This window comes from Balaenoptera acutorostrata, chromosome 3, assembly GCF_949987535.1.
Source record: "Balaenoptera acutorostrata chromosome 3, mBalAcu1.1, whole genome shotgun sequence".
Taxonomy (NCBI): Eukaryota; Metazoa; Chordata; class Mammalia; order Artiodactyla; family Balaenopteridae; genus Balaenoptera; species Balaenoptera acutorostrata.
In genome coordinates, this window is record NC_080066.1 from 181,550,652 (window position 1) to 181,693,562 (window position 142,911).

The 142,911-nt window shown below is 44.5% G+C and overlaps 3 protein-coding genes across 16 annotated transcripts in view; 2 read left to right on the forward strand and 1 right to left on the reverse strand.

Annotated features, from left to right (window-relative positions):
* Positions 1-1,204: 1,204 nt before the first annotated feature.
* On the forward strand, positions 1,205-110,565 carry MARK3 (microtubule affinity regulating kinase 3). Of its 13 annotated transcripts, none has more exons than XM_057542137.1 (19): positions 1,205-1,346; positions 20,832-21,023; positions 40,125-40,178; positions 68,434-68,482; positions 70,422-70,487; positions 74,966-75,036; positions 79,935-79,991; positions 82,338-82,574; positions 82,734-82,853; positions 83,094-83,193; positions 83,883-83,995; positions 84,496-84,649; positions 90,540-90,757; positions 94,165-94,268; positions 100,532-100,693; positions 101,393-101,650; positions 105,531-105,557; positions 106,840-106,884; positions 110,021-110,565. In XM_057542137.1, exons 1-19 carry the CDS (start codon positions 1,296-1,298, stop codon positions 110,364-110,366), a joined length of 2,424 nt encoding a protein of 807 aa, XP_057398120.1. In that variant the 5' UTR covers positions 1,205-1,295; the 3' UTR covers positions 110,367-110,565. The 13 variants fall into 13 exon arrangements, with proteins under 13 accessions (XP_057398120.1, XP_057398123.1, XP_057398122.1 ...); XM_057542140.1 differs by having other exon boundaries at positions 84,544-84,649; XM_057542139.1 differs by lacking the exon at positions 106,840-106,884.
* Positions 110,566-129,752: 19,187 nt separating this feature from the next.
* Positions 129,753-133,203, reverse strand: CKB (creatine kinase B). Its single transcript, XM_057544769.1, has 8 exons — positions 133,103-133,203; positions 132,593-132,797; positions 132,229-132,383; positions 132,023-132,155; positions 131,507-131,678; positions 130,641-130,764; positions 130,226-130,415; positions 129,753-130,138 (listed from the first exon to the last, which is right to left on the reverse strand). Exons 2-8 carry the CDS (start codon positions 132,783-132,785, stop codon positions 129,960-129,962), a joined length of 1,146 nt encoding a protein of 381 aa, XP_057400752.1. The 5' UTR covers positions 132,786-132,797; positions 133,103-133,203; the 3' UTR covers positions 129,753-129,959.
* Positions 133,204-138,198: 4,995 nt separating this feature from the next.
* Positions 138,199-142,911, forward strand: part of TRMT61A (tRNA methyltransferase 61A) — a 6,979-nt gene continuing 2,266 nt past the window's right edge. Inside the window, exons 1-3 of one of the 2 annotated variants that reach the window (XM_007176211.2) lie at positions 138,199-138,317; positions 139,006-139,365; positions 141,811-142,077. In XM_007176211.2, the coding sequence (XP_007176273.1) occupies positions 139,035-139,365; positions 141,811-142,077 (598 nt within the window). In that variant the 5' untranslated portion in view covers positions 138,199-138,317; positions 139,006-139,034. Of the gene's footprint in view, positions 138,318-138,951; positions 139,366-141,810; positions 142,078-142,911 lie in introns of both variants that reach the window. The other variant, XM_007176210.2, reaches the window with a different exon arrangement.

Genomic DNA, 142,911 nt, shown 5'->3' on the forward strand with positions numbered 1-142,911 from the left:
CACTGAGCGTCCGACCCGGGGATGAGGAGTCTGGTTATAAATCCCCTACAAGCATTTAGGCGGTGGTCCCAGGAGGCTTCTAGGGCTCCCCGCCCCCTTCTAGCACTCTTCCTTCCCAAAGGCTTTTAGCTGGGTCCGGGTCCCTCTCCCTCCTGACCGCGATCTTCTTGAGGGCAGGACGCGTCTGCCGCCTTCGGGATGCTGAGCCCAGCCCTGCCCGGAGGCAGGAAGGGTGATTTGAGTCCTCGGCTCCCGGGTCACCGTTTACGATGCAGGAACTCGGCTCCTCCCCACAGCTCCGGCCCTATAGTTACTGTCATATCTCGATTTGGGGCAGCGCGGTCCCAGCTTTTGAGGGACGCTACCTCAGCTTTCGCATACAGCAGGCGCTCGATCAACACTATAAGTATCAATCCAGCAGTTAAGCTCAGGCCGCCGCCCAGGGCCTTTTGCCGGCTCTTTCGCGGGTGCCGCGTGCTCTGGACGCTAGGAACCCGCTGCCCCCGCTGCCCGCCGGGACCCGCCAGCCCTGCCCAGCCTTGGGTGCCGCCCCCTCGGCCCCAGACCAGGCCGAGTCGCCCCTAGCAACAGCAGCCGGGCCAGCTTCCTCGGGCCGCGCTGATTGGCCGGACTCCGGGAGGTGGCGGTGCCGTCACTTCCGGCATCCGGAGGCAGCAAAGGAAGCCGAGGGGCGGCCATCTTGGGTCCGTGAGGCTCGGAGGTGCCGGGGGCGGCGGTGTCGGCGGCCACCGGGCGGAGGCTGAGGCGGAAAGCGAGCCGGAGGGAGAAGAACAGCCGGGTGCAGGCGCCGCCTCCGCAGCCCCCTCCATGGTCGGCGCCCGCAGCCCGCGGGGACCTGTCTTGCACTTCACCTCCTCCACATCCTCCTCTTCTTCAGGGGCCGCCGGCGGCGCTGTGTGGAGGCTCCGGCGCTGAAATCCGCGGCGCGACGGGCGGGGGCGGAGGAGGAGGCGAGGGGGTCCGGGCTCGCGGGGCGCCCGGAGGCCCGGGGACGCCAGTGGGCCGACCCGCAGCCCGCCGCCGCCGGCCCGGCCCCGCCACCGCCGCCCGCGGGGCTCCTCGGCGCGGCCGCCGGGGCCGGGGGAGCATGAGCCCCGCGACCCGCCGGGGGACGGCCCGGGCCCGGCCCGGGATCTAGACGGCCGTGGGGGAGGGGAGCCGCCCTGCCGCGGCGCCGCTCCGGAACCGCCGGGCCCTCGACGCCGCTTCTCCGGCCCCCGGGGCCGCGCTGTTTTGTTTCACCCTCGCGTTGTGCAGAAGTGAAGTGAAGTAAAATGTCCACTAGGACCCCGCTGCCGACGGTGAATGAACGGGACACTGAGAACGTGAGTAACCTAGGCGACTGCCCCGGACCGGGTCTGCGCGCGCCGTCCCCGGGAGCGCGGCCGCAGCCCTCGCCTCGCCTCGCCGCCGGCGGGTCCCCAGGCCGCGGCGCTCTGGGCCCGGTGGACGGCCCTGGGCCCCGGGAGGCGGCCTCGGCGGCCCGTTTCCCGAGCGCGCGGGCCGGGGAAGTGCATCCGCGATTACGCCGGGGGCTCGCTTCGTAGCGAAGCCTGAGGGCTGCAGCGTGGCCGGCCGGTGTCCTGAGAGGCCGGTGGCCGCGCGGTGGGCTCTCCGAGCGTGTGTCGGGTCCCCGCAGCGTACAGGGCTTATTTCCACTGAACTCGCCTTTTAAATTAGGTAGGCAGCTTCGAGAGGCTGTCGGGTTAAAAACGCGTTCGTGGTGTTGATTAAACGCAATTGATTGGATCGAGTGGACTGTCCGTTATGCCTCGTTCTTTAAGTTGTCTCGAACTAAATTTAGTGACAGTCACTAAAACTAGGTGTGCACTGAGGACCCTTCTCGGCCCCCTTCGACGCAACTCCGAAGCTATTCAGAAGTTCTTGGAGAGAGCTAAGACTTTGTCGAGGAGTAGCCTCGTTTCCATACGAATCTGTTGTGTAGGAGCTGGTTAAGCACATTTCAGAGGAGGAGGTGTAGTCAAGCAGCCCTGCCACGCACTGCCTAGCGGAGGGCCACCCACTCTGGGCTTAGCTTTCCTCCTTCCCCAAAAGAAGTTGGCTTAGATGAGCTCTTAGGTCCATTCTGGCACTCACAGTCTATGATTCTGTAAAAGGAACCTTTGATTTTGTTCACGTAAACCTTTTCAGAAGGCCAGGAACAGCAAGCAGTTTTAGGGCCTGACAACTTGTAGTAGAAATTCCATTGGAGAAATGTTGACTCTGTCCAAGTGCATTCTGAACTCTTCTCTAGCACTGGCTTCAGGGCTGTTCCAAGCTACCTGGGAGTTATCTTCTGTTAACAGCAAAAATATCTAAAAAATAACTCGTAAAGAAACTTCACTGGCCTTTTATTATAAGTGTTATGAGGTAATTCCTGGCAAGAAAATGCTATCACTTAGGAAAAGCTTCCTGGCTCTGCCTGTTTTCATGCTTTCAGTAACGTCCTGAGACCTTGTGGCCTAGTGGTATCAAATGCCTTCATTTTAATCTTCAAAATGCCACTTGTTTGCTGGATAGCTGTCAGGTGATTTAATCTGTTTGTGTAAACCTTGGTCTAAAGTATCCCTTCAGTATATTAAGGTGTGGTATTTAATGCTCTTTAACCTGGTAAATAAGTAGTACAGTGGTGTATGTTCCTTCACCTGAGATGGATTAGAAAGTTGCATAAAAAGTAGTAGAAAATCTACACTAGGTGAGTCAGTGAACTCATTTTCTCATAGACCCTTTGAAGAACCTAATTCTTCATCATTTTGTTGTTCTTCGACTACCCTGTAGGGCGGAGCAAGCAAAAAAGTGAGTTGATTAGCTTTGATCACTGACTTCCATTGCAAAATCTTACATTGAACCAGAGCAGGAGCCCATACTTACTGAATAAACTGAAGCCAGAAACAATCATAGCAGGTTTGTGATAATGAAGGATTTACACCAAATGGGTCTTTACCTTGTTCTCTGTTGAATTTGTTGAATTATGGTGTAGTCTTTCTGTGTCGTTAGGAATTACTAACTTTAAAAACAATGTAGGGCATGGAGTATGCCTTTATTCTCATGGAATGTATTTAAAATGGAATTTTTGACAGCGCTAAAATAGAGGTTTGTAGCACATCATTGCATTAATTCACCATGCCCTGTTTTTAACTCCGGTATTGACATGTTTTGGAAGTAGTTGTGTATCTTTTACAGTGTGGTGCCCTTGTGCCAGTGTTACACGTCTGGCATATACCATATTATTTACCTACCACTACTGAACTGCTAAGTGTTAGACCTCCTGCCAATCGAGTGATGAGGGTTCAAGAATGAATGGGAGTTCTCAGTCTGTTGGGCAGCTCTTTTGTTAAAGTTGGGTGTATTGAGATAGAACATTCACTCTTTTTAAGTGTACAGTTTGGTGAGTTTTGACAAATGTGTAATCACGGAATCACTATCACGGTCAAGTTAGAGGACGTTTCCATTGCCTAAGAAGGTCCCTTGTGTCTCTTTACAGTCAATTCCCTCTCCCTTCCCCCAGCCCCTGGCAACTACTGATCTGTTATCTGTCTCTGTAGTTTTACCTTTTCTAGAACGTTATTTAAATGGAGTCAAAGAGCATATAATCTTGTGTGTAGCATCTTTCACTTGGCATAATGCTTTTGAGATTTATTCATGTTTGTGTGTGTATCAATAGTTCATTCCTTTTTATTGCTGAGTAGTAAGTAGTTCATTGTTTGGATGTACCAGTTTTTTTAATCCATTCACCAGTTGATGGACATTTTGGCTGATATGACAAATAGCTTTGTCTTTATATTTTGTAAAAAGACTCTCCATTTTGCTTACCCTAGGAATCTTATTTAAATTTTAAGTAAATATAATTGTGGTAAGAATTTTGCTTATAGATCAGGAATAATAAAAGGCAGATAATTTGCAAGAAGAATATTATCTTCATGCTAGTACACTGCTCTCTTTTCATTTGTTTGATTTCCAGATGTGAGTATTCACCTTTAGCTGATAGGTATATAAAAAGATAAACTGTTATCAAATCATTTTAAAACTCAAAAGGACTAGTCAAACAGTCAGACCTAATGAGGATGTTGAGGCTCAGAGAGGTGACAGGAGCTGCTTGTGACTATTCACTGTTTAGCAGCAGAGCCTGTACTGGACCTCAGGTCTCCATCTCAATTCTCTCTGCTCTTTTGTGTAGCAGGCTGTTTCTCAAAAGCTATGTACTAATTATTCAACCAGGGAGATGTAGTTGTACCAATACACAGAGTATAATTAAAATTAGACTTTTAAAAATTTTTTGCTATGGAAAATTTCAAACAAGTAAAGAGAATTTAATAAGTATTTATCAATGGTTCTCAACTGGGGACAATTTTGCTGCCACCCCCCCACCCAAGTGGACATTTGACAATGTCTGGAGACCCTGTTGGTTGTCACAACTGAAGAGCGTTGCTACTGACCAGAAATGCAACTAAACATTTTACAGTACATAGGACAGTGCCCCCTGGCCCCTCAACAAAGAAATATTTGGCCCAAAATGTCAAGAGTGCCAGGGTTGGGAAACCCTGGTATATAGTTAGCCCCCCCATGTACTCAACAGCTCAATGACCAGACTTCTTTTATTTGTTCTCTCCCCAAGAAGCAAGCTCAATACATCATATCATTTCATCTCCAAAGGTTTTAGAAGAGATAAAGCTTCTTTAAAAAATGTAACCTGGGGCTTCCCTGGTGGCGCAGTGGTTGGGAGTCTGCCTGCCAATGCGGGGGACACGGGTTCGGGCCCTGGTCTGGGAGGATCCCGCGTGCCGTAGAGTGGCTGGGCCCGTGAGCCACAGTTGCTGAGCCTGCGCGTCTGGAGCTTGTGCTCCGCGACGGGAGGGGCCGCGATGGTGGGGGGCCCGCGCACTGTGATGAAGAGTGGCCCCCGCTTCCCGCAACTGGAGAGGGCCCACGCGCAGAGGCGGAGGCCCAACGCAGCCATGGATAAATAAATAAATAAATAAAAATTGTATAACTTAAAAAAAAAAAAAATGTAACCTTAGTCCCTTTATCATAATTTTTTAATATCAAATATCCAGTCAGTGCTTGTTTCCTGTTGTCTTTTTTTAAAAAACACTTTGTTCAAATTAGAATAAATGTTGTTTCCATGTATTATAGATGGCTAATATGTGAAATAAGATGCTTTTTTAAATTTATTTTTTAAATCCTTCACAGATGAGTCTTTTTTTAAAAAAAAATTTATTTATTTAGTTGCACTGGGTCTTAGTTGTGGCTTGCGGGGTCCTTAGTTGTGGCATGCGAACTCTTAGTTGCAGCATGCATGTGGGATCTAGTTCCCTGACCAGGGATTGAACCCGGGCATTGGGAGTGCGGAGCCTTAGCCAGTGGACCACCAGAGAAGTCCCCAAGATGCTTTTTTTTTTTTTTTTTTTTTTTTTGGCTGAGTTGGGTCTTAGCTGTGGCATGCGAGATCTTTCCTTGAGGTGCGCGGGCTCTTCGTTGTGGTGGGCGGGCTTCTTTGTAGTTGTGGCGTGCGGGTTTTCTCTTCTCTAGTTTTGGTGCTTGGGCTCCAGAGCGCGTGGGCTCTGTAGTTTGCGGCACGCGGGCTCTCTCGTTGAGGCGTGCGAACTCAGTAGTTGTGGTGCGGAGCCCAGCTGCCCCGCCGCATGTGGGATCCTAGTTTCCCAACCAGGGATCAGACCGGCATCCCCTGCATTGCAAGGCGGATTATCTACCACTGGACCATCAGGGAAGTCCCCCAAGATGCTTTTTTTTAAAGGCAACAAAAAAGTTTGCATTTTAGTTTATGTTCTACAGTTGACTTGTATAGAGGTCATGGACAAATCCTGTTTGTGTACTGGTAAAATTAGAAATGTATTTTTCACTTACATTTCAAAGCATATGACACTTTGTAAGTAAGCCTGGGTTATTTGCCAAAAGTACCAGAGGTCCTGGAGGGCTTTGCCAATTTAACAGCTCCTGGTGTGTGTGCACACCATGTACTTACTTATTATTAGTTAATGCAGACAGTCATCAGAATTCCTTATCTCTGTGAAATAAATAAACTGATGGTGTTATTGTCTAGCCAGCTGTTGGTTGTATGAGACTGTTAACCTGTTAAGATCTGAGTGCCTGCTATGTGTATGACACTGTGCTAGGCGCCGTAGAGGATACCTAGGAACCCTATCACTCCCCTGCCTTAGGACTTCCCAGTCCCTGCAGAACAAAGCACCCTGAGCTCTGTGAAACTAGTCTGTAAACTCTCAAACTGGAACAAACAACACAATCACCTGGAGGGCTTATGAAAGCACTGATTGCTGGGCCTCACCCCCAGACCTTGATTCTACCTTCGGGGCCCTAGAGTTTACATTTCTAGCAAGTTACCAGGTGATGTTGATGCTGCAGGTCCAGGAACCACACTTTAAAGAATTGCTACCTTAGTATTCAGTGAAGACTTGCTGACTAAACAGTGTTCCTTTAGATTGTATTGTGACTAAAGAAAAGAGATTTCAGTGGTTTCAATAACATTTTCAGTTTCCTTGAGTTTTTTTTTTTTTTTTTTTTGTGACTGCGCTGGGTCTTCCTTGCTGCGCGCAGGCTTTCTCTAGTTGCGGCAAGCAGGGGCTACTCTTCGTTGTGGTGCGCGGGCTTCTCATTGCAGTGGCTTCTCTTGTTGCGGAGCATGGGCTCTAGATGCACGGGCTTCAGTAGCTGGGGCTTGTGGGCTCAGTAGTTGTGGCTCGTGGGCTCTAGAGCACAGGCTCAGTAGTTGTGGCACACAGGCTTAGTTGCTCTGCGGCATGTGGGATCTTCCTCTACCAGGGCTTCAACCCGTGTCCCCTGCGTTGGCAGGCGGATTCTTAACCACTGAGCCACCAGGGAAGTCCCAATAGTCCCTGTTATTTTTAATTTCAGAGAGGATTGTTTTGGATTCTAAAACGTAGCCAATTTTTTTTTTCGTCTGTGCCGGGTCTTAGTTGCGGCACGCGGGATCTTTTAGTTGCGACATGTGGGATCTAGTTCCCTGACCAGGGATTGAACCCGAGCCCCCTGCGTTGGGAGCACGGAGTCTTAGCCACTGGACCACCAGGGAAGTCCCCATAGTCAAATTTTATCCCTGGAATTTGTTTCCAAGCTGGAAGTAAGAGTCAGGGAGTACAGCCCCTTCTGATCACCATTGGGAGGACTAAAGCAGAAATTCACTTGTCTCACATCCATTTTGAACTTTCAGAATGAACAAGGAGAAAACAAATCTCTTCCTTGGGAATCTCCCAGCTTTAATGTTGTTTTATGTAGGAATTTAAAGAATGTGCTTGGAGTTGGTCTGCAAGTAGTAATAAGGGGTTTGTGCTGACCCACATGGCACCTGCCTGAACAGTAATTGAGAGGGCAGAAGTCGGCACTGGAAGAAAATGACTTTTTGGGGGGAGTCCAACTTTCAAGCTAGAGTTTTTAGCACTGCACTTTAGTCACCTGAGCTGCTTGGCCATGGTTAGTCTTATACAGTCTTATGCAGACTAGATAAGGCATTGTTTCTGTGGGTTACCTGGGATCTTGGTGTTCAGAGTTGAAGCTTGAATAAAGCTTGAGATGTTTTGTTTGTATTTCTTGCTAATAGTTAGGTGTTGCTTGGGGGTGGAGTTGAAATATTGTGGGGTTTGTATTATGGACATTTTACATGGAAATCTGTATTGGAAGAATTTAACATGAAGTTCAAGTAAGCTGAACCAAAGGTTTTATTCCAGAATTTTATATAACCCCATTCTTTCTGTAGTCAGTACCTTTATGACGTCACTGAGTACAGTAGCAGTCTAGAATGAGGGTCTTGGAGAGGAGCAGACCTAGAACCATTTCCTAGCACAGCCTTTTGCCCTTAGCCTTGCCAGAAGAATTCTGGCATTATTCTTTGTCCAGAAGAATAATTTAAGCTGGGCAAGCAGCTTTTGTTGTTCAAGGCACTTGAGCTATTTTTGATGGCATTCTATTCACATACTGTCTCCACCTCTTTCCTTGTCTTCCTTCCCTTGTGTAGCCCTTGCCTACCTTAGGCCTGCCTTGGTATTTTTTTTTTTTTTTTTTTTTTTTGCCTTGGTATTTATAGGCACATGTTAGCTTTACTAGTGGAATGGATTAAAGGAACTTACATTTTCTTTTCTTAAAAGAAGGTTGCCTTCTAGACATTAAGGATATTCAATGATGAAGAACCTTCTACATACCATGGTAAGGTATTCTAGTTGCTTTTTCCATTTCTGTTAATTTAGGTCAGGTGCTTAACATTTATATCCTGCTTATTGTATAGTTGTCCTACTTATTACTGCTGTGGAACTAGCCAGTCCACAACTTAGTAGTGTAAAACAACAAGTGTTTCATTATACTCACAGATTTTGTGTGAGGAATTCAGACGGGAATGGTTTATGGCTGGGACTTCAGTTTGGGGGAATAACGAAAGGCTGGGGGATTTGAATAGCTGGGCTGGAAGATCCACATCCTAAGACCGCTTCTTCACTCACATATCTGGCACCTTGGCAGGTATTGTTAAAAGGCTGGGCTCGGCTGGGACTTGGCAGAGTGGCTACATGGGCCTCTCCAGCGTGGAGACTCCAGTGTGATCAGACACGTGAGGTGGCCCGGTGTTCCAGCAGACAGGACAGAAGCTGCTTGCCTTTTATGACCTAGCCTCAGAAGTCACATAGTATCACTTCTGCCATTTATTCTTAAAATGTTAGAGCAGTCATGGGCACCCAGATTCAAGTGGAAGGGACATAGACCTTTCCTTGTAATGGGAGGTATGTCAAAGACTTTGGGCTCATGTTTTCCAACCAGTATAATAGTAACTCTTTGGGTTTATAATCTGACCTAGCATTTTTTGTGTGACCTTGGACAAGTTATTTAACTTCTTCATGCCCCAGTTACCTCATCTATAAAGTGGGATTGGTAGTAGTAATGACCTCATAGGGCTGTTATAAGAATAAGGCCTTACATGCTGTGGCCTCCCTTACCTCTTTGTCCTCATCTCCTACCTCTCCGCACCCACTACATTCATAGACCCAGGTGTCTTCTTGCTGTTCTTTGAACACACCAGGGACACTCCAACCTCAGTGCCTTGACATTGGCTCTTCTCTTTGAACACTTTTCTTCCAGATATCCACATGGCTGTCTCACCTTCTACTCTTTTCAAATATCAGCTCAGTGAGTCTTACTCTGACCATCTGTGGCCCTCCCAGCCTCCCTAATCCTGATCTAGTTTTATTTTTACATTGCATTGTTACCTTTAACATATTATATAATTTACGTATTTCTTATGTTTATTGTATTTTGTCAGTTTCCTCTGGTATACTGAAAGCTTCCTGAGAGCAGGAATATTTGTTTTGTTTATTGATACTATTTCAAATACCTAGAACATGCTGGTCATTTATTACAGGTGAAGAGTAAATAAATATTGGTCGAATTAGTGATTAAATGAGACAATATGTGTAAAGCATTTAGAATGGTGCCTGACTCATAATAAGTAATAGATAAATGTTAGCCATCATTAGTGGTTTGTTTACTGGTCTTTTCATCTCTCATCTCTATGTTGTCATTTCTGTCATCTCTCGTGTCCTGTATCTTCAGCCTCTTCCCTCTGTAGTTCCAATGAATTCATCTTCTTTCTCCTTTCTTAAAACCTCAGATAGCTTTCTTAAAGGGAGGCTTGATGGAAAGAGTCTGGGCTTGGAAGTGAGAGATAAAGTGGGAGCCTAGGACTGTGGTTGAGGGAGAGATTCTGAAGACACTTCTGAGGAATAGTTGACCAGATGAGGAGCCAAAAAGTAAGATTGACAAAACATAAGACAAATTGGGATTTGGAGTTACAGGCTTGCATTTGAAACCGGTCTTCAAATACAAGTCACTTAACTATGGGCAAGTTAATTACTTGTCTATGCTTCATTTAAAAAATTTTAATAAATAAAAACTTTAATTGATATAATCGACATATAACATTGTATTAGTTTCAGGTGTGCAACATAATGATTTGATATTTGTATATTTTGTGAAATGATCACCGCAATAAGTCTAGTTAACAGTTAACATCCATTACCACATATAATTACAGGCTTTTTTTTTTCTGTTCATGAGAATTTAAAAATCTACTCTCTTAGCAACTTTCAAATTTATAATACAGTATTAACTATGGTCCCCATGCTGTATATTACATCTTTTTTATTTAACAAAAGAGAATAACACCATCTATTCAGGGTTGTTGTGATTGAAGAAACTAACACGTATAAAGTGCTTGGCCCAGTCTACTCCATATAATGGGGGTTCTTCAAATGTTAATTCCCTCTTGAGATAGCTTTTGTAGTGTTATTCTAGAAAACTGAATAATCTAAAGTCTTTGATTTAGTATTCAAAGTTCTTGACCCACTTCTCTAGCTTTTTTTTTTTTTTTTTAACTGTTCACCTATATAAACTTAACATTACAGCCAAACAATTCTCCTTGGCTGTCTATTCATCTAGCAGTTTCACAGTTGCTGGTTGCCAGGTCCTGTGTACTAAGAATACAGAGATGAGATAATTCTTACCCTCAAGGAGCTCATTGTCAAGTACTTTAGTGTAGGAATTAACTAGGCTAAGCAAGGGGATGCAAGACAGAGAAGTACCAGCCTAGTCAAGAACATAAAGATAAGAAATTGCCAGCAATCATGATGTCAAGGAACTAAAGCCATTTTTTTTTTTTTTTCAGTGTTAGAGTTGTGAGAGATGAAACTGGCTAGACTTGCAGGTTAAGGGAGGTTCCCACCCCCCCCAATCCCCCAAGCTTTTTAAGCTTTCCTTGTGCTGGTGCCTGGCTTGAAATGGCCTTCATCTTTCATTAGAACTCTACTACTTGTCCCATCGAAGACTCCATCCCTTTTTTTCCTTCATCTCACCCAAATGTGATCATACCCTCTGAGTGCTTAGAGCTGCATTGTCCAGCACATGTGGCTACTGAGCACTTGAAATGTGGCTAGTCTGAATTAAGATGTCCTGTGAGTATAAAATATATACTAGATTTCAAAGACAGTATGAAAAAAAGAATGTAAATCTTACTCTTTTTATATTATGTGTTGAAACATTTGGGAATATATTGGGTTAAATAAACTTATTAAAATTAACCTATTTTCATGTTTTTTTAAAGGTTTATGTTATTTTTAATTTTATTTTTGGCTGTGTTGGGTCTTCGTTGCTGCGCGCGGGCTTTTCTCTAGCTGTGGCGAGCAGGGGCTACTCTTCGTTGCGGTGCACTGGCTTCTTACTGCAGTGGCTTCTCTTGTTGCAGAGCATGGGCTCTAGGCGCGCCGGCTTCAGTAGTTGTGGCACATGGGCTCAGTAGTTGTGGCTCGCAGGCTCTAGAGCGCAGGCTCAGTAGTTGTGGCACACAAGCTTAGTTGCTCCGCGGCATGTGGGATCTTCCCGGACCAGGGCTCGAACCCGTGTCCCCTGCATTGGCAGGCGGATTCTTAACCACTGCACCACCAGGGAAGCCCTTTTTATGTTTTTTTTAATGTTGCTACTAGAAAATTGAAAATTTCATGCATAGCTCACAAATCTATTGGATGGAGCTTGGAGTATTCACTCTCTGATTTTCTCATGGGGAGGAGATTGCCCCTTGTTTCAGTTACTGTTCCCCGTGATAGATCCCCAGCTAGATTATGAGTGTTAAAAGTTTGACACCATACTTTTCTATTTCTTTTATCCCCTTATAGTGCCTGCTACTTAGTAAGTGCTTAGCATATAATTAACTGGTCAAAAGCTACCAAGTCAAAGTTTTCTTTAGCCACAATTTATTTGTGCCTTATTCTTCTGAGGATTGGTCAAGTAAATTATTTTTCAGTTTATTTCATTATTATGATAGCTCACTTGCTATGCCAATAATAAGTGTTTTATTACAAGTGAAACCAATTTGAATTTATGCATATGAACAATAATAGTTCCCCTTCCCTATTATTCATATTTTTGGAAACATTTTCATAGACTCAGCTGCAAAAGTCGTATCTTTGATCTGAACAGTGTGAGGCTGTTCTCTTGCTTATTTATTCCTGTTAATTCCTATATGTCATTTTCCTTATCCTTCCAACAGGTTACTGTTCTAACATTTTAATATATTGTCATGCGTGTACATGTATGTGTTCTTAGAACTGTATGTTTCATACTTTGTGTAAATATTGCATAGTCTCATCTATGCATCGAATCTGTTGCTTCTAACTGCTGCATAGCACTCTGTGGTATGAGTCTACCACATTTTACCTACTTGCTGAGGTAGACTACTTGCCGCCTAACCCCCCCCCCCATGCAGTGCAGCAATGAATATCTTCATACATGTCCCCTTGTGGAGCTGTGTAAGAATTTCTTGGGGATGTGTAGCTAGGAGTGGACCTCCTGGGTCACAGGAAATGTCAGATAGTGCCAGGTTGCTCTTCTGGATGGCTCTGTCAGCCCACACTCCCGCCAGTAGTGCACAGGGGTTTTTGTCTCCTTGGTTCCTCCAACATTTAGAATTCTCCAGCTTTCTAATTTTTTTTGCCAGCCTACTAAAGTAGTTTAATGTGCTACTTCATTATTAACTTACGTTTCTCTATGGTTTTTAGTATGTCTATATATTCCTTGGCTCTGGGGGCCTTCTGTAAATTGCTGCTTTTCCTTTGTCCCCTTTTCTATTTGGTGGTTGTTTTTTTCTTGTAGATTCTTAGGTGTTCCTTGATTTTCTAGATATTAATCTGATGTAGGTTTTAGACATTGCATGTATCTTCTGTCATCTTTCTATAAGACCCTTATTGGACAGAAATTCTTAATTTTGGTGTAACCAGCGTTTGCCTTATGTTTGTGATTTTGAAGTTTTGCTTAAATGCCTGGCTCACAAGGATATATTCTCTCACATTTCACATTAACCTTTTATCATTTTACCTTTCACATGTAGGTTTTTTAATCCCTCTAGATTAAAAGGGAGCCTGCCTTTTGTGTATGGACTTAGGTAGGGATCTAGTTTTATTTTCCTCTATAGACTGATACAGTGAACCAGTTTTCCTACTGCTATCCACTCAATGGTCCATCCTTTCCCCATTGGTTTATAGGACTACTTTCATTGTATCTTATGTTCCCATACATTCATGTCTTTTAGCTTTGTATTTTGCTGCATTGGTCTGTTTTTCTGTTGTGCCGATACCCTACAGGTTTTCTTTTCTTTAAAAATTTCCGTGGCTTTGTAATATATGTAATCTACGTACCTTTATATGTATCTGTCTATTGAACTTTTTGTTTTAAAATAGTTTTAGACTTAAAATCGCAGGATTAGTACAGAGTTCATGTATACTTTTCACTCAGGTTCTCCTGATGTTAACACTTAGATAACCATGGTGCAGTTATGAAAACCAGAAAGTTAACATTGGTCTGATACCGTTAATGATGACTGCAGAACTAATTTGAATTGTCACCAGTTTTTCTCCAGGGTTCTTTTTCTGTTCTAAGTTCCAATCAAAGATCCCACAATTTAAGTTTGTCTGATGTTTTCTCAAAATTCGATTAAGGTTATATATTTTTGGCAAGAATGCCACAGAAAAGATGTTGTGTCCCTCTCAGTGCATGCTTTTAGAGGGTGCAATGAAAGAGATACGTCTTGTTACTGGTTTTAACCTTGATCACTTTTCATTTCTGAACTTTTTTTTTTTTTAAACTTCTTTTTCAAGGCTGACCTGGCAGCCGTGAAATATTCGTCCATGTACACTTTAGAGTAAGTTTAAGATTACTCGTAAATTACTGGCTGGAAATTTTAATTGATATTGCATTGAACTTATTGATTAATTTGGGTAGATTGTATAATATTGTCTAAGAGTGTAGAATTCCCATTTATTCAGAGTATCTTTTATGTCTTTTATTAACAATTTAAAGCTTTCTCCAGAGAGCTCTTATATATTCTTAATTAAGTTACTTTCTACCTACTTTCTAGTTTTTATTGCTATTATAAATACTTATTTTTAGTTAAATTTTGTGGTACGTTACTACTGGTGTAGAGAACTGTGGTTATAGGTTGATCTTGCACCTTGCCAAGCTCTCTCTTGAGTTCTAGTGGTATTTCCAATTCTTTTGGTTTGCAGTTAGATCATATCATCTACAGATAACGACACTTTTTCCTCTCCGAGTTTTTTGGTTTTTTTTTAAAATTTATCTGTCTTATTTATTTATTTTTGGCTGCATTGGGTCTTCATTGCTGTGCGCGGGCTTTCTCTAGTTGCGGCGAGTGAGGGCTACTCTTTGTTGCGGTGCACGGGCTTCTCACTGCAGTGGCTTCTCTTGTTGCGGAGCACAGGTTCTAGGCGCGTAGCCTTCAATAGTTGCGGTGTGTGGGCTCAGTAGTTGTGGCTCGTGAGCTCTAGAGCACAGGGTCAGTAGTTGTGGCGCATGGACTTCACTGCTCCGTGGCATGTGGGATCTTCCTGGACCAGGGGTAGAACCCGTGTCCCTTGCATTGGCAGGCGGATTCTTGACCACTGCGCCACCAGGGAAGTCCTATGTGGTATATATATATACCACATCTTCTTTATCCATTCCTCTGTCAATGGACATTTAGGTTGCTTCCACGTCCTGGCTATTGTAAACAGCTCTGCAGTGAACATTGGGGTACAGGAATCTTTCCCAATTGTGGTTTTCTCTGGATATATGCACAGGATTAGGATTGCTGGATCATATAGTAGCTCTGTTTTTAGTTTTCTAGGGAACCTCCATACTGTTCTCCATAGTGGCTGTACCAATTTACATTCCCACCAACAGTGCAAGAGGGTTCCCTTTTCTCCACACCCTCTCCAGCATTTATTGTTTGTAGATTTTTTGATGATACCCGTTCTGACCGGTGTGAGGTGATACCTTTTTGTAGTTCTATTGCTCTTATATAGACACATTTTTTTTTAACATCTTTTTTGGAGTATAATTGCTTTACAGTGGTGTGTTAGTTTCTGTTTTATTTATATATATATATATATATATATATATATACACACACATTTATATATATATACACACACACACACAAATATATAGACACATTTTTAAAGAAGAACTAATATATATAACATAAAATGGAGTGCATTCCCCATTCACTTTTCTTACTGCCTCTTACATTAGTATTGATATGGCCCCTGTAACAGTTTAGTAGTGCTTTGGTTGAAAGTAACTAAACCTTATATGATGGCTTAACCAAATAAAGGTTTATTTTTCTCACAAAAGAAGTCTGGACAGCTTCTAGCTTTGGTTCAGCAGTTCAGTAATATTGGAGCTGGTGGTTTTTAAAAATATTTTTGTCTTTTCTCTCACATTTGAGACCTTAACGGCTGCAGGGTAACTTACATAGCTCTAGTTGTTACGGTTGCATTCAATGGAGGAGAAGGGAGGAAGGGGCTGTGCTAGTGTACCTGTCTCCCTTTATGAGAAACAAAAAGTTTTCCGAGGACCCCCCAGTAGACTTTCCCTAATGAGAACTGACCAGAACTAAGCCATATGCTACCTCCAGCTACAGGGAAGTTTGGGAAGACAGGAATTTCACTGGCCATATTGCCTCCCCAAATACACATCTGGCTTCTCTTAGAAATGAAGAAGGGAGGAATGGATATTGAGTAGATACCTACAGTATTTGCTCCATTCCTTAATATTACCTGGCAACTTAAATGTATTGCATTAAACGGAAGTTTTAGTTTGAAAATGAACACTTTATGGATTTGTTAACAGTGTTCTCTCTTTGACTTGATTCTGCCTAATTTTTAGTAGCACTGCCCATATTCTAGTTTTCATGGTGGATAAAGTGGTTCAGCTCAATTCCTTGAGGAGAAGGAGAAGGATCAAGACTCATTTAATCTTTTTTTCTTTTTTTTTTTGGCTGCGTTGGGTCTTTGTTGTTGTGCGCAGGCTTTCTCTAGTTGCGGCAAGCAGGGGCTACTCTTTGTTGCAGTGCACAGCCTTCTCATTGCGGTGGCTTCTCTTGTTACGGAGCATGGGCTCTAGGCGCGCCGGCTTCAGTAGTTGTGGCACACGGGCTTAGTTGCTCCGCGGCATGTGGGATATTCCTGGACCAGGGCTCAAACCTGTGTCCCCTGCATTGTCAGGTGGATTTTTAACCACTGCGCCACCAGGGAAGTCCCTGGACTCCTTTAATCTTTGAGATTAAATTAAACAGCTCTGAGTGCCTGTTGTGTGTTTAGTGCTGCCACAAAAAGTGGCTACTATTATGTAACTTTTTATTTTTTTGGTCCTCAGGTTGTTTATTGTCACCTTAGGGAAAAAAAAAATTCATGCATGAAGTAATCGGCTAATAGTACAAGAATTCAAAATTATTTTTTAGAATACTAGGAAATTTTTTCTTCTTTAGGGCCACTGATGGATGCATGGGAAAAATAAAATGAAGGCCAAGAAAACGCAATTTAATTTGCTTCTGTTTGAGAGAATTTTTTAGTTAAACACATTAGATTTTAAAATTTCAGGACTTTATGTATCAAACTAAATATACTAAATTCAATAACTGTTGGAATTTAACAAACATCAGATATTTCAATCTGTTATATGAGTTTACACTCTTACGAGGAAGTACGGGTTTCTTTTGGGTTTGTATTATGATTATTTGCATAAGCGTGTATTAGGTTAAGCTAGGTTATGCTGTGGTAACATACGTGACCAAAATCTTAGTGTCTTAACACAGTTTAAAAAAACTGTCAACTTCATTGACTCCATGAAGAGTGATCTCCATTTCCAGGCCATTTGGTCCTGTGACCCTCCATCTTTGGACAGTGCTCTGGGTTCAGGAGAGACCACAGGGCTGGAGTCAAGCACTGGCAATAAATGCTTCAGCATGGAAATTACATGTCACTTTCACTCATATCTCATTGGCCAATCTTAGGCACTTGGCTATTGGGAACCTCAAGTGAGGGGAGTGAGTTTCTCTGCGAAGTCAGTGTATTGTGGTGGATAATTGTCTACAACAAAGTAGCCAAATAGAGATAGATACAAGCAGAGTACATCCAGAGCCCAAAGGAAAAGAAATTCTGATGGGGTGCAGGGAGAGTCATGGAAGGCTTCATAAAGATGGTGACAAATGACTCAAACATAAGGGAATGAGTAGGATTTTCTTAGGTTTGAAGGGAAGAAAGGGCGCTCAAACTGAGGGAGGATCATGCTAAAGAATAGTGGATGATGTAGCGGGAGAGGAGGAATGGATTATATCACAGAGGGCCTTGAATTCATTTAACATTCATTCAGCAACAATGTATTGCACAGCTACTATGTGCCAGGCACTGTTCCAATTTCTGGGAATATCTGATAAGGAACAAAACAGACAAAGATCTCTGTGTTCTCCTGCAGGTTACATGCCAGTGGATGTAGTGCTAAGGAGTTAGTTTTTATTATAAGTAGATCGGAGAGTATGCAAAGGTATAAACTAGATGCCTATGAATTTTAAGTTTCTGATATTTCTATTTTACATGCAGAAGACAGTTGATTTGCATAAAAGTTAATATTTTGTCTGTTTAACTGTATCTCACTCTATAAAACTTAATACATGAAGGGCTGAATTTATAAAACATATAAATTAGAAAGTGTATGTTTGCATTTAAAAAGCTTTTTTGACCAAAATTTTGGATAGCAGTATAATTTTAAAAACTATATTTTCATTGCGTAAATAATAAAACCACTTGACATATACCTCGTGGGAACAGGGACTTTGTTTTATGCACTGCTGTTTCTAACACTCAAAACAGTGCCCGGCTCATATTTATATAACATCTATTATACAGGGCTTCCCTGGTGGCGCAGTGGTTAAGAATCTGCCTGCCAGTGCAGGGGACACGGGTTTGAGCCCTGGTCCGGGAAGATGCCACACGCTGCAGAGCGACTAAGCCTGTGCACCACAACTACTGAGCCCGTGTGCCACAACTACTGAAGCCCACGTGCCTAAAGCCTGTGCTCCGCAACAAGAGAAGCCACCGCAATGAGAAGCCTGCACAGCACAATGAAGAGTAGCCGCCACTTGCTGCAACCAGAGAAAAGCCCGCGTGCGGCAACAAAGACCCAATGCAGCCAATAATAAAATAAAATAAAATAAATTTTTTTTAAATTTATTTATTTTTGTTTATTTATGGCTGTGTTGGGTCTTCGTTTCTGTGCGAGGGCTTTCCCCAGCTGCGGCAAGCGGGGGCCACTCCTCATCGCGGTGCGCGGACCTCTCATTATCGCGGCCTCTCTCGTTGCGGAGCACAGGCTCCAGACGCGCAGGCTCAGTAATTGTGGCTCACGGGCCCAGTTGCTCCGCGGCATGTGGGATCTTCCCAGACCAAGGCTCGAACCCGTGTCCCCTGCATTGGCAGGCAGATTCTCAACCACTGCGCCACCAGGGAAGCCCCTAAAATAAAATAAATTTATTTTTAAAAATGTGTTATACATTATCATTTGATAAATATTTGAATGAATGAATAGAAGAAAGAAATTTGGGAGATAAAAATTTCCCATAATTTAACCATGTGAATGTTACAGTGATCAGTATTTTGATATCATTTATTTAGTCATTCCAATATTTATTAAGTACCTGTTCTATGCCAACTGCTAAGATCTAAGGAACAATAAATTACTGTCCCTGTTTTTATGAAACTTACATCTAGTTTGGAAATAAACATAATGATTATCAAAATTTTTTAAAAACTGTACTCCAGCTGATCTACAAAAATTTGCATTACAATATACCTATTTTGTGTAAAGCCTTAGTGTAATAACTTAGTTATTTTAGTTTCTTCTTTAATCAAGTCCTCGTTTATAATAGGCTATTTTTTAAATAATCTTTTAAAAATTTATTTATTTTATTTATTTTTGACTGCATTGGGTGTTTGTTGCTGTGCGCAGGCTTTCTCTAGTTGCAGCGAGTGGGGGCTGTTCTTTGTTGTGGCGTGTGGGCTTCTCATTGCGGTGGCTTCTCTTGTTGCGGAGCACAGGCTCTAGGCACATGGCCTTCAGTAGTTGTGGCATGCAGGCTCAGTAGTTGTGGCACATGGGCTTAGTTGCTCCGTGGCATGTGGGATCTTCCCGGACCAGGGCTCGAACCCGTGTCCCCCGCATTGGCAGGTGGATTCTTAACCACTGAATCACCAGGGGAGACCCTATAATAGGCTATTTTATAATTTGGAAATTAGAATCTTTTTGTTATAGGAACAAAGTTGCTTAGATTTGTAACCAGTTTGTAGAAGTCTATTTAACCTAAAATATACATTTACAGTAAAAAACATAGAAATTGTTGTTTGCAATGCAGTATTATGTGATAATTGAATAAAACAGAAGAGAACCTATCCCAAAACCTGGTACATGAGAGACAGAGATTTACTTAGTGGAATATGAAAAAGTAGATAGAAATTAACGTGGACATTCTGAAAAGGACATCTTTTGAGGACTTCAGTTGGTGGCACAAATTCTTAAGCTTTTACTGTAAAATACTTGTTTTTCCTTTTTCCTTGATATGAGTGTGTTACAAAGTATAGTTTCTTATGTTTATCACCTAGAATCAGGCTTGTTGTGGTCTATACGTAGAGAGAGAGACAGCATGAGAAACAAGGGACATTTTCCTGGACAAAAAGTTGGAAAAGAGAAAAGAGTGAAAGAGGTTGAAAGTGTCTTTGTAGAGTGTCGTGAGAGTGAGAGGCCTTCCTTGAGCAGGAAGGAGTTAGCAGCCATGAAAAGTAGGCAGTGGGGCATGGCATCCTTTGGGCACTAGGGGAAAGAGGAAGCACTAGGCAGCTGGCTGCTTGTACGTACAGAATTGTACACATCAGGCATTTGTATCTCTCGTACCTTTATATTTAAGATGGTTAGAGGCATATATGATTTGTTTTACCTTTATGGAGTATATTGAGTACTGTATTCATCTCTTCAACAAATATTTGTCAGGGACTACAGAGTCTGGCTGTTTCTTTAAACACATTGTTTTAAATTATCGTTAGCAGCATAGTTTAGAAAGAAGTTGGGAATCTAGGTTCTCTTTGAATTTCTCACTAGTGATGTGGCAGTGAATAAATCTCAAGGTATGTTCATCGGGTGAATGGTGATATTAGCTGTTCTGCCTGCATCACAGGGTGTGTTAAGGATAATATGTGCTGGTACATTTAATAGCATATGAAAAAGTCAAGTTCCTTTTTTTTTTAAATTTTTATTGGAGTATAGTTGTTTTACAATGGAAAAGTTAAACTCTTTACGACTGTAAGGCAGTCCTGTTTCTCTTATTTTATGTTACAGCCACATATAGAAAATATCTCCTTTCTTTCTGAACAGCCAGTTGAATTTCAACACTTGGTATTTCTCTTCTCAGCATTTTCTTGTTTTCCTCATAAATTTATATCAGGTGGGCAAATCCCTTTGAAGTGCCACATGTATTGGGATTAAAATTAAAGCAGTGATGTGTTTTTTTTAAATTAATTAATTAATTAATTTATTTATTTTTGGCTGTGTTGGGTCTTCGTTTCTGTGCGAGGGCTTTCTTTAGTTGCGGCAAGCGGGGGCCACTCTTCATCGCGGTGCATGGGCCTCTTCACTATTGCGGCCTCTCTTGTTGCGGAGCACAGGCTCCAGACGCGCAGTCTCAGTAGTTGTGGCGCATGGGCCTAGTTGCTCCACGGCATGTGGGATCTTCCCAGACCAGGGCTCGAACCCGTGTCCCCTGCATTGGCGGGCAGATTCTCAACCACTGCGCCACCAGGGAAGCCCCAGCAGTGATGTTTTGTTTCTTCAACTAGAGGCTCTTAAAACTTGTCAAGTACTGTGGGTCTCTCATTTCCTAATGTTTGTTGTATGTTTTATTGTAGCACACGTCACATGGAGACGGGCGGCAAGAAGTTACCTCTCGCACTGGGCGCTCTGGAGCACGGTGTAGAAACTCTGTAGCTTCCTGTGCAGATGAACAACCTCACATCGGAAACTACAGACTGTTGAAAACAATCGGCAAGGGGAATTTTGCAAAAGTGAAATTGGCAAGACACATCCTTACAGGCAGAGAGGTAAATACAAATTATGCTTGATTTCTGTTAGTACACTTGCTCTGTTTAGTTCCATGTGAGAGAAAGAGGAAAAGAATGTATATATTTGGGCTAATTAAACATTTTTTTAAGAACAAGAAGCTTATGTATTAATTATGTGGGAGTTCTTTTGCTTTCTCATTTCTTTAAATGTTATAAAGATTATATTGAGTGTTTGAATAATCTTTTGCATTTAAAAAGAGGTAGTGTTCTTTTCAGTGGTAAATGTATACCACCACAGTAAAAATTTTTAACTTCATTATAAGCTCATGGTGCTTGAAAAAATCAATAGTGTTGTCTGTTTTTATAGATTTATCCTCAAGAAGTTTCTTCATCTCCCCAAATATTTTTCTCACAGCTTATGTTTGACAGGTTATTGTGCAGGAAGGCACCTGCTTTCCTAGTTTTTGTGACATTGGCTTTCTACTCAACCACATGCCATATTTATTAAAAACACTTCCATTAAAACTGCTACTAGGGGGACTTTCTTGGTGGTCCAGTGGTTGAGAATATGCCTGCCAATGCAGGGGACACGGGTTCGATTCCTGGTTCAGGAAGATACCACATGCCGTGGAGCAACTAAGCCCTTGGGCCACAACTACTGAGCCTGTGCTGTGGAGCCCACGGACCACAACTGCTGAAGCCCGTGTGCCTAGAGCCCATGCTCAGCAGCAAGAGAAGCCACCGCAATTAGAGGCCTGTGCACCACAATGAAGAGTAGCCCCCGCTCACTGCAACTAGATAAAGCCCGCGCACAGCAATGAAGACCCAACGCAGCCAAAAATTAAAAAAAAAAAAATCATAATAAAAATAAGTTAATTAAAAAAAAACAACTGCTACTAGGGACTTCCCTGGTGGTCCAGTGGGTAAGGCTCCGCTCTCCCAGTGCAGGGGGCCTGGCTTCAGTCCCCGGTCGGGGAACTAGATCCTGCATGCATGCCGCGACTAAGAGTCCGCATGATGCAACTAAAGGATCCCGCATGCTGCAGTGAAGATCCTGCCTGCCGCAGCTAAGACCTGGCACAGCCAAAATAAATAGATAATAAAATAATTAATAGGGACTTCCCTGGTGGTGCAGTGGTTAAGCATCCGCCTGCCAATGCAGGGGACACGGGTTTGATCCAGGTCCTGGAAGACCCCACATGCCATGGAGCAACTAAGCCCGCGCTCCACAGCTACTGAGCCTGCGTTCTAGAGCCCGCGAGCCACAACTACTGAGCCCACGTGCCACAACTATTGAAGCCCGCACACCTAGAGCCCATGCTCTGCAACAAGAGAAGCCACCACAATGAGAAGCCCGCGCACCACAACGAAGAGTAGCCTCTGCTCGCCACAACTATAGAAAGGTCTTAGTGCAGCAACTAAGACCCAATGCAGCCAAAAATAATAATAATAATAATAATTGGGCTTCCCTGGTGGCACAGTGGTTGAAACGAATCTGCCTGCCAATGCAGGGGACACGGGTTCGAGCCCTGGTCTGGGAAGATCCCACATGCCGTGGAGCAACTGGGCCCGTGAGCCACAACTACTGAGCCTGCGCGTCTGGAGCCTGTGCTCTGCAACAGGAAAGGCCGCGATAGTGAGAGGCCCACGCACCGCGATGAAGAGTGGCCCCCACTTGCTGCAACTAGAGAAAGCCCTCGCACAGAAACGAAGACCCAACACAGCCAAAAATAAATAAAATAAATTTAAAAATAATAATAATAACAATAATAATTAATAAATAATTTTTTTAACGAAATTGCTACTAAACTAACTCCCTCCTCACATTCTACTTATGCAATACAGAACTGTTCTGCCTTTTTTTTTTTTTTTTGACATAGTTTATTGCATTTGGATCTTTGTACCTGCAATTCCTTTGCCTAAAATACACTTCACCCTTTTGTATAGGAGTCACTTCTTCTGGAAAGTAGTCATTGACAGACTCCCTTTCCCCAGGCATGGGATTCATGTTAAAAATCCTGATACTTTCCTTAGATAGCATGTTTTACTATTACAATTACATAAACAATTACGTTTCACTGTTACAATTACAATTATATTGGAATTGCTTGTTTACCTGTCTTCCCCCTCTAGTCTATAGGGTAGACGTCAGTACTTAATCATGTTTGGCACATAGTAGGTACTTAATAAATATTTATTGAATGAATTTAATGTTACTTTTGAAGGAAGCTTTATAAAGAAATGCCTCCCATGTACCAAAGCCTCCTGATACGTGTGCCAGGGCGGCGTTACGGCTGTGCCACGGCACTGGTGCCTGCGGCCCGCCGTGCTGAGGGCTGCTGGAGCAGGGCCCGCCCTGCGCTTGCTACAATTTGCCCTACAGATAACTCCGAGTTTCTGTGTGTGCTGGCACCTGAAGAAGGTTGGGGAGCATTGGTCTGTGCTAACTGGAGTCTTAAGACTGTAACTAAAAATTTGCCTCTTCACATTTCATCTCAATTTTAGTGACAGTTCCCTGGTTAAGGCTTCTGGTTGTAGAGATGCCTGGACTGCTTTTGGAACCAGTAAATAGCATGAGTGGGTGCAGGTTTCTTTGCTGCCCTTGATCAAAAATTTTTGAAAAAAGGAACAAAACCTCTGAGTTTATTTCCCTCACCAATCTCGAGTGGTTACTCGGCCAGTTTCCTTACATAGGATGGTGGGTTAAAAGAGGAGTGGGACAGACAGACCCTCTCCCCTTTTACATAACATGTGTGCTGGAGTGTGGCTTACCATGTTTATATCTAGTAGGTTCTCTCTCCAGAAATGGCTTGAATCTGACTAGATAGTGGGTAAATTAAAACACTTTTTTTTTTTAATTTGAAAAAAACAATTTTATTCTTTTTTTCCCCCTATTGTAGGTCTTATCCAGAATCATATAAAATGTAAACATTATAGAAATTCATTATGTAGAAAATAAAATTCCTTGAACTTTCTCTCCTCAGAGAGGATCATTTTCAGCAGTTTGGTGTAGATTACCACAGTTTTTTATATACACAGTAACTTTTTATTTTAACAAAAAGGGACTCATGGGACTTAATGTTAATTTTTCTTATCAACATACTTGATCACGTCTGGATCTTAGTGCTCACAGATCTGACATTATGTTTAATGGAACGTCATCTTCCAGTGTGTGCTGGCACCGTAGTTCACCCCTGTTGGTGGGCATTGGGTGGTTTCTGATTTTTTTGCTATTACAAACATCTGCAGTGAACGTTCTTTAACATAACTTTCTGTGCTCTTGTTAAGAGTGTTTCTGAAGGATAAATTCCTAGAAGTGTGGAGGTCCTGGGTCAGAGGGGATGAATATTTGATACTGTAATAGGTACTGCTAAATTGGTTTTGAGAGAACATTGTACTGTTTTATTAGCCCTACCGGAATGCATGAGAGTGCCCATTTTTCTACACCCTTGCTAACATTGTAGATAATTTTTGTCTATCGGATGAGCAATAAACGGTATTTTTAAAAAAAGATTGCTTTTTCCTGATAACTACTTAGATTGATGATATTTTCATATATTTGTGTCATTTTTATTTTCTTTTTAAAATAAGTTTCCTGTTGTATATCCTTTATCCATTTTTCTTTTCTCTTTTAAATCTCAGTGATTTAAACCTTTTATGTGTTTCAGACATCAGTCTGATCTGTCTGGGTTTCATGTCTTGGTGAGAAAGGTTTACTTCCAAGATTTTTTAAATTGATTCTGTTTTTTCTTCAAATACTCCTGTGGCTGGCATCTGAATGTTTAATTCATTTGGTATGTATTTTGGGGGATTAGTATGAGGTGTAGGGCTCTAATTTTTTTTCCCCTATGTGCATTACTGCTTGTCCCAGATCATCTGTTCTTTCCCCCCTGTTTATTAAATTCCCTTTTGTTTCTTTGATTTAATTTATTTAGTTTTGTACCCATATCATGGTGTTTTTATTACTGCACCTTTTGATTGTACATTTTGATTTTTCTGGAGTAGGTTAAGTCCCCTGCTGATTATTCTTATTTTTTTTAAATTTCATTGCTCTTTTTTGCAATTCACTCTGTCAGCTGAATTTCATTTCATTTCATTCCATTCCATTATTTTGGTGGCTCCATGGAGCTTGCGGGATCTTACTTCGCCGACCAGGGATTGAACCCAGGCCAGGGCAGTGACAGTGCTGAGTGGTAACCACTGGGCCGCCAGGGAGCACCCAGGCAGATGAACTTTAGAAATAAGTTGCCATGTTCTAAAAACAGCCTTACTGGAATTTTGATTGGATTAATTTTGATGACATTAATTGAATTTATAAACTGATTTGGAAGGCAATTTGCTGTTTTAATGATACCCAGTGTTTCTATCCAGGCATATGAAGTGTGTCTCGATTTTGTTTTTAAGGTTCATAATTTTCTTCATCTGGGTTTTGCATAGTTCTTGTTATGTTCATTACAAAGTGTTTTATAATTTTTGTTGCTGTTGTGAATGGGGTTTGTGAATATATGGGAAGGCTACCAAATTTGCATAATATCTTGTATCTGAGCACCTTTTGAACTTACTCTCATTTTGGATATCAAAATTAAGCAAGTTTATGTTATTTTTTAAATTATACATCATTTTTTCTTTTGATGTACAGTTCTATGAATTTTAACACATTTATAGATTGATGTTACCAGTACCGTAATCAAGATACAGAACAGTCCCATTACCTCAGAAAATTCCCTTATGGTCCCTTTATGGTTGCTCCCTCCCCCATCATAACCTCCTGTAACCACCTGTCTATTCTTCATCCTCATAATTTTGTTTCTTTCAAGTCTGTCGAGTAAACGAGATCATACAGTATATCTTCTCTAATGCCTGTGAGATTGATCCAGGTTGTTGCATATAGTATTCTTAGTTTGTTCTTTTTTATTGCTGAGTAGTATCCCATTGTATGACTGGACCACAGTTTGTATCCACTCCCCCACTAAAGAACATTTGAGTTGTTTCCATGTTTGGCAATTATGAATAGAACTGCTATAAACATTCCTGTACAGGTTTCTATGTGAACATAAATTTTTATTTCTCTAGGATAATTAACCCAGGAGTGGGATTGCTGTCATATGGTAAAACACTGAAGTTTTTCTAGAAAGTTGGTTTTATTACAGGTTTATTATAGTATAATATTCCTAATAGAAAGAAACTTAAAACTCTAGTCTAGTTATTATTTTTATCACTTGGTACTGTTCTCAGCCCACTAGAAACTAAAGTTTTTCCATCAGCATTCTCTTGCCCTTTTATGGGAATGTGATGTATCTTTCCTATTGAGGTAGTAAGACTGCTAAAGAAAACCCAGAGTGCTCCAGAAAGTGGTATTGATGATTCAGAGACTTAATTCATTCTGAGTCAGTAGGAGATAAAGAGTTACTATATGTTATGTTAAGAGACAGTTTTAATTGCTGTCGTTGGGGTAAGACTAGCAATGTAGTAGAATTATATAGTGGAAAGAATTCCCTGAAAGAAGAGAGTGGGGATAATCTATATCATGCACTTAGGTCACAAGGGCATTGTGAACATAAAAGATACTCAAGAAAATTTATGTGATGGAAGAATGGCATTTTTACTGAACAGACAAATTAGTTTTTGTGAGTTTTTTTTTTTGTTTTGTCTGTTTTGTGGGGGCTGAGGTGCGCACCGCACGACTTTTTGGGCTCTTAGTTCCCCGGCCAGGGATTGAATCCAGGCCCTTTGCAGTGAGAGCGCTGCATCCTAACCACTGGACTGCCAGGGAACTCCTGTGAACAGACAAATTAGATTAATGAATTATAACCAAGAGAACGTCTTACATCTAGTGAACAGTTTCTAATCAAGTCTTTAAATAGAATGATTGTGGTAGAAGTCCACTGTAGATGAGACCTATCTCTCTAGGATGATTCTTAATTTTAGACCAGAAAAACACCAAAATCCTTATTTTATATATATTTAAAAATACAGGCACCAGTCATAAAATTCATCTGATTTAACTCTTTGATGAAAATGCTACCTATTGTCATAGAAGCAGCTATCCCATATTTGGGATTTGGGGATGTTAGTTCCATCTGCTGTCTTGGTTTTGGCTAGCTTTTCACAGCTGAAGATTATTTTGGGTTTTGAAATATTGTTTGTTTTAATATTACAGTTTTCTTTCAAGTCAAGTTTTTCTTTCAAGTTCATTTTTCCCCATAGTTATTTTCATAGGCCCCCAGGGATCTCTCCCCTAACATGAACTATAGGAGAACTCACTTGTATCTGTCATTTGGTACTTAATTGAGGCTGTTTTTTTACTGCCTTAAAAAATTATTTTCCAAAGTAATACATGCCTATAGCTTAAAAAGTCAAATAATACTAAAAAGCTTCTAACTAAAATTGGACTTTCTTTGCCTCCTCTTTATCATTCAGTACCATTAATCAAAGGCTCCTACTTTCAATTTTCTAGGCTCTTTTTTCTGATACTCTTTTGGTTATCTCCTGATTTATAATTGTAGACATCACTGACTTTCTCCTTATGGAAGATGGATATAGCTTTCTTATGATTCACTTCCACATCTACTTTCCTTTCCTCAGCCTTTCTATTGCAATGATATATTTAGTTAAAGTTAGATTTTTTTTTTTTTTTATTTATTTTTGGCTGTGTTGGGTCTTCGTTTCTGTGCAAGGGCTTTCTCTAGTCGCGGCAAGCGGGGGCCACTCTTCATCGCGGTGCGCGGGCCTCTCACTATCGCGGCCTCTCTTGTTGCGGAGCACAAGCTCCAGATGCGCAGGCTCAGTAGTTGTGGCTCACGGGCCCAGTTGCTCCTTGGCATGTGGGATCTTCCCAGACCAGGGCTCGAACCCGTGTCCCCTGCATTAGCAGGCAGATTCTCAACCACTGCGCCACCAGGGAAGCCCAAAGTTAGATTTTTTTTAACTTAATCAAGCTATGTAAATGTTCAGTGTTGGACCACAATAATTTATTTTCTTATATAATTTTTTATTTTGTCTAGAATTAATAGTTACCTCAAGTTTTGTGGGTTTTTTTTTAACTTTCTTATGGTTCTATGTATTTTCTGCAAATTGTTCCAACATATCTTTCAAATACCTTGCAGTACCGATGCATATGATGTAACGTATTAGTTCAAGAGAGAATAGGTGGGTAGAGGTTAGAAACAGCAAGATAGCGCTTTCAAGGCACAGATGAATGGGGTAGTGGCTACAGGGAGATGTCAGGCCAAGATATTTTTTAAAAGATGGGCAAAATACCAACATGTTTGTCTGCTAGTGGGAATAATTTAAGAGAAAGGGTACAAATGGTGCTTTGAGGAGAGGTGCTGGAATGGGTGAGAGGGGATGGTAGAGGTATTGGCTTTGGATAACGTGGACAGTCCTTACTTAGAAGTAGGAGGAAAGTAGAGGGTACTATGCCAGTATTCTGCAGGTGAGTGGTTCTAGATGAGGGTGGGAGCTTGAGAAGTTTTCTTCTCATTGCAGCTCTTTTTTCAGTAAAATAGAAAGCAAGATTACCAACTAAGAATGTGACTATCAAGGAGATAGGAGATATTAGAGATCTGAGAAAGTTACAGTAATTAACAGGTTAGTAGGAGAGTGAATGGACTGAGAAATATAGTAGAATTACCAGGCAGCCTTAACGCTTCCCTGAGGTTACTGATCATGGATTTAAAGCGGGAATAGACAGCCTGGCTGTAATTTACTGTCCAGCAACATTCAGTTAACCAGACACAGGCATAGCATTTGTAGATGGTTGGGATTTTGCTATAGTAAGTGTAGTGAAATGGAAACAGAGCAAGGGCATTGATTTGGAATACCCAAGGGAGTGATTTCAATTAAAGACAATAGATTTAAGTAGGAAGTAAGTACTTGAGGGGGAAGGCAGACCATAAGAAGGTGATGGTTAAAGCAGAAACTAACACACCATTGTAAAGCAATTATACTTCAATAAAGATGTTAAAAAAAAAAAAAAAAGGTGATGGGATCAATGGCTATGGATCCCGGTGAGTTCAGATAGTTATTGGGATTCTAGAGTGGGTGGGTGGGAAAGGTAGGAGGAGGTGGTTAGAGAGTGGGAAACTCAAGATTAAGATCATAGTGGGTTTTCCGATATTGGTAGTTCCAAAGTCTAGAGTATAACAGTGTAAATGGCTTCAGTATGTGGCTTTTACCCCCCTCCTTTCTAGCAGCTTTTTAGACTCTTCTCATTTATCCATGCTGTTGAGAAATTTCACAGTGAAGTGCCAAGGAGTTGGTCTTCATTCTTTGTTCCTGGTACTCATTGAACCCTTTCAATATGAACATTCTTATCTTTCAGTTCTGGAGAATTGTCTCATTTTATTATTTAAAAATCGTCATTCTAGAATTCCTTTTTTTTTTGGCTGTGCCGTGTGGTTTACAGGATCCTGGTTCCCTGACTAGGGATTGAACCTGGGCCCTGGCAGTGAAAGTGCCCAGTCCTAACCACTGGACTGCCAGGGAATTCCCAAGAGCCTTGATTATTTATTTTATTTACTTATTTATTTATCTATCTATCTGTCTTGGTTTTCTGTCTCTGTTTCTGTTTTACCTTCTGAGTGATGTCTTTAACTTTATCTTCCAATCTTTCTGATAAATTTGTTGGAGTTCCTGCATGTGTCCTCCTCCTAGTTCTTTCCTGTTCTGATTATTTGTCTTTGTAGTATCCAGTTCTGGCATCAATACTGTTTCTTCTGTTAACTCTCTGAGGATAGTAAAACACTTTATTCTTTTTTTTTTTTTTTTTTTAAGTAGATTTTTTGCTCCCTACATTGTTTCTCTTTTCTCTGGGATTCTTTCTTGGTGTCTGTCTTTCATACAGAGACTTTCTTTGGAATCTGGTAACCCCTGGTTGTCTGTGTATTTAAGGTGGAACCCTAAGAAGCTGATCAGAAGCTGGTTTGCATGTATAGGATATGTTTGACCACAGAACTTTCCTTTGGGAGTCATCCAGTGCTTTTATTGGAGGACCCAGATATCTTTGTCTTTAGATCTCTTCTCTGGGACCATTCTGTTCTCTAGGTTAAGAATCCTCTGTTCTGCCCGGGAGGAGCCATGGTCCCACCCCTCAGTGGCAGTCTGACACTTAATCTCCGGCCCCCTTTTCATCTCCATGCCTCACTCCTGCCCTCTCCTGGGCCGGTTGACCTTGAGTCCAGAGCCTCATTGTCTTCTCCACAGAATAAGTTTACAGTCCCTTAAGAACCGGTGGTCATTGGTTTGGTTGGGGAGCAGCAGCATTCTTTATACAGACTTTTGACTTTGGAATTAGCCCAGCAGCTCCCCTGTCGCCTTTGGTCCCCTGGGACCTCCAAGTCTGGAGCCGTTTCCAAGTCATGCTGGGAAGTCACACTGTTCCTGGTTATAGTGTCCTTTCCTCTGTTGTCTCTTCTCTCTCTTTCAGAAAGTTGTTGAAATAGTTTTCCCACTGTTGTCTTCTCAGCTTGTTATTGTGCTCTTGTGGCTGTATGCGTTTATTGTCAGTCTGTGTCCTCTCTCCTACACTAGAGGAGAAACCAGAGAGAGGCCAGAGGGAAAAAGATTCAGTCTTGAACCTCATTTGTCCTTGGCCTCTAAATACTCAATAACTATTTGTTGTTGGTTGTAAGAATGATAAAATCGTACTTCTTTTTCCTTGAACGTGCTAAACTTCTTGAGATTTTAGTCACAACTTTTTGTGTATATGAAGACTATGTTAGCAGCTTTACAGGAAGTTTGGAGACCAGAGAGGAAAAAAAATTCCCACAATCAAAATATTCTGAATACCATTTTTATTTTTTGTATATTCTCCATATTTTATATGTATTTTCAACATACTTTTGGCCATAATTTTGTATCCTGGTGTTTTTCCCTCAGAATATTTTTTTTTTTAATTTTATTTATTTATTTATTTATTTATTTATGGCTGTGTTGGGTCTTCGTTTCTGTGCGAGGGCTTTCTCTAGTTGTGGCAAGCGGGGGCCACTCTTCATCGCGGTGCGAGGTCCTCTCACTGTCGCGGGCCTCTCTTGTTGCGGAGCACAGGCTCCAGACGCGCAGGCTCAGTAGTTGTGGCTCATGGGCCCAGCTGCTCTGCGGCATGTGGGATCTTCCCAGACCAGGGCTCGAACCCGTGTCCCCTGCATTGGCAGGCAGATTCTTAACCACTGCGCCACCAGGGAAGCCCTCCCTCAGAATATTAATTATCCTAAACAGGTTTCCCTGTTGCTGCATAATCATAATTGTAGGTTTCAATGCTTATGTGCAATTCCATTGATTAGAACAATAGTTCTTAAACTTTTTTTTTTGGTCTCAAAATTCCATTAAACTTTTAAAATTGAGTACTCACAACAAGCTTTTGTTTATACGGGTTATATCTGTTGCTGTTTACGGTATTAGAAGTTAGCACTAAGAAACCTAAAATATATATTAATTCATTTAAAATAATGGCAGACCTTTTACCTGTTAATATAATGTATTTTTATGAAAAACAACTATTTTCCAAAACAAATTACAGAGAAGAGTGACACTGTTTTAATTCTTTGCAAATCTCTTTAACGTCTTGTTTAGTAAAAGTTAGCTGGATTTTCATATCTGCTCTGCGTTCACGCTGTTTTGGTAGTTGCTCTGGTTGGAGTGTATGAAGAAAATGTGGCCCCACACAGATAGGTAGCGAGAAAAGAAAGGAGGACCTCAGCATCTTTTTCAGGTGGTTCTGGGTATTGCTCTTTGATACTCTACTAAAACTCAATAAATAGTCATTTCTTGGAAGGGGGGCAGTGATTAATAGAATGTTTATTCAAACACTGTTGATGGACAAAAAGAGTTAATACTCTGAACAATTTGCTTCAATTGGAAGTTAATAGTAGCAGATTTGGAAGTGAGCAAGCAGAACGGTAAAGATAGCCTTAGTAGTCTGATAACAGATACAGCTGAAAATCATAAAGATGATCATCATGGTTTATTGTGGAGTATTTACAGTTAATGTGCAGAAAAAGAAAAAACTTCCCATAAACCCAGTTCCCACAAATTAAAAATCACTTAATTACATAGCTGTGACACTTTTTTTTTATCATGGTAAAATATACATAACATTTACCATTGTAGCCATTTTTAAGTGTGCAGCTCAATGGCGTTAAGTACATTTGCAGTGTTTGCAACCATCACTGTCCATCTTCGGAACAGATATAGTCAGTCTCATTATTCACAAATTCCATATTTGCAAATTCACATACTACAAAATTTATTTGTAATCCCAAAAATGAGTACTAGCTGTGCTTTTGCAGTGTTTTTCGGACATGCACAGAGCAGTAAAAAGTTTGAATTGCTTAATGTGCGTTTCCCCAGCTGAGGCCCAACAAGGTGACACTCTGCCTTCCTTCAGCCTTCATACTATAAACAGATGCCCTTTTTGTGGTTATTTAGTACACATTTTCCACATTTTTGTGCATTTTGTTGGTGATTTTGTTGTTTAAAATGGCCCCCAACTGTAGGGCTGAGTATTAGCCAGTGTTCCTACGTGCAAGGCTTTGCTGTGCCTTACAGAGAAAATACATCTGTTAGGTTAGCCTCATTCAGGCATGGGTGAGATGGTGCTGTTCAGTGTTAATGCATCCATAATGTATAGTAGGTGAGGTGTCCGTAAACAGAAACACACAGAAAACAAGGTTATGTGTTGATCAGTTGATGAAAATGTTATGACCAGGGGCTCACAGGAGTCTTAACTCTTTCCCCCTAGGAACAGTGGTTCAGTATTCACTAGTTCAGTGTTCAGAGTGACTTCATAGAATGTAATTACTGTGAATAACGTGAATCAACTGTCCTTTTTTTTCTGAAGGAGGAGGGTTAATTGTTACTGGTGTTTTCCCCTAACAACAGATATATGGGAAGGGGTATTAGAAAAGGGTATAGGCTTTCCTCAGATGTCTGATTCTTGAAAACGTTTTTAAGAGCGGAGAAATAGGAAGCACAATGAGAGCTCTCTACATGAGGTGTGTGGAAGGTGCTGCTCAGGTGCCTGGCTTGGCTTCACAGTGGCTGGGAGGAAAGTTGGCCTTTCGCCGGGATCTTCCGTATTCAAGGCACTGAGTTATTTTCTCTGGTCAGTACTAAGTTTTTCCTGGATTGCACCCTTCTTAGAGCATACTCTAGGCTTGTATGTGCCCTGCTCTGGGTGCCTCTGATTTTTGTCCCCCAGAAATTATTTAAAGTCACTTGTCTGCTGATGCCACCTCTCCCATTCTCTTTGCCATTCTTTGTCATTTTGTCTTTATTGTTTAATTGGACTATCAGGTGGAAGAAGAGAGTGCATGTGATTAGTATGCCATCTTTAACTGAATGTCCTCATTATGGATATGAAGGAGCTTTTCATTGTTATTTTTATTCAAGTTAATTATATATTATACAGTTTAAAGAGTCAAGACTTTTTTTTTTCTTTTTTTTATGTGTTCCCTGCCCGCCCCCACCAATTCCCTAATCTCCTAAGATGGCCACTTTCAGTCTTTTAAACTGATTCTTTAGGTTTTACTTTCATATCTTTTAATAGCATGTTTTATTCTTAATTATTTTTTCAGTTTTAGGCATCATTATCTATTAACTTCACTATGATTTTTTAAAGTCATCACTGACTTTTAAAAATTAACTCCTTATTGATATATAGCACACATCCAGAAAAAGTGTAAACATTTGCTTAAGCATGACCCAGGGCAAAAATATACCATGACTTGAACCCCAGAAGTCCTCCTTTCTACCTCCTTCTAATCATTTCACTGTCCTTCCTCCTCAAGATAGCCACTATCCTCACTTCTAAAACACCATATTCTGTTTTTTTCTCTTAAAGTTTTACTAATGGAATCATACAGTATTGATGATTTTGTGTCTGCCTCTTTTACTCCGCCCTGTGCTTGTGCCATTCACCCGTTTTGTTTGTATTGTTAGGTGTTAATTTGAAGTTTTATTTTGTAGGGAGCTGTTATAGTTGATAGGCTTGTTCTCCGTTGCTGTAGACTGAATTGTGTCCCCCAGAATTTAGATGTTAAAGCCTGTTTGGAGGTAGGGCCTTTGTGGAAATAATTAGGTTAAATTAGGTCATAAGGGTAGGCCCCTGATCTGATAGGATTAGTGTCCTTATAAAAAGAGACACCAGAGAGCTTGCTTGCTTTCTTCCACTTGTAAGGACACAATGAGAAGGTGGGCATCTGCAAGCCAAGAGGAACTGCCCATGCTGACACCCCGATCTCTGACTTCCAGCTTCCCAAACTGTGAGAAAATAAATTTCTGCTCTTTAAGCTGCCCAGTCTGTGGTATTTTTTGTTTTGACAGCCTGAGCTGACTAATATACCATTCTTCTGGATTACTGTGTCCTCTTAAAGGACTTGGGATCGTTTTTCTGCCTGCTCTTGTAGATGCTGGCGATTGTAGATGCTTTAACACCAGTCAGGAGCAGGATGTAAGGATCTTTTGACCAGTAGTTAATTGACAGGAAGTGGAAGATAAGGATTTTTCCTCCAGTGAGTATTTGCTGCAGGTTTGTTGGACTCTTGATTTGAGGAATGTGGGGGGAAGCCCTTCTCATGTGTGAGCTCTCTTTATCCCTATTTTGTAATTTTCCACTTTGCTTTAGGCGTCAGTGAATAAATGGAATTTCCCAGAATTTTACACAAGTGCCAGGGACACTCCTCTTTCCTTGCCTAGTGAATTCCCTTGGCTTTTGCTGTGTGCGCGTGCACACACGCACGCGTGCGCGCACACACACACACACACACACACACACACACCCTCCACAACCTTGGGAATGAGTCAGTGGTCTTCTCTCCGGTCTGCATCTTTCTGAGGCACCTAGTGATGCCCCACAGTTGCCTCCTCTTTTGGTGACCTCGAGGTCTGAGCTCTTCTCCAGGCTCCAGCTCTGGGCCAAGGTTATTTTGGTAGTTGAGTCATCCCAGCAAGGGAACTGGAAGGAAGAGGGGATTAGGAGCTTCCCCCTCAGTTTTCATTGCCACACATAGACACATCATGTTAAATGATAATGTTTCACTCTGAGGACACTTGCTTTTGATAAAATGACTCTCTTCTACAGTTTGATTTAGCTGAATGCAACACATTTTTTTTTTTTGTTTTTGCTTTAGATACTTTTTGAACAGCAGTACTTGAAAATGAAAATGTATAATAACAAAATCAGAATAGAATCTTTAGAAGGTAGATATTGAGCAGAACCAGAAGCAACTAGTGATCAAAGGGCCTGTCATGAGAATAGAAACAAAGTCTCAGAAGATCAGAGGAAAGAGGAAGTGGAAAGGCAGCATTTTTGATGGATTTGGCCATGAGAATGAGGAAGAAAACAGAATCGTGGCCAGAACAGTGTTATTGAAGGGGTTTCTTCGGAAATCCCTTGGATCTTTGGGAGATCCAAGTATACCACATAAAATTACTTATGAAAGTAAAGTTTGAAGAAAATTCATTCATTCAACTTTAAATTATTATTTTCTTTTTTGGCCACGCCACACAGCTTGCAAGATCTTAGTTCCCCGACCAGGAATCGAACCTGTGCACCGTTCAGTGGAAATGCAGAGTCCTAACCACTGGACTGCCAGGGAGTTCCCTCAACTTTAAAATAACAGAATTTTAAAACCACATTGGTATTTGTTAAAACACCAGAAACCATGTTTCTTCACTGTTCTATCTCCATCTCTGATGTGTGTGTGGTTACTGATGCGAGTGTTCGAGGCCTCAGATCACCCCAGTAAGTGTTCATTGAATGCTTCTTGTGTACAGGTAGTGCTCTAGGGCTATAACAGGATGTCTTCTCCCCGATTGAATTATGCACAAGGTGGTCCTTGTTTGCATATTCCAGCAGCCAGTATTTCCTTTAGACTTATTTACTGTAGTTTCCGTCAAGACATATTTTCCAAATATAGAATCAGAATTTTGACTTTGCTTTTTGCAAGCACACACACTCATTAACTCTCCCCTCCTCCACCAATTCTGATTTTTTTTTCCTCCCCCAGTCAGGGGTGAAGGGGTGGTGGGTTCCTTGCACTTCAGGGTCAGACTCACTGGATGCCTTGCTGCAGTGTTTCCCTTTCTTTAGCTCCTTAGGAGGTTAATAGGTTCATAGGAAGTAATCAAATGGCATGGGCAGATGGAGGCTTTAAACCAAGTTAATCAGTTAAAAAAAAAAAAAAAGCATTAATATGAATAGTGCAGCAGTTCTTGAAGTAGGGATGTGGACCCCTGGAGGTTTTCTGAGACCATTTTAGGGGGTCTGCAAAATCAAAACTGTTTTGGTAATACTATTTAAGACATTATTTGCTTCTTCCATTCTTTCTCACGAGTGTACGGTAGAATTTTCCAGAAGTATGTGACGTGTGATATCATAACAGATTGACTATGGGAGGACATATGAGAATTTCATTAAAATGTTATTTATATTAACACTAACAGACTTTTTTCTCCAATTTTTTTATTGTGATAAAATACATATAACATAAAATGTTTTAACTGTTTTTTTTTTTTAATTTTATTTATTTATTTATCTATTTTTGACTGTGTTGGGTCTTCGTTTCCGTGCTAGGGCTTTCTCTGGTTGCGGCAAGTGGGGGCCACTCTTCATCGCGGTGCGCGGGCCTCTCACTATCGCGGCCTCTCTTGTTGCGGAGCACAGGCTCCAGACGCGCAGGCTCAGTAGTTGTGGCTCACGGGCCTAGTTGCTCCGCGGCATGTGGGATCTTCCCAGACCAGGGCTCGAACCCGTGTCCCCTGCATTGGCAGGCAGATTCTCAACCACTGCGCCACCAGGGAAGCCCCGTTTTAACTGTTTTAAAGTGTATATTTCAGTGGTATTAAATACATCCATAATGCTGTGCAGCCATCACCACCATTCATCTCTAGAACTCTACATCTTATAAAACTGAAACTCTACACCCATTAAATTCCCCATCCCCCCTCCCCCCAGCCCCTGGCAACCACCATTCTACTTTCTGTCGCTATGCTTTTGAATACTCTAGGGACCTCATAAGAGTGGAAGCATGCAGTATTTGTCTTTTTGTGACTGGCTTATTTCACTTAGCATAGGGTCCTCAGGGTTCATCCGTGTTGTAGCAGGTGCCAGAATTTCCTTCCTTTAAGGACCGAGTAATAGTCCACCTTATGGATGTGCCACGTTAAGCTTTTCCATTAATCCCGTGATGAGCTTTTTCCTTTGGCCACGCTACGTGGCTTGTGGGGTCTTAGTTCCCTGACCAGAGATTGAACCTGTGCCCCCTGCAGTGGAAGCGTGGAGTCCTAACCACTGGACCTCCAGGGAGGTCCCCCTTGATGATCTCGAGTTGCTTCCACATCTTAGCTACTATGAATAATGCTGCTATGAACATGGATGCACAAATAGCTTTTTAAATCCTTGCTTTCGGGCTTACCTGGTGGCGCAGTGGTTAAGAATCCGCCTGCCGGTGCAGGGGGGGACACAGGTTTGAGCCCTGGTTGGGGAAGATCCCACATGCCGCGGAGCAACTAAGCCCATGGGCCACAACTAAGCCTGAGCTCTAGAGCCCGCGAGCCACAACTACTGAGCCTGTGTGCCACAACTACTGAAGCCTACGCGCCTAGAGCCTGTGCTCCACAACAAGAGAAGCCACCGCAGTGAGAAGCCCATGCACCACAACGAAGAGTAGCCCCCAGTCACCACAACTAGAGAAAGCCTGCGGTGCAGCAACGAAGACCCAACACAGCCAAAAATCAATCAGTCAATCAATCCATCCGTCCATCCATCCTTGCTTTCAGTTCTGGGTACATACCCAGAAGTGGAGCTGCTGGATCATCTGGTAATTCTATTTTTAATTTTTTGAGGAACTCTGTACTATTTTTTTTTTTTTTTTTTTTACAGTGGCTGTACCATTTTATACAATCCTACCAACAGTGCACAAGGGTTACAGTTTCTCCACATCCTCACAAAGGCTTATTATTTTTTGGGGGGTTTTGGCAATAAGCCATCCTGATGGGTGTGAAGTGGTATTTCTTAGTTTTGATTTGCATTTTTCTAATGATAAGGGATGTTGAGCGTCTTTTTTATGTGCTTATTGACCATTTGTATATCTTCTTTGGAGAAACATCTCAAGTCCTTTGCCCGTTTTTAAATCAGGTTTTTGTTGAGTTTTCAGAGTTCTCTGTATATTCTTGATATTAATCCTTTATCACATATGTAATTTGCAAATATTATTTCCCATCCTGTGGGTTGCCTTTTTACTCTGTTGATAACGTCTTTCGATGCATAAAATTTAAAATGTCATGAAGCTTTGCCCTATGTTTTCTTCTAAGAATTTGATAGTTTCATAGGTCGTATATTTAGGTCTTTGATCCACGCTGAGCTAATTTTTGTATTTGATGTTAGGTCAAGAGTCTGATAACTTCATTCTTTTGCATGTGGATATCATTTCCCCAGCACCATTTTTAATTTTTAAATTTTATTTGTTTATTATGTTTGGCTGTGTTGGGTCTTTGTTGCTGCGTGCGGGCTTCCTCTAGTTGTGGCAAGTGGGGGCTACTGTTTGTTGCAGTGCACAGGCTTCTCACTGCAGTGGCTTCTCTTGTTGCAGAGCACGGGCTCTAGGCGCATGGGCTTCAGTAGTTGTGGCTCACAGGCTCTAGAGCTCAGGCTCAGTAGTTGTGGCGCACCGACTTAGTTGCTCCGTGGCATGTGGGATCTTCCTGGACCAGGGTCGAACCCATATCCCCTGCATTGGCAGGCGGATTCTTAACCACTGTGCCACCAGGGAAGTCCAGCATAATCTTTAAGAATATAAAGGGGACCAAAAAGTGCGAGAACCGTTGACAAAGAATCTTTGAACACTTTCCCCAGACTTTGACTATAGTCCCTTTCTTCATTGGTGCTTCTTATTGGATCTGTGTTCTGAGGGACACATAGTAGGAACACAGCCTCATTGACATGGGGTGAGATCCTTTGTTGTGCTGGACCTCAGGTGCAAAGCTGGGTTAATTATGTTCCCTAATTCATGGCAAAGCCTCTCTCTTCACTTATGTTTCCTTCTGTCCCCTATCACCCCATCCCCCCTTCTCGATATCCATAATTCCTAGTTCTGGTTATCCGTAGTTCACTTTTTTCTTTTAATTAATTTTTATTGGAGTATGGTTGCTTTACAGTGTTGTGTTAGCCTCCACTGCACAACAAAATGAATGAGCCGTACACATACAGATATCCCCTCCTTTTGGACTTCCCTCCCGTTTAGGTTACCACAGTGCACGTAGTTCATTTTTAAGCAAGAAAAGACAGACTGACTAGGTGAGGATGTCAGTGCAGGGTTAGTACAATTTAATTTTTTTCTTTTTTTTTTAAGATAAGAAGTGCATATAATTAGAAGCTGTAGCTCTTTCTTCCTATATCTTAGTGGCTTATTTTTAGACTGCCTCACCCCTTTTTGAACAAAGGCTACCAGGTGACCCATTTGTTGCCTCTGTACATACTCATTTGGTTAGCCTGTAGATTGATCTGAAGCTAGGGTCTTTTCCTTCTTTAAGGAAGAGTGCCTTTTCCTTCTCAAAGAGCTAGTGCCTCTTCCTCTTCTCTAAAGAGCTTTTCTATTTTATTGAAATAAGATGTTTTTAAAGTTTTCAGATTCAACACCAACTTATTTGTTTGTATATTTACTCAATTAACCAGCTCCCACTTTGTGCCGGACACTCTGGAAAGCATTTTGGGCTGTATAAACCTATAAAAGCTATAGTTCCTGCCCTTGTATCCCAGAGTCAGATAAAATTAAACTGTCAGAAAATAATGAATAGATTTGCTACTACACTGCCATGTTTTTAGAAGTATTTTCATTGTATAATCTCTCTCCCCTTTTGGGAGGGGTTAAGAGGTGGTTTCTGGGAGACTTTTTTTCCCTGTGTCTATAGGTAACTTAAAATGTTATAAAATACCCTTATTTGCATGAAGCCCCTCTTGTCAATTATAAAATATTTATAAGGTGTAAAATATAATTGTAACTGGTTGAGTTTTGGGTTTTTGAGGTTTGTTTACTTGCTTGCTATTTAACAGTGCTACATGTCTGGGCATTTACAAAACTATTACTAATTAGTCTGTAATGACCAAATTCTTAAAATCCATAAATATTAATTTTTTTCTAGGTCGCAATAAAAATAATTGACAAAACTCAGTTGAATCCAACAAGTCTACAAAAGGTAAGATTGGTCCAGTATCCAGTATTTTTTTTTAATGATTTTCAGTGCTAATTGTCATCTAATTTGTCCATTAATTACCTCTACTATTATTTTTATTTATTGGGTTTAGTACACAGTAAAGCTTCCTCTTCCTCAAATGAATGCAACTTAAATTTAATATGGTTTAAATGTTGTATTGTTGGATTTTTTTCCTTCGGTTGAAGATAATGATTTTTAAATGTTCTTAATAGCACAAACTGAAGGCTGTACTTTTAAATTGAATATTCTAAATATTGACTAGAATAGAGTTATAAAAAAGACAGAACAACATAGTTTCATGTAATTAGTCTTAAGCAGAGTTACACATCTTTCTTACAGCTAATACTGAAATCTCTAAAGTCAGCACTTTGGCTTTATTAAACTACCACAATATGTCTAATCAAGGAGTGATGATTAATTGATATAAAAGGAAAATATAAAAGTAAAACTAAACTGATAGTTGAAAACATGTTTGTTAATGCACTATTGCCATTTGTATTATCTAATGTAGATCAGAAGTTCTCAACCCGGTGCATGTTAAAATCACCTGGGCCTCTTCAAAATCCTGATGACTGGCCCATGGGGAGATTTAATTGCTCAGGTAGGGCCTGGTCATAGGTATTTCACTGGTGCATCAGTGAATGATTAATGATCTTCATAATAAGATCCTTCTAGTTCCTTTTGGTTTTGCAGGGCCTTTTTACATACTTCATTTGATTTCTAGACTTGGCCTATGGTAGCTGGGGGATACAGAGACCTAGAAATAAGAACAGGAAGTCTTCTGCCACTTAGCTGAATGTGTAACTTGACCTTGAGCAAGTCACTTAACTTTCTGGATGTTGGGTTTCTTATCTTTAAAAATGAAGATAATTTCACTAAGTGAAATAAGTCAGAAAGACAGGTACCATATGATCTCATTTATATGTGGAATCTAAAAAATAAAACAAATAGACAAACAAAACAGAAACAGACTTACAGAGAGCGAAACTGTTGGTTGCCCAGGGGAGTTGAGTGAAATAGGTAAAGGGGATTAACAGATACAAACTTTTAGTTATAAAGTAAACAAGTCATGGGGATATAATATACAGCATCAGGAATGTAGTCAGTAATGCTGTAATAATTTTGTAGGGTGACAGATGGTTATTGGACTTATCATGGTGATCATTTCATAATGTATTTGATTGTCACATCACTATGTTGTACACCTGAAACTAACGTAATATTGTATGTCAACTATACTTCAGTTGAAAATAATAATAAAAATAACTAATTAAATGGAGACTTAATCTTCTCATGATGGATTATATTAATGAAATAATACATATAAAAGAGTTTTGTAAACTACAAAGCAGTGCGTAAGATATTTTAAGGGTAATGCCCTATGTACATTTCTAATGTGGTTCTAGTTCTAATGGTTATTTTCTATTTATATCATCATAATTTTGAAACTCTGTGTGTGTGGGGGGGTGGGATTAAGGTGGAGAGGGAGACAGATTTTATCTTGCACTGAAAATGTTATTTAAACAAGTGGTTCTGCAGGGCATAGTGGGCCTTAAGGGTTCTCAGGGTGGCCCTGGAAGGATCCAAAAATTCCAGTCCTTTGTTCTGAAGATGAAATTGTATCCATTTCCTTAAACTCATTTCTTCATATATCTAAGGACTTGGTACTAATTAATAAGTTAGGGGTTACTAAAATTTGGTATTCAGAACTAAAATTAGCATGTAGAGAAGTTTGCTAAGGATTCTAATTCAGTATTCTAATGTTACAGATCTTCCACTATTCATGTGTACTTGCAGATAACTGGAATTCTAGCAGTTTTCTAGGAAGAATTTTATTATAGTATTGTCTTGAGTTGGTTGTGATTTTTCTTTCTTGCTTGCTTGCTTTTTTTCATTATTTTTGGTCATAGTTTTTAATTGCCACTGTTCTTTTTTGTTATTATTCCAAATTACTGTTTGTCACATCATTATCAATTTAGTACCTGGTAGGTTGTCTGTTTAGCTTGATGGTGTGATGCAGATTTGCATCAGCATTAATTTTGGCATATAAATAATAAGACTTTTAAGATTTGTTTGGTATAGTTCAAGTATGAACCATCCACAAAAGATTTATACTACAGGCAGATCCGTCCAAGTTAAATAATTTGATAAGTGTAATGTTTTCAGTTTGTAGGGTGTTGTTTTAAATCATAAATCATGTGTTTGTATTCTTATAAATTAGAAGCATTCTATAAATATTTCCTTCACATTCTTTTTCGCTGAGTTCCTTTTCCATGGAAAAGTGGCAGCAGAGTGGTGTATACCTGGCATCTTTTGCCCTTGGAATAGTGGTGCTTGCAGCTTGTTTTCTTCCTCAGCACCACTCACAGTTGTATCACACCTGCATCAGGAACAGTTCTCTTTATATTGTAATTTTAAACTCTGGAGCTTGGTGTATGGCCTTAGGAGCTAACATTTACATTAAGCAACATTCTGCCATCAACAATATGCGATCTTTTTGTACTGCCACTACCAAAAAAAATGTGGACTGGCTCATTCAGGCAGTGTTTGAACACAGGTGTTAAAGTAGTATTATTTCAAAATGTTCACAATATTCTGGCTTACACATTGAATCATGTACATCTGATAAATGCATTTAAGCAAACCTGAGTTGACTGCATATTAGTAAACTGATGTTATTTTCACTGACAAGTTCTTCACTTTTCCTTTTAATTTTTCCAGCCACTGAGTGAATAAATGTTAGATTCTAGTAAGATATATTTTTCTCCATTGTTTTTGTACATCTCAATTTCTGAGTACTATCCCTGAGACATTTTCTGTTCATAAATGTCTTTTAGGTCAGCCTTTAAAGAACTCTGTAATGTTGTGTACCTTTAATGGTTTTGAAAACAACAGGAGAGAAAAAAATGTTAGTCTTCCTCCTGGTTTTACAAAGTCATTTTTAGCTTTGATTTGGTTACAGATAATCTTGTTTTATTAAATTCAAGTCTGTCATTAAGAAGCAAGTTATGACTTTATTAAGACATGCAGGTAGGGCTTCCCTGGTGGCCCAGTGGTTAAGAACCCGCCTGCCAGTGCAGGGGACACGGGTTCGATCCCTGGTCCGGGAAGATCCCACATGCTGCGAAGCAACTAAGCCCGTGTGGCACAACTACTGAGCCTGCGCTCTAGAGCCCGAGAGCCACAACTACTGAAGCCAGCGAGCCACAACTACTGAAGCCCGCAAGCCACAACTACTGAAGCCCGCGTGCCTAGAGCCTGTGCTCTGCAACAAGAGAAGCCGCCGCAGTGAGAAGCCCGTGCACAGCAACGAAGACCCAACACAGCCAAAAATAAATAAATAAATAAATTTATAAAAGAAAAAAGAAAAGACATGCAAGTACACTAAGTGTAACTCATCTAAAGTTATTTTCTTTTCTCATCTTGGAGTAGTGTGTTAACGTAAAGAGGGAGTATAGAGTAATGGTTAGGAACACAGTTAAGCCAGCCTACATGGATTCAAATCTCGGCTTCAACCCAACCTAGCTGTGTGACAAGTCACCTTCCTGGATCTTAGTTTCCCTGTTTGTAAAATGGAAATAATAACAGTACCTCTAGGGCTGTGGTGAGAATTAAATAAGTTAACATTTAAAAGCCCTTAGCACAGGGAGATCAGCTTGGTGCTTTGTGACCACCTAGAAGGGTGGGATAGGGAGGGTGGGAGGGAGATGCAAGAGGGAGGAGATATGGGGATATATGTATATGTATAGCTGATTCACTTTGTTATAAAGCAGAAACTAACACACCATTGTAAAGCAATTATACTCCAATAAAGATGTTAAAAAAATAATAATAAAATAAAAGCCCGTAGAAGAGCTGAGTGTAGTTCCTAGCACATTGTAAGGACCGAATGTTTGCTGTTATTGTGTGTCGTGCTGAATATTGGTTTTGAGGGAGAGTGGGAGATTTTTTTTTTTAATTTTTATTTATTTATTTTTGGCTGTGTTGGGTCTTTGTTTCTGTGCGAGGGCTTTTCTCTAGTTGCGGCAAGTGGGGCCACTCTTCATTGCGGTGCACGGGCCTCTCACTATCGCAGCCTCTCTTGTTGCGGAGCACAGGCTCCAGGCGCGCAGGCTCAGTAGTTGTGGGTCACGGGCCTAGTTGCTCTGTGGCATGTGGGATCTTCCCAGACCAGGGCTCGAACCCATGTCCCCTGCATTGGCAGGCAGATTCTCAACCACTGCGCCACCAGGGAAGCCCCTTTTTTTAAACTTTTATTGGCGTATAGTTGATTTACAATGTTGTGTTAGTTTCAGCTGTACAGCAGAGTGAATCAGTTATACATATACATATATCCACTCCTTTTTTTTTTAAGATTCTTTTCCCAGGAGATATTTTTTGTTTGTTTTTTAAATTTTACCCTCACAGGAAATAAGTAAAGCTTAAGAATTGAATGGTAGGTTGTGGCTTAGGTCTCATAGGACTTATTTGCAGTAGACTACTTCTGATCACGGCTAATATTTGCTCATGTAGTATATATTGAGTGCTGTATTAGTTTGCTTGAGCTGCTATAACAAAATTCTGTAGACTGGGTGTCTTAAACAACAGACATTTATTTTACACAGTTGTAGAGGCTGGGAAGTCCAAAATCAGGGTTGCCAGCATGGTTGGGTTCTGGTGCGAGCTCTCTTTTTGGCTTACAGAGGGCTGCCATCTCACTGTGTCTTCATGGCAAAGTAGGGGGAAGGTACATGAGCATGCTGTTTGATGTCTCTACTTATAAGGGTACTAATCCCATCATAAGGACCCACCCTCATGACCTTATCTAAACCAACTTAATTCCCAAATGCCCCATCTCCAAATATCACAGTGTGGGACAACTTCATGAGGTAAGTTCTGTTATTCAGGAAAGAGAGGCCAGGGAGATAAAGTAATCTGCCCAAAGTCCCCTAACCAATAAGTGATAGATGCTCGGGCAGTCATTTTATGATAGGTGTAGTCATCATTGAGTCGAGCATTAATGAACTCTAAATGAAAACATGTTTACCACAGTTTGGACAATAGAGCATTTGCGGTAAGCAATGTCCCAGGTTTATTAGTTGGATAGGAATTCATTGTCATTAGATACTAGAGCATGTGCTTCCCATGTTCTTACACATATAGGCTTTCTCACAGTAGCTAGTCTGATATCTTTTCACCTTCATACTCTGTTAGGTGAGTATTACTACCATCTTGATTTTCCATTGAGGAGACAGACTCTGAGAAGTTGATATAGTCAGACTCTTCAGTTCGTAAGTGATGGAGCAAAGATGTAAATCTTAGTCTGACTCCAAAGCGTGGACTATTTCCACTTCATTATGCCCCCCTCCTGTAATTAAATTTCCCTAACTGAGATGGGAACTAACCTGAGGCTTTCTTTGTAGTAGCTATGAAGAAGTTAGTAAATAGTTTCAAGGTTGAGGAAATATTGGGTTGGCCAAAAAGTGCCTTCAGTTTTTTTGTTTTTGTTTTTTTTTTAATTTATTTATTTTAATTTATTTATTTTTGGCCGTGCTGGGTCTTCGAAGCTGCACGGTCTTTCTCTAGCTGCAGCAAAAGGGGACTACTCTTAGTTGCAGTGCGCAGTCTTCTCATTGCGGTGGCTTCTCTTGTTGCAGAGCGTGTGCTCTAGGCACGCAGGCTTCAGTAGTTTTGGCACATAGGCTCAGTAGATGTGGCTCACAGGCTCTAGAGCGCAGGCTCAGTAGTTGTGGTGCACGGGCTTAGTTGCTCCGCAGCATGTGGGATCTTCCCGGACCAGGGCTCAAACCCGTGTCCCCTGCATTGGCAGGCAGATTCTTAACCACCGTGCCACCAGGGAAGCCCGTGCCTTCAGTTTTAAAGTAAAAATAAAAGACACATTTTTCATTTTCACGAAGAACTTTATTGAATAATGTATTCACCCTTTTGTTCCACTACCTTCTGCCATTTTTCAGGCAACTTCGTAATTCCATCTTCCCAAAACTTTTTATCTTTTTGAGCAAAGAACTGTTCCAGGTGCCTTTTACAGTCTCCCAGGGAATTGACATTTTTTCCATTAAGAGAATTTTGTAAAGACCGAAATAAATGGAAATCTGAAGTTGCAATGTCTGGTGAATACGGCGGATGAATCAGAACTTCCCAGCCAAGCTGTAACAGTTTTTGCCTGGTCATCAAAAAAACATGCGGTCTTGCAGTATCCTGATGGAAGATTATGCGTTCTCTGTTGACTAATTCTGAACGCTTTTTGTCAAGTGCTGCTTTCAGCTGGTCTAATTGGGAGCAGTACTTGTTGGAATTAATCATTTGGTTTTCCGGAAGGAGCTCTTAATAGAGGACTCCCTTCCAATCCCACCATATACAGAACATCACCTTCTTTGGATGAAGACCGGCCTTTGGTGTGGTTGGTGGTGGTTCATTTCGCTTGCCCCACGATCTCTTCTGTTCCGCATTATTGTACAGTATCCACTTTTCATCGCCCGTCACAATTTGTTTTAAAAACGGAACGTTTTCATTATGTTTCAGTAGAGAATCGCATGAGGAAATACGGTCAAGAATGTCTTTTTCGCTTAACTTACGTGGAACCCAAACATCAAAGCGATGAACATAACCAAGCTGGTGCAAATGATTTTCAGTGCTTGATTTGGATATTTTGAGTATGGCGGCTATCTCCCGCATGGTATAACGTTGATTGTTCTCAGTTAATGTCTCGATTTGATCACTATCAACTTCAACTGGTCTACCCAACCGTGGAGCATTGTCCAGCGAGAAATCTCCAGCACAAAACTTCACAAACCGCTTTTGACATGTTCAGTCACAGCACCTTCTCCATACACTGAGCAAATCTGTTTTTGCATTTCAGTTGAGTTTTTACCTTTCTTGAAATAATAAAGCATAATATGCCGAAAATGTTGCTTTTTTTCTTCCATCTTCAATATTAAAATGGCTACACAAAAATTCACCAATTTTGTTAAGCCTTTTTTTAAGTGCACTCTGATATGACAGCTGTCACACACAATCTAACAAAATTGTTTCAAATGAAGTTAAAGACAACTAAGTGCTACTAGAGCCATCTTACAGAAAAAACCAAGCGAACCTTTTGGCGAACCCAATATTTCAAGTATGAAAGAGAAGTAGGCCTTGTACCCCACCTCCCCTTCCAAACTTTGCGTAAGCCATATTTTTATGCAAATTTGTTTATTCACTCCTTCACTTAACAAACACTTGTTAGTAAATACCTGCTGTGTGCCAGGCACTGTTCTAAGCACTGAGGGTACAACATTGAACCAAATGAAGTTCCTACCTTCATGGAATTGATATCATAGTGGGAGAGCAGCAATAAACAGATATATGATATAATGTCATGTCAGTGCCATGAAGAAAAATAAAGCAAGATGTATGAACTGTATTTTCTTATTTTTTGTATTCTTGTTGCTCTGGCATCTGGGGCCTTGCTGACCTGAGATAGACTACTCCCCAGGGCTAGCTAGTTCCTGGAAATAGTAAGCTACTCCCCTGTGAGTACACTGTTCAGATGCAGACTAACCAGTGCAGAGCCCATACTCTGAACCACCTCCCCTGTCTGGCTCTTAAACTCCAAGAGGGAATATTTCTCTGCCCTAATCATTGCAGAGCCGGTATCAGACACCTAGAGACTGTACTTATACCCAAGAACCTGCTGAAATTATTCCAATGAACCAGTCCTCAGCCTGCTTACCCTGCCTGGACTTACCCTTCCTGTGGAAACCAGAATAAAAACTCTTCCTTGTGCTTTCCCCTTGCTCCATCGGCCTTCTAACCCATCCTGGTGCTTCCTCACATGGCCCTGCATGGCGCTGTGTGCCCCCTTCTTTTGGGAACTATAAGTAACAAACCACCATACCTGAATAATAATAGAGCCTACATTTTAAAACACAGGGTGGGGACTTCCCTGGTGGCACAGTGGTTAAGAATCCGCCTGCCAATGCAGGGGACATGGGTTCAAGCCCTGGTCTGGGAAGATCCCACATGCCGCGGAGCAACTAAGCCCGTGCACCACAACTACTGAGCCTGCGCTCTAGAGCCCGCGAGCCACAACTTCTGAGCCCGCATGCCACAACTACTGAAACCTGCATGCCTAGAGCCCATGCTCTGCAACAAGAGAAGACACTGCAGTGAGAAGCCCCCGCACCGCAATGAAGAGTAGTCCCTGCTCACCACAACTAGAGAAAGCCCGCCTGCGCAACAACGAAGACCCAATGCAGCCAAAAATAAATAAATTTTTTAAAAAACCAAAAACACAGGTGAGGAGATAGTATGCGAGGAATGTGTAGATTTCAAGTGAAAAGTAGGGGTGCCCTCTTAATAATTCGTTTAAGAAACATTCTTGTTCTCCTGAACCAAGCATTGTGATAAGAAGAGTCAGATAAGTACAACAGACTCTGGGTGAACCCATGTGGTTTGCAGTAAAAGTTTACTTAGGCCTTTAGGATCTAAATGTTTTTTACCAAGTAATAAAGAATGGAAAGACCTTTGCAGTCCTCCTTGCAGCGTTGACGTGGAGGTCCTCACTAAGTGTTCCTGGGAGGATTGCACACACAGCTCGAGGAGCAGCACCTGCAGCAGCAGTGGGCTGCCGAGGCCTGCGAGTGTGCAGGGCAGTGCAAGGCCCTGAGCTGGCGGTTACATCAGGCCAAACTGGGAGCCTTGAATGCCCCGGCTCTTTAAGGAACAGTCATCTCTGTGTAATAAACTTTTCAGTAATCCCCTAACTTTCCCCTGGCTTCTTCTGACTAAGATTTTGTTATCTTAGAAATACTCAGTCTTCTCGGTGGCAGAAACTTTCATTGTCACCATACTGTGACATAATCAGTTTAAACAGTAATCTCTTTTTCTTAAACTGGAACCATTAGTTAAAAACAAATGTGTGAATGTAATGAAATAATTGATTTTTAAAAATATGTGTTTATGATCGCTGGTTAGCCAGCTTTAAACATGTATAAGGACGGAGGCACACTCCTTCCTATGCCATCTTGTTCCCGTGTTGGACGACTCTAGTTATTAAACAGGGTTTTTTTTCCTTAATTAATTTATTTATTTATGGCTGTGTTGGGTCTTCATTGCTGCACATGGGCTTTCTCTAGTTGTGGCGAGCAGGGGCTATTCTTAGTTGTGGTGCACGGGCTTCTCACTGCGATGGCTTCTCTTGTTGCAGAGCACGGGCTCTAGGCGTGCGGGCTTCAGTAGTTGTGGCTGGTGGTCTCTAGAGCGCAGGCTCAGTAGTTGTGGCGCACGGGCTTAGTTGCTCCACAGCATGTGGGATCCTCCCGGACCAGGAATCGAACCTGTGTCCCCTGCATTGGCAGGTGGGTTCTTAACAACTGCGCCACCAGGGAAGTCCCTAAACAGGTTTTTTTCTTTCATAGTTTACACTAGCATCTGTCTTCTAGAAACATGTACAATACTGTTCTCTATTCTTTCACTTGGAGCTTTGGAGGTTAAATCTACCAATCCACAAAAAAAAACTCTACCAATCCAACATAACCATCTATCTTGGGTCTTCTTGGTCCCTTCTCCAGAGTAAATACTCAGCCTCTTGGGCCAGCTACAGGACTTGCCCTCAACACAGGGCTAGTTTATTCCATATCTGTAATTGATTTTTTTCTTAATTGAATTTATTTCATTCTTGCTGAAGACCATTTAAATGGTTTCCTACCATAATTCCAGTCTGTTTAGGGTATTTTTGAAAAATGAGTCTTTTGTATTAGCTATCGCTTCTAGTTTGGTGCTGTATACATTGGACAAGGATGTTTTCATCCAATTAAAATATCCGACAAGGTAGGGACAAGGCACCTCATTGGAGAAACCACCCTTTAGTTGGTCCTGCTGACTCATCAAGCAATTTTTGAGTAATAGTCAAGCACCATTCTTAAATCCAGACTTTTAGTAAGTGAGAAACGGAAATCCCTGTGTTCAAAAAAAATTAATCAAAATTACTGAGAAAAAAAAAAAGAATGATTTTAAATTCAAATATGTGCATAAATTCAAGTATGTGCAAAATACGGGAATTCCCTGGAGGCCCAGTGGTTAGGACTCCACGCTTCCACTGCAGGGGGCACGGGTTTGATCCCTGGTCGGGGAACTAAGATCCGACATAGCCATGCACTGTGGCCAAAAGAAAAAGAAAAAAAGTATATACAGCAGATTGCTGAATGATTATCGGAGTATTATTGACTATAGATTCCTTTTATCAGGGTCTTTGTGGGAAATTTTACTTACACCCACTCAGGTCTGGTTACTTTTTAAAGTTGGTGTTTATTTTGGAGCCACTGTTAATGGTTAGAGCTCTGTAATGGCAGTGACCTTTTTTTGGCATCCCAGGGAATCTTAGTCGTGGGACAAGCCAGGGAACTGTATATTTGGAAGCAGAGAGAGCCCGTTCATGCTTTTCTACGGTCTACAATGTAATTTACTCTTACTGTTACCACCACTGAGTTATTTGGGGTACTTTTGCTTCAGCCTCCTTAAGGCAGTCTTTTTTAACCCTTGTTGTGCAGTAGAATCATCTGTGTAGTTTTAAAAAAATTCTTAATTTCTCTTCTTTTTCTAAAGGTAACCTGTTTTAAAGGTGACCCCCTCCTCCAGTGTTTTAAGTCTTACAGACTGCTGCCACTACAGCTGCCGAATATCTCCCCCCTCTCTCGAACTCTTCCTGACCCAATTTCTGGACTTCTTTCCTTCTCCTTGCCCATTTGGTGAAGCACAAATCATTGTTGGGATCTTTTTCATTGATGAGCGCTGTTCATCTTTTCCTCTTTTAATACCGTCCTCTTTCCATATTGACTTGTAGGAGACTAAACAGCTCAGGCCATTAACAAAAGTAGTTGTTAGAATCCTTTTTTTAAAATTTTAAAAAATTGAAGTATAGTTGTATAATGTTATATAAGTTACAGGTGTACAATATAGTGGTGATTCACAGTTTTTAAAGGTTATACTCCATTTATAGTTATTATGAAATATTGGTTATATTCCCTGTGTTGTACAGTATATCCTTGCAGCTTATTACCTAATAGTTTGTTTCTCTTACTCCCCTACCCCTATATTGCCCCTCCCCACTTCCCTCTCCCCACTGGTAACCACTAGTTTGTTCTCTGTATCTGGGAGTCTGCTTCTTTCATATATGTTGGATACTAATTCCTTATCAATCATATCATTTGAAAATATTTTCTCCCATTCAGTAGGTTGCCTTTTCATTTTGTCAGTGGTTGCCTTTGCTGTGCAAAAGCTTTTAAGTTTAATTAGGTCCCATTTGTTTATTTTTGCTTTTATTTCCTTTACTTTAGGAGATGGATCCAAAAAAAATATTGCTGCAATTTATGTCAAAGAGTGTTCTGCCTATATTTTTCTCCAGGAGTTTTATAGTATCCAGTCTTACATTTAGGTCTTTAATCCATTTTGAGTTTATTTTTGTATATAGTGTTAGAGAATGTTCTAATTTCATTCTTTTACATGTAGCTGTCCAGTTTTCCCAACACCACTTATTGAAGAGACTGTCTTTTCTTCATTGTATATTCTTGCCCCCCTTGTCATACATTAATTGGCCATAAGTGTGTGGGTTTGTTTCTGGGCTCTGTATCTTGTTGCATTTATCTATGTGTCTGTTTTTGTGCCAGTACCATACTGTGTTGACTACTGTAGCTTTGTAGTATAGTCTGAAGTCAGGGAGTGTGATTCCTCCATCTCTGTTCTTCTTTCTCAAGATTGTTTTGGTTATTTGGGGTCTTTTGTGTTTCCATACAAATTTTCTTTTCTTTTTTTTTTTTTTTTTTAAACATGTTCTTGTTTTTTTTTAATTTTTTTTTTTTTTAATTATTTATGGCTGTGTTGGGTCTTTGTTTCTGTGGGAGGGCTTTCTCTAGTTGCGGCAAGTGTGGGCCACTCTTCATCGCGGTGCGCGGGCCTCTCACTATCGCGGCCTCTCTTGTTGTGGAGCACAGGCTCCAGACACGCAGGCTCAGTAGTTGTGGCTCACGGGCCTAGTTGCTCCGCGGCATGTGGGATCTTCCCAGACCAGGGCTCGAACCCGTGTCCCCTGCATTGGCAGGCAGACTCTCAACCACTGCGCCACCAGGGAAGCCCCTCCATACAAATTTTAAAATTATTTGTTCTAGTTCTGTGAAAAATGCCATTGGTATTTTAATAGAGATTGCATTGAATCTGTAGATTGCCTTCATTAGTATGGACATTTTAACGATATTGATTCTTTAGAGCATTCCATCTGAAAGCAGCAGAATACACATTTTCTTCAAGTATACATGGAACGTTCTCCAGGATAGATCACATGCTAGGCCACAAAACAAGCCTTGGCAAATTTAAGAAGCTGTAAATCATATCAAGTGTCTTTTCTGACTACAACACTGTGAGACTAGAAATCAACCACAAGAAAAAGAGCTGCGAAAAACACAAACACGTGGAGGCTAAACAATATGGATCACTAGACCAGTGGATCACTGAAGGAATCAAAGAGGAGATTAAAAAATACCTAGAGTCCTGACTATTAATTACAATCCAGCATCTGCATTCAGATCAGTGTAATGAATTAGGTAAACTTTTACAAATAGGATATGGTAAATGAAATCTAAGTCAAACCCTCTTCATTTTACATGTTTAAAATATTGAGAATAAAAATATATGTATATTGTTACATTTCAAAAATGGTAATAGGAGTGTAAGAAAATATAGCTTCAGTGTTGCTGCTGCTTTATGGGGAAATTTTTAATTTATTGCCAGACTTATTTTCACTTTGGCAGCAAATTTAGAATATAGATTGTGAATTGAGAATATTAGAATTTATTTTTAATTGTACCAGTTGTTCATTGTGCTATTTTAGAAAAGCCACTGAAGAACCAACTATTTTATTTTATTTTATTTTATTTTATTTTGCTGTATCGGGTCTCAGTTGCGGCACACAGATCTTCCTCATGGCATGCAGGATCTTCCGTTGTGGCATGCAGGCTCTTTGTTGCAGCATGTGGGCCTCTCTCTAGTTGTGGTGTGAGGGCTCCAGAGCGCACAAGCTCAGTAGTTGTGGCACATGGGCTTAGTTGTCCCGTGGCATGTGGGATCTTAGTTCCCCGACCAAGGATCAAACCTGCGTCCCCTGCATTGGGAGGCGGATTCTTAACCCCTGGACCACCAGGGAAGTCCCAAGAACCAGGTATTTTAAATGGGTTAAACTTAGAGCCTAGCATGGACCCATTTGTAGAAAATTGAAAGTTGGGCAAAAACTAGACCTTTGGGAAAGAATCCTAGCAACAACAACCAGAATCACAGCCTCATGTTGCTTATTGTGTGCTACGCACTGTTCCAAGATCTCAACATGTCAGGTTCCTTTATCCCTGGGGGTACCAGAGGCCCAGAGAGGTCAAGCCACCTAGATTCAGTCAGTGAGTGGTAGATCCCCAGGTGGGGCCAGATAGTGGGCTCCAGAGTTCAAATTCTTAATGACTGTGCACTAACCGACACACTGACCAAACTAACATTAGAACTTAAAGCCCTAACTTCAAATAGCCTTTTCCCAACATGTCCCCTTGGAAGGAATCAGGCCCAGCACCTTCCATATGGGAAGGATACAAAGGAGCTTACTGCAGCTCCTTCACCTTGTGTGTGGTAGATACCCAATAATATCTGTTCATTATTTTATAAGTACCAAATTTATTTTAATACTAAATTAATATTTTTCTCATATTTCCCTAATTCCAGGAATCTTGACCACCAGAACCTTAGGTTTTGAGGCGGTAGGAAAATTTCTTTGTCTTTGAAATACTTGATCATAAAAATGCACATTGGGCTTCCCTGGTGGCGCAGTGGTTAAGAATCCGCCTGCCAATGCAGGGGACATGGTGGGTTCAAGCCCTGGTCCGGGAAGATCCCACATGCCATGGAGCAACTAAACCCGTGCGCCACAACTACTGAGCCTGTGCTCTAGAGCCCGTGAGCCACAACTACTGAGCCCACGTGCCACAACTACTAAAGCCTGTGCACCTAGAGCCCGTGCTCCGCGACAAGAGAAGCCACTGCAATGAGAAGCCCACACACCACAACGAAGAGTAGCCCCCGCTCACTGCAACTAGAGAAAGCCTGCACTCAGCAATGAAGACCCAATGCAGCCAAAAATGAATGAATGAATGAATAAATAAATTAATTAAATGCTTTACATACAGAAGAATGTTACATATTTGCCATGTAAATATGTTTAGGGTATTTGATTCAAGAAATGGATCAGTCACGTTGTAACCTTCCCCAACCTGACCTCTTTCTTTGTTTCCCACCTTATAAGGTAATCACTAACAAAAATTTTGTGTTACTATTTTCTTTCTTTTTAAAATTAATTTATTTTTATATATTAATTTTTTCTTTATTTTGGCTGCATTGGGTCTTTGTTGCTGTGCGCGGGCTTTCTCTAGTTGCAGCAAGTGGGGGCTACTGTTCGTTGCAGTGCGTGGGATTCTCATTGCAGTGGCTTCTCTTGCTGCAGAGCACGGGCTTTAGGCATGTGGGCTTCAGTAGTTGCAGCACGTGGGCTCAGTAGTATAATTTTACCACATAAGGATCCCTCATCAGTATAGTGTGAAGATTTTAAATATTATATAAATGGAATCATGTTATTTGTGTCCTTCTCCTATTTGCTTTCTTTTGCCCAAATTGTGTTCCATGTTGATGTATTTAGATGTAATTTACTTTCACTGCTATGTTTATTTTCATGGTTATATAGTATCCTATTATATGAATATTTCATGATTTATTTATCCATTTTCTGTCTGATTCAGAGACATTTGGATTGCTTATAGCTATTTGTATCACAGACACTGCTACGGATTGTCCCGTATGTGTCTTGGTGAAGTTGTTTATGTTTCTTAAGGATACGTGTCCAGTAGTAGAATTATTGGTTCACAGGGTATGTACATCCTCATTGATTAGAGGAGGCCAACTTGTTTCCAAAGCAGTTGTGTTAATTTATATTCCCACCATTAGCATATAAGACAGCTCAAGTAATGTCACATCCTTGTCAAAATTTGATTTTGTCTGATTTTTCAATTCTTGCCTATCTGATGGATATAAAACTATGTCATTGTGGTTATCATTTATATTCCATGATTGCTGATGAGTATTACATCATTCATATTTTTATTGGCTTTTGTTTCTTCTTCTGTGAATTGCCTGTTCAAGCCTTTTCAGTTTCTAGTGGATTTTTTCTTAATCATTTTAGAGATTATGTATTCTGGATACTGACATGTGGCACATATCTTCTTCTGTTTGGTGGTATATCTTTCATTCTCTGGATGTTGTCTTTTGATGAATAGCAGAACTTCTTAATTTTTTTTTTTTTTTTTGAACTTCTTAATTTTAACACACCTGAATTTGTCAGTCTTTTCTTATATGGTTTGTACCTTTTCTGTGTTCTTTAAGAAATTCTTCCCTGCCTGGGGCCATAAAGATATTTTTCTCTGTTGTCTCAAAGGTTTATAATCTTTAATCTACCTTGAAGTTGTGCATATTGTGAAGTAGCAATCCTATTATGTTTTTTCATACATGTTACAACTTATTGCCTCATCTCTCCTTTCCCCACTCCTCTGCAATACAGAGTTTCCGTATCTACCTCTGCACACACATACTGTGTTCTTCCAAAGTGGTTATTCTGGTTCACTTCACAATTGCTATTTTAAAGGCAGTTTTTTTACATTTATTTTCATATTTCAAATTTTTATTTTCAGTAGTAGAATGGCAGGGCTTCCCTCGTGGCACATTGGTTAAGAATCTGCCTGCCAACACAGGAGACACCAGTTCGAGCCCTGGTCCAGGAAGATCCCACATGCCGCGGAGCAACTAAGCCTGTGAACCACAGCTACTGAGCCTGCGCTCTAGAGCCCGTGAGCCACAACTACTGAAGCCTGTGCGCCTAGAGCCCGTGCTCCGCAACAGGAGAAGCCACCACAATGAGAAACCTGCGCACTGCAATGAAGAGTAGACCCCGCTCGCCGCAACTAGAGAAAGCCCGCACGTGGCAACAAAAACCCAACACAGCCAAAAATAAATAAATTTATTTTAAAAATAGTAGAATGGCAAATGATAAACAGAACCCCAAAATATATGACAGGAAAAATCTGAGCTAAATTTACAGAAGCACAAGAGTGACAAAGGAAACTTATCCTCTCTCAGGCTATGTATGACACATTAAGTAGAGGAAAAAAAGATACAGAGCTTAATATAGAGCCCCTCTACTAGCCCATATTACAAATTGTGCATTTTTAATTTAATTAATTTATTTTTTATTTTATTTTTTATTTTTGGCCACACCGTGTGGCATGCTGGATCTTAGTTCCCTGACCAGGGACTGAACCCGTGCCCCCTGCAGTGGAAGCACGGAGTCTTAACCACTGGTCTGCCAGGGAAGTCCCACACATTTGTGCATTTTTTTTTAAAAAGTGCCCCTTTCTTAGGAGACTTTACAGCTCTGTGCCAGGAAATTATTGTGATAACTATTCAAATCTATGATGACTGCAGCGTAAATGATTTCCTCACCGTTGGGCAATGCATAACTTGCGCAGCTATAAACAGTTAATATGATTAATAAGCCTGACTAAGAGATCTTTCCAGGCTACATTTTCTGAACAAGCAATAAAAATAGAAACCAATAAAAATAGAAACAAACAAAAAGTACAAACATGTGGAACTTGAAAACAGTCTTTGAATTCATGGGGTCAAAGAGAAAATGCAAACCAAAATTGCAGTGTATCTAGAAAGTAACACTGTGTATCCGAACCTATAGAATACTGCTTTTGGTGTTCAAGAAAATTTGAAACCTTGAACACATTATTAAACAAAAAATGACAATACATTAAATATTCAACTAGTAAGTTAGAGAAGGGAACAAAATAAATCTCAGGAATGAAGAATAGTGTAAGGAACTTACAAAGGGCAGAAATTAGTGAATTGGAAAAACAATCAAAATGATCTAGAGCTTTTTTTTTTTTTTTTGAGAGGGCGATGAGAAGGGAGGCAGTAAAATAGATAAACCACTAGTTAACTTAATCCAGGGGATAGGGAGAGACAACACAAAGTATGAGTATGAAATGAGGAGCAGGGAAAAGACCAGATAGAGAAGAATTAAAATTATTATGAGAGAACCTTTTGTGCAAATAAACTAGAACACCTAAAAAATGGATAATTTTCTAGGAAAACGTAACTTATCAAAATTAAGCCTACAAAAGAATCTAAATGCATCAGTAACTACAGAAGAAATTGAATAGTGGTAAAAAGGCCAGCTGCCACCTCAGATTGCCATATGCAGAATTTCATGATTGGCTTCTTTGAAACCTTCAGTGAATAGATCTTGAAGGGAAGCTTCCAAATTCTTCTCTGGAATTCACATACATGGCTATCAAAATGTATTAGAAACAGGGAAGAAAACTATAGTTCAATCCCACTTATAACATCCATTCAAAAATTGGGAATTAAAGTATTAGGATATAGGACTTCCAGTTAAACATTAGTACATTTATGTTTGCTCCTTCCTCCCACTCACTAAATAGTAGTAAAGGAATTAAAAAGGAGTGTCAAAAATGGAGAAGACTGGCAGACAAAGAATTAAACCTAGTTTGCCAGATGGAAAACAGATGGATGAATAGTTGTGTGTGTGTGTGTGTACACTATTGTATATATTTTTTCATGTAATAGACTTAGCAAATCATAGTGAACTGAAACCAGTCCCTAAGGGGAGCACTTAGGGGTGGGAATAGGTAGGCTGGTGCCAGCAAAAACCATGCTGAGTCCTGCCACGTGCCACAGAATTCAGAAAGTCGAAGGATGAGTTCTGTTAGCTTCTTTTGTGGGTGGAGGTGCACATAGAAATGGAAGCAGGATTGGCTTAAAATGTATAACGGGGCCTCATATCACCTTCAGGCAACCCGCCCTTCTCTGCCCCAGGTGAAATTGGGCAGTTTACTTTCTGAAGAGGCGGAATTGAAGAGCATCTAGACTTGGGGACCTCATACTAAAAACAGGGGCCCACTGAGTGGTGAGACACTCTTTCTGTCTTCCCGCTCCGCTCCTTGCGTGCCTCCCAGAACTCTTTAGCCCTTCATGTGTTGCCTGAAAAGGAGATTGGAGGATTCTTCTCCAGGAAAATTGAGTTAAATGAAAATATAGGTAGAGACATTTATTGTCTTTCAGTAAATCTTCTTAATCTCTGCCCGGTCATCCTATGGTCCAGCTTTTATATATATGATGTTTAGTCCAGCATTTTGGTGCCTCTCTTAAATATGGGAGGACAGCCAAGAATCTCCAGATATTTGAGGATAACCTGAAACTAAAACAAACAGGAATAAGAAAGAGAAAGGAACACTGGAAGAGGAAACTCAGCTACTTTAAAAAACAACAACACTATAATTATGTTTTCAAAGATTTTAAAATGAGGGAGACGGAATGCAATAACGGCCGTTATATTCATGAAAGAAGAACATGGTGCATTGAGAAAGGACTGTTGGGGAGAGGGTAATTTATGGTATTGGAAAGAAATTCAATAAAGGGGTTGGAAAATAAAGTCAAGGAAATCTCTCAGAAAGTATTACAGAAGTTCATAGAGATGAAAATTAAGAAGGATACCATGTGAAATTGAGGTACCTATCTAGGAGGTCTAGTTTCTGGTAAAGAGGTGTTGTAAAAAGAACTGGGGATAGGAAGGGAGATTATCAAAGACTAACAGAAGGTGATTTCCCAGAACTGTAGGACCTGAATTCCAGATTGAAAGGCTCAGTGCCCAATGCAGTAAATGACAAAAGACCCACAATATATCTGGACTGAATGCTAATGTACCACAGAGACTGAATCTGTGGTACATTAAAATTTAAATACATCAAAATTAAAGAGAAGGAAGAGGAAAAAATAGGTCACAAAGAATTGTAACAGAATGTCATCATACCATTCCACACCACTGTAAGCTGGAAGGAAATGGATCGAGGCCTTTAAAATTCTGAGAGAACTGGATATTCATGTGTAAAAGAATGAAACTGGACCCCTGTCTTATACCATGCACAAAAATTAACTCATGGATTAAGGATTTAAACGGAAGGTATGAAACCATAAAGCTCATGGAAGAAAACAGTGGGAAAAAGCTCCTTGACATTGTTCTTAGCAATGACTTTTTTTTTAATGACACCAAAATCACAAGCCAAAAAAGTGGGACTACAAAAAACTTCACAGCAAAAAAAAAAAAAAAAACAGTCAACAAAATGAAAAGGCAGCCTACAAAATGGGAGAAAAGGAACCCCTACAACCAGTAGCAAATAAAATCCCAAATAATCCAATTTAAAAAGCAACAAAGGATCTGAATAGACATTTTTCCAACGAAGACATTCAAATAGCCAACAAGTGCATGAAAAGGTGTTCAACATCACTAACCATCAAGGGAATGCAAATCGAAACTGCAGTGAGATATCACCTCAACCTGTTAGAATGGTTGTTATCAAAAAGACGAGATAAATGCTGACAAAGGTGTAGAGAAATGGGATACCTTGTGTACTGTTGGTAGGAATGTAGATTGGTACAACTACTTTGGAAAACAGTATGGAAGTTTCTCAAAAAATTAAAAATAGAGCTACCATATGATTCAGCAGTTTCACTTCTGGGTGTATATCCACAGGAAATGCAGTTACTATCTCAGAGAGATATCTGAGCTCCCATGTTCGTTGCATTGTATTCTCAATAGCCAAGCTAGGGAAACAACCTAAGCGTTCATTGACAGATGAATGGATAAAGAATGTGTGAGGAGTATTATTATTATATATTCTATCCTATAGTAATAGGAATATTATTCAGCTGTAAAAATGGAAATCCTGCTCTTTGTGACAACATGGTTGGACCTTGAGGGCATTGTGCTAAGTTAAATCAGACAAATACTCTATGATATCAGTTATATGTGGAATCTTTAAAAAAATTGAACTTATAAAAACAGAGAGTAGATGGTGGTTGCCAGGGGATGGGTGTGTTGAGGGAAATGGGGAGCTGTTGGTCAAAGGGTACAAACACCCAGTTACAAGTTAGAAAGTTCCAGGGATCTAATGTACAGCATGGTGACTATAGTTAACAAGTACTGTGTACTTGAAAGTTGCTGTGAGAGTGGATCTTAAATGTTCTCACCACAATGAAAACAACAACAAAATGATAATTATGTGAGGTGAGGGATGTGTTAGCTAACTTTACTGTGGTAAAGATTTCACAATATATATGTGTATCAAATCATCACATTGTACAACCTTAGACTTACACAGTATTCTATGTCAATTATATCTCATTAAAACGGGGGGGGGCGTTTCTGAGAGAAAACAGTTATGACCTAGAATTCTTTTTTTTTTTTTTTTTAATTTGTTTATTTATTTTTGGCTGCTTTTGGGTCTTCGTTGCTGTGCGCAGGCTTTCTCTGCTTGCGGTGAGCGGGGGCTACTCTTCGTTGCGGTGCGCGGGTTTCTCATCGCGGTGGTTTCTCTTGTTGCAGAGCACAGGCTCTAGGCGCATGGGCCTCAGTAGTTGTGGCACGTGGGCTCAGTAGTTGTGGCTCGCGAGCTCTAGAGTAAAGGCTCAGTAGTTGTGGCGCACGGGCTTGGTTGCTCCGTGGCTTGCGGGATCTTCTTGGACCAGGGCTCGAACCCGTGTCCCCTGCGTTGGCAAGCGGATTCTTAACCACTGTGCCACCAGGGAATACCCGACCTAGAATTCTTTACCCAGCCAAAATGTCAATCAAATGTGAAGATAGAATCAGAACATTCTTGCAAGGTTTTAATCATACACTTACCCTTCCTCAGGAGCTATTGGTGGGATATTTCACCACAACGGGGGACAATACTAAAAAAGAGAAGAGCATAGGGTCTAGAACAGGAAATCCAACACAGCAGGCCTTGAGAGCAGGACAGAGGCCTCCAGAATATGCCTATTTCCAGGGGGGAGAAAAAAGAATACTTGACTATTTGAAAGTATTTGAGAGGAGGTATACACTTCTGTTACAAAGTTTAAGGATGAATTAGTAAAGTGAGAGATACATAGAAAACCTAAGTGAACAAAATAACCGAGACAGTCATTAGCTCAAAGGAAATCAGAAACATTTTTGATAAATACAAAGAATGGAAATGCATTCCTAGTGTGGCTATAAAGAATATTTATATAATGTAAACTGAATACTTTAGCCAAATATTATGATAACTGATCAGGAGGAAGGCGGGAAGGGATGTGGGGTGGGGGACAGGATGTAAGAGAGCTAAATCTTCACTGCCAATACTAAGAAAATAGCTAATATCAGGGGGAGTGGCTAAGAAATCATAGAATAACAGCACAAGCATGCTATTCAGAAGTAAGGTAGCAGGGACTTCCCTGGCGGTCCAGTGGTTAAGACTTTGCCTTGCAATGCAGGGGGTGCGTGTTCAATCCCTGGTCGGGGAGCTAAGATCCCACATGCCTTGTGGCCAAAACACCAAAACATGAAACAGAAGCAATATTGTAACAAATTCAATAAAGACTTTAAAATGGTCCATGTCAAAAAGAAAAAAAAATCTTATAAAAAAAGAAAAAGAAGTAAGGCAGCAAATACCTGAGTTGAAAGTGCTTGACATTATGAACAAGGGTTGAGGGTGGAGAGATATATTACATTACACAGTTCGACTTTTAAAACTATATGTACTACTTTTAGCAATAAAAATTAAACATAATATTTGTTTAGCCAAAACTGTAATAGAACCTCATGAAGAGAATGGAGAGGGGAAGCATAAGTCTGTGTTTGGAAGGGTATAGGAAAGCTAAATCCAAAGTGGGAGTCACAAAACAGTGTCTAAAATGGAAAATCAAGGAAGGAATATAATCTGGCATTTTAGAAATATGCAGTAAACAATAGATGAAATAGCTAAAAAAGTTGAAAGGATTGCTCATGATAGTCAGCAAAGGAGTCAGGGTGAATTTGAGTAAGGACCCAACATTGTCTGCTATGGCAGACAAAGGTCTTATTTCCATACTATATAAAAGGTCTTGCAAATCGAGGAGAAACAGGAGTATATAACCTAATAGAAAATAGTCAAAAGATACACTCAGGCAATTAGTAGGACAGATGGTCAATATTCAAGTAAAAAATGTTTAACATCCGAAAAGGTAACATTTTTTCACCAGATTTGCAAAAAACTGGTAATACATATTGTTGGCAAGAGTGTAGAGAATCAGGAACTCTGTTATTGCTGACATAGTTTAAATTAATATATTTTTAGAGAGTAATATAGCACTGACAAAATTTTAAAAGCATGTATGCCCTTTGGGCCCCCAACCTACTCTGCCAATATATTTGCATAAGTGTATGAGGATGTATATATACAAGGATGCTCATTGTAATGTTACAACAGCAAAAAGTTAGGGATAACCTACATGATATCAGTAAAATTCTGGTTAATTACACTGTAGTACACCCACACATACATCTCCCCCCATCTATAGACAGCTCTTCCTGGGTAGGAGATAGGTCACTGCCTTTGCCTAGTGTTAAACAAATGGTCTTTAATAGTGCTCTTATCTTCTCTGTTATTTGTTAACTTTCCTATTCTGTTGTTTATTTTAATGTTAGGGTGGTTCTGAGAGTAACTAAACTCTCTTTAAGCTCCTTAAGTTTTGCCTTACTGTGCTGGCTGTCATATTTGCTGGACTTTAAAGATATTCCCTGGAAGACTTGCTTGCCTTTCACCCATCAGCAGCCTTGGCCCACACTATGGAAAGGAATAGTGAACTCTCTTCTTGTTAACAGTCCTCAGAATACAGCAGTTTTCTTTTTCAGGAATTCCCCTTTTGTCAAAAAACACTTTTCTTTGTTCATTCTCCACCTTTTTCTTAAAATTCAAATTAATTGGAGGAGAGGAGATAGATACTACAGTTGTGATTCAGAGTTCAAAGGACAGATAAAAGTATAGAAGGCAAAGTCTTCATCTACTGCTTGACTTCCATCCATCCAGGTCCCTGCCCTGGGACCACCAGTGGCATCAGTTTCTATTTGTCCTTCTAGAGGTATTCTGTCTATAGAGAAGCAAAGACATTTTTTTTTTTTTTTTTTCCTTTTTCACATCAGAGCATTTTGACAGTTCCTTCGCCATGAACTCTTTGGGCTTTTGCCAGGCTCTCTCCCTCAGTTTTGTCTGAGAGGGTCTTTGATTTGTTCTTTCGTTCAGCAGAGGTGCTGTGATCAGTGTGGTGAGTGAGACAAAGGGACCTAATGAGGAAGAGCAGGCACACCATCCTTCTCTCTTTCCTTCATGAAGGACCCCAGAGCTGTTCCAGGGTCTGGGAAGCTGCTTACAGACAGAGCTTTGTGACCCCACTTGTAGGTCTGTGGTAGGCATTAGATTCCAGTGTCTGGATTTCATTCTGTCACTCTGGCTGCCTTTTCTGAGTCTCCACTGTGGGCCTCAGCTCTCTTCTCTCTGAAATGCTTGTTCGTTGATGTTTCTGTTTTTTCATTTTACAGTTAAGCGGTGTCATTTCCTTCCAAGGATACTATCCCTATGCTAATAATTCTACAAAATTTATCTCTAGCCCAGATTTCTTTCCTGAGCTTCAGACCCAAATACCAAGTACCATGCTATGCTTTCAGTATCCTCACTTAACTGCCCCTCACATGGCATGTCCAAAGCCAGACTCACCTTCCTCACTGCAGCTTGAGTCTTCTCTGTCTCAAAGTGGCACCCAGATTCACAAACTTGGGTGTCAGCTTCAACTCTGCCTCCCTCTCCCTTACCCCCTGAATGCTACTTACCTGTATCTCCTTCTCTTCATCCAAGGCAGCTAATAATTACTCATAATCTTGGATTTACAGTTCAGCTCTTTCCTAGTAAAGAAAAGGTTGGCAATTATATTCCTGTCCATTATTTCTAACACATAAGTTGTCACCCAGCGTGTCACTCAGCTGCCATGAAAAGCACAGGCTCTCAACCTTTGGCCTGTTCATTCTGTCTCATACCTATATATCTGGAGAAGCAAGTCTGAACACTTTGGTCATGATGATTTAGATCACAGTTTGATGACTATGATAACATCTCACCCCACCCTATGCTGTCTCTTATATGCTCATTTTATTTTTATATCAATTGGTAAAATTGTTTTTTTCCCAAGGATAATTCCTGTACATCCTCAGTACAGGCTTTGGGGGCATTTCTTTACTCTGTAGTACTGTAGGCTTAGTGTGTTCAGTGTTCTCGTCACCAGGGTCCAAGTCTTTGCCTTTAGAGATGTTTGTTCTCCTCCTATCTACCAGTTCCTAAAGGACATAAAAATGGGAAGATGTGTAGAGGATGGAGATTAGTCGATGAGGAGAGAACTCTTTCACTTTACACATTTCTGTGTTATTTCATTTTATTTTTTACAACTAGCATCTGCATAAGGTTGAAAGGGAATGTAGAGAAATAAGATAGTAGAAATAGGTGAACGTCTTATTTAAATGTCCTTTTATAGTAGCAAAACTTTTAAAAATATGTTGTACAATCCTAGTAGGGACTTTGCTTAAAGTTCATGTTTTCTTTTCAGTAAATTATTTATATCCAAATTTGTCTTCAGCGATCAAGTTCACAGTTGATACAAATAAATGAAATCTCTGGCATCTTAACCATATATGCAAATTGTCAACTTTTAAAAAAATTCTGTGCCAGTACCCACCTGTTGCTCTGGATTTTCTGTATTGCCAGCTTGTAATCTGTCAGCTCCGGCACGTGTTAGCTGAGAGAACTTGGGCGAGTTTCTTAACTTTCTTAGTCCTCCTCTCCTGTACATTGGAGGTGATCATAGTCACCTGACAGAGGTGTGGAAATTAAGTTAGATAGGATCATAGACGTGAAGCATCTAGTGCTGAGCTTTGGACAGAGGTGACACTTGATCACTGTTAGCTTCTTGCTTCCTCTCCCCACCCCCTTTGATTAACTTGGTATAGAGTTTATGAACTCATTTCTACCTGATGTATCATTCTGATAGAGGCAGATATGTAAAGTCATTTTGGTAATACCCTGACACTATCCTGCCAGGGAACCTTTGGCTATTCTTTCTACAGCCTACAGAAAGAAGCTTGTCCTATTCATCCTTCTATCTGGTGCCGCTCACCTTTCCTCTGTTTTCACAACGCAGCTCTTGGTGTGACCTCTGCTGTATGTAACTCAGGGGGTTTCAAACTTCAGTGTGTTACCGGTAGTGTACTACTACTCTCTAAAAATTACTCCAAAACTTAGCAACTTAGAACCATGTGTCATCTCACAGTTTCTGTGAGTCATGTGTTAGGGAGTGACTTAGTTGGATGGTTCTGGCTCAGGTGCTCTCAAGAGATTTGGGGTGAGAGCCACAGATGCAGCATCCGAAGATTTGATTGGTCTGGTGTATCCGCTTCCAGAAGGCCCTCTCACCGGGCTCTTGTCTAGGGCCTGCAGTCCCTCACCAGCTGTGGGTATGAGTGCTCATTTCCTTGCCGTCTGGGCCTGTCCATTGAGGTGCTCAATGTGCTCATGACGTGCAAGGAAGTGATCTGTGAGAGCAAGGAGGGAGTCCCAGTGCCTTTTAAGACCTAGTCAGTCTCTGAAGTCCCCTCACCATTGCCTCTGCCTTACTCTGTTCATTAGAAGCAAGTCACTCAGTGCAGCCCCCACGCAAAGGGAGGGGTATTAAGTTCTGCCGTTTGAGGGTAGGATTATCAAAGGATTTGTGGCCCTGTTTGAAAACCACCTCACCTGCGGTGGTGGTTGAAAGGTGAGATTCTCAAGGCCCATTTCAGATCTAGTGATGGGTAGAGCCCAGGAACCTACAGTTTGCACAAACACCCTAGTGATTCTGATGCTGGTGGCCAGAAGCCCACACTTGGAAACCCACTGCTCTGCCAGATGGATCACTTGGTCTTCTTCTTTTTTTTTTTTTTTTAATTTTTATTTATTTATTTGTTATTTTTGGCTGTGTTGGGTCTTCGTTTCTGTGCGAGGGCTTTCTCTAGTTGCGGCGAGTGGGAGCCACTCCTCATCGCGGTGCGCGGGCCTCTCACTGTCGCGGCCTCTCTTGTTGCGGAGCTCAGGCTCAGTAGGTGTGGTGCACGGGTCTAGTTGCTCCGCGGCATGTGGGATCTTCCCAGACCAGGGCTCGAACCCGTGTCCCCTGCATTGGCAGGCAGATTCTCAACCACTGCGCCACCAGGGAAGCCCCACTTGGTCTTCTTTAAATGGTCTTAGTTGGTTGCACCTCCCTGTCTTTGCTCACATATATGGAGCACACATAGCCAGCCCATTTTCAACTGCATAAATCCAGTTACCTCCATGGTGCCCACTACCCCAGACATAAGTGAGGTCTCCCTCCCTTGAATCCCTATAGTATTACATTTTTTTTTTTCCTGCTCTTTGGTTCTAATCACTTTAGTTCTGATGTTTTAGTGCTGCACTGCTAGTAGGGATTTAAAAAACAGTCGCTTTCATTTGAACTCTCTCGCCAGCAGAACTACAACAACCCTGTAATAGGCATTCTGCTACTCAGGATTTCAAAGCAGTGTGGTTATTAGAATGCTAAGGATCCTGGCTCAGACCACACTTCTTGGTAGTTAGTACTTTCCTGCAGGCATTTGTCGAACAAATGAGTTCCTGTTGTGGGCCAGGCTTGGTTTCAAGGATGCATTAGTGAAGGGAGACAGACATGCTCCCTGTGGATGAGGACACAACAGTGAACTGGTAAACAGAAATGTATTATCACAACTTGTAAGACAGTCTAGGAAGGAAGTAAACAGATTGCTATGATGTAAAACAAAGGAGACCTACTTAGATGAGGTTTTTAGAGAATCTGCCTGAGTCTTGAAGGATGAAAAGGAAAAAGACTCTAAGGAAGGAAAGAGCTTAGTATGTTCTAATATCTGAGAGAAATCAGGGTGGCTGGAGCTGAGGTTGGAGGGTAGGCAGAGGCTGCCATGGCCGTGGTCAGGGTTTCATTCTAAATGCAGTGTCCTAAGCTGTGTTCGTATGGTATCCAACTTGGCGCTCTTCTAATTTAGCATTTGTAGAAATAACTGGGAGGTTCAAATTATAGCTACAAGTCCAGCTATAATGGATTGGAAAACGAGATTCCTGTGTTAGCTTGACAGAGGGAAATTAAGAACTCAAGCCTGAATGGTTGTCAAGGAGGCTATCTTCTCATCTCAGGACAGAAAATGTGGGAATGACCACAACAGCAATAGGAAGTATGTATGTTGGAGATAAAAGTGCTCCTGCCTTTAGGGATGATCCAGTATTCTAGACAGGAAGGCTCTTCATCTTGATTACATGTTTTTAAGCTCTGAGCTGTCTGTAGGTCAGATACCATGGCTTTGAGCTGTTAGTTGCTGATTCAGTTCTCCATCAGACCTGGTGGACAAGGACGAGCGCGGGGAGAGCCCCAGCTTCCTTTTCCCATAGCCGGCAGCTGCTCGCTGCCCAAACCACCTGCCAGCCTTGCCTCCTGTAGGCTGTGTCATACGCTGGGTGCTGGGAGACTAGTTCTGGCCGTATTCCCCATGGAAAGATAGGAGGACCTTGGAAGATCTTTTCCTCTCTTTTTCTGGTTCCCATTTGTTTGCAGGAGGGTTGTATAAGATGACCTCTAAAATTCTTTTATTTTCTGCAATCTCATATTAGCCCAGGCCCTAATGCTGTGACCCGCCTCTGAACTCACAGCATGTGTTTGTGCAACAATTTAATATTTCCCCTTATTCTGTGTGATGGGTAGTCAGGTTGAAGTGGTTTTATTCAAAATCTTCTTAAAGAATTACTTGGAATTATCATGATGCAGTTCATTGTGACTACACAAGTTTTGATTTGCAGAATTAGAGCCCCTAGGTAGTTATTGAATCAGACTAAGTCTAATCACAAACTATTCCTGCTTAAATCTGATTTCTGTGTTCAAGATAGCAAAATATAATTCAAAGTATAATTCACAATAGCAAAGTATCATCCTCTTCTGGGACCTCTGCTTTTTCGTAAGATAAAATTAAAGTATTTAGTATTAGGTAACAAAACTACCTCATAATTACCCTGGATTTCTATTTCTTAGATGTGAACTACTAAACATTATCAGTGAATCAGTTATCTAAGAGAAAATTTAAATTTATATTGCAACCATGGAATATAAATATATCTTCATTAAATATATATAATGTTTAATAACCTGTGTTGGGGGAATTGTGTGTGTGTTTGTTTTTTAGCTCTTCAGAGAAGTAAGAATAATGAAGATTTTAAATCATCCAAACATAGGTACTTTCTGCTTTCTTAAATACTTTTGGGTCTAAATGCATTCTTGAAAGTATGTCATAAAGCTAAACATATATTCCAGGAGTGACAGGAGATTTCTTCCGTTCTCCCAGCCCAGGTACACTTTTAGAATATATATGTATATATATATTGATCATTTCTGCTAACTTTTTGAAATTACTAAAGACAGGTTAAAAGATTAATGTAAAGCTTTAATTCAGTAGAAACATACGTAATCAGATTATAATTTTCTAATTTTTAATATATTAGAAAATGTCATAATTGTACTTAATTTATGGATAAAGAAGAAGGAATTATAGTAAGTTAGAGTTACAATTTTCAAAGGTGTAAAACTTTCTGCTCTAGCTGTGTTCCCAAGAAAATACTGGTACATTGAATCATATTTTAAAAGACATAGGGAACTAGCTAGCCAACTCTGGATTTCAAATTCCAACTTCCCACCAAAAAATAACTGCCAAGAACTAGCTAACTTAAACCTTTTTGTTTTGTTTTTTAATTACTTACGTTGTACCCTGATTAGAGTTCTCTATACTTACTACTAAATGACATATCTTTAAAAATATAAATTTCTAAAAATTTAAATTCCCATTGGATTAAAATAGTTTACACAGAAGAGCCAATATTTGCATTGGAATTTTATTTTATTTTATTTATTATTATTATTTTTTTGGCCAGGCCACGTGGCTTGTAGGATCTTAGTTCCCTGACCAGGGATCAAACCCCAGCCCCCTGCAGTGGAAGCTAGGAGTCCTAACCACTGGACTGCCAGGGAATTCCCCCTGCATTGGAATTTTAGAAAGCTATTATTTATATGTTGATGGTTTACCAGCATATATGCCTTAAATTTCTTTAAATTTTTCTTAACAGCCTGAACATATATCATCTTAGAAATGATATGATACTTTTATTCACCAGTTTGACAAACACATCCAATACTGTGTAAGGTACTTTATTTGATCTAATACTCTGTGTTAAAGCATCAGAAAATAACCCACAATATAAGAGATTAGCATTCTCCCTCCCTGCTCCCTTTTTTGCTAAATTTAATTGTAAAGTATGTATTACCAAAGTAGATACAGGAGATAGTGATTTGATAGCTTGAGAGATTAACTTCAGTTTCATTTAAAAATTTTATATTTCTGATTTTGTTATGGTTTTATGAATTAGCAGTAATAGAAATATTATTTGTATCTGTAACAAGAGACTGCTATGGTAGTCACACTGACCCATTGAAAATAATTCTTTTTAAAAAGTTATTTTCAATTATTTATAGTATAATCCCTTCTACTTTGCCATCTCTGGCTTTAGAATAGAAACAAAGGAACCTCCTTAGGAATTCCCTGGCAGTCCAGTGGTTAGGACTCCGCACTCTCACTGCCAGGGGCTCCGGTTGGATCCCTGGTTGGGGAACTAAGATCCTGCATGGCGCAGCCAAAAAAAAATAAAAAATAAAATAAAATACATCTTTAAGAAAAAGAACAGAAACAAAGGGACCTTGTTCTCTGAGAACTGTGATAAGTTTCCCAAGCAACGGAAGTCTCAAGAGGAATTATATGTATCCTTAAAGCCATAATGACAAGTGAATGGACTTGCACTTTTAGGAATAGAACAGATATAGACGTAATACAGGAGGATGAAATGAGAGCAGATACACTTCACTAGACTGCTGAGTGCATCCTGAAGTTACACCGTTTGAGCACCCAGAAACTATGTTTATTTTTATAGAATTCCATGTTTTTATAAAATCTTTTCTGCTGTTGTAATATATGATAAATTTTCCTAAAAGAATTTTGTAGAGGGCCAGCTATTAAAATCTTTAACAGGGAAAAAGTTACTTTTTGTAGTTATAGTTTATATGTACATAGTACTGTGCATATGGACATTCGTTTCTTTTTCTCCTGTATCTTCTCCCCTCCCCTAGTGAAGTTATTCGAAGTCATTGAAACTGACAAAACACTCTACCTAATCATGGAGTATGCCAGTGGAGGTAAGAAATTTATAAATTGTTTTTCTCTCTTTCTTCCCTTTTAGAAGAATACACAACCACACAGCCCACACGGATAATTGTTAAAGTTTCATTTAACATTCAGAATCATAATACACTAGGATGAGAATCAGGAAGGCTGATTCCTAGCAGTTCTGTGGGTTGCTATTAAGTGTTTCATTATTAGCATCATTAATTGATAATACGCAAATACTTGGATTTTTTTAATTATGGTATAACGTAAAATTTACTGTTTTAACCATTTCAAGTGTATAGTTCTGTGGCATTAAATACATTCACATTGTTAACCATTATCATCATCCATCTTCAGAACTTTCTCATTTTCCCAAAATGAAACTCTGTCTCCATTAAACAGTAACTCCCCATCCTCCCTTCACCCAGCCCCTGGCAGCTACCATTCTGCTTTCTTTCTGTATGAATTTGATTACTCTAGGGACCTCATATGAGTGGGATCATACAATATTTGTCCTTTTGTGACTTCCTGTTTCACAGCGTAATGTCCTTAAGGTTCATCCATTTAGTAGCCTGTGTCAGAATTTCTTTCCTTATCAAGGTTGAATAATATTCCATTGTGTATATATAGCACATTTTGTTTGTTCCAGTACTTGAATTTTCAAAAATATCAGTGCATTAGCCTATTTGAAATAAATGTGTACTGCATGTTGGATGGATGTCTTTATCAGATTTTTATGTCATTGGTGTCCATCATTTCCCAAGGCCAGAAATGGTGGTCACCGTGTTTATGGTTAGACTTCCCTAAATAAAGATTAAGGACTGGTAATTATTTGCCTATAAGGTTGTATACATGTAGGCATTTTTATGAAATAAATGTATATCGCTGTTATCTTTTACAAAGATTCTTATTTTAGGGTTATGTTTGGGCTATGCTTGTAGTTTTTGGACTGTGTGTGAGTTTTCATTGTTTGTGAAAGGCAGAAGCTTTCTTGTTTGTCTTTGTGTGTTCCCTGTCTCTAGCACAGTGCCTGGCACATAGCAGATACTCAGCAAATAAGAATTGAACTGAATTAATGAAATTATAAACTACTGGAGACATACTCTATTTAACTCTACAGTATAGATTAAATTGTTTTGATTATAGTAGAGTTTTGTTTTGTTAGCACTTTGATCCAGGATGCAGAACCTGGAGACAGAAAGTTGAATCACAGCCTCACTGTGGTGAGTTAACCATTAAATAAAAGATTGTAAACCTGTCGTGGGCAGAGCAGGCACACCCCTGGCACCACGTTTTCATACTCCTAATTCATTATTAGTTGTGTGCTTCATCTTTTAAATGTGTGGTTTGAGAGTTTAGTTGGGATTTTCACAGTTGAGGAGCAGTAGGAAGAGCTGAAGGTTAATGGTAGAACCATAAGTCTGTACGGAGTTCGAATGCTATCTACTCATCTTACGGTTCATAGTCTTTTCATTTGTGTAGCCACTGCAGTGGACAAGTGCTTTTTTCTCTTTCCTGGTCTCCTTTGACTTTCACAGTGCCTCAGTGATGTGGCCAGGCAGTGAGCGATGGGCTTTTACCCTTGAGGAAATGGAGGCTGGGAAATCTCACTGTGGTCATGTTGCCAGGCCTGGAGCCCAGCCTTCCGACACCATATAGCCTCTACTGATTGGTCAGTCAGTCACGGCTTTCCGTTCCCATCTGTTTTAGGTACCAGGGTCCTAGAGATTGCTCTGTGTAGGAGAAGTCAAAAACATCTGAGAAGTGTCCATCCAGGAGGAGGATGGACTCCAGAAAAGACAGACATGGAGTCCATCCAGCCAGTGCCTCTCATTGGCAGTGTGACCTCATAAGTTACATGTCTCTGAGCTTCTTACTGGGCGTGGGAGCACAGCCCTCACAGCCCTCCTTTGAGCACTCGGTGCCATTGCTCAGCATTATAACAGCACTGATGGGTGGTGGTGGTGGTTTATTGGCTTGGGCCATTTGTTTTAATCAGCTCAACAAAGCACCATCTCCAGGGCAGCTGTTTTATTGTTGATACGTTTGCCATTTTGAACAACAAACGTTTCATTAAATTGGCTACCTAGGGACTTCCCTGGTGGTCCAGTGAGTAAGACTCCATGCTCCCAATACAGGGGGCCCAGGTTCCGTCCCTGGTCGGGGAACTAGATCCCACATGCATGCCGCAGCTGAGAGTTCACATGCCACAACTAAGAGTCTGCATGCCACAACCAAGAAGCCCGCATGCTGCAACTAAGACCCCACGCAGCCTAAATAAATAAATAAATAAATAATTTTAAAAAATGGCTATCTACTCCTCCCCAGCCTCGTATTTTTCAATTTGGAACAGTCGTGGAATTTTAGAATTGGAAGGAATCTTAGACGTCATCCAGGGCAATTGCCTAATTTTTACAGATGAACCTAAAGCTCTGAATGGTTGTTCTATGCCAGTGGTTTCATCACTGGTTATAGTGGCAGGACCTGAACCAAAACCAAGGGCTTTCTGAACTGTCCTGTCCAGTGTCCTTTCATCAACCACATGGGCCGTGACCTGGGCAGGGAGAGCCACTGTTTGTAATTTTCTCTCCTAATAAATAATAGCCTTTAGAGGTTTTCAATTCAGGTGCTTAATCTGAGTGTTAATGCATTTTTAATAAGGGGAAAAGTAAGAGATCTGGGTTGTATTCCTGGTTTATAACTTAGTGACTGTGACTTTATGGTTCCAAAATCTCTTAACAGGTTTATATTGCATTTGAATTTTAAAATATTTTAAAATTATATTGACAGACTTGGACTTTATCTGTGTGACTCTACAACTACTGGGTTTAATCCATTAAGTTTTTCTAAAAAGTCAAAACTGTTACGTATGTTATGCATGCATCTTTGTTTTCACTTTTTAACTACTTGTTTTGACATAGTATATTTTTCTGCAAATAGAAAGGTCATTCGCATAGAAAATACTGACATTTTACTGAGCTGACATTTAATTTTATAATTCATCATAGTTAAATGAATTGCGTAGTATAAATTAACAATAGGTAATTCCTTTTAAAAGATCACTAGGCAGTCAGTGATAACTTGAAAAATTTATACCCATTTATTATTTTAAAATTTATTCAAAGTTAGGGCTAAAAGTTTAAGTCAGATATTAATGTACAGTTCAGAATAACCTTTTCCTCAAAAATATTTAAGTCCTGAAACTAAGCGTTTTTTAAGTATCAAAATATTTTAGTTAACTGTTGTCACTAAGCTGATGGAAATATTCTTTATTTGTATGAAGTAAATGTGATTTTTTTTCCCAAACACATTTTATATCCAATTTGGTAAATTAGTACTCTTGGTTGATTTCAGAGGTGTTTCTTTATTCCAAATTGATAAGCAATTGGCAGTACTGATAGGTTCCTTGAAATGTCACTTCTCTTCCCTGAGGAATTAATACTGTGTAAAACTACCACCTAGACGTCCACCAGCGAGTTCTATTGGCTTTTCCTTTGCACTGTGTCCTGAATCTCCCCACTTGTCACCACCACTGCCGTTTCCCACTCTAGGCCCGGCCACCCTCTTTCTTGTCCTGAATACTGCGCTCTTCCCAGTTGGTTTCCCGGTCCCTTCCTCAGCCTTAACCCTCTTCTCCCTCTAGCAGCCAGAGTGATCCTTTAAGAAGCCAGTCATTTCATGTTCTCCTCTGCTTCTCCTCTCACTTAGAACAGCACCCACAGGACTCTTCTTGATCTCGCTTCTCCTACCATCTCTGTGCTCGTTCAGCACCTCCCTTTTCCCTTGTTCACGCTTCTCCAGCCTCATGGCCTCCTTGCTCTTGTCTCTGTCTAGAATCTTTCTCCCAGATAACTAGTGTCCACTCCCTCACAGTAGTCAGCACAATGCTTACACACACAAACACACTTCCTGTTTCTTTCCCCTGACTTTTCTCCACAGTACTTTTTATAATCTGATATACTGTATATTCATTTGTTTGTTTATTATCTGTCTACCCCCTCCTAGAGTGTAAACTCCATGAGGAAAAGGACTTTGCTTTGTTCACTGCTATGTTTCCCCAGAGCCTAGAACGGTTCTCAGCAGTTAGTAGACACTCAGTAATTATTTGTTGAATGAATGAGTATATTCAGGAAATGCTTTTTTGTCATGGTCCTATAGTGAAGACATCTTTTAACACAAATAACTTAACCATCTTAACTTTCACTTTTCATTGCCAAGTTTTTATTAAAGCATACTGGAAACATAACCTTTAAAATAAAAGTTGTATAATTTAAACATATGAGAATTTAATGTTAAGGCTTATCTTTGGCTTAAAAGATTTTGTCTATAAACTTTGCCTATAGTGAAGGCTAAGTTAGTTCAGATTCCACATATTTCTGTTTATCTTCATACCTATATTTTAAAAATTAAAATTAGAGCATTGCTAAAAGTGAAACATTTTCAGTTTATGGAAAAGTTAATGCTCAGAAGTAGGACTTCTGCTTACTTTTATTTCTCTCAATTATAGGTGAAGTGTTTGACTATTTGGTTGCACATGGAAGAATGAAGGAAAAAGAAGCAAGAGCTAAATTTAGACAGGTATGGATTGCTGCACCTTTAATTTATTTATTTAATATGTTTTCTTGCTTAAACCCTAAAGCAAACAAGTGTTTGCCTCTATAAATGTCATAAGGCCCATAGAATGGATCAGGGTTTGGCCGTTCAGTTCAACACAACAAAAATTTATTAATTTATTAAGTGCTTTCATGCCTAAGGCACTGTGCTAGAGGCAACCATGGGTTCTAGTTCTAGCTTTGTAATTGAAATTTTAGTCCCACTCTTTTTTTTTTTTCAGTCCCACTCTTAACCTTAGTTTTTTGACAGTTGAGCCTTAAAAAACAAGAGCCTTGCAAACACTTGAGATTTCATTAAAGAAAACCATTTCCAAGTTTTTAGCAAGAAGTGTCACAATCCCAAAATTCATTATTAGTTTTGTCTTACATAAGCCAAAACCAAACAGAACTTAACCTGTGAATTAATGGCTTACCTTCTTGCTTTCTTTACCCCATGGCCTTAAAGAGACACTCATTTTAATAAATAGGTTTTAAACATAAAGGTGACTTAACTCTCTAATAACGATTACTATTTATTGATTGATCATTACCTGCTAAATATTGGGATAAGTGCTTTACCTACATTAATGTAAATCTTGCAGCAGCCTTGTGAGTAAAGAGTATTATGCCCATTTGCTAAAGATAAGGAAACTGAGGCACAGGAAGACTAAATAATTTGCCCAAAATTTGATGCCTGGCAAGTAGGAAACCTACCATTGAGTCAGAGACAGGTCCTCTGACTGCAGGACTAAAATTCTTAATCATTATGATGTGGTCTTACTTAGATTAGGAATCAGCAAACTCTTTCTGTAAAGTGCCAGATAGTAAATATTTTAGGCTTTGTAGGCCATACAGTCTGTTGCAACTATTTAACTCTGCTGTAGTAGCACAGAAGCAGCTTAGACAATATGTGAATAAATACACTCATATGATTGTGTCCCAACGATACTTTATTTGCAAAAACAAGTGGTGGGCCAGATTGAGCCTACAGACCATAATTTGCCCACCCCTGATTTAGATTAAAGGAAGGAGCAGGTACTTTATTACTTCTTAATTAACGCTGTCCTCCCATAGTTTTAAGTTCTGTATTTAAATGGCAATATAGCCTCATTTCTCTCAGAACCTTTAAATGTTTGTTTTATTAACATTTAAGGTTGTTAAGGTAGAAGTATAGATAGGAGTCTTTAAGGGTTTCACGATATTTAGAAAGGCAAGTTTAACCGATTTTCAAGATTTCTCTTAACAGTTGCCTCTCTTGATTTGCTTAGTCTAGTGTTTACAGTTAAGGACTTATAAATAAGTTTCTTAACTTTTGCTGTTGCTTAAATTTAATTTGATTTAAAAATACTAATGGGGGACTTCCCTAGTGGCGCAGTGGTTGGGAGTCCGCCTGCCAATGCAGGGGACACAAGTTCGAGCCCTGGTCCAGGAAGATCCCACATGCTGCAGAGCAACTAAGCCCGTCCGCCACAACTACTGAGCCCACGTGCCACAACTACTGAGCCTGTGCTCTAGAACCCGTGAGCCACAACTACTGAAACCCACACACCTAGAGCCCGTGCTCCTCAACAAGAGAAGCCACCGCAATGAGAAGCCCGCACACGGCAATGAAGAGTAGCCCCCGCCCGCCACAGCTAGAGAAAGCCTGCGCGCAGCAACGAAGACCCAGTGAAGCCAAAAATAAATAAATTAAAAAAAAAAAAAAAGTACTAATGGTACTTTGAATTAAAACCTGTTAAATATCAAAGTTGAAATTGACTTTGGCCATCATTTAAATTCTCTGATCCTCAGTTTTTCTAGCTATATAAAGAGGAAGTTATACTTGATTAATTCTGAAATCCTTTCCAGTTCTGATATCATTTTATCCTGTGGTCTGTGGAAGAAAGCTCAAATTTCTCTTTATCACAAAACAAGTCTGTTTGGCCCTTTCCATAACAGTACTCTTTTTTTTTTTTTTTAATTTTTATTTTATTTATTTTATTTTTGGGTGTGTTGGGTCTTCATTGCTGCACGCAGGCTTCCTCTAGTTGCAGTGAGCGGGGGCTACTCTTCATTGCAGTGCGCGGGCTTCTCATTGCGGTGGCTTCTCTTGTTGTGGAGCACAGCCTCTAGGCACGTGGGCTTCAGTAGTTGTGGCACGTGGGCTTCAGTAGTTGTGGCACATGGGCTCAGTAGTTGTGGCTCGCGGGCTCTAGAGCACAGGCTCAGTAGTTGTGGCGCACGGGCTTATTTGCTCTGCGGCATGTGGGATCTTCCTGGACCAGGGCTCGAACCCATGTCCCCTGCATTGGCAGGTGGATTCTTAACCACTGTGCCACCAGGGAAGCCCCATAACTGTACTCTTAATTTTTGTGAATTGACCACCTAAAAGTCAAGATTTTTTTGCCTCATAAAACTGAAATTCCTTCCCACTCAGATGAATCTATCTGACTTGCAAATGTTTATGCAAATATGATTTATTGACTGTGAGGAAAAGACTCTTGCCAGCGGGCAGCAGCAGGTTTGAGCCTGGACCTTCTCCAGGGAAGCAGTTCAGTGCTTAGACCTGTCCTCTCTTCTTCCATCTCCGCCCATCCCCCAGGTGGGGTCTGACTTGTCAGGGATACTTGGACATTTATCATGCAGCTTCTTATCTTAATTTCCTGTGGAAATTCTGAAGCATTATTTGAGGGACCTGTTAGTTGGTCCAGAAAAGAGTTTATGTACTTGTACAATTACTGGCTTGATTTACAGTGCGTACAATTAATGTAATCTTTTCTCCTGCCATAGTATTTCCTTAAGTCCACTTACTAAACCTGGAAGGATCAGGCATATTGGTGCTTCCACTTTTCTCTGTTTCTAATTGCCATGCCTTCCAAAAGTTTATGTCATTATTAGTTTGATGAAATATAAAGTTTTCCTATTTATTACAAAGAGAAAGGTATGCCACACACAGAGTACACTATGCTTGATCTGTTTTCTGTCAAAAATAGGCCCTTCTTTCCATATTCATCAGCAGATGGCTTTCCCTCTTCCCATTTTCTTCCCCACTCTCATACTTGTTACTGTTTATGCTGTTTTAATTTTTTGGCTGAGCTCTCATTCTTTTCAAAGAGAGAGAAGAGGTTCCTGGCTCCGTCTTCTTTCCTTAGCTCTTTCTGGGTGGGTTGCTGGTGTTGCTGCCTCTGTTCTTTCATGTGTGGCTGGAGGTGAATTAGGCGTGCATTCTTATTTCACCTGGGAAACATCTGGGTTGTCAGCCTTCTTTGGAAATAACTGCTTTTGCCTTAAAAGCAGAACGCAAAAAAGCAATAATTGAAAGTTGAGTACTTTCAGGTTATTGTGGCATCAGGTTAGCTTTGAGCTGTTTGGAGGTAAAAGAAGAGAAATTCTCTTTGAGAAAGGGTAGGACATTGTCAAATCTGGTTCGGAAGCAGAATTTGAAAATAACCTATGAGAGAAATCTCAGTATGGGGGCCGGGTTGGGGGGAACAGGGAAATTTTGATCAGGCGGAAGTAAGATAAAATTTACCTATGTCCTTCCTAGGCAATAAACCTGTTACTTTGAGGGAGACAAATCTATCGATATTTCACTTTCCCAGTTTTCATGCTGACAGAATAGAGCAGCGTAATTGTTAATAGATGCTCTAAAACCAATATTTTGGCATTGGAATTTGTGTACCTTTAGTTGATTATGAGTGGGCTGGTCTTCTGCATATGCACTTTATAAAGTATGAAGCTGCTTAGTGAAGCCTTGATTTTGGCATCATTCCCACCCTAACCCCAGCCCAGCTTATCCTTGCTGCTTATTCTGAACCAAAATAGCAACCAATAGAACAGCCCTCTCTGAGTTTTTGTGTCCAGTGTAGTTACGTGCATGTTGCTTACAACAAAGTTGATGATGATTTGGAGAAACAAGCAGTATTTTCATTATAACCCCAGTTTTGTAGATGTGTAATCATATATATTTAAATACACATATGTAATACCAAAGTAGAGACTAGAGGCAAATGCACCAGAATAACAGGAGATGTCATCTCTATTTGCTGGTTATAAAAGCATATTCTTGTATGTACTTTTCTGTATTTCCTAAAGTTTTTATAATAAGGATATAAAAGTTTTATAATTAGACAAGGAGACTTAAAAATTGCTAGTAAGAAAAAAAAAATTGCTAGTAAGTGTGAAATTTCAGTAGAGCAGTTATTTAACAGTGCCAATCAGGGAATTCCCTGGCAGTCCAGTGTTTGGGACTCCGCACTTTCACTGCCGAGGGCCCAGATTCCCTGCTCGGGGAACTAAGATCCCACAAGCCGCACGGCGCAGCCAAAAAAATAATAATAATAACAGCACTAATCACAGGAGTAATCAAAAGTTGGCTAAGTGAAAGCATGTCATTTGCTGAGAGTAGGAGGGATTCTTATTGATAAAGCACATAATAGTTTTCATAGTTTGTAGTTCACATACATTACAACATTCATCCTTCCATTTTAAGGAAGAGGAAACTGGTCCTCAGAGAAGTTAAGTCATTTTTGCTGTCCTTGAACCTACATTAGCCAAAAGGAAGAGGGTGTTGTAGGGACTGGCTGGGGAGAACCAACCTGGATAAACACCCAGTGCGAATAGTCTGTATCTGCCGGCTTGGTTGTGACTTGACAACGTGGGCATGCAGAAGTTGCACCAGAGCCTTCTGATCGAGGGCAGGGCTCAAGAAGAGACTTTCTAGTTAAAATTAGAAAGAACAGGAAGAACAGCCTCACTTAGCTCTTCTTGCACTCAGTCTCTCCAAATTGAAAAGTTCAAAGCATGAGAAAATTATATTTAGAGATCCACACAGACATTGAAGTGAGTGCTCACTGAGTAGTCTGCACCGGCAATGACTAATAGCCTTGCATCTCTCCTGTCCAGATAGTGTCTGCAGTCCAGTACTGCCACCAAAAGCGGATCGTTCACAGAGACCTCAAGGTGAGTCATAGTGCCCTTACTAGTGTACACTTGCCTTGTGTGTGCTCAGTTCTCCCAGTGCTCATGACATAAAGGAGGCATAGATTAGAATGTGTTATTAAATTTTTTTAAAAATCCTAAGATATATTTTACATTTCAGTTAAGGCAGCTCATAGTTGGTCTCTGGAGAAAAATCATCCTACCACCAAACAGATGGGGGCCTCCAGAAATGCACGCTCTCACCTGGACAGTGTCCTCAGTGCTGCCTGGCATCCCTTTCTGTTTTTCTAGTCCGCATTCTCTCTTGTTAACAGCAGCGGTATTTAAATGAGACCTACTTCACGGTTCTCCACCTCTGCCCGCACTCCTGGCATAGGATAAGGTTTCCTATTTCACAGAGAAAATAGAAACACCAGGCAGAAACTCCCTCTTTCCCAGCTGCACCTGCATCCACCCTTAACCTTCCAGGATTTCCCTCGTTACAGGACAGCGGGGTGCCTCTGCTGACCCTGCCTCTGTGTTCTGGGTCCTGTGTCTTTCCAGGGGCTGCTTCACTCTGTTTCCTCCCATCTTTCCCTTCTTCATCCGCCCTCTCTCTCTGCTGGCGTGTCACTAGCAGCATGTATAAAAACATGCTCAAGTTTATACCCTCTTTTACCGAAAAACCTCCCCACCCCGATTCCCCTTCCTGGTACACCCTTTTTTTCCTCTTCACCTTCACAGCTGTATTTCTCTAAACATTGTTTAGATTCTCTCTTAACTTGATATTCACTTATTCTTTCTCCTGACATAACTGTTATCGATTTGCTTGTTCTCTGCTCACCCACCCTTGCTGCATTCACATCCACTCCAGTAGCTGCAGTGGCCACCTATGTGTTGATGACCCCCAGATCCATTCCTGCAGCCGGAGCTCTCTTCTAGGATTTAGTGTCCAGCTGACAAAAGGACACCTTCACCTCAGCATCCCTCAGGTAGCTCGGGTTCAGCAAGTTCAACACGTAAACTCTTTCTTCCTAAACTTGAATTTTTATTTCTCATTGTGGTGACTGTCCTTCAGGTGCCCCTCTCTCCTTTACTCTGCTGTCCACTCAGACCCCAGGTCTTTTTGCTGCTGTTTCCTGAGTATCACTTGAGCTCACTCTTTTCTGTCCCCACTCACTCTCCTAGTCCAGACCACCAGCATATCTCGTACCTGATTACCACACTAGCCTCTTGCCTGGTCTTCCCTGCTTCCAATTTTGCCTCTTTCTTCCGTGTCTGTTTCCTACATTGTAACCAGAATGGTCCTTTAAAAACACAAGTAAGATTGTCATTTCCCGCTTGAATGACTTTTTCAGTGGCTTCCTGTTGCCCTTAGGTTACAAACCCAAACTTCCTGACTACAAGTCACTGGGCTGGCCCTTTGTAATTCAGGCATGGCCCCGTCCCCAGCTGTGTCTCTCTGCATCTCTCTACCACACACTGCCTTTCAGTTTCTTGAGGAAAACGTGTTCTGTCTCAGCAGGGTTTTCACACTGTTTATTCTGCTTCAAATACCTCCCATTAACACACCCACTACTATCAACTAATCTTCCAGGCAGCAGTTTCAGTTTCATCCCCTCTAGGAAGCCGTACCATATCTTTCAATGCTGGGCCCATGACTCCCCACTTATCTGTCACAGCAGTTAGGCCCAAGAGTGTAGCTGCTTATTTTTCTAAATTGTCAGCTTTTTGAGGGCAGGACCCTGTCTGTCTATATATCCAGACACTAATATAACACCTGGTGTGTAATTGCCACGTGGTAAATGTTTGTTGAAACAAGTGGAAAAGACTGTGATCTCTATCTTGAATGAAGTTTAGGATGCTCCCTCCTCAATAATAGCCATTATACAGCTTACTTAGCAGTGTTTTTGAAATGTGACTGTCCACCTAAAGCAAGTATCTATTTTTTAAAAGCCCCTTATTCTTAAAAAGCTCTTTAAAAATTTTATTGATCATGGACATTTGCTGTATAATTAGTGCTAGAATCAGTCTTTACAGTTGGGCCTCCATATCCCCAGGTTCTGCATCTGTGGCTAAGGAGGGCTGGCTGTACTATACCGTTTGGTATGGTGATGGATTATGGTATCCACAGGGAGTCCTAGAACCAGTCCCCTAAGAAGACTGAGGGATGACTACGCCTCATATCTGTTACTGGTTATTAATGCTGAAAAATGAGGAATTCTGATTTAGCTCCTATTTTTTTTCTCTAGAAAGAATGTTTTCTTATTCATTAGGATATATTAACTTTACATCATTACAAAAAGCTTTTGTGAAATGCCTGATTCTATCACAGTTCTGATTATATTTTGGTTAAATTTCATTTTTGTCTTGGTGTTTTCCCTCTAGGCTGAAAATCTATTGTTAGATGCCGATATGAACATTAAACTAGCTGACTTTGGTTTTAGCAATGAATTTACTGTTGGCAGTAAACTGGACACGTTTTGTGGCAGTCCTCCGTACGCAGCCCCCGAGCTCTTCCAGGGCAAGAGATACGACGGGCCGGAAGTGGACGTGTGGAGCCTTGGCGTCATTCTTTACACTTTAGTCAGCGGGTCACTCCCCTTTGACGGACAGAACCTAAAGGTACAGGAAGTGGTTGCATCCATGTTCTTCAGAAAGCTGAAAGGATTTCATAAAATGATAAGAGTTAATGTGTTAATGTTGTTTCAGTGGGGTTCTTTGAGTTCTTTTTTAACCTAAAAGTTGACTCACTAGTTTTCTTTCCTCTCTACCTCCCCAAAGGAACTGAGAGAGAGAGTATTAAGAGGGAAATACAGAATCCCTTTCTACATGTCCACAGACTGTGAAAACCTTCTCAAACGTTTCCTGGTGCTAAATCCAATAAAACGAGGCACTCTAGAGGTAATCACATAACTGGAAATAAGGAACAACTTTGGAGAGTCTTTAAAGTATTTTTAGAACTTTGCTTGGTTTGTATGATGTATTGAATACTATCCTGGGGTTTTTTAAGTAACATTGAGACATTTTTTAAAAGTTATCCTTTGAGCCATAATCGATGAAATGTTGAAAATAAGCTTTCCTAAATATTGTGATTATCAGAATGTTTCATTTTATGCTGCTAATGAACAGTTCACCTTTCAGCAAATCATGAAGGACAGGTGGATCAATGCAGGGCATGAGGAAGATGAACTAAAACCGTTTGTTGAACCAGAACTGGACATCTCAGACCAGAAAAGGATAGGTAATTATTCTGTGCCTGCATGTTGGTGTGTGTACAGGTAACATATTTCTGTTTTGATTCATATGTGTATGCCTAAAATGGGGATAATGGGAAGTTAAGCATAAGTTACATGAATCAGCTTATATGTTTTGTCATATTTAGGAACTTATATGCAGTTTCCTGTAATAGCACTCAGTAACTCAGAAATAAGCCAACTGCCCGTTTATGTTAGAAAATGTGTGATCTTTTGGGTCAAATAAAGGAAATTATTTTACCCTGTAACATAATGATTTCTTTTTTTTTTTTTAATAGCTACTTTATTTATTTATTTATTTATTTATTTTTGGCTGTGTTGGGTCTTCGGTTCGTGCGAGGGCTTTCTCTAGTTACGGCAAGTGGGGGCCACTCTTCATCGCGGTGCAGGGACCGCTCTTCATCGCGGTGCGCGGACCGCTCTTCATCGCGGTGCGCGGGCCTTTCACTATCGCGGCCTCTCCCGTTGCGGGGCACAGGCTCCAGACGCGCAGGCTCAGTAGTTGTGGCTCACGGGCCCAGCTGCTCCGTGGCATGTGGGATCTTCCCAGACCAGGGCTCGAACCCGTGTCCCCTGCATTAGCAGGCAGATTCTCAACCACTGCGCCACCAGGGAAGCCCCATAATGATTTCTTAACCAAACGAAACACATAAACTATATTATACCCTTCTTTTAGATATTATGGTGGGAATGGGATATTCACAAGACGAAATTCAAGAATCTCTTAGTAAGATGAAATATGATGAAATCACAGCAACATACTTGTTGTTGGGGAGAAAATCTTCAGAGGTAAGAATAATCAGATAAAAGCCTGCAATATCCTTTTGGTGAATTATTACCTCATGTAAACTCTTCTTTTTTTTTTAGTGTGTATAACATTTGATAATATTTTAAAATTTACCTTCAAATAACTAATCTAACTCCTATGACTATTATGAGATACTATTTTAACTTTAAGATAATAACCTTTAATAATTTGGCTTTCATTAAGTTAACCTATAGTCATTAGTAGTTTTTAAATGATGTAAAGTATCAGATGAAATAAATAGAGCGTTTTAAGTTTTTTGAAAAAGCGTGGAAAGAAGAACGTAAATATTTATCCTTGTGTGAGTTTTTCCAGCAGTCAGAAAAATACTTTTGCCTGAGTTTAGGGTTGTCATTTTTGTACACTGTGATTCTTCTCTCTAAATGAACTACTTATGAGAGGTTTGTGTATTGTAAGTTTAGTTTCATAATAAACCATTTGGGCTCGTGTTGTGGTTTGCTCTGTTTTTTTTATTTTCTCTTAGCTGGATGCTAGTGATTCCAGTTCTAGCAGCAATCTTTCACTTGCTAAGGTTAGGCCAAGCAGCGACCTCAACAACAGTACTGGCCAGTCTCCTCACCACAAAGTACAGAGAAGTGTTTCTTCAAGCCAGAAGCAGAGGCGGTACAGTGACCATGGTAAGTCTGAGGCCATTCCAGTGTGTTCTCCCGGAGCCTCCCGTTAACCAGGAGGCCTCCTAACACTGGAAGCATCCTTTTGCTTATGGACTACTAGGGTTGGAGTTGCTTGATTTCCCTTCTTGACGTTTCTTTCAAAGCAGTCCTGCAGGTTCTGGCATATCTATCTCAAGGCTCTGATCTCCTTGGTACACTCAGTAAGCTGTTTTTTTTTTTTTTTTTTTTTTTTTTTTTTATTTATTTTTGGCTGCGTTGGGTCTTCGTTGCTGCGCGCAAGCTTTGTCTAGTTGCAGCGAGTGGGGACTACTCTTCGTTGCAGTGTGCGGGCTTCTCATTGCGGTGGCTTCTCTTTGTTGCGGAGCACGGGCTCTAGGAGCACGAGCTTCTGTAGTTGTGGCATGCAGTCTCAGTAGTTGTGGCTCGCAGGCTGTAGGGGGCAGGCTCAGTAGTTATGGCGCACGGGCTTAGTTGCTCCGCAGCATGTGGGATCTTCCCGGACCAGGGATCGAACCCATGTCCCCTGCATTGGCAGGCGGATTCTTAACCACTGCGCCACCAGGGAAGTCCCTCAGTAGGCTTTTATTGAGTAAGGCCTGGCCGGGTGGAAGCCTTAGCCACATGTGACTGTTGAGCACTTGAACTGTGGAAATGATTTTCAGTTTTGTCTCAGTTAAATTTATAAAGCCATGTGCAGCCAGTGGCTACCACATTGGACAGCACAGCCCTGGAAAATGTATAGTATCGCAGTTTTGCCTTAATTGGTTTAAATTTTTGACATGTGTCTTTCTCAGCCACACTCTAGCTGTTGGTGTGTCTAACCACCCTCACTCTTAAAAGTTTTCACCATAGAAGTGAATATTTCATGAGACTTAAGGCCCTAAAGGATATGCTTACCAAACTTGACAGTTATTCTACCTTCAAGGCAGCCCCATTTGTTGGAATTCAGAGACTCTAGTAGGTGTGTGTTTATTCACATATTATTATTTCCTTTAATTCCAGCGTGCAGGAACCGAATTTATGTTGGCCTGGTCCTAACTTTTAAAAATACATCCTCACATGAAACACCCATTCATCTCTTTGTTCAGTTCATTTCCCTTCTCTGGACTTTGTCCACCTCCATTCTTTCACCTTGAGATGTGGCACTTAGAATTGCACAGAGTATTCCAGGGGTCTGCAGCTTTGGTTTTGTACCAAAAGTGATGACACTTTGGTTTCCATTTCTCGCCCTGCTGCTGCTGCCCCTCTATATGGTTTGGGCCAAAGCAGCACATGGTACTGACACTGTCAGTAAACTGTCTATATGTCTGCTGTTTTCTAGGGTATAACTGAGAGCTCAGAACCTGTCTGATGCCAGGATTTGTGCAGGTGGCATTTGTAAACCAAGTGTTGATCTGGGTCTCTGTCTCTTGTGCTCATATTAGTTGCTTACAAGGAGGGGTTTTCTGTGTACTGCAGAGCAATTAGCAAAATGCCTACGTGTTGCTCTAAATCAACCAGTTTAAAGGGACTTGTTCCTAAAGCCTGGAAGAAACCTGGTGGTGGAGTTTTCTCATATCCCTTTCCCCAGCTCAGAAAATTTTAGAGCTAAAAAGAGCTCACCAAACCCCCATATTAGCAATAAGGAAATAGGGCAAGAGAGTTCACCAGGTCTTCTGAGGTTAAATAGAAGTGGGAACGCCTGAGACAGACCCAGGATTCCTGGCCCCTGGTCCTATGGCTGTCTCCACTAACCCGCCCATTACCTCTTATAGTAGTGCTTTTATAATAATAATCATCCTTCTTTCTTGGAGCCTCTGATATTAAAAAGAAGTTCACAAAAGAATACTTCCAGAAATGCTGTATATAGAAAATCACTGACCCAATTCCACATTCTTTGGGGATGAAGATGGTGGTCAGCAAAAAAAAAAAAAAAGATTTGATTATGCCTCTGGCACTGTTCATTTAAGTGCTGAAAATGAGATAGGTTCCAAATAATGAAATCTAGTAAAGCACATCCACTTGGTACCAAGTGAAGGCAGACAAGCCCATAGACAGACCAACTTTTAGCTTGCCCTCCCACCCCATCTCATCTCTCCTCTTGTTCCCTACCTCTAGATGCCAATGATTTATATCTGCCTGCTTCTGTAAAATCATAACTTAATTTTTATTTGTGTTTCTTAATTTCGGTCCCATGTGTGAACCCCCCTGTATGTATGTACATTTTTTTCTAGGAAGGGTGATCTTCATCAGATTTTCAAGGGGTTCTTTTATTTAAAAAAAAAAAGAAAGAAAAGAAAGTGAAGAATCACTGTTCTATTAACCAGTCAGTGGTATTGGGGAGGTTGGTAGTGATCAGAAAAAAAATAAATTTGCATCCATTTCTCACATCTTATACAACGTTGGATTCCAATTGGAATAAAGGTGTAAATATTTAAAAAAGAGGGCTTCCCTGGTGGCGCAGTGGTTGAGCATCTGCCTGCTAATGCAGGGGACACGGGTTCGAGCCCTGGTCTGGGAAGATCCCACATGCCGCGGAGCAACTAGGCCCATGAGCCACAACTACTGAGCCTGCGCGTCTGGAGCCTGTGCTCCACAACAACAAGAGAGGCCGTGATAGTGAAGAGGCCCGCGCACCACGATGAAGAGTGGCCCCCGCTTGCCGCAACTAGAGAAAGCCCTCGCACAGAAACGAAGACCCAACACAGCCAAAAATAAATATAAAAGTAAATAAATAAATAAAAGATTACTATTAAAAAAAAAAGAAAGAAAGAAAGAAAGAAACTGGGACTTCCCTGGTGGTCCAGCAGTAAAGAATCTGCCTTCCAGTGCAGGGGACTCGGGTTTGATCCCTGGTCAGGGAACTAAGATCCCATATGCTGCAGGGCAACTAAGCCCACATGCTATAACTACTGAGCCCGCGTGCCTCAACTAGAGTGCCCGTGTGCCTGCGTGCCCACGTGCTCTGGAGCCCGCACGCCGCAGCAAAAGATCCTGCGTGCTGTAACGAAGATCCCACGAGCCACAACTAAGACCCAACGCAGCCTAAAATAAAATACAAAATATATAAATAAATTAATTAAATAAAAATTATTTTTTTAAAAATCATATTTTGGGGAATTCCCTGGCGGTCCAGTGGTTAATTAGGACTCTAGGCACTTTCACTGTTGTGGCCCGGGTTCACTCCCTGGTCAGGGAACTAAGATCCTGCAAGCTGTGCGGTGCGGCCCAAAAATAAAAAAAAGAAGAAGAAGAAGAAAAATCACATTTTTGCGTGATACATCCACACCACGGAACACTACTCAGCAATAAAAAGGAACAAATTATTGATAAATACAACAATTTGGATGGATCTCAAGGGAATTATGCTGAGTGGGGGGAGACAATCTCAAAAGGTTACATTGACTCCATTCACATAACATTCTTGAAATGACGGAATTACAGAGATGAGAACAGATTGGCGGTTGCCAGGATTTAGGGAAGGGACTTGAGGTGGAAGATAGGTGGCTGTGGCTGTAATAGGATCGCCCACAAGGTCCTTGAGGTAGAACTGTTCTTCGTCTTGACTGGTGGTGATCGCATGAATCTACAGATGTGATTAAAGTGTGTAGAGCTGAATACACACGCACATAACACACAGTGCAAGTAAAACAGGAGCAGTCTGAATGAATGAGGTCACTGGGTTGTATCAATAGCTGTTTCCATGCACAATCTCAAATCCTAAGATGAAAAAAAAATCTTTTAATTTTCTAAATAGCAATAATAAATGTTTCAAAACAAATTGGTAGTAACCCTAAAGATTCAGAATGTCATTAGATGTATCATGATATTGAGAAGAAAGAGAAGTATTAAGGGTAGTATCACCCTATACTTGGCTGATTCTTTGTTTTATATGTTAAAATTGCCAAACTGAGAACTTGATTGTTGTTCTCCCATAAATCAAATCTTTGTTTACTTTTAATTCAGTTCCAAATAAAGTTATCATTTATTTATTTATTTACCACACCACGCAGCTTGTGGGATCTTAGCTCCCCAACCAGGGACTGAACCCGGGCCCTCAGCAGTGAAAGCACAGGGTCCTAACCACTGGACCACCAGGGAATTCCCTAGATTTACCATTTGGATTTATGCCATCCATTTTTTTTTTTTAATTTATTTATTTATTTAGTTTTGGCTGTGTTGGGTCTTCGTTTCTGTGTGAGGGCTTTCTCTAGTTGCGGCAAGCGGGGGCCACTCTTCATCGCGGTGCACGGGCCTCTCACTATTGCGGCCTCTCTCGTTGCGGAGCACAGGCTCCAGACGCGCAGGCTCAGTAGTTGTGGCTCACGGGCCTAGTTGCTCCGCGGCATGTGGGATCTTCCCAGACCAGGGCTTGAACCCGTGTCCCCTGCATTGGCAGGCAGATTCTCAACCACTGCGCCACCAGGGAAGCCCCCATCCATTTTTTTTAATGATTTATTTTTCTGTTGAAGTATAGTTGATTTACAATGTTGTGTTAATTTCTACTATACAGCAGAGTGACTCAGTTATACACATATATACGTTCTTTTTCATATTCTTTTCCATTATGGTTTATCTCAGGATATTGAGTATAATTCCCTGTACTATACAGTGAGACCTTGTTGTTTATCCATTCTATATGTAATAGTTTGCATCTACTAACCCCAAGCTCCCAGTCCCTCCCTCCCCTTCCCTCTTCCTCCTCCCATCCATTTTTTAATAGACCTAAAATATAAAGGCTTTTCTACCATAAATGATGAGCATTTGGTGCTGTTCCTTAAGATTACCACTGGACGTCATATATAATGAATATACTAGTTATCTCGTTCATTTCCAAAATTCTTTGAACTCCGAATCGCCTGTGTCATCAGAGTCTCTAGGTGATTTACTGCAGGACATCAGTTAATTGCCCACCTGGGATGTCCCTAGGCATCCTCCTCCTGGGAGGGGGTCTGACTGGGAACATCCACCCATGTCCTCCCTGTCACTTCCATGAGAAACATGCTTTCTTTTGCTTATACTGCCTCTCCTTGTCTACTCAAATTCCTGTTTACCTAGAAGATTATTAGTGCTTTAAAAAAGATGCAAGATAAAATTTCAAAAGAAAGAGCCTGTAAATCTGTACTGTTCTTTTCCAAAAGGTGATGGCATCTCTTATACAAAAAGGATGAAATTCACTCAGATGTTTAGATACCAGGTGAACCAGTTCATTCTGCATGATGTGTGTGCATCAAGTTAGTTTGATTATTTATCTGTCCAGTAACACCCCGTGAACATGTTTCAGAAAGACAACTATATAAGCTTATTAGTTAAAAAAAAAACAACTTTAAAAAAGTAGAATGTTAGGGACTAATAAGTGAAATTTTAAAATTGAATTCAGGACTTCCCTGGTGGTACAGTAGTTAAGAATCCGCCTGCCAATGCAGGGGACACGGGTTTGGGAAGATCCCACATGCCACAGAGCAACTAAGCCCGTGTGGCACAAGTACTGAGCCTGCGCTCTAGAGCTCGCGAGCCACGACTACTGAAGCCCGTGCACCTAGAGCCCGTGCTCCGCAACAAGACAAGCCACCGCAATGAGAAGCCCACACACCGCAAGGAAGAGCAGCCCCCGCTCGCTACAACTAGAGAAAGCCCACGTGCAGCAACGAAGATCCAACGCAACCAAAAATAAATAAATAAATTTATTTTTTTTTTAAAAAGTGGTTAGGTAATTTTAAAAAAATAAAATAAAATTGAATTCATTGCATAGGGAAAACATTATACATGAATGGGAAGCATCTTAGAAGATTTTTACTGTCTTATATTTTCTTAGATGAATAGAAATCTTGGGTCATCTTATAAAGTGTTCATTTTCACAGGATAAAATATAAAACTGTATTCTGACGTTTAAAAAGTGAACTCTGTATTTTAGCTGGACCAGCTATTCCTTCAGTTGTGGCGTATCCGAAAAGGAGTCAGACCAGCACTGCAGATGGCGACCTCAGAGAAGATGGAGTTCCGTCCCGGAAACCAGGCGGCAGTGCTGCTGGAGGAAAGGGAGTTGCTCCAGCCAGCCCCATGCTTGGCAGCGCGAGTAATCCCAACAAGGCGGATATTCCTGAACGCAAGAAGAGCTCCACCGTCCCCGGTGTAAGTATGGTCGTACTGTAGGGCAGCCTAGGGTTGTAGGATTGAAATGATAAGACATTTTGCTCCTGTGTGTTCATCTCCTACAAAGCCCTACGCACTGGGCCACGAGGCACAGTCTCAGCCTGTAAGGATCACTTGCTCTGTTGCATGTATTTCTTGTTGAGCCGTATCCCACTGGATGAGTGATCAGATCCTTTATGTCAAGGGCTGTTTTTAGTTACTCCATAAACATCTGCTAAACTTTAGACTGTATCAGATGCTGAGATATGGAAAGACATCATAGTCTAACAGAGGAAATGAATAAAACCAAATGGGGACAGTGCAGACAGGTGATGGCAAACAGAAACCTGATGGAGTCTGTACAGGGCACTGTGAGCTCTGACTGCCAGGGATTTGGTGTTTGCCCTGCATCTCAAAGGGCTCTATCGATACAGAGTGTTGACGTCCTTACCATGTGCCACGGACCATGCTGAGTGCTTTTTCATTTATTAGCTAAATGTTAAGGTGAAGAAATTGAAGAAAAGTTAGGTAATTGTCTAAAATTATACTGCTAAGCTGAATCCATCTCTTAATCCCTGCCCTGAACAAAATCTCCCTAGGAAGTAGGTAGTATTTGTTAAATTGAATCTATTCAGTTTCAGAAACTTCTTCGTGAATTGAAATGTGTTCTCTCTGACCTAACATAGTGATTATTATTCTTAGCACTCCAAAAGTAATTTTTTTAATGATTTGATGTTTGTATTTATTGTGAAATGATCTCTAAGTCTAATTAACATCCGTCACCATACACAGTTACAGAATTTTTTTCTTGTGATGAGAACTTCTTAGATTTACCCTCTTGGCAACTTCCAAATATGCTCTACAGTATTGTTCACTAGAGTCACCATGCTGCACATTGCATCCCCAGAACTTATTTATTTTATAACTGGAAGACTCAAAAAGTAATTTAAAAAAGAATTGGCAGAGAATGAACAATTTTAAGGATATTCTGTAACCACATTTTTCCCTAAAAGTTAGCGGTGACAAAGCCTTCCCTCTACCCTAAAGAAACCCCAAACTGAGGAGCCCACATGGAATCTGTGCTGCTCCCTTTGGCCGGTTCTTGGGGAGGGGCTTATAAAGGAACCCAGAAGGTTTTGTGTGTTCCATCCTTTGATATTGTGCTTTATCAGAGTAAACGCTGTGTGGAAAGGTTTTTTATTTGGCTTCCTAATGCAGTAAAATTGGATCGTCATTCCATAGCCCTGCAATTTAAATTCAGCCTCCACTTTTTGTTGACAGTTACCAGAGGAAGAAAAAGACTTTGTTCCCTGCCTTCATAACTTCCATTCCTTCACTCTACTCATCTGCACACCCCCCCTTTTGAAAGTATATCCTAAGCATTATTAGCCACTCATATATGATTATTTATAAAAGAAAGAAGTATGTTATTATAATTTTCTCCCATTTGTCTTCAGCTTCCCTATACTGCTCATGCTGTATTAAAGGTGACTGCTTTTATCTTTTTTTTTAAATTATCTGATAAAAGTTTTTACTTGTGACTTTTGTTCCTTGCTTTTTAATTTTGAAAGTATTAGCTTTTTACAAATTGATGTGAAATTCACATGACATATAATTAGCCATTTGAAGCATACTATTCAGTGGCATGTAGTACATTCACAGTGTTGTGCAGCCTCTACCTCTCTCTAGTTCTGAAACACTTCAGAACACTGTGCTCATTAAGTAATCACTCTCTCCAATCCTCTCTTCCCCAGCCCCCGGCAACCAGTAATCTGCTTTCTCTCCCAATAGGATTGCCTATTCTGGAGATTTCATATAAATGGACTTATACCTCTTGCTTATATATACTTACTTATACCTGTTACCCCTTACATATAAGGACTTATACCTTATACTTAGACACAAGCCTCTTGTGTCTGCCTTCTTTCACTCACCGTAATATTTTCATGGTTCATCCAAGTTGTTGGGTGAACTCATTCCTTTTTATATGCCACAGTTTGTTTATCTACTTATTCATTGATGGACATTTAGATTGTTCCTATCTTTTGGTTATTATAAGTAATGTTGCTGTAAACATTTGTGTACAAGTTTGTGTACCGCACCTGCCGTATTTGAGTCCCTATTTCTCCACATCCTTGCCAATACTTGTTATTTTCTGTTTTTTTTTAATTATAGCTATCCTGGTGGGTGTGAAGTGGTACCTCATTGTGGTTTTGATTTGCGTTTCCTAAATGACCAGTGATGTTCAGCATCTTTTCATGTGTTTATTGGCCATTTGTATGCCTTCTTTGGAAAAATGTCTATTCAAGTCCTTTGCCCATTTTTTTTTTTTTTTATAATTTTATTTATTTATTTATTTTTGGCTGCGTTGGGTCTTCGTTGCTGCGTGGGGGCTTTTTCTACTTGTGGTGAGCGGGGCCTACTCTTCGTTGTGGTGAGCGGGCGTCTCTTGTGGTGGCTTCTCTTGTTGCGGAGCACGGGCTCTAGGCGCACGGGCTTCAGTAGTTGTGGCACGTGGGCTCAGTAGTTGTGGCTCATGGGCTCTAGAGCACAGGCTCAGTAGTTGTGGCGCACGGGCTTAGTTGCTCCGTGGCATGTGGGATCTTCCCGGGCCAGGGCTCGAACCCGTGTCCCCTGCATTGGCAGGCGGATTCTTAACCACTGTGCCACCAGGGAAGTCCCCCTTTGCCCATTTTTAAATTGGGTTGTTTGTCATCTTGTGGTTGAGTTGTAAGGGTTCGTTATATATTCTGGATATTAAACCTTTACCAAATACAGGATTTGCAGATATTTTCTCCTATTCTGTAGGTTCTCTTTTCACATCCTTGATAGTGTTCTTTGATGCACAAAAGTTTCTAATTTTGATAAAGTCCAATTTATTTTTTTCTTTTTGTTACTCATATTTTTGTGTGTGTGTCATATCTGAATCTCTCGTCAAATCCAAGGTCATGTAGATTTACCCATTTTTTTCTAATAGTTTTACAGTTTTAACCCTAATATTTATTTTTTATTTTTTTAATTTTTATTTTATTTGTATATTTACCTTATATTTATAATCCTTGCTTTTTAATTTTTTATTTTGAAAGTATTACCTTTTAAAAATAGTGGATCTCTCTGCTTTGTTTTAAATAATCCATAAGTTATTAATCTGTAGATTATTATAGCCAGCTTTTCAAAGTCACTTTACTATAGTCATTTTTCATTATTGCAGAAACGTTGGAGGGTAGGAAGGAGGGTAGAGGTTGCTGCCTTCATCCTCTTCTCTGATCTAGTGGCCAGTACTGTTGATATTTTAGTGTAGGTTTATTTAAAGAGTATTCACGTTTATTTAAATTAGGTGGGTTTTTTTTCCCATTGTACTATACTTACTAAATAGTTTAAGACCAAAATGCCCTTTTTTTTAATAGAGTAATACAGCATCTGGTGGAATGACGCGGCGGAATACTTATGTTTGCAGTGAAAGAACTACAGCTGATAGACATTCAGTAATTCAGAATGGCAAAGAAAACAGGTATGAAATTTTACCTGTTGGCAAAAAAATTTGTTTTTCCCAAGAGAAATGGAAGAATGATATTTGCTTCTCAGTTTTTATGATCAAAATTCAAATAATAGTGGTAAGTATTCGCTAATGGTAAGTTAAATTTGAACGCAGAGTTTTAGTGAGATCCTAGAATTCCAAATTCCTCTCATTGTCCAGAGCTTATCCTCCTGGCCAGCTGTGTATGATGATTGGAAGGGTTGAGTTAAAGCAGGGAGCTTTCCCAGAGGAAATAGATGGTGAGCTATGGTTTAATTGTAGAATTATGAACAGGGAAATTGAGATTATTTTGTGCACATGAATAACTTGAACCAAGGCTGGAAGGGGGAAGGATGAGGACCTGAGACTGGGAGCCACACCTCCGGAAGATGCGGAGCACCTGGTGGGGTGGGTGAGCCTTCAGGTATAGGTCAGCAGTGTGTCAGAGGGGCATGGTGGACGAGTAGTAACACAGTCTTCACCTTAAAAGAGACACACTTGAGTATCCCAGAGAAATGGAGAGTGCAGTCTTCTGAATGATTTTAATCTGGTAGGGAGGCAATCATACATTGGATAAGCATGATTTAAAATACTAACAAAGTAATATATCAGTAAGGAGTTAGATCATGCAAACAATTTTCTTGGGGTTTCAAAATAAGAAATAGACTCAGAAAAGTGGGATTAAGTACATCCAGAAACCATGGAGTAGAGCTAAGTTTGGGCAGAGGGAAAAGTGGGTGGGGGGAGTTGGATTGGTAGAGTAGTTAAATATATTCTATATAGAACAAATTTCCCAAATGGGCATGATTTTCCTTCTTTCTTTTTGGAAAAGTAGTATAAAACTAAATTCAAAATGGTGAGATAAGGTCAAAGTGAGCAGATAAAGTTCTGGAGTAGAAATCCATAAAATAAATTCACATCATCTTTCATTGTCCCCTGGCCTCTCTGAACATTGCTTAGTCATATCACATTCTCATGTGTAGCATCCAAATTGTTTTTCCTCTTTTTCTGACATTTACTTTCTGAAATTGCATTATAAGATTTCTGTTTCCTTTAGATCTCATCAGTCAAATGAAATGTTTGATCAGTAACTTCTATAACAACCTAAGCAAAAATTCTTCTATCCTCTTTCATCCTTAAAACCAGACTATTTTATCATTCCCCTCTTCCACAGACCACTTATGTTTGAATTGACATAAAGGTAAAAGCTTACTATGTGAGATTACATTCATTTTTCAGTGAATTTTTAGAAATATTTACATCCTGGTATTCTGTCTTCTGATTCCTCTGTGTGTGCTTGTTTTAACATTGTCTTTTTCGTATGATTAAGAACTATTAATAATTTGAGTAGAGCAACTGGGCTAGATAGCTTATAAATTAGTGACTGGTATATTTATTTTTTAATAGTGGTCTATTCTTTGGTAAATTTTCTTTTCTTACGGTTACTTTGTCAAATCTATCAAATTTCTTCTAGTTCAAAGTGATTGAATAGGAGATATCAGTAGAAGACTTAGAAGTTTCTTTCTTCTTTTTCTTTTTTTTTTTTTTGGCCTCATGGGATCTTAGTTCCCTGACCAGGGATTGAACCCGGGTCCCCCACAGTGAAAGTGCTGAGTCCTAACCACTGGACCGCCAGGGAATTCCGAAAAGTTTCTAATATGTTACGGATTTTAGTCTGTAGAACTAGAAAAATGTTGTTTCATGACCCTTCTTTTTACAGATTCTTCTAAATTGTTGAATTATTCTATCAGATTCCTTTTGAACTTTAGAATATACAGTTCTCTGAGGTACAGAGTCAGACTTTTATTTAAAAAGCTGTTAAGACCAAGATCTAGGTCTGCTCCCTTGATTTGTGTTTCTGTGTGTGCATCTACTCCTCTAATTCTCCTTCCCTACAGTTATTCAGTTCACTCTTTGGAAATAGTTTTAGGAATACTCTGATTTCTTTGGAGTCATAACCTGTCTGTGTTCTACCTGCAGACGCCTTCCTCAATGGGGCTGCCTCCTCCTTATCCCAACCTGGGCCTTATGGCATCTGTTAGCATCAGCTCTTTAAATGCTTTGCTTCTGCAAGTGTTGTCTTTATCTTCAGTCAGACAGAGCCTCCAGCCACACAAGCTGGGGCCCATGATTTTAATAATATCTGGATTTTCTTTTTCTGTCTTACAAATGAATTGAAAAATTGTGGGAAAATATTGGAGGTTTGAGTGCCAAATTGGTGGTCATATTTTTTATTTCCAGTTAAAGAAGGCATTAAATGCGACAACTTTCTCACCCTTAAAATAGATGCTTGAGTCATAAATTATGCACTGAGCCTTCTTTGTGCGCAGATGACTTCTTTGGCAGATTGTTGCTTTTTCCTCTCCCATATATATCTTATTCCTTGACTACAATACTAATGAGGTACAGGATGCCTGGATCTATGTTAACTTCTGAAAGAAGGACATTAATTCCCATTTTAGCCTTCAATATGTTGGACTCTTTTCTTATACATGTGAGTGTTTTTACAGAATTCCAACAAGAGAATGATCGTGGCTAATGAAAACTAAATGAGCAAAGAAGGTTTTATCACAGTTAACACATGTATCTTTGGATTGTATTTTTAATTTTGCTTTTGCCCAATCACTGAGTATGCTTTGAGTCAGCAACCAAAGTATTTCATATCAGAATGTTCTGATATGGGATAGATGTCATATCAAACAAATTGAAAATACCTTTCCTTTAATAACATTAAGTGGATTAGAATTAAAAAAAGATTATCAGGCATAGATATAAAACCAGAAGATTAACAGGAACTTCACACAATGTGAATTTTAAGAAATCATACTATTTCTGTAAGTTTAAGGTTTAAAAAATGATTTTTCCTTGGACCCAGAACTACTAAAACTATAACGCAGTTACTGTTTTGTTTGTGTAGATTCTTGTGGGGAGGTCTATGAACTACAACCATTGTTTTTGCCACTTTTCTGGGGGAGAAATTCTGTCCAACTGATGCCGCCCATGGTGATGTTGGGGTTGTATGTTGTAAAGAGAATTTTTGTGAGTTTGTACAGACTTGGCACTCAGCAAACATTTATTGAGTTTACTGTTTCCTAAATTGAGGTGCTAGGCCTACTTTAGAAGTCAAAAAAACCATATCTGTTTTGTTGCTTGCTTTGTGGAACTCGTAATGTGACATGATTAAATTTCTAAAGAAATAATTCATTTAAAATTGCCTTTAAGATTATGTAAATATTTAATAATTTGTAATGAATATATCAATTTACACTTCCTTTTTAAGAAGGCCTCTGACCTAAGGAGGGTCAGTTTTTTGTTGCAAAGCGTCTGTCCACACAATCTTGCCTTCACTGTCCAGCCAGGGAGCAATGGCCTCACGGGGAAAAGACCGAGCATCTCCCTGCTCTGGACGAGGAAAGCCATTTCCTTATCCAGAGTCTTTGGGCCCATTTATATTCTCCAGGGAAGATGCCAAGTAACCCCTGCCTCCTCTTCTTCCCCTGCTTTTTTTTTTAATGCATCTATTGATCTTAGCTCCTAATTTGGGCAAGAGAACATCAGCAGCTGGGCAGGGGGATAAAATGTGTTTGACAACTCTTGACCTGCTCGGAACAGGTAATTGAGCACAAAAGACAGTTGTATTTATCTGTAACTTATTAAAGTAAAATTGTATGTATCTATGTGTATGTATGTCTGTACGTGCATATTGGAAACAACAAAGCATTTCTTCAGATAGTTGAATCACTTAGGACTCTCTCTGTGTTGCAGGTGACAGAAACCCTGTCCAAACAAGTTTAAATGAAAAAGGGCATCTATGAATTCCTATAACTAAAAGAGTCCAGGGATAGAGTGAGGGTTCATCTCATAGTTCTGCTTCTTCTGCAGGAGTTCCTTGATGGGCTCAGCAGCATCCGCCTTGACATCTTCCCACACTCAGCTCTGCTCAAGCAGAAGCCCTGGGGCTGTCTTCTGGGGCCCTGTTGGTCTGGCTCTGGCCATGTGCCCATCTCTTAATCTGTCACTGGCCAGGGTAGCTGGGAAAGTCTGGGGTGGAGTCAATGACATCGAGAGACCAAGAACCTATTTCTACCAAAACAGAATTCAGGTGTTTTTGCCAAAGGAAAAGACTGTGGAAAACACAAAAGTGAATCTATGTTTAATCTTTATAAGCCACTCCCCCAAGTGAGAGGGCAGGATTGTCAAACAGAAACGCAGGGACAAGCAGATCTTCTTGAGCAGTTTATTACGAAGACCTGTCTCCTTCATATTGGGACTGTTAGAATTCCAGTGGCTCATTTCATTAATGTACCTTTTCAGTTAGGAGACCCCGGGGACACGATGAGATTGCAGGCCGTGCTTCCAGGGCGCATGAGCAGACAGGAGTCACTGCGGTACAGTGTGGTGTGCAGTAGCAGGTGCCTGCACTGAATACATAGAGTGGAATGAGTCACTCCTGCTGGGAGAGGGCACCGGTGGAGACTTCACGGAGGGGATGACCTCTGGGTTGAATTTTGATGCAAATAGAAAGATGCCAGCTCTCCAGACACGGAGAATAGCTCCTGCAAAAGTTCTTTGACCTGATGCACGACCAAGCGACTGCACATCATCAGGTGGGCCCGAAAGTCTAGTTCCGGGAGGTAACAGTGGAAGGTCAAGCCTGGAGAGGTGGCAGGGGCCGAGCTGTGGGCACCTGAGGATGCGACTTGGATGCCAGGGTGAGGAGTTTGAACTTTATCCTGAAGACGCAGTGTGCTTTTGCATGGTTAAAAGCAATGAGTGACAAGGTCAGGTTTGTGCTTTAGAAAGTTCACAGCTGTATGGTAGACAGATTGGAAAGTGTGAAATTGGAGACCAGTAAAGACAGATGAGTTAGGATTGGGCCTGTGGGAGAGGTGAAGCGCTGCACGAAAACCCTCAGAGTAGAGGTAGGGAGGCCCAGGCTCGTTGAAGTGCTGTTAGGAAGTTGACACCAACAAGATGTCCCAGTTGCTCTGGATGTGGGGCATGAGGGAAAGAACCTGATGTTTCTAGGTTTCGGGCTTTGAAAGGATTTCTGTAGAAAGTCACTGAAAGAGTATGATCAGAATTCTAAATCCCTGATTATCTTTTAAAGGAAAGAAACTGCCCCTTTGAAATTCCAAGGACACGATGACTGAGCTGGAATTAAGGATGGGGAAACTCCCTTAGGTAGTTTTGTCCCACAGCTGTCTGTGCCAGGTGAAACTGCAGACACGTAGCCACTTCTGTTCCTCTTTTTCTGTCTATAAACAGTTAATGCGCTCTTACTAGTTTTCCCACCTTGAAAAATGGGGCTCTGTTGACCCCTTAGGAATTCTGAGTGTTGTTTATAAAGAAGTGAAAATCCTTTGAGTAGGAAGGTTTTAACAACAGGATACTTTTTTTTAGTAAATTTATTTATTTTATTTTTGGCTGCATTGGGTCTTCGTTGCTGTGCACAGGCTTTCTCTAGTTGCAGCGAGTGGGGGCTACTCTTTGTTGCAGTGCACGGGCTTCTCACTGTGGTGGCTTCTCTTGTTGCAGAGCACGGGCTCTGGGCGCGCGGGCTTCAGTAGTTTGTGGCGCAGGGGCTCAGTAGTTGTGGCTCGCGGGCTCTAGAGCACAGGCTCAGTAGTTGTGACACACAGGCTTAGTTCCTCCGCGGCATGTGGGATCTTCCTGGACCAGGGCTCGAACCCGTGTCCTCTGCATTGGCAGGCAGATTCCTAACCACTAGCGCCACTAGGGGAGCCCAACATAGGATACTTTGATAAATACAAACAACATAGGATATTTAAACAACATAGGATACTTTGATAAATACAACTAGTTACTACTATACCTGTGATTTTACTAGTCCATTTAAAATATGACAGTGTGCTTTGGGAACAGGTCAAGAACATAGTGTGCTCGTATTGTAGATTCACTTTGATTTGAATGGAGGCATCTCTTTTAGGGTAGGCTTAATTTTATACATAGCTCAGAAGAGATCGTCCCTCTCACATAAATATTCAAACATGTATGATGTTATTTTCTTTTCTTTAAAGCTAATAAACTTTTTAAATTGCTGTTTTAAAAAAAGCAGATACAGATTAGCAGTTGCTCCAGAATCCCCAAAACAGGTTTAAGAGATTTTTGTTCCTTGACAAAGACGAGATGGTTTGGGGAGGAAGGTTATATGCTTTGAACAAGAGTTGCTCTTTTTGTCACTAGTCCATCATACTGTTGTTTCTGCCTCTGCCTGAACCCAAACCCCCTCCCAGCCTGATGGAAATGTTCGCTTACGCAGCTAGCCCTGCCTCTGTTTGTAAGACATCTTCCACCTGTCGGCTGCGACATCACAAGTCGATGTCCATGTCAGGCTCTGGGCGCCCCAAGATGATGTTACCTCCAATAGACAGTGAAGGAGATAACTTCAAGGCTATGTAAGAAAAATGCACATTCCTTGTGAAACTAATGTGTACCCACTGCTTCTTAATTTTGTGCTGTGGATTTTATAGTCCAAGATTTTGTTCCAGTTGTCTACAAAGTGTCCTTCCTATGTGTGGTTTTAGTTAAGCGCATCCTGTCTCATGGTGTCCCTGGTCATCTTTGTGTCTTCATGCCTTTGCATATTATAAAGGGTGTAAGAAATTCCCCCTTCTTTCCAAGTTGCTTTCAGCATGTGGAATTTTACAGTACTTATGCCATTTTTGTGCTTCCAAAACTTTTTAGTTGCCTATTCTTCAATTTCACCTGCATAGCCTTTATTTCTTTTGTATTGGCAAGGTTCTCTGCATGTAAGCAATTTGAGAGGGAAGCAAAGGAAAAAAAGCTTGAGTTAGCTGTTCTTTGTTCTAGAATTTCCCTGCATTAATCTTGTCCTTGAAAATATGTGTGTACTGTTCCCTTAAACTCCATGAGGTTTTGTTTATGTACTATTCCTTTGGTACCCTTTGCCATTTAACTTACCTTTTGCTCCTAAGTCCTATAAAATACCCCTTGGATCTGGATTTATATAACTGGTTTTCTCCACTCTATATCAAAGGTATATTGTGATTGTAAATGTTTGTGTGCCATGTTTGCTACAAAGCCAGGGTTTTGTGAACAGAGATCTAAGAATCTGTCGTTTTCTGATCTCAAAGCACTATTCCTGACCAGAGAGCTCCAGTTGCTTCAACACACAGTATTAGCAGCACCACCACCCCAGATCGAACCCGCTTCCCAAGAGGCACTGCCAGTCGTAGCACTTTCCACGGCCAGCCCCGGGAGCGGCGCACTGCCACGTATAACGGCCCGCCTGCTTCACCCAGCCTGTCCCATGAAGCCACGCCATTGTCGCAGACTCGAAGCCGAGGCTCCACTAATCTTTTTAGTAAATTAACTTCCAAACTCACAAGGAGGTAAGTGCCTAGGTGGTGCTGGTTGGAGCAAACACAAGGGCAAAAGGAGAAGTGTCGTCTTCCTCGTTGTGTGAAGCCACTGCCCAGATGCTTTTCATTTTGTCTTTAGCTCACATTGTTCTGGTTTGCATATCTAACGCTATACTTTTAAAACCTTTCAGAAGAGAAATTATAGAGCTCAGAGTCTTTTCACAACACTAAAAGTTCTCTAGCACTTGGGAGGTTGTTGTTGTTTAATTACTTTTCCTTTTAATCTCACATCTCTCTACACGGTGTGTGCACTTCAGTTTAGCAAAACCCCAGATCCAGTGTAGTCCGGGGGCCGGCGCCCCATAAGTAGCCACTGAGGAAGACGTGTATGGTGTAATCGTCCCTAGACATGGAGGAGAGAGACATTTCCTCTTCTCTCGTTGCATTCCAGTGTTGTTGAGGAGCATTAAGTTTCTTAGAGCTTCAGTCTTGAAGTTGTTCTCTCTGTTGGCCTGAGTTATAATGAGAAGGTAACATTCTATACTGAATAGTTTTGGAGATAAAATCCTTGCCTTATTCTCAGGAAGAAGCTAGTATCTGGTCATGTATTAAAATCTTTTGTATGTCCTGTAGACTGTCAGTTGGGGCCTTGGGAAATCTCTAAAGGTCCCTTGAGGTACTTTTAACTTTATTTCCAGAATCTAGTCTAGCAGTTGCAAAGCCTAGAAACATTGGCTGCTATAAGAGGAAAAAGAAAAGATAACACTCTGCATTATAAGCAAAGGCACCTTTAGCCAGGAAACCTGAGAGCCCCTGCAGTTCCAGGACACCCAGAGGAAATTCTTTGAACTTAAGCCTCTCTGTGGATTAGTCTGTCTGAGGTGTCCTGCAGGTTTTGCCTGTTACAGACCTTCTGGTTCATCACCTGTGTCTTCTTCACAGAACAACAGTGGGGTCTTCCCAGAGTCTAAAATGATACACGTCCTCCTCCTCTCTTCTCTGACTCCCTGTGGCCCATTAGCCTACTGATCTGTTCCGTGCCGTCTTCTTTATTTAACCTGTAAGCTAAATATCACTTTTCAGTCTCCCCCAGTAATTTTATCTTAAATCAGTCATCTAAAACTTAGACAAGTCACATTAAACTGTCTTTCCCCAGATGATCTGTTCGTTGTCAGGATGTCAAATACCAGATTAGGGAGGACTTCTGATATCCACTAGCATTGACTAGAGGTCAGAGGAGTCCAGAGTTTCTGGTCTACCCTATTATTCTCTTAGCCCCTTTGCTGAGACATCCCATTCTGGGCTGGGCGGAAGAGCAGGATGGTCTGAAGGGCCTTGCCAGATTTGGGGCACCCATGTGTGGCCAGCAAGAGAGACAATGAGTTCAACCCAAGAAGAGTCTGATGACCCCCAAAATAACGCATTGCTTCCTTTCAGGGTCATCCCAGGTGCTATCCCCAGCCACCCTGTGCCTTAGCTCCTTCCTCGGAGCCTAGGCTGCTTAATGTCAACTGATATTTTGCCCTCTGATTCCCGAGCACAGAAGGGATGTATGGCAGTCAGGTCTGTCTAAGCTGCAGTCACAGGACAGTCAGCTTTGTGTCCTTACATTTTGGTCAATAATGGGCTCTTTAAAGCCTTGCACATCATTAAAATCCTTGAATTTATTTGTTTGCCTCCTTCGTGGGTTTTTTTGGTCATCTTAATACTATCATTGATAAAAATAGCATCAGCCACAATATACTGAATGCTTCCTATGTGCTAAGCTAAAGAGATGTCTGGATTTATAGATGTAGGAATACTCATTTTATATACATAAATAAGTATGTGTGTATGCACACACATGCATTCTCTCTCACACACTCATTTAATCTCCATAATCTACCCTGTGGAATAGACATTGTCCCAGTTTCATAGAAGAAACTGGAGGCAAGGTTCAGAGAGACTAAGGCACATGTTCAAGATCCTACAGCAGAAGAGTGCTGAGTCAGATCCGTGGCTCCAGAAGAGCCTTTGAACCCGCTATGTAGTGTCCCTGGCAGGAAACGGTAAAGCACTGTTACAGACGTGAGTCCTTTTCCCACATTTTCTAATTAAATTTATTTCATGTATTTGAATTGAAATTGAAGGCTGAGCCTTCTTGTTGAAAATATTCTAGAGGGGGTCATCTGATTTTATAATTTACACCCCAAAATTTTTACAGGAAGTCTTCTGTTTGTTAGTTTGCAGACTGAGACCTGTGGCCTCCCTTGGTGCTGTACTTCAGCTGTAGTCGGTTCATTCTTAAACGCAGTCAGAGTTCTTGCTGCCGCAGCATCACTTCTTATCCTCTCCTAACAATAATTGTGCGGGTTAAAGTTCTAGTGCCGGCAAGGCTCAGGTGTTGGCACCTAGATGCCGCAAGGAGACCTGCTGTGACGTGGTGGGACTGGCATCAGAAAGCTCGCCCTCTGCTCCTGGCGGTGCCCTGGATGTTGTGAGAGCTTTAGAGAGCTATGGGCTCAGGGCGCTCAGAGTCGCCCATACTCTGCAGGCGGGGCAGCCCGGGCGGAAACGCAGGTGCCTCTGTGCTCCTCAGTCATCCACGTGGTCCCGGGCGGCGCGTGAGAGCCTTAAGCCCGCAGCTTCCTCCTCTTTATACCTCAAGGGATTTAAGGGAGGAAAAGTTAAGAAAGTCAGTCCTATGGTACCTGAGCAGTCCCCTTGACTTTTCTCAGGTAGAAAATTCGGAAATGAAAATACGTTTTAAAGGCCTTTTAATCAATTTTCACGTGCACGATCTTTCCTACTGTGTGTAATCCTGCTGTATGCTACTTTTGATCTGATTATGGAGTGATTGGCGGTTATCTCCAGTAGTTAGATACTTTTAAAATTGGTAGGTACCTGAAGCAATGCAAAAGTCATCCCAAATTAGGGGAAAAAAACAACGAAGGAAGTTATTAATTCAGTCAATCCTCAGGTACATTTGAGTGCCTCCTGTGCTCTGTCTCAGAACTGAGATTTAGAGATAGCTTGACAAGCCCAGCTCACACTCACCCAGGAATGCTTATTGCATGATCATACAAGCCTGAGCCATAGTTTGAAATTTCTTTTGTCAAATTCTGTTCAGCACAACCTAAGCATCTCCTTAAATTTTTTTTAACGAGCAGAGTCACTTCTTTTAAATACAGCTCTTTCTGTTTATTACATAAAACATAAAAATGAACCCCCCACTGTTGTCATTTAATTTTCATTCATTTTGATATCTAAAGCTCTGAAAAGTCTACTTCATTTTAAACTCCCAATAACTTATTACAGTGCTGTATGTCAGTTATATCAAAACTGGAAGGAAAAAAAAAAAAAACTGGAAGGGAAAAAAACCTAACCTCCAATGACTTTTTTTCTTAAAAAGTGATTTATACGAAACCACTGTAACAGACATTCTGTTAATGTCTAAATCATCTTCCTGAAATACGTAATGATTCTCTTCATGGATAAATATTTTTATAATGAAATTTTTAATGTTTCTGTATAAGGTGATATTTTTGTTCATAAGATATTCTGAAGAAAGTTGAGGAATGTTATTTTATTTCTAGTACATTGCAAATGACTTTAACACAAAATGTTGAATTTTATTATCTTAAGGTATACCCATCTGAAGAACCTTAAAACATTTAATTATAGTTAATTTCAATGTTTACTGCTAAATTTTTTCTTACAAGTACAGATTTTTTAATATTTCTGTTTAAAAGATCACATACTCAATTATTTGTGATAATTTTACTTTTTCATCAAATGTTGCTGTTTCATTGTTCATTGGACAGGAGAGGAGCCCTGTTTTACTTGCTGTTTTTTGTTCTATCTGTAATTGACTATTTAACTTGTGCAACTCATTTTTGTTAATGTTTTTTTTTGGCTTAATTTCTTTTAGAAACATGTCATTCAGGTTTATCAAAAGGTAGGATTTATATATACACATTTTTTTTTCAATCCTCACCCTGAAATGGCTCCTGCAATTAACATCAGGTTTGGCTTTCTAGCCCTGTTTTTTTCCTTAAACACTAAACTTTCTGCTGAGAACTAAATACTTCTTTGAAAGGAAGCTGGAAAGAAAGAGATTAACTCTGTCAGGCATTTTTAAAGGGACTGTGGCACCCATGTAACAAGAGGCCTACGCATGCTCTGTGCATTTTCTTCCTTTGGTAGAATTATTTAGCATCCAAATAATTCTGTCTTCATACTAATAACACTTAGCATGCTTCTGTTTGAAGAATGAGATGTTCAGTAACAATGTGCAATTAATGATTAGCCTCAAGCATGCAAACGGTAAGTGGTAATTGTGTTAGCTGTCGTTTTTTATTTCATGAAGGATTGCATTAGCAGAAGGCTTTAAAATGACAGATAAATCAGCTAATATCCTGATACTGGAAATAAATGTAAAATTCGCACCTACAACCTCATTTGTTGGGGTTTTTCAGAAATTCGGACGTGGGCAACTGTATAGCAGAAATGTTTTAATATTTTCCAAGAGTTGAAGAATGAATAGTATTGTATCTAAAAGGCACTTTCCACCAACCTCTGAAGAAAGTATGTCTCATTTTTACTGAAAGCGCTGTAGTAAATGTTATTCTTACTAGGTAGATAGTTTTCTGGTGGTGACGCTCAAGAGACCAGAAGCATTGCTCGCTGTCTCAGGACGCACACACCCTTGAGGGGAAGAGCTGCCGCTGCAGCCGTGCCGTGCCTGCTCCTCTCAGCCCACCAGAGGGCCAGGGTGTGGGTGTTTATGTGGAGGCCACCAGTGGGTCACGGAGAGGCTTTGCTCACGTGAGCTCTATCAGAAACCGTGGGAAGAGTGCTTTCTTCCTGTGGGAAACTCCACTCCATGATTATTTAATTGGAAACCCACTATACTTTGGGTAGTGATTAAAAAGAATACCTCCAGTTGAAGGCCATGAGTGTGCGCAGATTCCAGAGCTGGGCAGGAATACCTGTTGTGTATGTGAAGCAGGTGTGCAGCCAGCCTCCTGCACGGCCTTCATGAACACGTGGGGATGGCCTCTGGCAGAGTCACACCTACAAGAGTACGAGTTTTAATAAGCTCAGCTGGTGACCAAAAAGTGCTTTGGATTTGTTCGTTTTATGATGTCTGTGTTTATATTTGGGTTGGTCATGTACTGGTGTGTAAGATATCTTTTCTCTTTCCCACTTCTCTGTGCTTCTACATTCTATTCATTGAGGCTTCCAACTGAATATGAGAGGAACGGGAGATATGAGGGCTCAAGGTGAGGGAAACGATTTTTACTTAAAATATTTTATAGGTATTTACCTCATTTCTGCAGCAGAGGCAACACCCTTTTCTGAACGTTCTGCATCTATCCCTGCTCCAAGTGGGATTGCTTAGTGCCACCAGCAGTATGTGGTCAGGAAGCATTGCTGCTGCCGCCAGCACCTGGCAGCCACATGAGGGCGCTGGAGTGCTGCAGCCACCTGCTGGTGGAAGCCTCGGGTCCCAGCCCCACCTGGGTTCTCACTGGTGTTTGGGTATTAAAATACGCATTCCTAGGCATAGGAACGTGGAATTGCCATTTGAAAACTGTGACCAGGTAGCCTGGACCTCAGCAGCAGATCAGCCAGTGGCCTAAAGCCATTTCAAGTATAGATGCTGTTTTGGGACTACAGTTATATAAATTTGAACATTAAGTGTAATTTTTCCTCTTTTTCTTTTTAATATTTGTAAACTCAAAGCTGAGCAGAAGTGACTTTACTTTCTAAAGTTTGATATTAAGTTGACTGTGTTCCTTCCTTTACCACCTCATTGTTCCCCTTCCCTTTCCTAAGGCAATAGTGCACAACTTAGGTTATTTCTGTTTCAAAAATTTGAACAAAAACTTCATGCCATGGAGATTAGTTTTCTTTTGCGAGACACCTGTATATACCCTTGTTCAAATGTAAATGTTCCCTTATGCTTTTGAAATAAATTCCCTTTTGTAATTAGAAAAAAAAAACAAAAACGCATTCCTCCTGCCTGAGCTCTCCTGACCCGAGGTGAGGTCTGGGAGTCTGGAGCATTGTCGACCTGGTGAGAACTCTTGGCATAGTTGTAGTCTCAAGGAATGAAAGCAGAATATTTAGGAGAATTTTTTTTTTTTTGGCTGCGCCATGTGGCTTGTGGGATCTTAGTTCCCAGACCAGGGATTGTACCCCGGCCCTGGCAGTGAAAGCGCCGAGTCCTAACCACTGGACCTCTAGGAAATTCCCTAGGAGAATTTTCATATTTCAAATTAGATGTCTTTTTTTTTTTTTTTAAGAATGATTATGTAGGGAATTCAGTGGTTAGGACTCTGTGCTTTCTCTAGGTCCCAGGTTCAACCCCTGATCGGGGAACTAAGATCCCACAAGCCGTGCAGTGCGGCCAAAAAAAAAGAATGATTATGTAGTTGAGTGTTTTGCTTTTAAATTTTCTGTACCTGTCATTGCATGGATATGGCGGCGGGGGGAGTCACCAGATGGTCTCAGGACTCCAGATTTCTTCCACTTGCCCCCTTTTTTATGCCAGTCGCCACCATGCTGTTTCAGGTCCTTGTTAGCCCATTTGCTCTCTTCCTGGTCTTCCTAAAACACAGCTCTGATCATATGACTACCCTGAATGAAACCTGCAGTGGCCCCATCGCCTGGCCGACCACGTCCATACAAGTCCCTGTGTGGCCTCGGCAGCCCCCGTTTCCCCCCCACACAAATCCCTCAGCTGATATAGAAGTTCGGGGTGAGAGTCAGGCAGCATCCCCCAGCCTGCCCTTGAGCAAGTCTAGCTGCCCTGAGTTTGTCTCCCCAGCCATAGTTGGGAGGGACTCACAGAACCCACCTCCTGGTGTGCTGAGGATCAAGGGCTCAGTAAACGCCAGCAGCTGTGGGGGGGGGGGCGGGGAACTGCGCCCTCAGCTCCAGTCCGTGGGGCCCTCGACATGTTCTGTGCTTTCCATACCTCCTTGCCTTCACTTAAGAGATTTCCTCTGCTCTAGACACAGACTTTCTCCCACCTCAATCATGTTGTTGAAATCCCATGGGCTCTTCGTAGCTCTTCTCAGATGCCATTGCCCACCCCACCCCGTCCCGAAGCTGTTTTCTCGTCTTCCCCCCTGCCTTTCCCTGTGCTCCACTCCTCCCTTCTCTTGCACTCCTCCCGTCAGGCGGGCTCCACCTCTCTGGGACTCTAGCTGACTGCCCGTGCCTTACCTGTGCTATTGCTGTTTCCTTGTGTTTTAGTCTTTCCTCCCCTGACCCCAGCTTAGAGAGCTTTTGCTTTTTTTTGTAACCTATTTAGTATTTAACAGCGTTTTATACTTAGGAAGCTTTCAAACAGTTTTGGTAGGTGTGAACCAAACTGAATATTCTGTTAGCAGGTGGATGACAGGGAGAGTTATATACATAGTAAAACCTATGGCCCACTCTCAGCTCTGATGAATTTGCCATAGGATTGAGTGTATTTAACATACATACACTGTGAGTTTTTAATGCACAAGCGTGTTAGGTATTCACCCTCCTAATTGAGAATGTCAGTAATGGTTTGTGGCAGTAATGATTAAATACCGCAGAGCAGTGAGATGGTAGGTGCCTGTTGGAGTTCCTGAGAGAGCCGTGCCTGGGATCACAGCCTACACCTTGTGAATCTGTACAGTTTGAGTAAGCCTCAACATTTCATTTTCCTATTTCAGTAGTAAGGTAGGGTCATCTAAGAATTCTTTTTAACTGTGAAATTGGAAGTTTAAATTACCAAAGTAGAAGGAAAAATGCTAAGGTGGTAGTAGGGGACTGAGAATGGCCCACCCCCTTCCCTAGCTGTGCTCAGCATCTGGGGCCGTTTGCCGGGAAAGCGATGTTCAACTGTGTTGAGTCACTGGTTATCCTGAGTAACAGTTAGAGTGGAGGTTACGATGAATTGAATCTTTAAAACTTGTGGTAGGAGAAGCAGCCAGGCCAAGCGGACCTGGTGGCTGGGCCGCTGCCGCCACCTCCCTGAGCTGGCCTGTGAAGGGCCCGGCGGCCCCTTGCCGCCGGCAGCCAGCCTGGATGGCGAGGGCTGAGCTCTGGAGACGTGCTCGCTCGCTCTCCACTTTGCCTGCTCCCAAGGGTTCTGTTTAACAAATTACTTTCTTAATTTTCACCGGATGACTGGTGCAGATTTTTCGGCCTGGTAGATTTTTTCCATCTGTGGCTTATGATTGGGACGGGAAGGAGGTTGTGGAGAAATAGGTGAGTACTTCTTAGCAAAGGAACAGACTACCAACCGTGAGCCTATGCGGGAAAAACGTGGAAGTCATTTATTATGCTGTATCGAAGATGTTGGTCATGAGCTGGGTAGAGTAGAAAAGGTGGGTTTTCCTGTGCAATTAAGAATAAACCTGCCACTGTGCCTTTCAGTCGCAACGTATCTGCTGAGCAAAAGGAGGAAAACAAAGAAGCAAAACCTCGTTCCCTGCGCTTTACCTGGAGCATGAAAACCACTAGTTCCATGGATCCCAATGACATGATGCGGGAAATCCGCAAAGTGCTGGACGCCAATAACTGTGACTACGAGCAGAGAGAGCGCTTCTTGCTCTTCTGTGTCCACGGCGACGGGCACGCGGAGAGTCTCGTGCAGTGGGAGATGGAAGTGTGCAAGCTGCCAAGACTGTCTCTGAACGGGGTCCGGTTTAAGCGGATATCAGGGACGTCCATAGCTTTCAAAAATATCGCTTCCAAAATTGCCAATGAGCTAAAGCTGTAACCCAGTAATTATGGTGTAAATTAAGTAGCAATTTAAAGTGTTTTCCTGAACACTGATGGAAATGTATAGAATAATATTTAGGCAATAACGTCTGCATCTTCTAAATCATGATATTAAAATATAAGGACGAGAGCACGCCTGGGAGCGAAAGCTGGCCTTTTTTCTACGAATGCACTACATTAAAGACGTGTGACACGTGTGCCCTCTGTCTTATTTCCATTGCCCTGAAAGTCAGCGTGTGACATCCATCTCCACGTGCCTCCTGTCTGTGCGGGTGTGAGAGTGGACGGTGTGTGTGTGAAGTAGTGCTACGGAAGCATCTCCTTACACTGGCAACCAGAGTTGTTACGAGTACCTCTGTGGGAGATTATTTGGTGCTAAAACATTAAAATTGCCAAGGAGGAAAATACTGAATTACTACTAAGAATTAACTTTAAGACTAGTTGGTAATTAATGCAGGTTTACAGTTCATGCCTGTGGTTTTGTGTTTGTTGTTTCGTGTTTTTTTTTTTTAGTGCAAAAGGTTTAAATTTATAGTTGTGAACATTGCTTGTGTGTGTTTTTCTAAGTAGATTCACAAGATAATTAAAAATTCACTTTTTCTCAGTAAAATCTTGCATTGTCTCCTAATACTGTATTTAAGACTCAGATTAAGGCAGTGACTTAAAAGTATGTGTTTTTGCCTCCACCACCAAGTTGAACAAAAGCAAATGGAAAGTGTGCGAAGGCCGGGCCACTTTTTCCTTAGCGTGGATCCCAACATTTTGTGATTTCTAGCATATTTTTTCCCCAAAGGCAATAAAGGGAGAAGATGGCCCTCCTGGTGACCTGAGCAGGATGGGAGTCGGGAGTGGCCGTCAGCCTCGGCCTCGGGAGCCCCGGCACACCCCCGTGTGGAGAAACGCCAGGCCTTGGCAGTTCTGGGTTTGTTCTCCATGAAGTATGTAATTTTCCTCTCCTGTTCTTTGTGGTTCAGTACATGAATTAGACTCAACAGCCTTTTCCCAACACCTACATGGTTACATAAAGAGGGTAATGAACTCATCAGTCAGTTTGATGCTTTAATCTCACGGGGATATTATCACATTAATTGGTGTGCTGTTTGGGTTCTGGGTTTGTCGGTGGTGGTCCAAGTATGAAAGTGTGGACAGTCACTCAGTCACAAATACTGTCTACCACAGGCAGAGCACTGTTTTGGGTATTTGGGATACATCCCTAGCCTCTTAAAGCATATGTCCTAATAGGAGAGCAGTCAGTGAACAATAGTACAGTACCTAGTATGGAACAAAGTGGTAAATGGCATGAAAAACATCACAGGGCAGGGTCAGGCATTCCAGAGGTCCTGGGGCTCGGGTGGGGACGGGGTGCTTGAGCAGCGGCGTGGCTGCGAGGGAGGCATCCGCGCACGTCTCCCGGAAGAGCGTCTGGCCAAGGCCGGAGCGCACCAGCGAGCTGGAGCAGAGTGGAGGGCGTTTGGTCAGGGTGCCAACTGGGCCATGGAGGCGATGCAGATGTGTTTTTACTCTGAGATGGGAGCAGCTGGGGGGTTCAAACAGAAGAAGAAGAGTGGCCTCAGGCTTTCAAACGCTTGTTCTGGCAGCTGTGTTGCGAATTCATCCCAGGGCGAGAGGAGAAGCCAGAAACGCCATTTGGAGGCTGTCGGCCATAATTAGGTCAGAGGTGATGCTGCCCTGGTGAGACAGTGGTTGGATTCTGGGTATGTTTTGAAGTAAGAGTCAACTGCATTTACTCCTGGATTAGAAACGGGTAAGTGAGAAAAAGCCAAGGATGACCGTCTAGTTTTTGGCCGGAGCAGCAGAAAGGAGAGGGTTGCTGACCATGAAACAGGACGGGTTGTGGGAGAGTTTGGGGGTGGGAGAACAGGTTTGGACACATCGAGTTTGAGGTACCTTTACACACAGGTGGAGACTGAGGAGAGACCCCAGGAACCCTCGGCAAGTGAGAGAGAAGCTCATCAGAGCAGAGGAGAGGACCAGTGCTGAGCCCCAGAGACAGTGCCTGGGGAGGACGGGGAGAAGAGGTGGGCCTGGCGGGAGAGCCTTGTTGTGGGAGGAGCGCCAGGCCTGTGGTCCCCAGCCAGGGTCAGGGAAGGATGGAGGGGTCAGTGCCCTTTGACCTAACAATAGAGCCAGTCATTTTCACCTTACTGGTACTTTCAAACCTTTGTGATTACAGGGAAAAAAAAACAAGTCCCCTCCTTTTTTTTTTTTTTTTTTAATATTTATTTATTTATTTATGGCTGTGTTGGGTCTTCGTTTCTGTGCGAGGGCTTTCTCTAGTTGCGGCAAGTGGGGACCACTCTTCATCGCGGTGCGCAGGCCTCTCACTGTCGCGGCCTCTCTTGTGGAGCACAGGCTCCAGACGCGCAGGCTCAGTAGTTGTGGCTCACGGGCCCAGTTGCTCCGCGGCATGTGGGATCTTCCCAGACCAGGGCTCGAACCCGTGTCCCCTGCATTGGCAGGCAGATTCTCAGCCACTGCGCCACCAGGGAAGCCCAGTCCCCTCCTTTTTTCACTTGAGGCATTTTTCTTTCTCCTCCAGACCCATCCCCTTTCAGCATGCACTTTTCCGAGAGCTCAGTGTGCACGACTTCCTGTGCAAGATGGCCCTGCGGGAGCTGCGGGGGTGAAGCGGAGCTCTGCCAAGCGAAGGTGTGGCTGCACCGAGTTTCTTCTGATCCTGTTGCCTTAGACGTGTTTTAAATTGTTTTCCATATTTATGTTTTCAAGGACAAATTGAATACTAGAAGTTAAACTCCTTTAGGAGAAATTAGTTTACCACATGCCCTAATGAAATGGCCACTCTTTATACAGACACAAATGTTCATATTATTTTTGGTTACTTTGTCATAAGCCATATCTGCATCTTAATATGTTACTGATCCAATGAGAAACTGTGTTTGTAGTACCAGTATTCACCTGCAGAAGTCATCTGAACTGGTTGTATGTAAAAGGCTCTATTGATGAAGGTTTGAGTTTAGTGGCAGCATAGGTAGTGTTACCTTTACTGAGGTTAAAACATGAAATCTCATCCATTACTGAGGGGCCCATGTCCTTCCTTGAGATACTACGTCCTCAGGATATGGCATTTTTATTCTTCATACAGTGAATTTTTTTTTACTTTATTTGGCTGCGTTGGGTCTTAGTTGCAGCACGCGGGATCTTTTGTTGCGACACACAGGCTCTTTGCAGCACGTGGGCTTCTCTCCAGTTGTGGCACACGGGCTCCAAAACACACAGGCTCAGTAGTTGTGGCACACAGGCTCTCTAGCTGCGCACATGCTCCAGAGCGCGGGCTCTCTAGTGTGGCACGCGGGCTTCAGAGCTCACGGGCTCAGTAGTTGTGGCACGTGGGCTTAGTTGCCCCGTGGCACGTGGGATCTTAGTTCCCCAACCAGGGATCGAACCCACGTCCCCTGCATTGGAAGGCAGATTCTTAACCACTGGACCACCAGGGAAGTCCCCTACGGTGAATTTTGAAAGGGAATATTCTAGAGTACTTGGATTACTTGAGACAAAGCCACACTTTTTTCCTCATTTACTTCCCTGGAATCCCTCAGAAGTGAGGTAAGGTACCTGGCGAGGCAGTACTACTGGTTTTATTTACCTGACAATCAGAGTGTTGTCTTACTCTTGAAAATAAGGCTTATCTTCCAGTTAGGTCGACTTTCCTCTCATCTAGATCAGGCAAATTAGAGGAACCAAGACAACGTTTCTTAATGACGTGCCTTGTTCTCAGGCTGTCCTTCCGTTTCTAAAAGTGAAGACCCGTGCAGAAAACTGTTAAGAAACATGACTAACTTTCAGAAGCACAACTGTGATCGCTTCCACAGCATATGTTTCTCCGAAAGTCTAGGGAACAATGATGTTTAAAAGAAAAATCTCCCTCCATGTGCGGTATGAACAAGTTACCGTTGCCGTGGAAACTGTCCCTGGAGTACCCTCTCCTGGCAGTTCTTGCTCAGTGAGTGATGCTTGGTGACCGTGGGGTCCACGGAGCACCTGGGGCTTCCGCAAGCAGCAGCAGGGAGACACGGGCGTGGGAGGCATGCCTGTGAAGTGCTCTCTCTTCTGGTCGGGCTCAGGCAAGAGGGGCAGCAGCAATGAGGAAGGGCTTGGATCAGAGGGTCCAGAACTTTGCTTCTTTTGGTTTTTGTTGTTGGGTTGTTTTTTGTTTTTATTACTAATTTGCCATGGGATCCTTTGGACAGCTCAGCAGCCACTTTTGAACGAGGAGGGAAATGGTTGCCTTTGAAGGGAGCGACGTAAAGAGGGTGACATGCCTTGCAGGTGTCCTGACAGTGCACAGGTGAGTCCAGGTGTGACTGTCCCCGAGCGCAGACCCCGGGTGTCCTTGCCAGTCATCGAGGAGGCCAGAATCCAGCGGCTTCGCGAGTTGGTCTTGGTTTGCCACGCGGAGAGACCAGACGCCAGCCAGAGGTGGCGCCTCCTCACAGGCAGGGCTCGCTGCGTGGTGCGGCGGCGTCCCAGGGTGGCCGCCCGGCCACTGGCGGGGTTGGGGGTATGTGACAGAGCAGCGTCACAGCCCTCAGCAGTCAGAAAGGGGGACGTCCCTGGCGGTCCCGTGGTTAGGACTCCACGCTCTCACGGCCGAGGACCCGGGTTCAGTCCCTGGTTGGGGAACTAAGATCCCACAAGCTGTGTGGCACGGCAGGAAAAAAAAAAAAAAAAAGCACAAGCAGGACATCTGGGCCAGACTTATGTCCCCAGGGAAGGGAGCTCACCTGGTGAGGAGGAGATGTGATGTGTGTGGAGAGTGGGTTGTGGTGGGAGAGTCCGAGACCTTTCTTTGTGTTTGGGCCAGACTCTCAGGGGTGGCTTTAGGGCCCAGAACAGATAGCAGGGTGGACATTGTGAGGAGGCCTTTGTGAACTCAAGGTCCTCTGGCAGTAGGGGGGGGTCCCTGGCCACAGCGGGGGCGCTGAGCCAGTCCCTGCTAGTTGCTGCAGCAGGGGCTGCGCGGCCAGGAAGGCCGGGGCAGGGCGGATGCCGAAGCAGGACCTCAGGATTCCCTCCAGACAGACTCAGAGCCCTGTTTAAAAGTGAATTGGGCAGCGTGGCCTAGAGGTGTACGCACTTGACCTGGGCAGCCTGGTGTCCAGATTCCAGCTTCTGAACCTCGGGTTTCCTCCTCAGAAGGTCAGCATGTTGTAAGAGTATCTCACTCTGGGTTGTTGGCAGGGTCCACCAGGCGGCCAGGGCAGAGCAGGGCGCCTGGCAGGTGTCTGGAAGACGGCAGCGCGCACGGGCGCAGGTCTTTGTAAAGAACACCAGCCGGTCCTCTTGCCTTCCCTCCCGGCTTGCCCAAGGCGCAGAAGTCCTTGAACTGCACACTCTGGCTCTCGGGGGGACACTGCCCTGCCAGCAGAGACTTCATAAGGACATTCCCCCAGTGTCTAAAGTGTAGAGTTCTGGGCTCAGAGCCTGCTGTTCGGAAAGTTGACGGGCCTGTGCCACCACCTTGCTGGCCCCAAGCCTTTGCCAGTGTCCGCAGAGGACGGGGAGAAGCAGCAGGCCTGGTGTGAGCGTGCAGACAGGTAGCCGACAGCGCCGCCTCCACCGAGGCCGGCCCTGGCCTCTCCGGGCTGCTTGCCCAGCTCTGTCCTCTCACCGTCTGCTGCTCCTGCCGCCCTGACCGTCAGCCTCATTTACAGTTTATTCTGTCTCTCGTCTCCTGCCCTTACTAGAATGTAAGCCCTTTTTTTTTCATGTAACCCAAGTACCTAGAGTAGTGCCTGGTACACAGCACAAAATAAGTATTCATTGAGTGATGAGGCTCAGGATGATGATGGAGCGCAAGCAGGAGAGATCTGGAAAGCACGAGGCAGCTGTTCATGAGTTTCCCCTGTAGCTGCCTGTCCCCCGACGGCCCAGGCTGAAACAGGCAGCAGCTGTGGGAAGCCATGTTTGGGTTGTACAAGGCCCATCCTCCTTGGTGTCCGGCAGCTCTCCGAGCCTTTCCTGTTTTATAGACGAGGCCCAGAGGTGGGCTGAGAATGGAGCCCGCAGTCCAGGTGACCGGTGCACTGTACTCTTCACCCAGCTGCCTGTATAACCGATGCCCATGTGGTGTCATTCAGCTCAAGTGGGGCTCAGACCGTGCAAGTTCCTGGGGACGTACAGGAGGAGGCCCCGCATCGCATGACATTTGCCATCAGATGTGAAACTGCAAGTTGAAACGCTTGGCTTAGCGCCGTACTTCGTCCCACGCCACAAAGAATCGCTCGGTCAGTGTAGCATTTGGATTTCAGACTGCTGAAAGAGTAGCGACCTGAGGGTCGGCAGTGCGTGTGAGCTGTGTTCAATCAGGTGGTCCGTCAGATTCGCTTGCGTGTTAACGGTGGCCCCCGCTCTGACTCTTTGTCATGCGCAGGAGCCTCCTACAGAGCAGGGTCACCTTGGGGTGGAGGCCAGACCACGCTTGCCGAGACGACCTGGATCTCTTGGGGTGAGGGCAGGGGAGACGGGGGGCCGTGTTGGCACTTCTGATGCCATCGGCGTTGGTTTGGTCACCTTGCTGATTTATTTTGTTTTTTTGGTTGTTTGTGTGATGGGGCTGAGTAGTTGCACACTCTGAGGTTCTCACATCCTCTCCCAGCTCCCTGGATATTCATTCTTGTGGTTTCTAGTTATGGTGATAAGTAGAGGCCTTCCTGGGGGTGTCACCAAGAAAAGAGACGACCGATCATACCACGGCTCTTCCCCTGTGCCATTTGTACGTTCTTGCTCCCTCTACATCCCACCCACTGAACCCGTCTCTGAGTGTTATTTTAAGCCAGAATCGTCCCTCACACAGAAGGGAAGTCTGCAGTTGCTCATCAGGAGCTTCTCTGGTTTCTGCTGGGTGCCTCCGGTGCCAGAGGGCTGCGAAGAGTTTGGGCTGGTTCTGCATTTTCCAGATGCACAGCAGCTTCCTGCACCACCCTGGGAATCTCTCCTGCTCTCCTTGACTAGCCTTTAACTAGTCAAGGCTCAAGTATTTGAAGATAAAAATTGTATTCCATCCCTGAATTTTGCTTCTCTAAGTTAAACTGCCCCATTTCTTTTCAGATGTTCCAGGACAAGATGTGAAGACTTTCTATCATTGTTTTTATGTTCATATATTCCTTCATTGACATTCATACTTGGGGGGGTTTAAGGTGGGACAGCTACTCTGGAGAGCCCTGTGCTGAGCTCTGGGGATCCAAAAATAAGGCAAAACCCGTGTCCTCTAGAAGCACGTTCTCACAGGAAGAAGTACAAAGACACAGCCTTGAAACCTGGTATGGCCAGCGCTGCATGAAGGAACACCAGGGCTCGGGGCCAAGCAGGAAGCCCAGTCTGGGTGGAGGAGGCACGTAGAGATGACAGGTATGGCCTGAAGCCCCACAAGTCTGCTCAGTGGAAGAGGAGGGCGTAGCGTGTACAAAGGCAGGCACGGAGGGCCCATCCCATCTCCAGCTCGGGACGTGTAAGGGCAGTGGTGGGCCTGGCATGCTGCTGGACTGGCTTTCTTGTCGCCATCCCAATAAAGCACGTCTCAGACAATGCACCTCTGTTCTGTTAAGGGGACTTAGGGCCAACACTTCCTTAGGCAGTGATGTGGCGGGCTTCGGGGGAGAGTTCTGCTGCCAGACCAAATGAGACCCTGCTGCCCTGGGAAGCCAGGTCCTGGGGACCAGAAAGGAAGCATCCTAGTGTGGGGCACCTGGCTCACCACCTCTTTCCAGAGCGAGGTCTGCACTGACTTGCCCTCCCTCTCTCGGGAGGGAACTGCCAGCAGGCGTGGGGAGGTGTGAATACTTTCTCAGAGCAGGCATGTTCTGCGTGGAGGTAAGCTGGGAAGTAGGAGCATATGCGGTTGTGTTCATTACCGTGGCACCAGGAGTCCTCTGGTACAGGGTGCCCCTGAGAGCCATGTCCCAACACCAGAGCTGTGGGCTGCTCCTCCAGCCCCAGACGCACCCCATTCCCTGAATGCACTGTGCAGCCTGGGGGCTGCTGTGCTGGTCCCTACTTGGCTCGGGTCCCCAGGCCAGCCTCTGCTTGTCCTTCAGCACCCAGCTCAGCTGTCACCTGCTGCCCCCAGTCTTCAGCGTTCTCACCCTCAGCCCACCTGGCTTCTCTTTGTGTCTCTGGTCCGCTCCCCTCCTTCTTAGAGCTCTGGAGGCTTGGCATGGGCTTGTCTCATGGCTTGTCACATACCGACTTAGCCTGTGGGTAGAGGGTGGGAGTTCCTGTTACCCTGAAAGGCTGTGCAGGACATCTTCTTGTCTTGACCTGGCTCGGTGTGTAGGGCACGTTTTGCTGGGTTGAGTTTCCCAGTATCACAGCATTAATGAATTGAGCCAAAACACTGGAACGGGACTGGAAAAGCAAAGGCATGTTATCCTATGTCTTTGATGCTGGAGAAGAGAGGAAAGCCATCAGCGTCTGGATCCTCCTTTCTGGTCTGGTCTCGAGGAAGGAGGAGGAGGCGGGACCTCTGGTCCCGACTTCTGCTCACAGCATCTCCTCTCCAAGACAGGCACTGGCGCCGTGACTGCTGGTGCGCAGCCCAGGTGGTCCCTGTCAAGCAGAGTCGACAATTTCAAGTATGGATGAGTACGGACCACCTTTATTCTTTTTTGAAATTGTAGCGCTACTTAATGTGTTGGGCAGTTGGTGGGTCAAAAGTATTGACAAAACTAGACTTTTCACTCCAGTGAAAATTTGATAGTTTTTTTTATTTGCTAAATGGTGTAGTAACCTGGGCGTGTATTGATATTAACACAGACCACCCATACGAGAAATAGGAGCAGCCCAGTTTGGGTGAGGTGGGATGAATGGAGAAAAACCCAAAGCCTGACCCCATAGCCAGTGTTCTCTGGAGATTCACAGTGAAACCATTGCATGATGGGGACAAGGAGAAGGACAGGTGAGGGCTGAGGTCCTTCCTGGTTTTGCTTGTTTGTTTAAAAGAGAGAAAAGGTTTATGCAGGGAGATAAGTACTCCATAGACAGAGTGTGAGCCATCTCGAAAGATGAAAGAGGCTCCAGGGTATGGGGTTGTCAGTTTTTATAGTGGTGGGTAATTTCATAGGCTAATGAGTGGGAGGAGTATTCCAGCTATTTGTGGGAAGGGGTGGGGATTTCCAGGAATTGGGCCACTGCCCACTTTTTTACCTTTATGGAACTGTCATGGCACCTGTAGGTGTGTCATTTAGCTTCCTGATGTGTTCCAATGAGTGTATACTGAAGCTCAGGGTCTAGTGGAAGTTGACTCTTCCGCCATCTTGGACCAATTTGGTTCTAATCAGTTTATGTCGTGTCCTCGGGCTGTGTCATTCTTTTAAAGGTTGTGTCTGGTCCCCTTCCTGTCTCATTTCCCCCTCAGAGATTTTACTCCCATAATCTTATGGGAAGCAGAGGGGCGATGGTCTGCCTTCTGTAGCTGCTTCAGGGCTCAGTAGGGTCATTGACCCTGCCTGTCAGGGAGTAAAAATCTCTAGATGCCTGATCTAGGGGGTCCCAGGGGTGGGGGGGTGGGGGACAGCTTCTTGCTTTGAGTTGGTATGGGCAGGAATCCTCGCATAGCCATCATCTTGATGTGGAACTGTGGTAACTGCTTCCCTAGCCTTGCTATGAATCTTTTTGAAGATGAAGCACTTTTGTAACAGCATCAGAGTACAATAACTCTATAAATGACAAAAGACTTAAAAGGCGGGACTTCCCTGGTGACGCAGTGGTTAAGACTCTGTGCTCCCAATGCAGGGGGCCCAGGTTCGATCCCTGGTCAGGGAACTACATCCCACACACATTCCGCGACTAAGGAGCCCGCCTGCCACAACAAAGACCCGGCGCAACCAAATAAATAAATAAATACTAACAACAACAGCAAAAGACTTAAAAGGCATGGTTAAGCATCTGATTACAGTGTAATTGATAAAGAAGCTTGGTTACTGTTGTGACATAACAACATTTTAAGGTAACAACTAGGACTCTAGCCTTACCAGGACATATCCAAATTTTAGAAACTTTATGTAATTTTTAGAATGTCTATATTAATAACATTCATCCATACAGTATATTTTTAAGTAGCTTTATGGCTCGTGTGATAATGCTTTCTATGTAATTCAGCATACTAAATAATACTAGTTTGGGACTTCCCTGGTGGTCCAGAGGTTAAGAATCTGCCTTCCAATGCAAGGGACGTGGGTTCGATCCCTGGTCAGGGAACTAAGATCCCACATGCCGCGGGGCAACTAAGCCTGCACATTGCACCTACTGAGCCTGTGCACCCTGGAGCCCACCCAACACAACTAGAAAGAAGCCTGCGCTACAACGAAAGATCCCACATACCTCAACTAAGACCCGACGCAGCCAAATAAATCAATAAATTTTTTTTTAAATAAAATAAATAATACTAGTTAAATATTTCTCTCTGAGATGCCTCAGGAGCCCTCTAAAGCATCCCAAAGTTAGCTGAAAGTCAAAAGAACTTTGATTAAAATTTGAATTTGGGGAGTTTGTCAAAAAGTTTTAATTAAAACACTTGATCAAATAAGATCATCGGTCTCTGTGAGACAATACTAATTTCTTAACCAAAGTTACAAGAGGTCTCAAAAACAAATACAGATCACTTAAAGACAATCTGTTATCAAAAACGGCATTCCAAGAAAACTTTGTTCTCTTAACAGAAAGAAAAACCAAATCCAAGTCTTACCTTAGCTTACTCCCAACAAAATCCATTTACCCAACTAAATTCAATCCAATCTTAGAAAACCCTGATCGTGCATAACTCTTTTCAGTATTTTTTTCATTCCTCACACCTTTTACTGAAAACACATAACTTAAGTTTTGTTTTTTCCACATTGAGTTATTTTTCTTGCTGACAAATTTGCAGTAGATATAAGGTCTAGTAAACCTAGGGTCAACAGAAGTATTATACTTAACATTGATGACTCTAAAGACATGTCTATATTAAACCAACAAGCTTAAGCCACCTTCAACACCAGATATCAGTTTAGTACTAAATATTTTCCAGATGACATGAACCTGAAATTCATTCTGGCCAGATTATTTTCTATTTCTGAGCATTTATATAAACGCATAATTTCCTTTAAGTCAATTAAATAGAGCTCTTTTACGAATTAATTTTTGGCAATACCATACATCTACAACACACATATAGATACAAATGAACACACAAACACAGAGGCCTCGTAGTTCCCATTCCAAAATTTCAGCCATGAGTCAGGTACAGCAATGTAAAATCCATCAGTCTACAAAGAGGTTGGATTAAAATTGGGTTTCTAGCAGATGGGACAAATCAAGCTCACTTATCTAGATGGCTAAACCCTTTCTACTAATATTTACGGAAGGTGTTTAAGATTTTTATTTGTGCTTGGCAAGTTCCAAATTATTTATGCCCCTTTTCAAAATTTGCATTTTAAAAAGATGGCAGAGGGACTTCCCTGGTTGTCCAGTGGTCATGACTTCACCTTCCAATGCAGAGGGTGCGGGTTCGATCCCTGGTCGGGGAGCTAAGATCCCATATGCCTTGCGGCCAAAAAATGAAAACATAAAAAACAGAAGCGATATTGTAACAAATTCAATAAAGACTTTAAGAATGGGCCACATCGAAAACTCCTTTAAAAAAGAAGATGGCAGAGACAAGGGTTCCTGGTAGGACATTTGCATCTCACAGGCATAGGCAAGTTCCTCCTTTGTTTAATACTTGCAAGCCTCTTAAGATAAATAGGGAAGGTTTGGGGAGCGGTAAAAGGATTGGTGGACTTTGGATTATTTTTGGAGCCACGCCTCTGTTCCTGTAAAGACTTGATTTGTAAGACAAGGACATTTTTTTGTTTGTTCTTTTAAAGAATTGGGTGGCTACCTCAGTGATATTGAAGGGCTGATATACCCATTCACCTATGTTGGAATGTTTTACTTTTCCTTATTTAGCTTAGGGGAGAAGCCCTCCCCCAAAATTCCCATCAGGTATGGTTAGTTTAGTCAGACCAATGGCCTCACATTTTGGTAATCTGTTCACACACAATTTTGGGGATCCTCCCTGGGTTTAAGAAATTTTTAAATTATGGCTCTCAGTCCGGCCTTTGAGGAGGCTTTCCTGTAACCTCATGTGATCCCATTTTTAAAGATAGCTGGACAGTTTTTAGCCCAATTTTTTCACTCATTCCATTCCTCTTCTGTAGGCACCCTCGGCTTGAATTTTATAAGCACACACAGAGGAGGCATTCATGGCATTACAGTGTCCGGATTTGCCCACTCAAAGGAAAAGTGATATTGGGAGTCTGGGAGCGGGGGAATGCAGAAGAAAGCAACCTTTAGTTCTAGCACTGTGAATGAGTTTAACAGCCCATAGTTTTCAAACTTAGATGGGGTGGAATGGAGACCTCCTCTCACTTGGGACTGAAGCATGCTCCCCTGGCCAAGAGTAATTGTTTTTCTTGGTGGATGCCTCGAATTTAGTGAGCAAGTCCATTTCCCAACAAGGGAGTGGGGCGCTCAGGCATGAGCAGCACTTCGTTTTGGGCTTTCCATCAACCCCCGTTATCTTACAGGGTTAGGAGGACCGGGGTCCAGGGAAATCAGCACGGAGTAGGCAGTCTCCATATCTACTAAGAAAATACCTTTCCTACCTGCCACGTCAAGGGTTACCCAAAGCTCCTCCGGAGAAATGACCATGTGTCACTGGGGAGCTGGGGAGGGTCCCGGGTCCCCGGCCCTGTCAGTCTTTGGTCCTCTCAGCCATCATTGGTTTGAGAGCCCCGAGTCCCCTTCGGGACTGGGGGCAGTCCCGCTTCCAGTGGCCCTCTTGATCTATTGTGCAGGGTCCTGGTGGACTTTTCCCATACAGGGAGCATTCGTTCTTCCAGTGGCCCTCTTGTCCACACTTAAAACAGATCCTTTCTCAGTGAGACAGTGGCTCTGATGCAGGCTTCCTGGATCCTGTCCTCACCATGGATCTTCGCAAGGGTGGGAAACCCTGAGGGCAGGGGTTAGGGCCTCTGCCAGTAACAGCTTTTTGCTGTTGTCCCTGAATCCTTTTTGTCTCTTCAACCCTATCTGTATTGTTAAATATTCCAAACGCCAAATCCATGAGCTGATTTGTGGGGGTCTGGTGTCTCCGGCTCCCCAGATGGGGCATTAGGGGTAAATGGTCTGGAAGACTGTGGCCCCTCAGAATTGGGGGAGGTAGGAGTTCCTGGTTGTGGACCCCAGGGTAGTGGACTCATAAGGGATCATCTAAAACATCGGGCCCCCGTGGGGGAAGAAGGCACTTGGAAAGGGGTGTGAGCCAGGCACACCCAGCAGGAGTTCTTCAGACCTGGATTATGGAATAGGGTCATGAACATTTGGATGGATGGGACTTCCCCTCCATTTACCTTTCTTTTTTTTTTTTAATAAATTTTTATTTTATTTATTATTTTTGGCTGCGTTGGGTCTTCGTTGCTGCGTGCGGGCTTTTCTCTAGTTGCGGTGAGCGGGGGCTACTCTTCGTTGCAGTGCGCGGGCTTCTCATTGCAGTGGCTTGTCTTGTTGCGGAGCTCAGGCTCTAGGCGCGTGGGCTTCAGTACTTGCGGCTTGCAGGCTCTAGAGCTCAGGCTCAGTAGTTGGGGCGCACGGGCTTACTTGCTCCGCAACATGTGGGATCTTCCCGGACCAGGGCTCGAACCTGTGTTCCCTGCACTGGCAGGCAGATTCTTAACCACTGCACCACCAGGGAAGTCCCTTTCCTTTTGCAAAATAAGTCCAGCTGCAAGATGGATTATAATTTAATGACCCAATTTTTTTTGCCAGATCTCTTGGTCCCCTAGTTCGTACTGGGGCCATGCAGTATTGCAAAAGAAAATTAATTTGTTTTTTTCTTAAACCATCCTAAGTTTTCCCCAATTAGCTAATATGCATCCTAGCGGGGAGTCCTTCGGGATGCTTGTAGTTGCCCCCATTTTTTATTGGGATGTCTTGACATGACGGGGGTCTGATTGATCCTGGCCAGATGGTAGTCATTTGTCCTGGCATTCTCCCAGTGTCAACAGTGGGGTCCCTGAGAGCCACCAGCCAACCTGAAATCTGCCAGGTTGGTTAGCCTGAGGATGCCCCTTGGATTAGTCAAGGAAAGGAACAAGAGTCCCAGGGCCTAAATCCTTCAGAGATGGAGGGAGGAGACCTAGGCCCTGAGCCAACTGAACAGATTAACTTTATCACTGAAACAAAAGAAAGAGAAACAGAGAGAGCCAGGGGCCTCCAAGGAGGCTCAAGGACCAATAGACAGTCCAAGAAGTCAGGAGAGGAGGATATAAGAGGAATCCAGGATAGGAAGGAAGGTGTGCGGCCCCAACACTTCCTGAGAGAGATTCGTAAGCCCACTGAGAAAGGTGCTCGCCCGCTACCTCTGTTCAGGGATGGATAAAGTCCGCCTGTGAACCCCATGAGAGAAGTGCTCTCCCACACTTCCGCTCAGGGGTGTCTGGGCTCCCCCACGAGATGTGACCCTTAAGAGCGAGCATGACGCCAGCTTGGTATCCTTCGACGAGGGGGTTGAAATAAGGAGAACACTGAGTGGGACTAGGAAGGTGCATCGCAGGCAGAGTGCAGACGTGCAGAAGGGAGCCCCGGGTTGGACCGAGGTGGCAGATGGGAACAAGTCTGGGGGTGTTGATGCCACTGCCGTCAGTCTCTGGTCATGTGTGTCCCATCCTGACTGAGTGCACGCTGGCTGGGAGGGGCCCAAAGCCAGGCTGTTTCTAGAGCCATTGGTCTCAGTTCCAACTGAATTCCTGGACCAGCAGGCACCAAGCCAGGCCTGGCATTGCAGTGGGATGAGTGTGTGGCCAGGCAGGACCCCGCCTCAGTCCCCATTGCCAGGTCAGGAGTGATACTGGCTGTCACCCGTGTGCACCAGGTTAAATACGCGAGGGTGTTCCACCCGCCGGGCTTGGGCGCCCCTTGTCCGAGGTGACCTCTGAAGCGTTTTCCCTGCAGCCACGGATGCTGCAAGAGCGTCTTGGAAATGTGCTCCTCTAGCTGGGCAGTTGCATGCCAGGCTCAAAGCCAGGGTTTTGCTACGAAAGCAGAAGAGGAGAATGCACAGAGATTTATCAGCAACAGGAGGGGCTGGAAGGAGTACTCTTAACTTTTCTGAGTGTTAAGCTTAATTCTTTGGGTTGAGCCTTAGATTTTGACAAGACCCCAACTCTGAGAAAGGTGTGAAAGTTAGAACTTCTGAAACCAAGCAGAACATCTTCACTTCTCTGTGTCTTTAGCAAAGCAGAACCAGCTATACAAAGACAGATTTGGGGAGAAAGGTAGAGAGAGTCCAGATGCTGGGAATGGATCCCTGCAGAAAGCCTCTAGCCAGACTTGGGAACTGGGATTTTTTTTTTTAAATTATTTATTTATTATTTATTTTTGGCTGTGTTGGGTCTTCGTTTCTGTGCGAGGGCTTTCTGTAGTTGCGGCAAGCAGGGGCCACTCTTCATGGCGATGCGCGGGCCTCTCTTGTTGCAGAGCACGGGCTCCAGACGCGCAGGCTCAGTAGTTGTGGCTCACGGGCCCAGTTGCTCCGCGGCATGTGGGATCTTCCCAGACCAGGGCTTGAACCCGTGTCCCCTGCATTGGCAGGCGGATTCTTAACCACTGCGCCACCAGGGAAGCCCGGAACTGGGATTTTTGTCATCCAGTTCACATGTGAAAAGCCTCAACCCTTAGCAGGGTCAAAAAGCCTTGCTTCTCCAAGCTGAAATTCTGTCCCCTGTTCATTGGAAACCTCACAGGCAGCAAGATGACTTCTTGCCAATGAAAAGATCGTTTTCCTTTGTTACCTGTGGAGTGAGTACATGTGTGCCCCCAAGGGTGCTTTATGGGGCTTTGGTGTAGGCACCAAGCCGCTCCAAGTAGAAATGCAGCATGAAGGACCTTCCAGGCAACTGCCACCAGTTCAGCTACCAATAAGAGCAGCAGGTCCTGCACACTGGACGTCGAAGATGTTCTGAAAAGTCAAAGAGCAGTGAAAAGAGCCCAGGACTTGGAACTGGGTGGGCTCACTGGTGCTGACCCCTGAGCCAGTTCTGTTTCCACCCCAGGGGTGGGGAGAGGCTCGCCCAGAGCAAATGGGGGTGGTGGCGGTGAAGCCCTGCAGCCTCAGTGGTCTCCCACCAACTGGGACACATCACAGTGTTTTTTTTAAACCACTCAAAAAAAGAATTTGTTTCAGCTGTTTATGTAAGTAATATGTGTTCACTGTAGGAAATTTGGAAAATAAAGTATAAAGAAGGAAATCACCTGTTACCCCACCACCCACAGCTGACTACTGCTGCTCAGGATTTTTCCATACGTGTTCTGTGTGGGATCCCAAGAGTACAAGCTGTTTTATAACCTGCTTTTACGCTTCTGCTTTTTTTAATCACGTCACCGTCTCACTGAGCTCTCCACGTTGCTGTCGATGCCTGCGTGACGCCACATCGAGGGAGGGAGGTGGCCTGGTTTTTTAACAACCCTTTATTGTTGGAGTCCTGACCCGCTCTTCCCTGTTCTAAGTGACTGCATCTCTTCATTATCTCTGTAGGGCAATGGTTCTTGAAGCAGCTGAGGGCCAATTTGGCCCCCCCCGGGGATATTTGGCAATGCTAGAGACATTTTCTTTCCATTGTCGCAGTTGGGGTGGGTAATACTGCTGGCATCTAGAGGTTGGAGGCTGGTGATAGTGCTGAGCGCCCGGCAGTACCCAGGGACCGCTCCCCCTCCTCCCGCGGACCGGCTGTCGGTGGAGAAGTTTCTTGGCTGGGCCCTGGCTGCGCCGCAGGTGTGATGCTCTCACTGGCGCTGATCGGTGCCCTCCGCCGAGACAGCGAGCAAATACGAGTGTGTGTTGTCATGTGGTGGGGCATTTCTTAGACCTTCCATGTTTGACCATGGTTTCAGGAAGATTAAAACCACCCTGTTTAGAGGTCTCTTGAATCCAGAGGAAAGGGGGAGAGGTTGTAGGGACTGTGGCTGAAGGGTCCATGGACTGCTGAGCAGAGGTGCCCTTGCTGAGTGTATAGTCAGCTCTGTCTTGTCCTAAAAAAGAATTAATGCAGCTTACAGCTTACAAGCGTGCATTCAATACAGCCAGGTAAAATAAATGAGAAATAAAGTGAGAAGTAAAAGTGAGGCAGAGGGAAAACGGTGGGGAGGAAAACGAGTGGCCTAGGGGAGCAGCAGTGGGTTTGAGACGGCGTAGCTCTGAGCCTGTGGAAGACGCTTCCCCCCAGGGTCCCGGCGAGCTGTGCCCGCCCTGCTCGCTTGACCAGGTTTCCGAGAGCCCCGGTGCTGGGTGTGCCCCACCCCAGCTGCGGGCAAGGGCAGGAGGGCGAGGCTTAGGCCACGCTGAGGGAGCTAGCTTACCCTGCGCCAAGCCCTGAGAGGCCTGCGCAGGTGGTGAAAGGGAAGTGTTGGAACATTCTCTGTATCAGGAAGTGACATGCCTGCCTGACCAGGGACCTCAGGTACCCGTGCACACGGGAGGGTGGCCCCAGGACAGTCACTCCTGAGCCTGCGCCCCGGGCTCAGTCCAGGCGGTGGTGAGGGGCCTGAGCAAGCAGGAGGTCCTTCAGCTGGAGGGAGCACGGGCAAGGGCCCCGGGGTGGGCGCAGGCAGATGGGCCAGGAACCCTGGGGCCCCTCAGATGGTAGTGACACAGCCAGACTGGGCAGCTCCTGGACCAGCTGGGGGAGGCCTCCCACTGCTCCCGCTCTCTCCTGAGCTGCCCGCAGCCTCCCTTCTCTGCAGGGCGAGGCCTTCACAGAGGAGGCGCACGCCTCCTGGGCTCCTGCAGCCCTTTTTACCCTGAGTCTCCAGACCCTACCGTCTACTAAGCACTGTCTGGCCTGGCCCAGCCCACACTGGCTGGAGCGGGGCGGTGGGGGGACGGTGGCTGGAGGAGGAAGCTGAGAAAAGGGGCCCCCTGCCTGATGTGTGCCCCTGACCTGGACCTTCATGGCAACAGGGCCAGCCCAGAACTGGCCTCTGGCCCCCAGGCCAGTCAGGGACCCCAAGAGTGGGTGCAGAGACCCCTTCCCTGCCAGTCTTCTGCACCTGGGGGCCTATCCCCTCTTATGCTCAGCCTATCCAGGTGTTCACTCACCCAACCTCTGGGCCCATGCCCCCTTCCCTGGCAAAGGCTCCTGAGAGCCCTCCCCAGCCTGGACACCGCCTGGATGGGCCCCTCAGACCAAGCCTGGCCACCGAGGCAGATGCCAGGGCGCACCTCCTACTCCACTGCTGCCCCACCAACCTGCTTGTCCTGGGCCTCGGGGTCTGGCTTGACAAGCTGCCCCTGGGACGTGAGCGCCCACAATCCTTAGTGGGCAAGACTGCCCAGTCCAGGGCGCGGAGGCCACGCCTGGCTTCTCCCACTTGCAGGATAACCTCAGGAGGACTGTGTGGCTGATGCATGGGGAGGTGGGCATCGCAGACCCTGATGGGGTTGAGGAACGGGAGGACAGAGGCGGCCCTGGCCAGCAGGTGGCAGCACAGACTGTCCGCAGAGCTGAGGAGCTGGCGAAGGAAGAGCCCAGGACCCTGGCTGGCTCACCCGTCCCACCTAGGGTGCCCACCCATGGTGGGACCCCCGAGTGAGACCAGATGGGGACAGCAGCAGCCGGGAGGTGGCTGGGAAACAGACCAGGAGGCCATGTCCCGAACAGCCCCAACCTCCTTCCTGCTCGGGGACCCTCTGGTGGGGACCTGCCATGGGAGGCCCAGGGACTGGGACACCTGAGGGTCCTGGAGAGGAGGCTGCAGGGAGGAGGGGGACTGACGGGGCCCTGGAGCTTCCTGGAAGGGGCTGGAGGGCTAGGCTAGGGGCAAGCGAGGGGACAGTTCAGCCTAATGGGAGGCTGGGAGGGAAGGAAGGGGAGGAGGGACGTTATTTAGGAGATAGAGTAGGTGTTGAGGTGGGAGAGGGAGCAGCTGCCTGCAAGAAGAGGAAAAGGTATCAAGTTTCTGGGCTCCTGCCCTCCCCGCAGCGTCCACAGCTCCCCCAGGCTACAGGATGGGGCTAAGCAAAGTGCCAGGCTCCACGCCCCAGACCCAAAAATCCTTTGGATGCTCAGGCTGGGGCTCTGCCACCCTGGAGCTCCTCCCCCTTCTTGTCCCTCCCCCACCAGCCCACCCCAGGCCTGCAGGGAAGCCAAGTAGACAGGATGGCGGAGAGGCTCGTGGAACAGGACTAGGTGGGTTCAGCAGGGTGCCTGCCTCTTACTACTGTCCCAGCTAACAGTGAAGCACAAAGGGCAGACCCAAGACTCAGGCCCCAGAGCCTGGCTTCCGAGCCCTGGGCTGCCCCTGGGAAGGGGAGGCACCACTCAGACTTGGGGCAGGCCAAAACCCTAGTTTATTTCAGCATCAGCAACATCTCAGCCATCACAAAAATAAACTCTACCAAGGGCGACAGAAGTCTCTACAGCAAGGCTAAGGGCTCAGCCGCCAAACGGCGAGCCTCAGGGGTGCATGGTGGGCGCTGCCCGGACAATAAGTTAGGAAGCAGCAGGGCTGGAGGTGGTGGCAGATGCAGGCCAGGGCTTCACTTCTGGGCGGGCACGAGGTCATCGATGGCCTGGCCCTGCTCCAGCCGCTGCTCCATCTCAATGAGCAGCTTCACGCCGTCCACCACCATCTGCACCAGCTCCACCTCCGAGAAGCCCAAGCGGTCAGCGTTGGAGACGTCAAAGATCCCGCCCACGGCAGCCGTGTCCACACCGCCTGGGGAGACAGCCAGGTCAGCAGGGCTGGTGAGGAGGGGGCTGCCCCGGCAGAGAGGGGTGCCTGGAGGCCCCCCACCCCACTCACCTGTGCCTCGCTTCTGAAGCCGCAGCCGCTTGAGCACCTCCGGGAACTTCTCGTGCTTGCCCAGGTGGGGCAGCTTGATGTGCACCCCTGCCCGCAGCCCTGTGCCCAGGTTAGACGGGCAGGTGAGGATGTAGCCCAGGTGAGGGTTCCACATGAATTCGTAGTTCTTAGACTTGAAGAGCGTTTCAATCTGGAGGTGGAGGTGTGAGAGGGGAGGCCTGGCTGAGACATCCCCCAGGGGACAAGCTGAGACCCGGGAGCCCCCCAGCAGGACCCTGAGGCAACTGAGACCTGGACTCCCCAGGAGGTTAATGGGGCACCTACATCTCTGCCTGAACCGGGGGACCTGGCCCTGCCCCCTCCCTGGCACCCAACCCCCACTGTGCCAGCCCAGGTTGCGGGGGCCAAGCCTGACCTGGGTGAGGCCATTGCAGAAGCGGGTGAACACCTCCTTCATGTTGCCCCCCTTCTGCATGGAGATGACCCGCAGGTGGTCCTCCTCGTTGATCCACACCAGGAAGGTCTTATTGTCATTGTGCCTGGGGGAGGGGCACAGTCAAGCCTCCTCCCTGGACTGTGGTCTCAGGGCACATCCAGAAAAAAAACTCTAGGGGGTCCCCAGACCGGAGGCACTTCCCAGGTCCCTGGGGTGCTCATCCCAGCTGTACCCAGGAGCGGGGGCCGCTGCCCAGACTCCAGCCCCGTCAACAGCCTGGGGGCACGGAGGGAGGCCAGGACAGCTCAGAGAGGGGACAGAAAGAGAGGCCTGAGCCGCTTCCCCAGCTTGCCCATCAGGTACTGTGTGGTCCCCACCAAGGGGACAAGGGGCAGAGGCCGCCAGCACAGCCCCCCTACAGGGGGATGCGCTGCAGCTGGGCGCGGAAGCCCCACGATACACGCACAGTGTGAACAGGCGCTTGTAAGCCCTCCTCCCCCGCCGCCCACTCGAGGAAGCGTCTGCGTCACCCAGCACCTGACTGACTCCCCGCGGGGAAGCGGGTGGGAAAGGAGAGAAAACAAGTAGCTCCAGCTCCCCAGAGGGGGGTGGAGGAGAAAAGCCAACACGACTGGTCCCCCACCTCCTAGATCCTGAGAGGCTGAGGCCTCTACTAGCCGGGGTCCTTCACTTACCTGCGCGGTCAAGGTCACCTGCGAGGAGGCCTGGGTGGCACCAAACCCATCCCAGGAGCCCGGCCCCTCCCTCTCCCTCCTCGGCCTCGCCAGGGAGAGGACGAAGGCGGGGAGTGGGGACCCGCGGGAGGGGGGTTGGGGAGCACGCACCAGATGCCGCGGGCATCCGGCCAGTCGCGGGCCATGCCCGAGGCCAGCAGCAGGGGCGACACGGGCTTATCGAAAAGGAAGTGGTCGTCGATGAGCTGCTGCTGTTCCGCCTCGGTCATGCTTCTGAGCGCGTAGTACCTCCCCGCCAGGTCGCCGTCCAGGCTCGACAGGGCTGCGGAGGGGCGCGCTCAGGAGGACGAGCGGGTGGGCTCCTGTCCCGCACCGCCACCACCCCTAGCGACACGGGTCCGCCCCACCTCCCCGTGCCCGCTCGGCTTGGCTGGAGTCCAGTCCTCTCGGTCCGGGCGGCGGGCCGAGCCGGTGACCCGGCCCAAGCCGACCCTCGCCGGGCCCCAGGACGCTGTAGGCGCGGGGCTGGGCCTCGGTCCCTCCGGGAAACCGGAGCCAGAGCGCAGATAAGAGCGCGGCGTCGGCGGCGGCTCGGATGACTAGTAAACAAGCCGGCAGGGGCCGGGACCGGGACCGGGAGTGTGGCCCGGCCGGCCCGACCCTTACCTTCGATGGCGAGCTTCTCGATGGCGCGGCGCTCCCCGCGGCTGCAGTGCGGGGGGAGGCAGAAGCCGCGGATGCTGCGGCCCGTGCGCACCCGCGAGCTCAGCACGTAGTTGGGGTCCAGGTCGTCGCCGCCCTGGGGGCCAAGCAGAGGTGAGCTCCGGGAGACCCCTCCCCAGGCCGCCCCGCCGCCCCGGGCCGCCCGGCACCTGCAGGTTGTCGGGGTTGAGGTCGGTCTTGTGCTCGTCTGTGGGCTTATAGCCGCCGTGCCGATCCTCAATGATGGGGTCAAAGAGCTCCTTGAACACGTCGTACGACTCCTCGTCGCCAGCCACGCAGCCCACGGTCATGATATAGGGGTGGCCTGTGGGGGGGGCCGCGGAATGAGGACAGTGACGTCACTGCCAGGCCTCAGCGAGCCGCTGAGGACCCTGCGGCTGTGCGCGGGAAGAGGGCGCCCGGACTTTGGCCCGAGGGGGACTGGCATGGGGGGGGCGGCTCTGGGCCTTAGCCGGGGGGGTGTCCCGCGGATACGGCGCTGGCACCCTGACCCCGGGACTGGTGTGCGCGTACCTGGGTTGTCCACGCCGGTCTGGATGACGTCGTCCAGCGTGAAGCCGCTCGGCGTGCTCTTAGCGCGCAGCTCGGCGTACAGCTCGGGGGTCAGTACCTTGGCCATGTGATTGTTGTGGCCGCTGAGGTCGGGGTACTCGTCCTCGGCCGGGAAGCGCAGCTTCAGCGTGTTGTGGCTGTTGGAGAAGGGCATGGCGGCGGCAGGCTGCGGGGAGACGCGGGGGTCAGCGGGCACCCGAGGCTCCGGGCCTCCTGGGGACCTGCTAACCACCCAGGGCCCCGGGCACCGGTCGCCCGGGACGCGGCCAAGGTCAGCGGGGTCGGCACTGCGCGCAGGGGCTACCACATCGCCCAGGACCCCCGGCCTAGCTGGCGCGCCCGCTCCAGGCGGCGGGCCCCGGCGTGCCGGGAGCGCGCGACGCCGCGGCCCCCGAGCCCCCTCCGTGCGCAGCGCCCCTGCCCCGGTGCCCCGCGACCCACCCCCACACCCCCGCCCTCGGGCCCACTCACTGAGCAGCCGGGCGGGGGCGGGGGCTCTCGGTCGGTCGGCAGCTCAGGGCGCGGCGCAGGCGAACAGCGGCCGCTCCGCGCTCCCGCGGCTCTTAAGGGGCGCGACGCGGGCCTCCCATTGGCCGCTATTTATAGCCCATTCATTCCATTGGACCACGCTACGGGGTGGTGCCGTCGCTTTGTCCGCCGCCCGCAGCCCCCCGGAGCCCCCCCACCCCAGGCAGCCCACCCCGACTATCCCCTCGCTGGGACCCCGCGCAGCCCGCCTACCCCACCCCACGCCCGCCCAGGATCCCGAAGCCGGAACCTCAGGCCCTTGGACATTCTGGATTCCCCCACCCACCGCCTGCCTCCGAGCGGGAAACCGAGGCAGGAGGGCCACCAGGCACTTGAGGACGCTCGGGCTTGTCTGCACCATGGCTCCTGCCCTCCCTCGTCTTGCCAGTCCCCGCGGTGGTCGCGGCGAGGGGCCAGGCGAGGGCGTCCAGGGCTTCCACAGCAGGTACTGCCAAACCCCCGCCGCCCCCCCTTCTCCCGCCCCGTCCGAGCTGGCCCCGAGCCGCCGACCTTCTCCAAGGTGCCCGCAGGCATCTCCCGAGCGCTCTTGGTGCAGAGCGAAGGCGCTCCGGAGGCGCAGCCTGGCTGCGGCCCAGCCCGGCGGCACCCTTTGTGCCTTGACCTTGGGCAAGTCCCCGGGCTTTGGGGCGTCTGAGCCAGAGACCCCCGGGCCCAGCCCCTCCTGGTTGATGAGGAAATACTCTGGCTCTGCTGCGGAGTGCACAGTCTCAGAGTCCCCAGACCCCAGGCCTGTGCCCTCTCTGCAGGGGACAGGTTCATCTCCCTACCCCACCCCCAAAGGCAGTCCTCAGAGACTTTCGGCAAAGACTGGAGGAAATGCTAACAAACAATAAGCACATGTGAGATTTAAAAAAAAAAAAAAGACACTAAAAATCAGAATCACGCAAGTTAAAATAACGACTATGCCTTCCACTAGCCCCAACACACCCAGACTGGCAAAAAAAGAAAAAATTGATACCAGCCAGTGTTGGCTATGGGTTGGAATGTGGGGAGACAAGCATTCACATGCTGCCTGCAACTGTGAATTACTACATCGTTTTAGGAAAGTAATTTGGCAGTATCTATTAAAATTTAAAATGTTCATACTCCATGACCCAGCAATCACACTTCTAGGAATCCAGCCTATAGACAGTCTCATTTCTCTTTGCAGATAGACCAAGAGATGTGTAGTAGGAGAAACAAACACAAACAAACCCGGATATAACTCGATGCCCATCACTTGGGGACTGGCCGGGGGTAGGGAAGGCATCTCCCCAGTGTGGAATATTATACAGCTATTAAAAAGCGTGAATTGGAGCTTGTGTGGTTGATGTCCATCATACGTTGCTTTGTGAATGAAGCAAGGAAGGGGGAAGACCCTTATCTATGTGTATATTTAACAAAATCCCTCCAGGACTGCACAGTGTGCTCTGTGGGCAGCAAGGTGAACACTGCTGCTGCTGCAGGAAGACTGGCTGTGAGCAAGCAGCTATGTGAACGAAATATCATCCGGAGATACGAGGAGATGGGTAGTGCGGAGGCTGGGGCAGAGCGGGCATTCCAGCGTATTTTGTGCCTCTGAGGAATGGGCACTGGAGCAAAGGGCGAGCAAGTCCCTTTGCCTCTGCCTCTGTGCTCTGTCCCCCATGGTTACTGCGGAGAGACTTCTGCCTCTTCTCTTGCTCACCTTGGCGTGTTTTGACCTGCTCGCAGTCAGCATTTTTTAGACCCATGAAACAAGCCAAGGTAAAAAAGGCAAATGAGTCTGGACTGGCCAGACAGCACGTGTCCCTTAAGCCTGAAATTCCTGTGTTCTGTGCCCCCTGCAACCCCTTCCCCTAATTTTAGAAATATCTGCAGCTGCCTTTCCCAACTCTCCACCCCAAAGGCCTGATGGGCTCAAGTTTCTGTTTCTAGAAACAGAGCTGCCGGTCCTAGAGGCCTATTTGGCTTTCAGACCCCAGCGGGTGGAGGGGTGGCACTCAGGGCTTTCTCTTTGTCTGTAGCCTCTGCAGCTTCCCAGAAGGCCCCCCTCCCCCATGCTCAGGCCACCAAGGGCCTGACCAACTTGGGAGGATGAGGGCAGGAATGGACCCCTGCTCCCCTTTCTCTCCACAAGCAAGGTCCACACTGGAGAGGTGAAGTCCAGAGGCTTGGGGTCTTGCGCAGGGCCGGGCCCTAGCGATGCTGCTGCCTGGGGCTCCAGCAATCCTCAGCCTTCGGAGATGAGTGTTTTGTCCTAGTTTTGCAGATGAGCAAAGGGAAGATCAGAAGGTGCGTGATGGGGGACCGGGTCGGAGGTCGGCAGTCCCTCAGCGGCGGTGCTGGAGTGACTGGCCCTGTGCTAACCTGAACTGGGACCCACCCTGGGGACTCACGGCTGGCCAAGCCTGGGCTAGACTCAGTCTGATAGCGCACATGGTCAGCAGCTGTGATGGGGGAATGGGGGAGGGGGCCTTTGAGGCCTTTAGACCCAAAAGTCAGGGTGAGGCCCCCCACCAGGCAGGGGCTGCTTGGGAGCCTGGGTGGTCCCGAGCAGGGGAGCAGGAAGGGGGCCAGGAGGGTACCGGCCTCCACCTCAGCAGGAAGAACACTGCCCCCAGCTACACTTGCCCTCGTCTGTGGACCCTCCACTCTCCCTAGGGCCCACAGGAGCCGGTTTGGCCGCGTCCGGGCAAGAAGCTGGGTGACATCACCGGGCCCATTTATGGTCCAGGTTTCTTGGAAATCACACCCGGTTATACATTAACCACCTGGCCCTGGAGGGGGTGGGGAGCCTCAAAGGAGTCCCCAGCCTTTCATCCACAGAACATGACCCTGCTCAGCGGGGCAGGCACAGAGCTGGGCAGGTGGAGGTGAGCCACGTAGGAGGGCAGGGCCAGGATCCAAGCAGGGGACGCGAGGCCATCCTCAGAGTCTGTGCTCAGAGTGCAGCCAGGGTGGGCATTGCTTCCTCCTGGTCCCCTGTCCCTGAGCTCCGCAAAACCCAAAAGGGAAGTTAGTTAGGGTCAGAAAAGGAGCAGGGGCTGCCTTGTGGTCACAGAGCATGGTGGGGCAGGAGACTGAGCTGGTCAGGGAAGAGGAGACCTTGGGTCACCTGATCCCTGCCTGAGATGAGAGCAGAGCAGCCTCCCCCAGTGGGCATCCTCAGGGTCTCCCTTTCCTCCAGGGCCTACTTCCTGCCAGTTCCTAGCTTTCTTCAAATCTGCCACTAGTTCTCTGAAGCCAAGTTTACTGGCTTTAAATCCCAATCCCGCTTTGGCCACATTGGCTGTGTGATCTTATGCAAGTTACTTGACCTCCCTGAGCCTCAGTTTCCCCATCTGTAAAGTGGTGGTCCCTCTCTCACAGGATTGTGGGGAAGACTCAATGTGATGACACTTAGCTGGGCTCATACAGTATCAGTTCTTTTTAGGGGGGGGCCCAATATGTAAACTCTGCCCTGGGCAAAGTACTCACCTGACCTGGCTAATCAGTTGGTGCTTGAGGACTCAGGCTGATGGGGCAGGCTCAGATGGACAGCCCTGGGAAGGCTGCTTGGAGGAGGGGGCAATGGAGGAGCTGGCCAGCCAGTCACAGAGAGGCGAGTGGGAAGTTGGGAGTCCTAATTTAGGCTCTTGGTAGGCACTCAGCCTCTGAGTAGCTGCAGGCCTGGGGAAAAGGAACCCCCACGAGAAGTGGAAAGTTGAGATCTCCCAGGAGAGCAATTAGGGGGTGATTCAGGCTGGTGCAAAGTCACCTGGAACAAAGGTTGGCGAGCCGTGGATGGAGCTGGGTTGTCTCAGTGTTGAGAGCAAGAGGCAAGGGGACAGTGATGAAGCCACACAGGCAGCTGGTGGCCAGAGCACTGGCCCCACAGGGACAAGAACCCACAGAGAATGGGAGGCCACCAAGGCCCCTCACCTTCTTCCTCTGGGGCTCCAAGGCCCAGGCCCAGTCAGGGCAGGGGCACGGAGGGGCTGAGGCTAGGCACCTGGGTCTCCATCATGGGCTCTGTGGTCCACAGACACCCTCGCCAGTCCTGGCCCCAGAGGAGGGAGAGTTCAGAGTGCCTCACAGGTTGGCAGGGCTCTGGGAAGGGACTGGCTCTGCAGGGCCTGGCTACTCCCATTTGCCCAGGATGGAGGAGCCTGGGCCTGGGAAGTGTGGCCTAGGGTCATTGCTAGCTGGCCCTGGGTTAGGGCTCAGGCCTCAGGGTGGCTGGGTGGGCTGGGGTCTCTATCCCTCTCCAGTACCCGAGGCTAACAGGATAAGCCCTGGCCCACAGGGACCTGTGTGCTGGAGGAAAGCAGTCCATGTCCCCTGTCCCCCTCCCCCGCACACACTCTCCAGAGGAACCGGCTCTGAATCAGCTCTGCTGAGACAGAGCAGGGCTGCTGCTTCCCTTTTCTGCCCCCGTCCTCCAGCTGCCCCTCCCCCTGTCCCCTGCTCAGGCCACTGGCCCTGACCGGCCCCAAAGGGAGCACAGTTCAGCCACTGCTCATTGCACCCTGGGTTCCAGGAAGGGACAGAGGACCCCCTCCCTCCTTGAAGCAGCTCCTGCACTCCGGAGAATGTGCCCCTGAAGAGGAGGCAAGGCCTGGGCCTAAGGCCACTTCTGCAGACCCTTCCAGGCCACCATCTCCTGCTCCTCTGGCTGACCCTAGCCAAAGCCTTCTGGGTCGACCCTCTCATCGGCGATTCCATTTTCTGGAATTTATCCTGGGGCCCGTCAGAGGTGTTCCCAGAGCGGTTTGCAGTGACAAAATGTCCATGGCAAAGTGTCCTCGGAGGGGACTGCGCAGCTCGCCTGGGCGGCCCTTCCGGGGACTCCGGGGCTGTCAAAAGGCTGCGGAACGGGGCCCTGCCCTGTTCCCAGCCTTTATCAATAGCGCCCGTAGGAGGAGTCTGGAAGGACTGCAGCAGCTCGGCGGCGGGACAGTGGGACTTTCAGTTTGTCTTTTGCACGAGTAGAAATAAAGCAGAGAGTCCGAGCACGAGGCGCGCTCCGGTGGCCGGGAGGGACGGCCCGTGGGTCCCGGGAGGCCGCGCGCGCGGGGCGGTACGCCATGACGTCATCGGCGGGCGCCGCGCACCAGGCCAGAGCCGGAAGTGCTGTGGCGGCGGCGCGGGGCCACGTGCAGACCCTCCGGGAGTCGGAGGCCGACGAGCGTCGCCGGTGAGACTCCGCAGGGCCAGGGTGGCAGTGCGCGGGTGGGGGTCGCCCTGCACTTCCCTGCAGCCTCCCATGGCCGCCCCCAGCCCTGTGCCAGCCTGGCCTAAGCCGCCCCCTGCCTCTACACAGGCCAGGCCAGGCCAGTGTTTCTGTTTACTGCCCCCTGCACGTCCCCAACCTCTGCTTGGGAGTCCTTACATCTGCATCCCCCTGCCATTTGTCTGCCCAGGAGCCCGCCGTAGGGGAAACTGGGGAGGGGGGGGGGGTTCTGCCTGGCCTGGAGGTGACCTCACGGGCCATTTGCAGCTCTTCCCTAGGTAGTCGCTCTCTCCTCCTACAGCTGGAGAATGGAAGCCAAGCTCCTTGAGAAGGGTGATGAGAGAGAGAGAGAGAGGGTCAGGCTCTTACTTTGTGGGAATCCTTGGGCCCCTCCTCTGCCAGTGTAGGGCCTCAGTTTCTCCATCTGTGATTTGGGCTGATGGCTTTTTTCTTAAGACCACACCAAGAAGGGCTTCAAATGTCAGGCCAGGGTGCAGCCCTATTGGGCTGTCCTAATGGGCAGTGCCAGGGACTGAGCCAGCTACTGCACCCCCATTGCTCAGGATCTGGGCCTCACAGCCTTCTCTCTGGACCCCAGGTGCATATCCTGCCTCCTGGCCCCCTTACATGTTCATGCTGACACACCTCCCAGGTCCCTGGCACCTGCCAGACAGCAACACCATGAGCTTCGTGGCGTACGAGGAGCTGATCAAAGAGGGTGACACAGCCATCCTGTCACTGGGCCATGGTGCGATGGTGGCAGTGCGTGTGCAGCGTGGGGCCCAGACCCAGACCCGGCACGGCGTCCTTCGGCATTCAGTAGACCTCATTGGCCGCCCCTTCGGCTCCAAGGTGACCTGCGGCCGAGGTGGCTGGGTGTATGTGCTGCACCCCACACCTGAGCTCTGGACGCTGAACCTGCCACACCGCACCCAGATCCTCTACTCCACCGACATTGCCCTGCTCACCATGATGCTGGAGCTTCGGCCTGGCTCTGTGGTCTGTGAATCGGGTGAGTTCTTCAGGTTACCTCAGTTCATGAAGGTGGAGGTCAGACCCACTGTCCAGACAGCCTCCAGCCTGCCCTTCCTGAACACAGGCATTATTACTCAACTTCTGTTTTAACAGGGTCTTTCTTGGGGGGCTGACTGCAGGGAGTGAGGGCAGAAGCAAGGAAGCCGGTTAGGAGACTGGTGCTGTACTCTGCGTGTGAGTTGATGGGACTGGACCAAGGCTAGCCCGCTGGAGGAGCTGGTGCCCCGGGGGGATCCTACTTGTCTAGGTGGGGTGGGGGGTGTGAGCGCTGCTCGGCGCTGACCAAGGTGCTGACAGAAGGGCAGAGGGTGCCTGGCCTGGCAGTCCCTGACTGCTGCGAATGGGAGCCCCAGGCCCAGGGCTGAGTGCCCCTTCCTGGAGGGAGGCCAGGGCTGCTTCAGGGTGCTCACTGTGGGTGAGGAGCCGGCCCCGTGCTCATCCCAGGCCAGCACCATTGTCACTGAGCCCAGAGCCTGGAGTGCAGATGGAAGTGCCTGAAGGCAGCTGTTCCCAGCCTCTGCACATGTGTGCGCGCGCGCGTGCGTGTGTACACACACACACGCAGGTGTTGGGGATTGAAGCATGCAACCTAGCCAAGAACAGCCCAGGCCCAGGTGTGCCTAGATTTCCAGCATGTTTTTCGTGGGCCGGGCATCTGGGTTCCAGAGTCACGAAGAGTTCCCAGTAGCACTGCTGCCAACTTTTGGAGGCTTCAAGCCATCTCCATCCCTCTCTTTGTCCACATGGAGGGCCTCAGTTTCTCCATGTGGACAATCGGATGGTTCTTTTTGCCCAGCCAAGCACTTTGAACTGGGGAGAGTCAGATGCAGAACCTGGGCAGTGAGTGGGTCAGAGAGTGGGTGGGGCCTGGGCAGAGGCTGACTGCTCAGCGCCAGGGCAGCTGGGGGGGTGGACAGGGTTCCGGCCCAGCTCATCCCCTGCTTCCCCCCGTGCATCCACAGCCAGGGCCTCGCTCCACTCGGCTGAAAAGTGCTGTCAGCGAGCATGCTTCTGGGCTCGTCTGCTGTGCCAGCCTCCCTTCTAGGAACCGTGGGTACAGCCGTGACAAGGCAGACCAAGCTTCTGCTTCTCAAAGGGGACAGACAGGAAGCCCACTGGGACGCTTTCGGTGCTGTTGATTGCTGGGGGGCTTGGGAGACAGGGCTGCGTGTTTGAGGGCGACTCAGAGAGGGGTCCCTCCAGCTAGGGGTGCCAGGGACGACCTCTCTGAGGCGGGAGCAGTGAGTTGAATGTGGTTGAATATGATGGGAAGGCGGTACCAAGAGCCAAAGGGGAGGGTCACCCCAAGGGAGAGCCTTGCAGAGACCCTGCGCGAGGGGCCATCAAGGAGACCAGCGTGGCAGGAGCAGGGATGAGGTCAGGGAGGAAGTGGGCGCTGCTCGGGCGTCACGAGGAGTCCGACTCTGCCGTGTGTGGGAAGGGCAGAGGCCTGGTCTGACCGAGGGGGGAGAGGATCCGCGGCTGTGTTGGGGTGGACTGAAGGCGGGGGTCAGGGGCTGTTACGGGGAGCCGGCAGGCAGGTGGGGAGAAGGAGCGGCTCCTGGAGAGGTGGGGAGGGAGGTGCCGGAGTTACCTGTGGGGGAGGGGAGGGCTCCTCCGTGGCGTCTGGCTGGGCAGTCATGTCACCAACTGGTTCGGGAGGCTTGGCAGGGAGTGGATTTGGGTTGGATCGGCTCCAGCTCTGCACCTGTAAATGCTGGGCGCTGTTTGCGGTCGCGGGGGAGGCGATCGGTGTGCAGTGGACGCCCTGGCGTCTTCGTGAGGCCTGGCGGCTGGAGCAGCGAGGTGGGGGAAGGTCACGGGGGGTGACCGGAGGACGCAGGCCCGGCCGGGCGCTGCAGGGCAGGAAGGCCGGTAGAGGGGCGGCCCGTGAGGCTGGGGGAAAACTGAGAGATGATGACGTGGGGGGCACGTTGGTCACCGTGTCTCTGGTTGCGCAGGGTGAGGGCAGAGCTGCACCCCGTGTGGCGGGAGCGGATCGGGGGGGGCAGGAAGATGGACTGACCTGAGTCCCTCCGGGAGCTTGGGCCCAGCCACCACGTGGGACGGTTCCAATCCTCTTGATCTGCTCCGCACAGAGCCTGCAGGGCCGCGGGCCAGTCCCGGCCCCTCTTGGGACCCGTCTTCGGGGCTCCAGGTCTGTGCAGCAGAGTCTCTCCAGAGCTGGGGGTGGGCAGGGCTGCCACCCTCCCCGCTGGACCCACGGCAGACATCGATGATCAGTCAGCTCCCTCCACTGCCCTCTGCCACACATGCAGCCTTCGTGTCCCAGGACCCCTCAGGGAGCTCCAGACTGGTGCCCGCTGGTAACCCAGGGTCGGCTGACCTCATGGGCCCTTGGTGGGTCCCTCAGGGTGAGGGTGGGGTCGTTTCCCGTCTGACACCCGTCCGGTCCCGCTAGGCACCGGCAGCGGCTCCGTGTCCCACGCCATCATCCGCACCATCGCACCCACGGGCCACCTGCACACGGTGGAGTTCCACCAGCAGCGGGCGGAGAAGGCTCGGGAGGAGTTCCAGGAGCACCGTGTGGGCCGATGGGTGACCGTGCGCAACCAGGACGTGTGCCGCAGTGGCTTCGGCGTGAGCCGCGTGGCGGACGCTGTCTTCCTGGACATCCCCTCGCCTTGGGAGGCCGTGGGCCATGCCTGGGACGCCCTGAAGGTCGAAGGTGAGCCGGGGGGTCTGGGAGGGGTGTGGCCAGGCCGGGGCCCCTTTCGGCCTGAGCGGGGGGTAGGTCAGGGCAGCGGGGGAGTCGTGGGGAGGTCGCCCAGGGAGAGGGTGAGGGTGAGAGGGGTCAGGGCTGGGGAGAGTGGGGCTCCACCTGGGCCCCTGCCCCTTGGCCTGGCCCCGCTCCCACCCCAAGGTGGGAGGTGTCTCGGGTCCCTGGGGAATGTGGCAGCCCTGCCTGAGTGAGAGGCGGGGCCTGCACCCCTGGGCATGCCAGAGGTCAGAGGGCAGCCCCTCACCCCAGCCGGTGCCTGCAGAGTCTCCCTTCCCCACCCGCCACAGGCAGGCTAATGTGCCCCTTTTAGGGAAGATGCTGGGTGCAGAGGCGGGAAGGTCGGCTCCGAGCCAGGGAGGTGCTGGCGAGGCCCTGGGTTTTTCCCTTTTCTGGAGAAGTTGCTGGCTCGGGCAGCCGGGCCCATCCTCCTGCCCGCTGAGCGGCGCAGCACGGGGGGGCGGGAGAGGCAAGCCGGGGCGCCCCAGGGAAGGCCTGCCCCTTGGAAAGACAGGCGCCGAGGCCCAGCTCTGGCAGCAAGGCGGCCATAGGGTCCCAGTGGGGCCCCTGCCCGCTGGCTCAAGCTCAGCCCTGGACTCCTGTGGCCTGGGGCTGGGGAGAGGGGCAGCGCCGGCTTCCCCACACCTCCGCCCCCTCCGGCTTTGCCCCCTGGATGCCTGCAGGTCCTCGCTGCTCCAGGGACACCAGCGGGCCCAGGCCTCGGTCCCCGAGGGAGCCATGCTGTGTGCTGTCCCGTCCCCCCTGCCCCGCTAAGCCCTGTTC

What these genes read in the sequence shown, in the direction of transcription:
- MARK3 (XM_057542137.1), top strand. Translation starts at nt 1,296, where the DNA reads ATGTCCACTAGGACCCCGCTGCCGACGGTGAATGAACGGGACACTGAG. An exon ending in GAGGCGGTACAGTGACCATG is followed by an intron (nt 84,650 to 90,539) that starts GTAAGTCTGAGG and finishes TCTGTATTTTAG; the next exon opens with CTGGACCAGCTATTCCTTCA. An exon ending in TCATTCAGGTTTATCAAAAG is followed by an intron (nt 105,558 to 106,839) that starts GTAGGATTTATA and finishes CTATTCATTGAG; the next exon opens with GCTTCCAACTGAATATGAGA.
- CKB (XM_057544769.1), bottom strand. Translation starts at nt 132,785, where the DNA reads ATGCCCTTCTCCAACAGCCACAACACGCTGAAGCTGCGCTTCCCGGCC. An exon ending in TCTGCAATGGCCTCACCCAG is followed by an intron (nt 130,416 to 130,640) that starts GTCAGGCTTGGC and finishes CTCCACCTCCAG; the next exon opens with ATTGAAACGCTCTTCAAGTC. An exon ending in GCTTCAGAAGCGAGGCACAG is followed by an intron (nt 130,139 to 130,225) that starts GTGAGTGGGGTG and finishes CTGTCTCCCCAG; the next exon opens with GCGGTGTGGACACGGCTGCC.